This window comes from Setaria italica, chromosome VI, assembly GCF_000263155.2.
Source record: "Setaria italica strain Yugu1 chromosome VI, Setaria_italica_v2.0, whole genome shotgun sequence".
Taxonomy (NCBI): Eukaryota; Viridiplantae; Streptophyta; class Magnoliopsida; order Poales; family Poaceae; genus Setaria; species Setaria italica.
This window is the reverse complement of record NC_028455.1, coordinates 27,497,582-27,622,735: the sequence shown is the minus strand read 5'-3', so window position 1 is coordinate 27,622,735 and position 125,154 is coordinate 27,497,582. Positions and strand designations below refer to the sequence as shown.

Sequence of the window (125,154 nt, the reverse complement as noted above, 5' to 3'; positions counted from 1 at the left end):
TCGGCTTGCGACGCTTCCTCCCTGCACGTGTGGATACCTTGGAGGTGTTGCGCCTGCAGCACTTGGACGAGCCATCGACGAGCCGCCGACGAGCCACGACGAGCCGACGACGAGCCGCGGCACCGGAGGCGATCTTGCTGTGCACGTGGACGAGCTGCTGAGGAGCTGCTGGACGTGATCGACTACGTACGACTACGTTGATCGACTACGTACGACTACGTGATCGTCTTCACTGCACCGACGCATATCTACATCTTCCGCACCAGTAGTGCGTCGAGTGGTAATCCCGTGATCCCTATACGGCAGTTCTTCCTGGTTATACGCGGTAGAAATTTTGATTTGCGCTAGCGTAGCCTACCTCGTATCCCTACAGTGGTATCAGAGCCTTAGCTGCTTAGTTTTGGATTCGGGATGTGTGCATATGGAGATATGCGAGTTCTCTGTTTGATCTATGTCCTGATTTCGTGCCCTTGCTGCAATGGTAGTGTAACGACATACTCCTACCGGTCGGTTTCCGCCATCGGAGTTAAGTGATACACGTAAACCCAGTTGCAGTGAGGGAAGATCAATATGATTGGTCGAATCGAGATCCAGGGTCATACGCCAGGCGCATTAGATGTGCTATAGTAGATGTGATCTACTGCCGGGGTCGGAATTTTGCCGTATGCGCATGCTTCGGTAAATCAGCCGTAACTTTTCGGTACGATCTCGGATCGGGGCGATTTCTATACGAAAATTGATCTACAGAAAAAGTTACACGTGAATTTCAACCGCTTCGCCGTTTTCGGCGAAATTAGATTTGCCAAATTCGGCTTGGAAGATGGAGTTTCGGGCCTCCCAAGTTTGGAACGTTAGGACGCCTAACTCTCTTTTGCAGGATGTATGTATATATCTTGTGATCAGTATGGCCCCCTTGTGTATGTGATGCATGTGTGTAACTAATTCGTGACCTGCGTGTCGCGCGTACGGCAACACGGCAGGAGCCATATGTGTTGTCACTTTATTGTAATTAATGGTCTGCGTACCAATCTGTGATGATCCAAGCAACTATGTAATCTTTATTACTAGATTCTTTACTAGCTATTAGGCGTAATAGCATGCTCTAGTTCTTGGAGGACTCATCACCAGGAGGATGGCGCACATGGAACATGGAGATGGAGATCACCATGGTGAACAGGTTCTATGGAGATGGAGATCACCATAAGAAAAACGGGCCATACTGTGTCACAACTGTGTGAATGCTATTCTGTTTTATGTTTTACTTTCTGCATGCTGTGATGTTAGAAGTAGAACGATCCCTCACAAAGTTTAAGTTAGTATGCCCTCCCAACTAAAACTTGCGCCGTCCCATGTCTTGTACAATTAGTGGTGGGTCTATGAAATTAGAGTGCCACTAGTTTTCCTTGACTAGACGGGTTTGTGTCGGACACTTACACGCATAAGGGTTGGTTAACTTAACGAGGTCATCTTAACGGTTAAGGACCTTGGGGCATAAAGGTTGGGCGCCGAGACATAGAGATGTCACCCAACAACAGGAGTCATATGTGATATGATTAGCAAAAGTTGCTTACCGACCTACCTCGTTTGCTAGCGGTGATGCTAAAGCTCACTAGTAGACTTGTTAGTTGTGGATCCTGAATCACTAAGTTTCAATAGAGGGATATTGATTTTAGTGGGAGTAGATTCTGTTAAAATAGTTTAATGTAATTTGCTCTATCATGGATACGTTTGTCTTAGTGTATTTTGCATTACGTTTGTTGTAGATTAAATGGCACCTAGCAACACCACCACATCTTTTGCTTTGCGTTCGGTCCTTGAGAAGGACAAGTTGAATGGAACAAACTACTCGGATTGGATCCGCAACCTGAGAATTGTTCTCAGGGCTGAGAAAAAGGAAGATGTTCTAGACAACCCACTACCAGAAGAACCTGCTGAGGATGCACCCGCCGCTGCTAAGAATGCTTACAAGAAAGCATGTGATGCCAACCTCGAAGTAAGCTGCCTTATGCTTGCTTGCATGGAACCCGAGCTGCAGATGCAGTTCGAAACAAACCATGAGGCGCACGATATGATCGTGGCGCTTAGAGACATGTTCCAAACACAGGCCAGGACTGAAAGGTTCAATGTGTCTAAGGCCTTTGTTGAGAGCAAGCTAGCAGAAGGCGCAGCAGTAGGACCACACGTAATCAAGATGGTTGGTTACACTCAACGGTTGGAGAAGCTAGGCTTCCCACTGGGCCAAGAGTTGGCCACTGATTTCATTCTTTCCTCTCTTCCGGCTAGCTATGGGAACTTCATCTCGAACTACCATATGCATGGGACGGAGAAGGGTCTGAATGAGCTGTGTGGTATGCTCAAGACAGCAGAGGCTGACATTAAGAAAAGCGCTAGTACCAGCCATGTGATGGCGATACAGAACAAGCCCAGCTTTAAGAAGAAGGGCAATTCTTGGAAGAAAAAGGGCAAGGCTGGAACGTCCAAGCCAAACCCACCGCCCAAGGCTAAAGCTGGACCTGGACCTGCTCCAGATAAAGAGTGCTTTTACTGTCATGAACTTGGTCACTGGAAGAGAAACTGCAAGCAGTACCTAGCTTCCTTGAAGAACGGCGGAAGTAAGAGTACTTCTACCTCAGGTACGCTTGTTGTTAATGTTATAGACAACATATTTCTCGCTGATACAGTTATTAATTCTTGGGTATTTGATACCGGATCGGTTGCTCATATTTGCAATTCGATGCAGGGAATGATAAGAAGTAGAAGCGTGGAAAGAGGAGAAGTTGATTTCCGCGTGGGCAATAATGCAAGAGTTGCTGCTTTGACCGTCGGGACGATGCAACTCCACCTCCCGTCAGGATTTATTATGGAGTTGAATAATTGTTATTTTGTTCCTAGTTTAAGTCGAAACATTTTATCTCCTTCATGTTTGATGAAGGATGGTTATTCATTTGCGAGTGAAAACAATGGTTGTGTGATCTCTAAGAATAATATGTTTATGGCTTTTGCACCCATTGTGAATGGATTGTTTGTTTTAAATCTTGATGGTTCACCTGTCTGTAATGTAAGTGCTAAAAGGCCTCGGCCTAATGATTTGAGTCCTACCTACTTGTGGCATTGTCGTTTGGGTCATATAAGTGATAAGCGCATGAAGAAGCTCCATTCTGATGGACTTCTAACTTCGTTTGATTTTGAATCATACGAGACATGCGAGGCTTGCTTGCTAGGCAAGATGACCAAGACGCCTTTCACAGGATTTCCTGAGAGAGCAGTAGACTTGTTGGAACTCGTACATAGTGATGTATGCGGACCAATGAGCACGACGGCTAGAGGAGGATTCCAATACTTCATAACTTTCACTGATGATTTTAGTAGATATGGCTATGTCTACTTGATGAGGCACAAGTCTGAAACCTTTGAAAAGTTCAAGGAATTTCAGAATGAAGTTGAAAATCAGCGTGGCAAGAAAATTAAGGCCTTACGATCTGATCGTGGAGGCGAGTATTTGAGCCACGAGTTTAGCAATCATCTAAAGAGTTGCGGAATTGTTTCACAACTTACGCCGCCTGGAACACCTCAGAGAAACGGTGTGTCCGAGCGACGTAATCGAACTTTGTTAGACATGGTTCGATCAATGATGAGCCAGTCGGACCTACCGTTGTCATTTTGGGGATACGCTCTAGAAACAGCAGCTTTCACACTTAATAGGGTACCATCTAAATCCGTAGTTAAGACACCATATGAGATGTGGACTGGAAAGGTTCCTAGTTTGTCTTTTCTAAAGATTTGGGGATGTGAAGTGTTTGTCAAGCGACTTCAGTCGGACAATATCACACCCAAGTCGGATAAGTGCATTTTCGTGGGATATCCAAAGGAAACTTTGGGATATTATTTCTACAACCGATCAGAAGGCAAAGTGTTTGTCGCTCGGAACGGGGTTTTCCTAGAGAAAGAGTTTCTCAAAGGAGAAAAGAGTGGAAAGACAGTGCATCTTGAAGAAGTTCAAGATGAGCCAATCGGGCAAGAATCAATGAGTGATGCTAACGTAGCAGAACAAGTTGAGATGCCCATGGCAAGAGAAGCACCGCAACAACCACGAAGGTCGGCAAGGCTCCGCGAAATGCGGGAAATATTATTGTTGGACAATGATGAGCCTGCGACATATGCAGAAGCAATGATGGACCCAGACTCCGAAAAATGGCAGAGTGCCATGCAATCCGAAATAGAGTCCATGGGAGACAATCAAGTTTGGAACTTGGTTGACCCGCCTGATGGTGTTAAAGCCATAGAGTGCAAGTGGATCTATAAGAAGAAAAAGGACATGGATGGAAATGTTCACATCTATAAAGCACGACTTGTCGCAAAAGGTTTTCGACAAGTTCAAGGAGTTGACTACGACGAGACCTTCTCGCCCGTAGTGATGCTTAAGTCCATTCGGATTATTCTAGCTATAGCTGCATATTTCGATTATGAGATATGGCAGATGTAATGCGGCGATTTCATCTCATTCGAGACTTCGTTAACCGGGGTGAGATCAAGATATGCAAAATACACACGGATCTGAACATTTCTGGAAAGGTATGCAAGCTTCAGAGATCCATTTATGGATTGAAGCAAGCATCTAGGAGTTGGAACATTCGTTTTGATGAAGTGGTCAAAGGGTTTGACTTCACCAAGAACGAAGAAGAGTCTTGTGTTTACAAGAAGGTTAGTGGGAGCTCTGTAGTATTTCTAATTTGTATATTGTGTTCATTGAATATCCATTAAAGGCTATTTGAATTGATTTGCAATTATGTGAATTGTATGTGAAACTCTTTACTTGTATGGTTATTCTAAAGTTGTCCCTAGTCGGAGTTCATGTGAGGACACACATGAATATTAGACTAGCACATGTATTAGTTGATGACTATGTTTCACAAGTCATGGACATGGAGATGTTGAACTAATAATGTGGACACATGTGGAGACATGTGTTAGGACTGACCCAACACGAGAAGTAGTTCTCTCTTTAAACAACATATACGCTTTGTCCTTAGACCTGAGATTGTCGTATGTATTCTAGATGTGGATTGACCTACTTAGGGGCTATCAAACGCTACGCCGTAACAGGGTAGTTATAAAGGTAGCTTTCGGGTTTGTCAAGAAGCATGCTATGAGACATGGTCAATCAAGAAGGGATTTGCCCCTCTCTGATTGAGAGTGATATCTCTGGGCCCCTCGAGTGATCGGATCTGAAAATGCATGGCCATGCTACGTACGGTTAAGAGTTAACCTACAAAGGGATTCCGAATCACAGGATCGAGAAAGAGCGGTCGGCTTGAAGCTAGACCAAATATCGTGAGGCAAAGGGAATAGCATGTATATTATGTTGTGATGGTTCGTCTGATATGATCTTCGTGTGCGTATAGGAGTTGGCACGTCTTGCTAGAGGCCGCTACCGACTATTGGGCCGAGTAGGAGTACTCGGGCCATGTCTATACGTATCCGAACCCAAAGGGTCGCACACTTAAGGGGCTGGAAGCCCAATTCGGATTTGATCCGAGTTGGATTAGGTTTAGGAGTACTAATGGGCCTCGGATCCAGAGGCCCATCAGGAACCCCTATAAATAGAGGGGTGGGGGCGCCCTAGGGTTTCACACCTTTTGGCTGAACACACTTGCCGCGCCTCCCACGCCCTCGCCTGTTGCAACTCGCGGATCTAGCAATCCGGCTTGCGACGCTTCCTCCCTGCACGTGTGGATACCTTGGAGGTGTTGCGCCTGCAGCACTTGGACGAGCCATCGACGAGCCGCCGACGAGCCACGACGAGCCGACGACGAGCCGCGGCACCGGAGGCGATCTTGCTGTGCACGTGGACGAGCTGCTGAGGAGCTGCTGGACGTGATCGACTACGTACGACTACGTTGATCGACTACGTACGACTACGTGATCGTCTTCACTGCACCGACGCATATCTACATCTTCCGCACCAGTAGTGCGTCGAGTGGTAATCCCGTGATCCCTATACGGCAGTTCTTCCTGGTTATACGCGGTAGAAATTTTGATTTGCGCTAGCGTAGCCTACCTCGTATCCCTACAGAAACATCGCAAAATCATGTTGCAACGTCACAAAATGGTGGCCTCGCTCTTCTGCTTCACCATCCTCCTCCTTCCCCCTCCTACTCCTCTCCGTCTTCGCCGCCTCGGCGCTCTCGCGGCGCTCAGGCGGGCACTCGACCCAGCCAGCTGGGTCCTCGGCTCCTAGAACCCCTCCGGCGACCCCTGCAGCGGCTCCTTCATCGGCGTCACCTGCGACCCCGCTGGCCACGTCACGGCCGTCTCGTTGTAGGGTCGCGGGCTCTCCGGCAGCCTCCCACCTGCGGTCGTCGGGCTCCGGCGGCTCCTTCGTTGGCGTCACCTGCGACCCCACCGGTCGCGTCACGGCCGTCTCACTGTAGGGTCACGGGCTCTCCAGCAGCCTCCCACCTGCGGTCGTCAGGCTCCGACGGCTCCAGGGGCTGTACCTGCACTACAATGGCATCAAGGGTCCATACCGCGGGAGATTGAGAAGGAAGGCTGCAACGGCGGTGAGGAGCGCAGAGGATAACGAGCAGAAGGAGCAGAGGATAAGGATGTGCCCGTCGGTGGAAACGAAATGCGTGGACGAGAATGTTTCATCAAACAGGTGGGCCTACGCGGAGCGTCCGGACGCCTGTAGCCTAGCATTTCCGAAACAATAATTTTATAGATGAGAAGGTATTTTGTGAGTTCCAAGATTGTCTTACTTATAAACTTATTCTTGTATAAATAAACGAGCAACTACACATTACGAATTTAGTTGGACGTTTAACTCATGTACTCATGGATGATTGGGCATCAAAAGAGATTTGACATACTCTCTCCATTCTTGAATTATTGAATTATTGACTATGGTTAGCCTAATTTATATGAGTAACAATGGAGCTAATATATGTGCACCACTATATCATTTATGATAATATCCTCTTCAGCTGGTATCTAAAATAGTAGCACTTAAATTACGTATTTAATATGCCTATTCAATCATATGGGCGGATGTATATTAAAACAATTGCATTAGCTGATGAACCGTTTCGCTCAATCTTTTACATTATGATTGGACTACACACAAGTCTTTCCACTATGATGAACATCGTGAACTCTAAAAACAAATGTACCTCACTTGGTTCTGTACTCTATTTTTCTTTGAGATGCAATACTCTAGGTTTTACCTCCCTTACTTTTTAGTTTTTAGTTCAGTCATTTGTATATTCTTGTGTATGCTGATACTTACATCTATGTGGTATGATTCACAACTACCATACACTCTTCTAATAACTACCACTAACTAGTTTTGTGTTGCTATGAAACACAAAAGATGATATGATAGTGTGATTTGATCATGATCTCGTTCAGTACGCATCTAGGCTTTCACTAGCACTCACCTTTCGCTTGTCCATCTCTGTTATGATGTTATTTGGAATAGTGTAGATAGTGTGATTTGATCATGATCTCGTTCATTACTTATATAGGCTTTTAGTAGCACTCACCTTTCGCTTGTCCATCTCTATTATGATGTTCTTTGGAATAGTGTAACACCCTAATTTTCAAACTTTTACAAATTAATAAAATTTTTTAGGATTTGCTAGAATTTAATTGCTTTTGCTTAAGGATTTAAGGATTTTCTAAAGTTTTATTTAATTTTCTAGGCATTCAAATGTTTTTCTGAAATTTAATTAATGAATCATACGACTTCATTGTTGCATTCATGCTGGTGCATTGATTTTGATTGTTTAAATTCAAATTTGTATTTGAATTTATTTATTTGAATTCCTTTGAAACAATAGATTTTCTTTCTCTTTTCTTCTTGTTCTTTTGGCCCATCCTTCTTTTCGGTTCAGCCCGCAGCAGCACCTAGCAAGACAGGCCGCCCCAGCTCGGCCTAGCTTCCACGCCTCCTCCGCACCGGCCCGCACCCAGCACCTCACCCGATGATAGGTAGGGCCCACCTGCCATCCGCCACCTCCAGCCACCTGTGCCTGACGCGAACTCGGTGCGAACTCGAGTATGAGCTCAAGTCCCGGTCACGCCCCGTGTTCGCCACCTCCGCCCTTAGGCCCGCATGCCTAGGCCACCTCCCTAGGCCTATAAAACCCGCCGCCACCTCTGTAAGCCCCACCAAACCCTAGCTTCGCGCCCTCAAGCTCTGCAGCGCTGCAACCCTAGCTGCCGCCCAAGCTCGAACCCATAGCCGCCTTCCCATCGATGAGAGCACCGCCCAAAGCACCGTGAGGAGGTGAGGAAGCCGCCCGTGAAGATCTCGTGCGCTCCCGTGCCCTTTACCACGTCCTTGGGCTCATCGGAGTCACTGCTCCGCCGTCGAGCCGCCTCTCCGAGTTTCACGTCGCCGTCGCCGCTCTGAGGACCTAGATCGATTCACCATGCACCCATCGTCATCCCGAGCTGGGTCCTGAGCCAGTTCGAGGGATTTGAAGAGCAAGACTTTGAAGACTTAAAGTAGCAAGAGTAAGTTTAGGAAGGCAAGTCGTGCCCTTGATCACAATTTGATCCTATGCAACCTTTATTTTAATGTTCAATACACATATGCTATGCACTTTAAACATATAAACATGATGGGTCCTATTTAAGGTGTGCCTAGTTTTATCCCTACACCTTGATCAACCTAGGTTTACTTTAATGTTGGGTAGTTCTTGCTTAGTTGCTCTAACTGGGTATGGTGGTATTAATGAAAAAAACCAATGCTTAAACTTATTTTATTTATGCTATACCTTCCATTAATACAAGATCACCATGCTTAATTGGAACATAGAGAACTACCCAGAAAAATAGTACAACCATAAGAACTACATGGCTCTGGTCTTGGCTAAGTAATTAGAGACTCTAGTTTGGGATAATCTTACCAAAAGGGCAAAAGGGGGACTGAGTCGTTGTATAGCCCGATCCTTTTGGGAAGTGAGCTTTGCTAAGACAGTATGCCCATTAGAGAGGTTTATGCACACCAGACACTAAAACCTTAGCGGGTTACCACTTATTAGGAAATCTTTGTAAAGGTCTCGTAGCATCCCTATGCAATCACACCTCGGAAGTGTGGTATTGTGCCTGGCCCGCACAACATAGTTGGGTCTAAAGTTCTTTGAACTTTTACGCGACTTGTGGGTAAAAATGTACAACCTATGCAAAGTGTAAAACTGTTATAATTGCCATGCTAATGGTTAAGAGCGGCCTGGACCCTCACAAGATTAATTTATCAGAAGTTGAATTAAATTGATGTTATTTATTGCTGTTATCTTTATTTATTTTCATACTTAACGTAGGTGGTATACTTAATAATTGCTAATAAAACTTGACCAACCAATTAAAATGCTGAAATGCCATTAAACCATAGCCTATCCTTGAATAGCCTTACACTACACATTCCTCACGCTTACTGAGTACCAACCATAAGTGTACTCACCCTTGTTAAAATCGCTGCTCAGACCAAGTCAACTTTGAGAAGATTCTTCAACTTTGAGGCAGAGCCAGAAGAGGTAGAGGAAGTTCATGAAGAGACAGCATCAGCAACTGCTCCAGCACCTGATCTAGAAGACGCCCAAGGAGGAGAGAAGAATGCACCAGATGCTGCACCAGAGAAATGGACTCTAGAGTCGAGGGATGATCTTGGGGAAGGTGTTCCCATGGTCGACAACTTGACCCTGCACCCTGTGGGAATGACTCGAAGCTAGTGTACAATTGTGATCGTTACACCCACCCCCGGTATGGTTCACATTGGGCGGTGACGGTGTTCCTCTACGAGGATGATCACAGCGCATGGAAGGAAATGTCCATCCACTGTGATGTTGCTGAGAGGGATACTAAGGAAGCTGGGATCGCTGAAGCTGCTATGAGGGCACTCTATGTCCTCTTTCACAAGCATCGTCACCATTTGAAGCACACCAGTTGCAGGTACACTCCATACGGGGCAAGCGGGGAAGCCAAGATATACATAGCCCCGGTCACTGGAAACAACGCCTCTCTGAACAATCTCCATGAGCTGTTAGCTGCAAACAACACTGCCTTGGATGAACTTATTTTAGCAAAATATAAAAGTTTTCAGATTGAACTAATTTTAATGTTATTTTTTACTCCCTCCGTTCTAAATTGTGGATCGTTTTGATTTTTCTAGATTCATAGGTGTTTGTATGCATTTAGACATATCCTATATTTAGAGGTATAGTAATAGAAAAGCTAAAACGATCTTGGAACGGAGGGAGTAGCTGTTTATTTTCATAAATATAGAAAAATCCTCACCGTCCCGCTTTCGTTTTCTAATGCCTACTCTGCCCAGTACCAATCTGGATTTTTGGGTGACTCAGCAAGCCGTGGAATCCACCTCACGCTGCCCCCCAACCCAAAACCCTATTGCGCCGAGCACAAAAACCCCCAACCGCTGGTCCCGCCGCCGCACGGGCCCCCCGGGCACGGACACGCGCCCAGAAAGATAGCCCAGGGGACGCACCCGCCGCGGCAGAAGAGCCCAAATCCCGGCCGCAGAAGCACGCGCTTGCCCTGCCCCTGTCCCCATTCCCTTCGCTCCCGCCGACACCGAGCAATTCCGACGCGGTGCTCTGCCGACATGGCGCCGCCGCCCCGCGCCACCACGGTCCTCGCCTGGTGCGCCCGCTCTCCCGACGCGCGCAAGCGCGCGCTCTCTCTCTCGCCTCTCGGGGGACTCCGTTTCTCGCGATGCGGCCACCGTTGATTTCTCTCTTTCCTCGGTTTGTGCTTGCAGGGGTTCCGGGGAGGACGGGCAGATGGGCATGGGTGGGAACGAGGAGAAGGACTGGGCCCACTGTGTGGAGGCGCTGGAGCCCTACAACGTCACCGCCGTCGTCGCCGGCAGCCGCAACTCCCTCGCCATCTGCGACGACGGCCGCGTGCGTCCCCTTCCCCGACCGCTGCCTACCGTTCGCGTGTTGTTCGTTTGTCGGCGAGCCTCCCGTTCTGAGTTCTGACCCGTTTGCTTGGGGTTCCTTGCCGTGCGCAGCTCTTCACGTGGGGATGGAACCAGCGCGGCACGCTCGGGCACCCGCCGGAGACCAAGACGGAGAGCTCCCCGGGGCCAGTCGACGCCCTCGCCGGCGTCAGGATCGTCCAGGTGCGCCTCGGCTCCTCTTTACCCGCGAGATTCATACCTCCGTGTTGCTGATGAAACAAGCTCTCTCCCTATGGGTTTCGTTGGTTCCAGGCGGCGATTGGCGGGTGGCATTGCCTCGCGGTGGACGACAAGGGCCGCGCGTACGCCTGGGGTAAGTGAACCCACTTCCTGGCGCTGCCCGTGACCGATTTCTGGTTGGTTTGATGCAATGTGCGTCGATGGTGCAGGGGGGAACGAGTACGGGCAGTGTGGCGAGGAGCCTGAGAGGAAGGAGGACGGGACGAGGGCGCTCAGGAGGGACATCCCGACCCCACAGCGGTGCGCGCCCAAGCTCAAAGTCCGGCAAGTGAGTGGACTTTGATTCCTGCGCTGTGCTAACATCAGTGAGAATATTTTGAAACTTTAGCAATTTTGGTTCGTGCTCTGGTTGTAGGGAATCCTACAAATTGTGGATGGTATTGTCAGTTGTCACTTTGGCATATGCTTTGTTGCCAAAGAAGTAGTCTGGTTGCGAACCACATATGGGATAATTTATATGATGATGGAACTGGAACTTTTATAATGTTTCTTGTCCATATGAATTATTCCTGTCTCCGAATGATGCTGCAACTTTGTCTCCTGCACTCATGATTTCCATTAGTTATCTTTTGGGTTGCTTATTCATTTGCTAATTCTAGGTAGCTGCTGGAGGCACACACTCTGTGGTTTTGACTCAAGAAGGTCATGTCTGGACTTGGGGGCAGCCATGGCCTCCTGGTGATATGTACGGTGCCATACACCAAATCTTCAATTTGTTTTGTTATTTTCTCCTTGAATTTGTTGCTGACCATATGTCTTTTTCAGCAAGCAAATATCTACACCAGTACGTGTGCAAGGCCTTCAGAAAGTGAGGGTGATTGCTGTAGGCGCATTCCATAATTTGGCACTAACAGAGGATGGAATTTTGTGGGCATGGGGTAATAATGAGTATGGTCAGCTGGGAATTGGAGATACCCAACCAAGATCACAACCTATCCGTGTTGAGGGGCTATCTGATCTCTTACTGGTTAGTCATGCTGATTTCTTTTTTCTTTGAATTTCTGTTTCATTCTAAATTAGTCTGATATCAGTGTAGATGTAGAGTTTCTCAAGCCATTACCAAACAAGCAAGTTAAGGCTGCCTTGGTGTCTAACTGAAATGATTTTTTTTCCAATCTTAGTTCTTTTACCCCAGCTAAAATTGACCTGCAAGGAGTAAAGCTTCATTCAGCTAACAAGTTTGCTCTTTCCAGGACTTCAAGTTATAATCGTCGCACATTAGCAATAATATGTTTGGTGTTGCTGATAAATTGATAGTTTAACTGCACATTGGTTTCCTGAATTTTCACTTGTTACATGTACCCCTATGTCTATTTGCAGGTTGACATTGCTGCTGGAGGTTGGCATTCAACTGCACTGACTAACGAGGGAGAGGTATTACTTGCCATCTTTTATATATACTGCTTTATTCTACCAAGCCACCAGATGAGAAAGATTTAATTGGCAACGGACTATTCTTGCATCCTATGAAATTGCATTCGTGAAGGCTGTTGTAATGTTACATTGGACTGCAAATTCAGGCTTGCTGTTTATTCAGGGCATGCTTGAAAGATGTCCAAATTAGATCTATGAAAATAATTATTTATTATACATATTATATGGTGAAAGTAATCTAGAGTAGGGTGTCAACTGTCAACCAATAACCATGCTGAGCTCATCCGAACCAAATGCAGACCATTGTTCAAAAAATGCTACTGACTCAAGTTTAGCTTGAGTTACACTGGTCCAGCTCACGTGTACCTTGTTCTGGAGTTTCTGCAAAGCCAATATTGATGCCATAGAAATATGTTTAACCCGGTTGGACACTGGCATTGATCACAAGAAAATGATGATAAAAAAATATAAGGTGCTGCAGGCTAAGTTTGTACTACATATTAAGGAAGATAGGACAGAGAATAATTGGGGGAGCATGGCAAGGGTGCATGTTGAGAAATGAATTTAACTAGGCCACTTTTGATGGTTTTGTTTTAAATGGACAACAGCGAGGGCTTGTGGCTTCATTTAGAAACAAACATTGTACATTTGACACATGTGTGCTGTGTTGGGAAAAGCAGATATGCACTTAGGTCTCTCTGCTATGTTTGTAAATTTAAAGGAATGAGCAAATTGATCTGATCGTAACCTTGATTTATTACACTCATCATTTTTCATCTTGACAACAAGTATTTCCTATAACTGCATCATCTATTTATCTCCCATTTTCATATATGACGAGCAAAATCATGTTTTAGTCCACTGTTAAGCATAATCACTCATTTGTTTTTGCGTACGTGTTAACGTGTAGGTGTATGCTTGGGGGAGAGGAGAACATGGGAGGCTTGGATTTGGAGATGATAAGAGTAGTCACATGGTGCCCCTAAAGGTTGAGCTTCTAGCTGGAGAGGATATTGTTCAGGTAATACACCTTGACTGTTCCTGGGATGTTAACTTAGTCTGCTGCCCTCTTCAATTTTCTTCTCCAAGTTGAGAATCAGGGCTCATTCCATGTTTGCAGGTATCATGTGGAGGAACCCATTCAGTTGCACTAACTCGAGATGGCCGAATGTTTTCTGTAAGTACCTTTTTGTCACTAGCTGGTTATCGTGTGCTTTGCAAGTATCTTTTGGACGTCAGAGCTAGCATATATAAATGGATATCTTTCGATCATTTGAGCATTTTACTGCCTTTTTTTTGGTAGAATACCACCAAAGGTTAATTACAAGTTCTGCAACAAATTTACATAAACTTCTCTGCAACAGTTTTTGTTCTGAAAAACATACCCATGGACACTGAAGATGAACAGACTTGAATCTTGCTTTATTAAATACAAAATATTTGAAGACTTTAAAGATCACTAAGGTTGTTGATGTGCTTTTTAAACAATAAGACACATGCTATATAGAAGTTTTAACATAACCACTGTTCAGTTAGCATTATTGATTTTCCAAGCTTTCTTGCTCATGTTATCTGTGACACCCTTCTGCGCTGACAGTATGGGAGGGGTGATCATGGCCGTCTGGGCTACGGCAGGAAAGTAACGACAGGCCACCCCCTGGAGGTTCCCATCGACCTGCCGCCTCCGAAGACCAGCACCAGCTCGGACGGGCAGTGGCAGGCGAAGTACGTGGCCTGCGGCGGGCGGCACACCCTGGCCATCGCTGAGTGGAACGTGGCAAACGACTGATCTGCGGGCCACTCCTGAACTTGACAAGTATATTATTACTACAGTGATCGAAGAATAAGCATAAAGCTATGCAACATTAGGGATCGTAAGATTTACTGTACGCTGTCAAGAAAAAAAGAGGATTTACTGTATGAGCTGAGTCTGGTAACGAAGAACAACATTCGGGAAGGGAACTTTGTGCAGAGATAAATGAGAGGTTTTCATTTCGGCAATATATTCGATGAACTAATCTGTGTTCCTGTGTTTTCTATTTTCTGCTCCCAAATTTGCCATTCGGTGGTCATTTTATGATCACCAATGAGGTCATTTTTTTTTGTCTGAAAGTCACTGTACTGAGTGGCTCTCCTTTTGATGTTCTTCAGAAGCGTTCATATGCATCGAAATGAGATGGGCAACTTTTGTTCCGACGCTGTCTTGCTCGAATTTCAAAATATTAGGTTGTAGCTGTGCAAAGTTCCATTTCACCCGAGGGCCCCGTATGGACAGCTCTCCTATTTGATGCTAATTAGAAGTATTTAAATATTTGGATGCTATTTGGATGCTAATTAGAAGTATTTAAACATTTAGATGCTAATTAGAAGTATTTAAACATAGGTTAATTACAAAACTAATTGTACAGATGGAATCTAATTCGCGAGGTGAAACTATTAAGCCTAATTAGTCTATGATTTGATAATGTGGTGCTACAGTAATCATTTGCTAATGATGGATTAATTAAGGTTAATAGATTCGTCTCGCGAATTAACATAGAGGTTCTGCAATTAGTTTTATAATTAGCTCATGTTTAGTCCTCCTAATTAACATACGAACATCCGATGTGACATTGCTAAAGATTAGCACCTAATATCCAAACGCCCCCGAAATACCTCAACCTCCAAAATCTATCATATATCCATCGAAAAAATTACCACCAGTTTCCTGCTTCCTACCTCTGCTGCACGGATACATAAGTATCTTGGGAGTATTCGGAACAAAAATGAATATAGGAATTTTCGGATGCTTGGGCCGATACGACAGGCCAATATATCCTTCTGCTGGATACGGCCCAGCCCAGGTAACGGATTGGTACTTGAGGCGTAGCTACTGGCGCGCGTCGTTCCCTGCCCAGCTGCCCTAGCCGCCGCCGCCGCGTCCCCTCTCCTTGACATCGACGGCTTGACCACCGTCCAGTACACACCGCGACGCATCCCCGCCCCGTCGCCGGCCGACCACGCCGCCGCCATCTCTCGTCCCGCAGGTCTGGTTCCTCGAACTCATTGCCGTCTTGCAGCACGCGGATGTGGCTGGCTTCTTTGGTAATGGCTGGGCTTGCCTAGTTGTTCGTGTTCCTTTCAATGACCCTCGTTCCATTGCTCCCTGCAGATTTCCCCTAAACCTCACCTGACCCAGAACCCCCGTCGGCGGCCGCGATGATAAAGAGGCGCTTCTTCAGGCAGGACCACGGCGACAGTGGCGGCTCCTCCTCGTCTTCCTCCTCATCGGGTTCGGACTCGGACCGAGACGTGGCGGAAGAGGCAGCAAGCGATGACGAAGTAGAGGAGCAGCAAAAGGAAGAAGAGGAAGCGGTCGAGGAGGAATCGGGAGAAGAAGAGGAAGAAGAGCTGAAGCAACAAATTCAAGAAGAAAGTGAGTGCTACTCCACATTATCACAGCGTGGGATGAGATCTTTCGCGTATATTCTTTGTGTTTACTCCGGGTAATTTTGTCTTGCGTCAGTGCAAGTGGATTAGTTCATCGATTTTAATTTGTCTACTTAAATCTGCAATATATCATCTGAAGGAGAGGATGCATCACATTTTTCATGTAGACGAATGTGGCAATTAATTTCTCCATTGTCTCTTTGTTATCAGATGTAGTGGCTACTTTTGGCCTTGTATGCACTAAATCTGGACACGTGACATTTACAACCTAACAATGGCGAAATGTCAGTATATTGACAAAGAATATTGCCTTATCACTATACAGCTTGCATATGATGCTAGCTCTAACTACAATTTTTCAGTAAGAGAAAATGTAGAGTCGATGGAGAAACTGAATAAGGGAGCAGCATGTCATCATTTGTTAAGCAAAACTGCCGCGTTCATCGGTTATGTTAGCATCTGTTTCATTCTATGTTTTCTATGTTCATTTGTTATCTTTTCAGTATATGTATAAACAATTGAAACCTATCCTCAAATGCAGGAATAACTGAAGTAGACTTGTGACATGTGAAAAGTGTTGATCAAATTTCTTCTTCTTCTACTCATGTTTATCAGGTTCAGGGTACCAAAGTGAGGAAAGCTCTGGGAATGATGTTGATGGTCCATCTGTAGGTATTCTTTCTTGTTGTGATACATCGCTTTATTAATTTTGGACTTTTAACTTATTTACCCCTCAATTTAGAGGAGCTTTGATGGTGGGCAATTATGGTTTAGACTAAGTTTGTTTTATTAGTAGCAAAGCTGCTGTTTGATGCCTTTTCGTAGTTAGTAGAACACTCAGAATTATTATTTCTGACTTCTGAGATTTATCAAGATACTTCTGAAGTCTTGTCAAACTGAGAATTACGGTTTGTAGGTTAATTTACTCTATTTGAGAGCTAAATGAATGTAAACGTATAACCAACGTCTGTACCCTTTTGTGTGATTGTGTCATATGGTCATGCATCATGACTAGATATGAAAAATAGTTTAGATAATTTCGCAAAACATCTATTTGTGACATTTCAAGGAAGCACAACTTCTAGTGGCTATTTCACAAAACTACAACTTTCATTAACATGTACAACTTTCAGAGAAAACAGTTGTAGGGCCCAACCGGCATCCAAATAGACATGGACTATTACCTATTTTGATGACAGGTGTGTCCCTTAACTTGTTTTTGTGAAAGTTGCAGTTCCTTGTTTAAGTGGGGCAAAGTTGTTGTAGTTTTGTGATGGTCACCAGAATTGTAGTTTCATGTTACATTGCCCAAATACTTGTAGTTTCCTGAAATTAACTCAAAAAAATGAAATCCAAGCAGTACTTATCTTTGTTTCTGATTTATGTAATGGTTCGTCGAGTAGTACGGAAGGGAGCTGATTCTGCCCATTGCTATTGAAGTTACTCTATGTTGAACATTTTTAACGAATAGGTTTGGTTTCAGATGATGATCACAGCAGCCCAAGAGGTGAAGAATGCGATGAAATAAGTTTGCCTGTCAAGAAATCTTCTGGTGCTAATGCTGGCTCTGCCAAAAGTGCCGCTAACACAGATGATGCTGTTGAGGAAGATTTTGCTAACTGCATTCTGAAGTGCAAATCTGTGTATAAGTGCAAGCTCTGTCCAAGGATCATGTGCCTGAATGAGGAGATGGTGAGGGTACATCTCAAATCAAAGGTAATTAATTTTGAGGAATTCTAATGTTTCCTTTGCGCAAAACAAGGAGCAGGGTCCTAAAAAATTGATAACAATTTTCTATTCTGAAGATTGAAAGCAACCTTGTATGACAGTAGGAGTCTCTTTTCCTGCTCCTGTCCGTTTTCTCCCTCATGCTTTCCATTTGGTTTGCCTTTGTAGAGGCATGCTCGGTCCAAGAAACTACTAGGAGAAGGGAGGCTTAAGCTGATGCTCAACAGTGATGGTGAGCTGGAGGAAGAGGAAGAGACACATGCTGAACGACATGCTCGGACTATCGCTCTCGCTAAGGTAATTGCACTATGTAATAAAATTCTTTTTCCTCCTGACTCCTGACTGATGTATTTAATTTTAATTGTTACAGTATAGAATTTTGGCATTAATTTGTTCATGCTTGTTAACTATTTCAGCAAGTACAGAAACCAAAGAAGGATTCAGGTAGGCAGCGGCAAAATCGGAGAAAGAAGGTAACTGAATCACTTCCTTTTTTCATTTGCATATTTTGCGAAGCACATATCGAAGGCTTTTAGGAGTCATTTTGAAAATCCTATTGAGCTCAAATTTTGTGCTATATCATGCTTTCATCATCTTCGATGATCTCAAGCAGCAGACCACTGTGGAGGTCATATCTCGATGTTGAATACAGTTAACTGAAACTGCATTACTGTGGTACTGCACATGTTGTTTTTTGAAGCACATGTGGAAGGCTTTTAGGCATCGATTGGAATGTCCTATTGAGCTCAAAGGTTGTGCAACATCGTGTTTTCTTCATCTTGAATGATCTCAAGCAGCCCACTACCTGACTACCATGGAGGGCACGTTTGGATGTTGAATACACGCTTAAAACTACTGAAAGTAGTACTGCATTTTGATTATTGGTGAAGCACATGTCAAAGGCTTTTTAGGTGTCATTTGGCGAAGCCTATTGAGCTCAAAGCTTGTGCAATATCATCTTATTATCATTTCCTTGTTGAGTGATCTCGAGCTGTATGCCACATATTAGGATGTTGAATACATGTAATGAGTTTTCCTTGAATGTGAACTTGTAATGTATTGCATCTCATCTGCGAAGCAACTGGACGCCCCGCCACTGTTGTCTGATATATTTTGCTGTTATTTCTTACAGAGGTCTCGGAATCATCAGGAGAAGAAACAAGAGGCACAAGGCTCAAATAAAAAGCAGCGCAAAGCTAAAGGATGAAGTGGTTTCCGCAGAAAATGTGCTCAGATCTTTTTGCTGGTTGCAGCTTCAGCTGCTATATGCTCTGAAACTGCTAGTAGTGAGATCATTATGATATGCAAAGTAACTTCTGCTTGGTTGTACCTTCTGTTTCAACGAAAGTTGGTTATAGTTTGCTGAAACTGAAAGATTGAATTGAAATGACGGAAGAGATAACTCTGCTGTTAGCGCTATAACACTTTTGAATCCTTACTGTGATTTATCTTAAGTAGTACAGTACATTGCAATGGCTATTTCAAAGAAGTTTGAATAGAAACCGATGCTTTAAATAGCTAGCTATTGCTGTTTTTGAACCTCTTAACGCTAAGCATTAGTCAATGGCCTTGCTACGTTAGATATTGATCATATGAGCGCTATAGCTTGCCGTGGCTTATAGCTATAACATACTTGGTCATGACCTGGACCATGGTTTTAGAGAGCTTCAGAATTTGTTTCTGATAATGTCCGAGGCATATCTCTGTTTACTCGTGATCGTGAACAACCAGACGGTATTGACGAGATAAAATTTTGAGCACAAATTGAACACGGAGTTACCATGCTTCCACTACTGAGACAGTGAGTCCAGAAGAGGCCTGACAGTGGATTACTTGCATCCATCCATCACCACCCGAAAAATGGAGTTGAGTTTTGCTGTTCATATAAACAGCCAAAGCACCGGGCATGACCTCTGGCGTTGTTTCTATGCAGCCAAAGCTTCATTTGTCGCTCCATTGTGGTGTTTTATGTAGTGATGACAGTTTTGATCAATGAAAATTATACTTACTGAGATGGAATTTTTGACTAATGAAATGTGGCTGTCACTTAAAGTGCTTCGCAGCGGGCTTGGAATTCAAGGCCCTGATCAAGAGTTAGGCCATATTTAGTTGCCCAATTTTGAAGTGCCAAAATTACTGTGCCAGCACTGTAGCACACTGTAGCGTTTCGTTTGTATTTGTGAATTATTGTCCAAACATTGACTAATTAGGCTCAAAAGATTCGTCTCGCAAAGTACAACAAAATTGTGCAATTAGTTTTTAATTTCGTCTACATTTAGTACTCCATGCATGTACTGCAAGTTTGATGTGATGGGAAATCTTCTTTTTGCATAGTGCCAAAGTTGGAATTTGGGGGAAACTAAACAAGGCCTTATTTTTAACCTCGGCGCCATAAAAGTAACATGACAATTATGATTTTGTCAGGGTACATTTTAATTTTTTCAGAACAAATTCTGACGGCCAGTCTGGGTCTGATGCAACAGAACCCGAATCCAACCTCGGTTCTCCTGCGTATTTGCGGGAGCCGACGCTTCCTCCAATCTCTCCTCGCGCGCTATCCTGCGCGCCGCCGCGTCGATCTGGCCGGCGCGGAGGCCGTCGTGACCCCTGCCACTGCCGTTACGAGGAGCCTCGTCGTGACCGCTGTCGTTGCTGTAGGGCCCCGTCTCAGCCGCGCTTGTCACCGTCGGTCCCCCTTCGTGCCCTCGGGCGAAGCCTCACGCATGGCCGCCGCCGCGGGAGCCCTTACCGCCCGCCGGTGCTTCCAATTCCTGCTGCTCCACCGAGCCCTCGGTGCGCCGCCTACCAGCGCTTCCCCTCATGCCGCACTGCTGTGCTCCAGGCTGCCGCGAGCCCACGACGCTCGGACGGACCACGTGGGGCGCACCAGGCATCCTACATGAAATGGAAGATGAAGTTAGTACGGTGACGCACGCCAAAATTTACATGTAGAGATAATAAACGGACACTTACAGAATCCAAGCGCTGATCAGAGAGACGTCCAGGGCATCATGATGGTACACTTCGTATATATCCTTGAAGTCTAGCCACAGCACTTTCTCCCCTTCACCGTGAAAATCTATCGGTTTTACCTTCATGCCGATCATCTCCCTCGAGTTGGCGGATACCGTCATGTACCATTGATGGAATTCGTACATCTTTGTTGATAGCTTCCGTAGCATTGAAGGCTTTACTAGAGGTTTGCCTAGCTCATAAGGCCATCTCGGCTCAGGGGGCGGTGCAGTTGGCGTCTCGACTTGCCCTATGCATTCATCAAGTCCCAGACCTGTTTCTTCCATGAACTTCAATATATTTGCTTGTTGATCCAAGGGCATTGCTTTTACCCGTTGAGCACCTTTTTTTGATAAATGCCTGAGGTCGGGGACTGGACCGCTGGAGGATGATTTTCCTTTTCTTTTATCCTTTTCATCAGCCTTTACTAGAGCCCGTTCATAGTTTGACAAGAGTGGTATCCTTTTCTTGGCTCCTTCCTCCATCCTGATAAAAAAGTTTAAATCTCGCCGACTTACTGGCGGTGGCTCCATCTCCCTTGCCTTTTTTAATTCGGCTTGTTTCTTGAACCACTCACTGGCCTCTCGTTGGATTTCTGCCCACTGTTCCGCATGAGACATTGCCTCAAAGCGTTCCTTGCGAGCCACTTCAGGGTCGACCTTTGTTTTCTTCTTTCTCTGCTGTCTTTGCTTGGGAGGCGGTGCTCGTGACTTCTTGAGTGGTGCTGCAGGTTCCTTCGAGGGGGCCGCTCGGCGACGGTGATCGGGGAGGGGTGTTGTTATTGTCGTCGTCGCTCCCAGCACCAGGATGTGGTGGAGATGGAGACCTTGATATAGATGGAAGAGACGGTCCTGGAGCAGGAGATGCCGGTCTCGAGGTATGAGGAGAAGGTCGCTGCTCGGGATCTACGGGGAGCGGTCTTGAGGTCTGAGGAGATGGCTCCGTGCGGGGAATAATGATGTAGCGTTTCTTTCATAGAATGATCCCATGAAGCGCATCTGCCAATGTCTTTTCCCCGTCGCCTCCCGGGAAGTCGAGCTCTAGACCTTCATACTGGGCATCTACTATTTGCTCGACGCAGACGCTGGCGTAGCCTGTTGGAATGTCCATGCCATGACTGCTCTGCCCTGCCAGGGTTGGTAACGCACTTCCGTACGCTACCTGTACATATAGCAGAAGTAAACAAGTTGAACTCCGATCTCGAGGCCTGGATCAATTGACAAGATTGCATAAATATTATGTATAAGTATACCTTAATAGTGAGGTTGTCGACCGGTGCATGCAGCTCACATGAGGTCTGTTGCATGATGGCATCCACGGGGAACCGTTGCTCCTCCACGGGTAACCTGGGCGTCTGCGCATCGGGGACCCCTGTAGAAGCACAACTGCTCCCGAGGCGTTGAGAAGGGCTGGCGGTGTGAGGATTCGGCATTGCTCCAGATTGCGCCAACTCCGCAACTGCGTCGGCCACCCGCCGATTGATTCAATCCATCATTCTTTGTTCTAGCATCTGCCGCCAGCTCTCCTCCATCTGTTCCTTTCTTCGCTTCCGGCTTCTGTAAGAGGCAATGTCGCCTCGGAAAGCGAACTTCCACGGAACCACCCCGAACCCCCGGCAACGTCCTGGGTGCTCTGGATTACCGAGGGCCAATGTGAGCTCATCATTTTCTCGGTCCACCCTCAACCTCCCAGCCTTGGAATCTTCAATGTTCTTCATGAGATGTTCGGCCTTCTCACGTATTGTGTCATTGAAAATCAGCGTCCCATCCTCTTGGCTTAGAGAGCCTCCATGAGCGTAGTACCAGTTCTTTGATCGTTCGGGCCATTCAATAGTTGCAGGTATGATTCCCCGTTCGATCAGATCTTGTTCCATCTTTCTCCACTTGGGAATTGCTGAGCCATACCCACCTCGCCCCAAATGATGGTGGTAGCCCTTCTGACTAGCATTTGCAACGTTGGTCGTGATCTTTTTCACACCTTCTTCACTCCTCTTGTATTCAACAAATGCATCCCAGTGGTCCCTCAACTTTGGCCACGCGTTGAAGTCTGGAGTTTTGCCCTTCTTGATGTAGTGGGTGTCCAGCATCTTCTTGAATGTCTGGAATTGAGTAGCCATCTTCTTAAGCGTCCACGCTTTGACATCCTTCTCGCTATATCCTTCGGGGAATGTGAAATGTCTCTTCACGTCTTCCCATAGCATATTCTTTTCTGTCTCTGGAAGGGCGTACGGATTATCGCTTCTGCCCTTCCATTCTCTGATGCTGATAGGCACGTTGTCCCGGACGATTGCCCCGATTTGACTAACGTACTTCTTTGCTACTTTCTCGGGAGCAACCGGCCTGCCCTCTTCTGTAACTTCGGTGATGACAAGCCTCCCTTCCATCACCTTTGTACGACCTCGGGTCTTCTGCCCTTGTGTCGATCCGGAGGGCTAACAGTTCAAGATTCGTTAATTAGTACGTAGTAGTAGCGGTGACGTGAAACAATACAAGAATGGTTGTATATACCTCGCCGGAACCTTCCGCCACGGCAAGTTGTTGCTGCGGCTGTTGCTCTTCATTCCCATCGGCAGACATGTTGAGGAACATGTCCGCCTGGGTGCCCTCTTCATCCGTGTATGATAGTGGAACGTTGTCGCCACTACCATCACCAGCGATTATCTGCTCCATGATATACCTTGCGGTCTCATCGTCTGCCATTTCAACTATTGCTGGAAACATACATGGAATCATACATGACAGTCATAGAAATCGTCTTAATACAAATTTGTACAAAGTCCTACAAAGTCCGGAATCATACATGTATATAATGAAATCATAAAATAACATGAATCGTACAAAGTCCGGAATATTTATACAAATTTCTATGAATTTTGACGAATTTCTACAAATTTCTACGAATTTTGACAAATTTCTACAAAATTCTATGAATTTCTACAAATTTCTATGAATTTCTATGAATTTCTACAAATTTCTATGAATTTCTATGAATTTATACAAATTTCTATGAATTTTGACAAATTTCTACAAATTTTTATGAACTTCTACAAATTTCTATGAATTTTGACGAATTTTACAAATTTGTATGAATTTCTACAAATTTCTACGAATTTCTATGAATTTCTACAAATTTCTACGATTTTCTATGAATTTCTACAAATTTTTACGAATTTCTATGAATTTCTACAAATTTCTACGAATTTCTACAAATTTTGACGAATTTCTACGAATTTTGACGAATTTCTACGGCGGCGATAAGGCCGGCGGAGGCGGGACGGCGGCGGTCAGGGCGGCGGTACGGCGGAGGCGGTTCACCGGAACCACGGGCGGTGCCTACTACGTTGTGATGGGCGGCAGGACGGCGGCGATCACGGCGGCTACTCGGCGGCGATCACGACGGCTACAAGGCGGCGATCACGGTAGCTACTCGGCGGGACGGCGGCGATCACGACGGCTACTCGGCGATCTCTGTATCAACTCTAACTTAACAAGCTAACTAGAAATCTAACTTAACAAACTAACTAGAAATCTAACTTAACAAAATTAGAAATCTAAAAATCTAACTTAACAAAATTACAATTCTATCTAAAAAAACAAAATTAAAAGAAAACCCTCTCCCGGCGCACCGGCCGGCGCGGCAGACCTCTCGCGCGCGGGGCGGTGGCCGGGGCGGCGGGACGGCGGCGGCCGGGGCGGCGGGACGGCGGCGGCCGGGGCGGCGTGACGGCGGGACGGCGGCGGCCGGGCGGCGTGCGGGACAGCGGCGGCCGGGGCGGCGACGAGGACGAAGACGACGACGGCGGCTACAAGGGACGGCGACGAGGGGCGACGAGGGGCGACGAGGATGGAGCCGGCGACGAGGGGCGACGAGGATGCAGCCGGCGACGAGGTGGCCGGGGGCTGGGCCCGTCGACGGACGAGGAGGGGATCGAGGAGGGCCGGCCGGGGGACGACGACGGCGCAATGCGGGACGTCGACGGCGCAATGGGGGACGACGACGGCGGCGGCCGGCGAGGGAGGCGGACGGGCGGCGACGGCGGAGAGCGCGGGACTTGCGAAATTTTCGCTAAGTGTGGAACTGGCGGGGGGTAGAAGGGAGTACAGTGCCTTTTAACCCCCCCCTTTTATCCCGGTTCGTAATGGGACCCGGGATAAAAGAGGGTGGGTTGGAGCGCACCCTTTTATCCCGGGTCCCGTCACCAACCGGGATAAAAGGCCCCCCCCTTTTATCCCGGTTGGTGACGGGACCCGGGACAAAAGGGTACGTTCGGGCGGGAGACGAAACGTACCCTTTTATCCCGGTTGCCTTTTGTCCCGGTTGCTGTTAGCACCCGGGACAAAAGGTCTTTTTTCCTATTTTTCTTCTCCCGCCTATTTTTTGGAAATAGATTTTAATTTACCTTTTCACTGCATTCCAGGATGAAAAACAAAACCTTCTCAGATTTTGTACATGCAAAAATATATTTAATTAACGAGTAAATTGACAATAAGTATGAAGTAATCATTATTTCTATACCAACTCATGTAGCCTGTAAAATATTTATTTTACTGCATTGCTGTGATCAATAAATTATTCAATTAAATTATTTGAATGCGCAGAAAAATCCATGTTAGTATGTGGTTAACAACGTTCATGTACATCTAAAAAATCTTCACCTAACAAATTTAATAACACATGAAATCATACATGGGGTAAATTACAAATTGTATCAATTAATACACAAAGGTCATGTACATTTAACGCATTATAATACAACGTTGTAAAATTTCTTCTTCACGAAAGTTCCTTGATCATGATCGCGGCGTAAGTACGGAACCTCTTCTTTGGATAGCAGGATGCTTGGATCAACTTCAACGGCGAATGGAGGCATGCCATCAAACTGATCATAATCATCTGATTGGTCTGTTTTATCCTCGACTCCCACAATTTTTCTTTTACCTGGAAGAACTATGTGGCACTTTGGCTCCCATGTCTCTTCTGGATTCCTCTTGGGTTTGCTGCACATGTCCTTCACATAGAACACCTGATGCACATCATTGGCAAGTACGAATGGGTCATCACTGTATCCAATCTTGCTCAGATCTACTATTGTCATTCCGTACTGATCTTTGGTGACGGCAGTTAGCTTCACCCAATTGCAAAGAAATAGAGGGATGTACAGCGGTCCGTATTCGAGTTCCCATATCTCCTGTATGAAACCATAATACGACTCCTTGCTATTATTTCTGTCCATGGCATCTATGCGGACACCACTATTCTGGTTCGTGCTTTTCTGGTCCTGGGCTCTCGTGTAAAATGTGTAACCATTTATCTCATAGCCTTGGAATTTGACGATTGTGGTAGCAGGTCCCCTGGCTAACCAGGCAAGCTGTGGGTGAATCTCAGAGTTACCCATAAGTTGTTGGCGCAACCAGGAGGGAAAAGTTTCCATGTGATGACGGGTAAGCCAAGCATCGGATTTGGTCGGGTTTTTGGAAGGATGACTGTTGTAGAACAGTGTAGTGTGCCTTGTCGAACAAATTAGTATCATTGCTCAAACTTGATTTCCTTCCAAGGGTGCCCATTCCTCGGAGCCTCCCCTCGTGGCGTGAAGTTGGAACCTCAATCGAGTCAATTGAATCAATAAAATCAACACAAAACTCGATCACCTCCTCTGTTCCATATCCCCTGGCGATGCTTCCTTCTGGACGGGCACGATTACGAACATAGTTTTTTAGGACTGCCATGAACCTCTCGAAAGGCCACATATTGTGCAGGTATACAGGTCCGAGAATATCAATCTCTTTTACTAGGTGAACCAGTAAGTGCGTCATAATATTGAAGAAGGATGGTGGAAATAACAACTCAAAACTGACAAGACATTGCACCACATCGTTCTGTAGCTTTGATAGCTTGGATGGATCGATTGCCTTCTGCGAAATCGCATTGAGAAACGCGCATAGCTTTACGAGCGGCAACTGGACATTTTCTGGTAGAACACCCCTCAGTGCAACCGGAAGCAACTGGATCATCAACATGTGTCAGTCATGAGCCTTTAGATTTGTAAACTTCTTTTGTTTCATATTTATTATTCCCTTTATATTCGAGGAGTACCCAGACGGGACCTTCATACTATTCAAGCATTCAAACATGCTATCCTTCTCCTCCTTGCTGAGAGTGTAACTGGCAGGACGTAAGTAGTGTTGTCCATTATCTCTCTTTTCCGGATGTAGGTCATCTTGTTGCCCCATGACTTTCAGGTCCTGTCGTGCTTCCAATGTATCTTTTGAGGTTCCATAAACACCCATGAAGCCTAGCACGTTCACGCAAAGATTCTTCGTCAGGTGCATCACGTCTATTGCGTTGCGAACCTCTAGGATTTCCCAATAAGGTAGCTTCCAAAATATTGACTTTTTCTTCCACATGGGTGCATGTCCGTTATCGTCGTTCGGAACAGGTTGGCTACCAACTCCCTTTCCGAAGACTAAATATACATCCTTCATCATCTCGAACACACGCTTTCCATTACGGTGTGCAGGTTTTTTTATGATGGTCTGGCGTCCCTTTGAAATGCATCCCGCTCTTTCTCAGCTGGTGGTGAGCAGGGAGAAATCGACGATGACCCATATAGACGACCTTCTTACAGTGCTTCAAGTACATGCTGTCTGTGTCGTCTAAACAGTGGGTGCATGCCCGATATCCCTTATTTGTCTGTCCTGAAAGGTTACTCAATGCAGGCCAATCGTTGATGGTTACGAACAACAGTGCTCGTAGATTAAAGATCTCTTGTCTATCCTCATCTCACACACGTACACCTTCTTCCTTCCAGAGTTGTAAAAGGTCATCAACCAACGGCCTTAGGTACACGTCAATGTCGTTGCCGGGTTGTTTTGGGCCTTGGATAAGCGCCGGCATCATAATGAACTTCCGCTTCATGCACAGCCAAGGAGGAAAGTTGAAAATACAAAGGGTCACAGGCCAAGTACTATGACCACTACTCAACTCACCGAATGGATTGAATCCATCAGTGCTTAAACCAAACCTTATGTTCCTTGCTTCACTTTCAAAGTCTGGGAATGCTCTATCAATTGATCTCCACTGTGCCCCATCTGCGGGGTGTCTCAGCATCTCATCTTCCTTACGGTCTTCTTTGTGCCATCGCATCAACTTAGCATTCGCCTTGTTCCTGAACAAGCGCTTCAAGCGTGGTATTATAAGGAAATACCACATCACCTTCGCAGGAACTCTCTTCTTGGGAGACTGTCCCTCGACATCACCAGGATCATCTCGCCTGATCTTATACCGCAGGGCTTCGCAGACGGGACAAGCATCCAATTTCTCGTATTCATCACCACGATAGAGGATACAGTCATTAGGGCATGCGTGTATCTTCTGAACATCCAATCCGAGAGGGCAAATAATCTGTTTAGCTTCATATGTTGTGGACGGTAATTCATTATTCTCGGGGAGAATCTTCTTGACAATGTTCAACATCCCCTGAAATGCCTTATCGGACACACCATTTTTTGCCTTCCATTGCACAAATTCTAGTGTCGTACCTAGTTTTTTATGGCCCTGCTGGCAACCTGGGTACAACAATTTTTGGTGATCATCTATCATGCGCTGCAACTTTGCTGCTTCCTTCTCAGTTTCGCAATCTCTGTATGCATCTCGTATCACCTGACCAAGGTCATCAGTAGAGTCATTTTCTGCAAACTCATCTTCATCAGCCTCGTCCATTGTAGTACCTGCAAAAGCTTGGCCTGCAACCCAGTCCGGAATGGTGTCATCTTCCTCCTCCTCCTCGCCATCTTCCATTACAACCCCTAGTTCACCGTGCTTGGTCCAAACCAAATAGTTAGGCATGAAACCGTATTTAAACAAGTGGCTGTGAATAGTCCCCCAGGAATCCTTTGAATACTCCTTCCTGTTATTGCATTGGAAGCATGGACAACATACGAACCCATTCTCTGGCTTGTTCGCTTTTGCCACTTCGAGAAAATAATGCAAGCCATCAATAAACACCTTGCTCCGCCTGTCTGCATTATACATCCATTGCCGGTCCATCTGCATCGTATTACGCATGAAAATGGATTACACTTGATAATGGATTACGCGTGAAAATCGATTAAAGATCCAAACAACATGGTACAATACAACAACATGAAGATCCAAATACACATATTTAAATTATTATCTTAACACTGCATAAGTTGTTCAACTTGAAGACCGTGATCATCTCGCGAGGATGTCCTCAACTGGGCAGCACCGCACTTCGTCATTAAAGAGGTTAGATGCTACGGAAAAGGGGACACGGTCACGATGTCCGTATCCACTCTTTCTCGTAGAATCGAACCTCCTTCTTGACATACGTTGCTGCTCGGCGGAGAACATCCTCGGCGAGATGAACACGGTATGCAAGTTCAACAAGTAGCAGAAGTCATCTATGTACAAAAATTCTTTCCTTACCACTACAGAAGTTGTTGAACTTGAATACCGTGTTCATTTCGCGAGGATGTCCTCAGCTAGGCGGCACCGCACTTCATCATGAAAGAGGTTAGATGCTACGGAAAAGGGGACACGGTCACGATGTCCGTATCCACTCTTTCTCGTAGAATCGAACCTCCTTCTTGACATACGTTGCTACTCGGCGGAGAACATCGTCGCAGAAATGAACACGGTATGCAAGTTCAACAAGTATATGGATTTAAAAAACCATATTGAATTTGATAAGATAAACCGTCTAGACAAGGTAGCATCATTTTTAAACCACTGAAATAATGCATACTATATATGACACATCAATCTCCCTCACATTCTAGCTCAAAATATCTCTCCATTTTTCTACTTCATCATCACATTGTAGCAAATAATCTTTCCATCTCCAAAGCATAAATCAAAGCATAACACAAGGATGAAGTAGCAAACCTTCGCAGCACTTGTTGGCTGAGTCAAATTTCCACGAAAATGAGGGAAAAAACTTCGGGCAGCACCTCCCTTGCTTGGGCACCACCGGAGAGTAGGTGAAGCTCAGCTCTCTACCAATGTGCTGGACTGGCTCGGGCTGGAGGAAGAAGAAAGTCTCTGTCTCGGGATATGGTGAGGGATGAGTTTTTATCCCGGTTAAAAACTCCAACCGAGACAAAAGGAAACACCTTTTGTCCCGGTTGGAAGTTTATCCCTCCAACCGGGATAAAAGGGTGGGTCCGGCCACCGACGCCCCCCAGCTAGCCGTTGCAACCGGGACTAAAGGGGGGCCTTTAGTCCCGGTTGCAATTACCAACCGGGACTAATGCTCCCCTCCAAATTTCCGCACCCCCGCACCCCATTTTGTCCCGGGCCAACTTTAAACCGGGATAAAAGGGGTGGATCGAAAACTCTACTAGTGATTGGAGGTAGCTTGCAGCAATCTGCCGAGCTGATATTTTGAGACCTCGTTTTTTTGAAGAATTTTTTGAAACTCGAGTTAGCTCTATGCCTTCGGCGCGGCCCCTCGCCGGCGACGCCGCCGCCGCGGCCTCACACTGTCAGAACCACACGGCTTCTCGCACCACGTGCTACACCTACCCGTTCTCCAGTCTCCACTCGAGCCCACCCACCTGAAGCTCCAAGCCCAAAGCAAGCAAGCTCCGCAACCACCCTCTGCTCCTCTACGGGTCTCCGCTCCCTTCTCCTCTCCTAGGGTTAGCAAGCTTGGTCTCGTAGGCCTTCGCGCGCGACTGCGCCCGCCCGCTGCCCGCACCGGCACCGAGATGGCAGCCGCCGCTGCGGCGGCGCGGCCGGTGCCCCTCCGCCGCCCAGGCGCTCTCCTCCGCTCTCCGGGGCCCTGCAGCCTGCTCGCCTCCCGCGTCGCGGCGCCGTTCCCCCGCCGCACAGGTACTGAGTGGTTCTCATCTTTTGATGTTCTTCTGAAGCTCTCGTATGCTTCGAAATGGGATGGGCAACAGCTGTTCCCACTCTATTTTGGTCGTTCCGTCGTTGTACTCTAGTGGCTCCAAACTGTACATGACATTGTTCTGCTTATATGAGCAAGTTGTGAGCTATTCCAATTTCAAAACGCTTGGTCGGAGCTATGCTAAAATTCCATATCGCCTGACGAAAGGCTCAACCTCCAAAATCTGTCGTATACCCATCGAAATAGTTATTAATTGCAATGCTGATTCATTTTACAGCACACCATTTTGGTGCGTGTGGAATCACAGGCAGTGCTAACTTCTGTTCTCATGACGTTTAAAGTGATTCTGTGGTAGGACTTTGAACGCCACCAGGTTCCTGTTTTCTATGCTATCAGGTTGCTATGATTTCCAATTGGTGAGTATAAATGAGGCCTGGGAATGGGAGTGTGCGCTCATTTGGTCAGGATCCATGTTAATATTCTCAGATTTTTTTTCCAGTGTGCACACACTGTTTTTTCAGGAGTAGTTTGTAGGTGCTGCCGATACAGAGCATATTCGTTGATAGAAATAGCTACATAACTGCACAATTCTGTAGTGCAGGTTAAATAAAAAAAAATTGTCCACTAAAGTAATCCTGATCCCCCAGCCATTTATCAAATGAATGTGCACTCATTCACAGCATTATTTGTGAAACAATTCTGATTACACAAGAATATAAATCAGACTTGTTAATTACAGTTCATTTATGTTCCTCATTCTCGAATATCAATTGACCTTCCTCATTACTCAAGGGAGCTGCTATACATGAAGTAGCAGCTGGAACTATTTGGCAAGTTCTAGGCATGGAGCTGGCAGGACCAACTAGCGGAGCATAAGTTCCTCGTCCATCAATTCGTGACACAGCGGGCACACAACACACAGTTCAAATCATCTACTGAAGTGCACAACTCACGTTTTTCAAATGCCAGAATCAAAAGTTTTCCGATATTTCTCATCTTAAGACCTAAAAATCAGCATTCTTTATAAAATTCATTCAATAAACACATTCACAGCTTCGTACATCATGCTGGTACATTATTTTCACAAGCCTGTCCACCACGCTGGTGCATTTACTTTTGCAAGTCCAGTACCTAGCTGCTGCAGTGAAGAAATGACATAGCGGTGTTGCTGCTGGCAAGGCAGATGTGTTGCATGAATCCTCCTAGTGTGCCACAAAGTAACTTATCGATAAGGAACTCTATCTTTTCATTACAAACCCTAGCTGCTGCATCATGGAAGACGTGGGCAAAGTCCATGTGATTAGGGAGAATGGTAGTATAAGAGGTAGATATTGAAGGTGTCACCTGGATCAGATTTGAGAAAAGGGGAGTTCAGCTTTGGAACCGGGGCTGCAAGCATTTTCTTTTCTCCAGGTCCTACTTTCGTACTAAATATTGCTTCTCTGTCATGAGGTGGTTGACAAGATTCCTTAAACATTATTCTTTTTTTTGTGCTCTACAACTTCCCAAAAAATGCCATCCAAACCCGAAGTTTTAGGCTGATATTTTGGTTTGTGTTATCAATTTCTTTGTTTAGGATGTTAAATTATTATTACCTGTTAATGGGACATAGGAGCCAGGAGAACGCAATTGCCTCTGCCTGACAAGATCTGTCTATGCCCCTTTTAACTGAAACAGTTGTGATTTGGTAAAGTATGTCTGTTCTGAACCTTTAAAAAAATTATGCCTGTTCTTGTTACCAAACATTGGAAAAGTTTCTGTAAGAAGCCAGGGGCATCGTTTCCTTTTTCTGAAGAAAGGGTTTCAATCAGTTAGCCCCTCCAAGAAATAGATGGCTTGAATGTCTGCTATATAATTGGCAAAGTTATCTAACAAATCTTGGCAGAATTTGGTTGATGGTAAAACTAATGTAACAGAATTTCCTTATTTTTCAACAGATTCCCTGAAGATAAATCAACTCCGGCTAGCAGCTGCACGATTTTCAAAAGAGAGCAACTCTGATGAGGACGATGATCTCCTTTCTGAACTCAGGGATAAGGTTAGTTTAAAAGCAATATACTATCTCTATGCTAACAAACTTAGTAAAAATAGTTACCGTAATGTCTACTACAGTGGGATGCCATAGAGAACAAGTCCTCTCTTCTCTTGTATGGTGGTGGAGCAGTCCTTGCTGTCTGGATATCCTTGGTTGTGGTCAGAGCTCTCGACTCTGTCCCATTGGTAATATATCTACCTTATCTTGGTATTTCCATTTACTTGTGGCTGTTCATTCTCTAAGTCCATGATGTTATTCATATTGCCATCTGCTTATTTGATTACTGTTTTCTTGCCGTGATCTGTAGCTCCCGGGCTTATTGGAGCTAGTTGGGCTCAGCTACTCGGGATGGTTTGTATACCGGTACCTGCTCTTTCAGGTAATCTTTAAACCATGTAGGTTGGCCGTGAGACTTCTTTTCCACTATTCAACACGAGTTTCTCAAGTTCAGGTTGTCCTTAACTGTGAACACCTAAAAGTTGCCCGTGGAAGATGCACACACAGCTTTGATATTAATGAGCTAGCACAGATCAAGTTGTCCACTCTCCTTGCCTGACATGCCCACCAGATAAACAGCTGGCTAGTGTGCTTTGTCAAAGCTAGATGCAGTGTCCTTTCTCCTTTGCATTTGGTTGAGCCTGATGACAATTCAACATAGCATTAAAAATGCACATGATTTGTGTTGAATATGTGTCGGTGCAACCTGCAAGGATGCAACACCAAGACCAAATACCTGGTTTCTGTACTTTTAGTTTGTCCAAGTATTGGTTCTGATCATCCGTATGTTTTAGTTCCATTAAATGAATGCCTGCTAAAAATCCGTATTGTTCTGGCAGGAAAACCGGAAAGAATTGGCCGATAACCTCGATGATCTAAAGAAAAGGATCACTGGTGATGAATAGCTGTATTCTTGCTTTGGGACCTTGTAGGCTTCTATTCTTAATGCCAGTCAATTTAGATATGATCCAGAAATATTCAGAGCTATTGAGGTATGGCATCCCACGCCTCCCGTGCAATCTACAGTTCAGCATGGTGTTTTGCTGAATCTTCTGATTCCTGAAGACGCATCTCTACATTTTCAAGCCGCGCTGAAATTCTTGTGATTCCCTCATGCAAGCTGTGGTTCCTCTCACGAATTCCCCGTGCTGCCCGGAGTAGGAAATTAGCCGCCGGAACGTACAATTGTATTGTAAGGTGTAAAGTCATCTGAATTAAACCAGAAGCACTCTGTTCTCCCACTTGGTCAGAGATGACGCACCTTATATTGCTAATCGAGTGATTAATTTACACGCCCTGTATCTGTATCTGAAACATCTTTGCTTTCCATGTTTGCTCTGAATTTGTCGGTTGGCTACCTGGCCGCTGCCACGAACTATTTGTGCCGCCCTGCAGTTCCATGCATGGATTATCACTCGCATCAATGGTTTTTCCAGATTTAGACCTAGTTGTGTCATATCGGATATTCGGATGCTAATTAGGAGGACTAAATATAAATTAATTATAAAACTAATAGCAGAATTCCTAGGTTAAATCGCGAGATGAACCTATTAAGACTAATTAATCTATCATTAGCGAATGGTTATTGTAGCACCACATTATCAAATCATGAATTAATTAGGCTTAATAGATTCGTCTCGCGATTTAGTCTAGTGGTTGCAATTAGTTTTGTAATTAGCCTATGTTTAATACTCCTGATTAGTGTCAAACATCCGATATGACAGGGGCTAAGGTTCAGCCCCTATCCCCCAAACACCCCCTTATGCAAATTGTAGGTCATTTTAACTTTTTAAGTTCATAGATATTATTATGCACTTAGATATTATATTTAGATGTCTACCTAAAAAATATAATGATCTACGATTCAAAACGGAGGGAGTATATCTAAGTGCATAGAAAACTATGCACTAGAAAAGTTAAAAATAGCATAGAAACTATACATCTAGAAAAATTAAAATAATTTTTAATTTACAATAATTTAGAACGGAGCTAGTACCAAATAGGTGCGCATGCACCGTCTGATACGATCGATATCTTTGGCTCTTTGCCGTACGAACGCTGTCAAAGACGTGCCACATCAGGATTTGCAGCCTGTGCCACGTCACACTCCGGATTGCTTCGGCGAGATGCCATCCCTTTCCGCGCCGGGATGAGACCAACTTGACGTGGAAAAGCGAGCGTGTGTTGGGCTGTTGGCTCCGCAATAATTCTGCCCGCGCGCGCTGTCGCCGTTCCTGGCGCGCGACTTGAGCTGCCAGCCACGGTCCACCACGCACGTGCCCGACTGCCTGATCCTGTACGCGGCTTTTTTTTCTTTTCCATTTTTTTCATCCAATTTTTTCACACCATTTTGTATTCGAGTGAATATATTTTATGCATATAACATACTTGCATAAATTATTTAACAACACTCCAATAAAAATTATGGTAAATGTTATACTTATAAATTGTGTATATAATAAAAATTGTGCTCTAAAAGTTATCATATAAGTTTTTGTTAGGAAAAAGTTATGCATATAAATCGTGTGTATAAGTTAAATTTTTCTAAAATAAAAAATTAAAATCGTCCTTTTAGAAATTGTATATAGAAGTTATACGTACGAGTTCTGCGTGCCATTAAAATTGTACTAAATTATACGTTAAAGTTATGTGTATAATCTATGATATTCAAAAATGGAAGAGAATTAAAACTTTCAAAAAATAGAAAGGTCAGGGGATTGTCCGGAATCGATGGTTGGGAGGCTTCATGCCAGTTAGGCCCTGTTTAGTTTCCCCAAACTTCTAACTTTGACATTATGCAAAAAGAAGGTTCTCCATCACATCAAACCTGCGGTACATGCATGGGGTACTAAATGTAAACGAAATCAAAAACTAATTGCATAGTTTTGTTGTACTTTGCGAGACGAATCTTTTGAGCCTAATTAGTCAATATTTAGACAATAATTCACAATATAAATAAAACGCTACAGTGTGCTACAGTGCTACAACAGTAATTTTACATCTTCAAACTTTGGGCAACTAAACAAGGTCTTAGCATAGCATGGTCCTGTTGGCTACTTGCTCCGGCGAGCCTGGACAGCGAGGTGTCACCCGTGATCGCGACCTCTGCGATGGCTGGTTGCTAGTGCTGGGCCGGGCTGCAACTTTGCCCGGAAATTTGTTGTTCCTTTGACAAAAGCTTGTACGGCGCCATATTCTTTATTTTTTAAATAACGATTTTATTTTCTTTTTAAAGGAGGTTCTAAAATTGAGAGGTTATGTAGCCTTGGGGAAAAAAGGACCTGGTCCAAATTTGCCCGGTCTAGTTTTTAGATATTTGTTGGCAGCTAGTAGACGCCTAGAGTCCTAGATCATGGTTATAATTCATCGGAATGGCGTGCATGTGGGGCATCCACAATGCTGGAAGGCTCGTGGTCACTGTGCATTTGGTTTTCTTGGTGATTGGTTTGCTGGCAAACTAATTTCGGCCGCTTTTTACGCCTTTTTATAGTATCTTAATGAAAGTAGCTTTTTTGGGCAATCGATTTTGATGACCAAATTTGAGGTGAAAACATATCCACATGTTTTAAAGGGCGGAAAAGTGATTTGCTACATGCATGATCTCCTATCTTTTCCTTTGAAAGAGAAAGGGCCATAGATCATTATAGTAGTTGGAGCAACCTTTTTCTGTGTGAATACCATGTGCAGGCGCTGCCGACCAGCTGTGCATGATGCTGAAATGCTGATGCCCGTTAATCCGAACCGTCAAATCAGGCACTAATCACATGATTATGCGATGAATTGCAAGGCCTTTTCTTATCGTCGTGCCGGCTTTTTAGCAGAATAATGTTGAGTTTCCACTTTGGCGCTTTGCAGACAGGATCATTTCATTAGGAAAGCAAAGCCTGTTTCGGAAAAAAAAGAAAGAGAAAAATGACCAAACATCTCCCGGCGTACTACATGGCCGCACGCACAACCCGACCGGACCCACATGTCATGGGCAAGGGCCGGCTTTTCCAGTTCGCGGAGCCCGAGGGAGAGGTTCTCAATCGCGCAGGGGGATATTCCCCACCGACCACGTACTCCGAGCCCACCACACTGGATCACCCCTCCAAATGACAACCTGGTCCCACAGTTCTCTGGGCCCGCATGTCAGCCGCGGTCGCCTTGCGCGAGGGATGCCGGTGCGGGCCCCACCCGCAGGCGTGACGCCGCGCCATTGGCCCGCTGACCACAGCCTACCTCTCGCGTCTCGCTATAAAGACACGCCCATTCCCACGCCGTTGCGCCCTGTCCACCCCCCCCCCCCCCCCCACCCCAGCATCCGGAGTTCCCGACCGCGCCGTTCCGCTGCGGTCGAGAGCCGACCCCCGCTCCAGGAGGTTAGGGTTACCGATTTGCCTGTCCCTTCTCTCGAGAAATTAATCCTGCGTGCTGTCCTGCTGCTTGATCTCGTTGTGCTTCGTGTTCGTGGTACGCTAGATGCGTGGGAGTGCCGCGAATTTTATTCGATTTTTTTGGGGGCGATGTTCTGGCATGCGGCTAGATCCGCTCGTCTCGGGCGTTACTGGGTGGGTTTGCTTGGTCTCGATCTGCGAGATCTGAGGCGGGGCGCGTAGATCCGTCCGATTTGGCAGTAGTTTGGTGTGAGGACCGAGGACCTTTTGGGTTCCCCTTCTGTGGTGAGCGGCTTGTGTATGTTGGAGGGAGTAAACGGAGGGGATGGAATGTGGAATTTCTTTAGTCGAATGCGTTCGTTTATCTGAATGGTTAGCGTATACCTGGATATTTGATCTGGATGCAGGCGTACTCTGCAACTAGGGTATCTAAGGGTAGTGCGGTTTGTTGCAGGGAGGTGTTGGGGTTGAATTTTCTGTTGATGAACTATTATGTGTGGGATTCGCTAGGGATACAAAACCTGTTGGTCTGTGCTGAAAATGTGGTAGGATTAAATCATTAGATATCTCTGTGGTTAGATCTGGCTGGCCCATTTCAGTGATCTGTTAGTCTGTGATGTAAATAGTTCGTGTATGACTTGGATATGACATGGATTCTTTTAGGTGGTGTTTGGTTGGCTCAAATGTAACGCAATTCGATTACCGAATGTAATGAATCACATTACAGATGTTTGGTTGTGGTGGTTTGTAATCAATTGACGCTAATCGAATCCCTTGCCTATACAATACCTATACAAGCTTGTTACCCCTCCTCCCCCACTGTAATTAACACCCACGCCGTAATCTGATTACGTTACTAGAGTGCAACCAAACAAAGAGGGTAATCACCCATTCCGCCACCGAATACTCTAATCTGATTCCCTTTGCGTTTATGTTACCTTAGCACGAACCAAACACTATCTTAGTCTCTTGCATCATATCATAATGTGTTGATGGTTTGTTTGATTCAAATGGATTTGGTATTGTGGAATTATATTGATTATTAGTTTGCTTGGAGTCATATATTACTATTTTGAACCGTGGATTTTTTGTGCTAGCACCTTGTGTTAGATTAGCTGATGCCTCCTTGTGTGACTGTTTGTCACTGGTTGAATCAGATTTGTGTGACCCTATCTTGTTGCTCAGAAATGTTTAGTCACCATTCTTATTTTAGCAAACATGAGTGAAATGAATGACTTGTTGATTTTTATGGCCAGCATGCACATTTTCTGTATACCTGAGTAATTTTGTTTAGTTTCTACTGGCTTTTGGCAGCGACTTTATCAGTTTATTTTGTTGTTACAGTAAGCCTTATCCTTGATCAACATGTCGAGGGAAGAGAATGTTTACATGGCCAAGCTGGCAGAGCAGGCCGAAAGGTACGAGGAGATGGTTGAATACATGGAGAAGGTGGCCAAGACCGTAGATGTTGAAGAGCTCACTGTTGAGGAGCGTAACCTCCTGTCTGTTGCATACAAGAATGTGATTGGGGCTCGCCGTGCTTCATGGCGCATTGTCTCATCCATTGAACAGAAAGAGGAGTCCCGCAAGAATGAGGAGCATGTTTCTCTGATAAAGGAATACCGTGGCAAGATTGAGGCTGAGCTGAGCAATATCTGTGATGGCATCCTGAAGCTGCTTGACTCACACCTTGTGCCTTCTTCTAGTGCTGCTGAGTCAAAGGTCTTCTACCTCAAGATGAAGGGTGACTACCACAGGTTAGGAAGGGTGCAACGCAATATTACAATATGTATTTGAATATGTATAAGCTGAAGTGTAAGCAATCAGATTTGATAACCTTCTTTTCTTTGACACTATCGCAGGTATCTTGCTGAGTTTAAGACTGGCGCTGAGAGGAAGGAATCTGCCGAGAGCACAATGGTGGCCTACAAGGCTGCTCAGGTATGTTCATTTTGCTGCTGGGATGATAGAGTGGTCACTATATTTTCATGTCATAAAAGATGCCCAGTTCATTTGAGTGCCTAGCGACACTCTTTTCTTAGCAAACTCTAATCTGCTATGTAATGTGTAGGATATTGCTCTGGCTGAGCTGGCACCTACCCATCCGATAAGGCTTGGACTAGCTCTTAACTTCTCGGTGTTCTATTACGAGATTCTGAACTCCCCAGACAAAGCTTGCAACCTCGCAAAGCAGGTTGGTATCACATCTACCATTCTGTTACATCCATTTTGCTCTGTTTATGGTGCAGACTGTTTGTGGTGCACTGGAACCTGAACTCAAGAATGGAACCAAAAGTACCCTTTTAACTGAAAATTGTAGGTTCCTTATTGTCCTTGGCTGTTTAGTATAACTGGAGGTCTTGATTGCTCGTCATATGCTAGAACCTTTTCTCTTTTTCACAGTTAGGTTCGTCAACTAAACCATCTTGAACCCAATGTATCAGATCAGATAATTTCTGATTAGTAATGTTAATTTTTAGTTTTCATATGATAGCTTGCCCTCTTAGCTAGCTACATACTACAATTGAATTTGCATGCTTTTAGTGATTGTGTCATTCTGTATTCTGCTGTCATTGCTGGACTGATTATCATTGGCTCTGTTCTGTGGGATGATGAGACTTGTTGTATCTGGTGCTCACATTATCAAATGATAATGATTGTAACTACAATTCGTTTACTTTGTCCAAGTAATTGGCTGTCTTGTGTGGGTTACCTTACCAGTTACCAGCTTAAGTCTGTCATTGCAAGATAATTGATGCTGATCTACTAATCCTCTTCAGGCATTTGATGAGGCTATCTCTGAGTTGGACACCCTTGGGGAGGAGTCATACAAAGACAGCACTCTGATCATGCAGCTCCTGAGGGACAACTTGACCCTTTGGACCTCCGACCTCACGGTATTTCCTTCCCTTCCAAGCTTCATCATTTGTCGCTTATCGTCTGCTCACCTTGAGGTGCTAAAAATCTTAAATTGCTCTCTGCAGGAGGATGGTGCTGAGGAGGGCAAAGAAGCCCCGAAAGGCGATGCTGGCGAGGGACAGTAACCCTTAGATGTCCTGTGCTGTCAAAGTTGTGCGCTGCGCCATTATTGTAGCTGCTATCGTCTACCCCGCTCGCTTCTTTTCCTATAGTAGGCTGGTAGAGGTCGAATTAGTTCTCATTGCTTTGCATTGCCGCTAGTTGGCACTAGGCCCATGTGGACTGGTATTGTTCTCCTGGATTTGACAAGCATGTGTGTGGTCGGTCTAGCGTTTTATTGAGCAATATTGAAGTTGTCGTTTTTCATCTAGTTGTTGCAATCAGTTGTTGGTACTTGCCCGTCTGATGGCTGTTGTATGTGTTCTTCTGACCCTCCGCTCTCCGGAATGGCATCAACACGTGCTTCTGGGCCTCCGGAATGGCAACATGCCATCATCGTGCCTGGGCTGGCATTTTACTAAGGCACTCTTCTATAGCCCATGTGGCCTTTGAATGCTCCTTTGTGTGTTTGGATGCCAGGATTTGGTGAAGCCTGAGTTGCCTGACCACATAGGCTTTTTAAAACTAAAAATTGAAAATAGCAAAACCCCACCCCAAGCAGGGTATTTTCAAATACCGACATACCCATGTATGATGTTTATCACTTCCTTGCATTCTGGTGCTTGTAAGCTTTATGTTATGGTTGATAGGCTGATGCCATTTTGCCTCCAACATTGTTCGACCCGATCCATATGTTATGGTTGTACTTGAGGCGGTTTGTGTGCCAAAGCTTGCCCAAGTGGGAGCGGGTGAGTCATGTGGAATAGGGTTAATCACAAACTTAAGGAAAATATGGTTAATATTGATGGCTAAAGCATCAGAGACCAAGGAAATTAATTACAACTAGACAAGGAGAGTATTTGAAAACATACAAAACTTCTTGGTGTTAAACTGCAGCTCTGTAAGTAGGATGTGGTTAGGTACTACGTATTTGCAGACCTCCAATCTTGCGTGTGGGTTTTTGCAATTTCCCCAACTAAAAGTCCCGTACGACCTGACTCCACAAACTAACATGAGCGGCCCCGACCTCTAGCACGGTAATCATAACCTCCATACGAATCCATCTTTATCGAATTCGTTGTAGGGCGAGGGGCCACCTTGCGGGGAACACGCAACAGAGGATAGAATGACAGGGGAGCTTCGACAATTCGACGATGAGACGGCGGAACTACAATTACTACACCATCCTAGAGTTTCTAGTTCAAGTCTTGTTCGATGCCGAACAAGTCACCCTTCTCCATCTTTAGCAGGCTGCTCCCGATTACAGGTAAATCAAAGTTTAACTGAAGCAAATAATAGTGGTAAACGCACTTAGGAGCTAAGCAAAGTGAATCAACGTTGGCCAGTGGATGATTGATGGATGGACTGACGTAGAACCTGACGAACCAGCACTTCCCAAATCTCTGACGAGACTAAACGTGCTGTTCACTGACGAAACTGAATGGCTTCAGTTCCTGACATACCTCGCGCGAAAGTTGGGGGTTTTGCGGGACATCAATGGCCTCGGCGTGCCAGCACCTGGTTGATGGGCTCCGGCTGGATGGCAACGGCTCGCCCTGTTTCTTTCCTTGCCTAGTTGTTTCCAAGTATTGATTCCTACCTTTTTTCAATTATGGAATGTAGTGATCTCGTTGCATCTTTTGGGAAATCTGCTTACTACCTCCGTTCCAGAATATAGCTACTTCTAGCATTCAAAATTTGTCCTATAATATATTCCCAAGTAGCTTATCTGGCATAAGAGGTCTAAAATACCCTCCATGCATGCAAATCAATTATGGCATGCAGATCTGCATGCAAGCTTGCCACCAATTTAATAGGAAATGTATAATTATTCTAATAAGGGGCAATATAGACTTTTAATCTACATCCTTAATCTGTCTGAAAAACTCTAGAAGTAGCTATATTTTGGAACGGAGGGAGTATTACTGTTAACACAGAAAAGATTAGCCTCGAGTTAACGCTGAAAAGATTATCCTCAAATTGCAGCTAACACTAGAAAGATTAACCTCAAATCTGGCAAGGCACAGCATATTAACCAAGGAAACCTACATAATTGAACGAATCTATCATGCACAATAAAAAACTAGTATTGCTAATTTTCTATAAAGCTTGTATGAGCATTGCCTTGCCAAATTTAACAGATTTAAGTGAAACATGATTAACTGCAGTTTCAATTGGTGCATGATAGATTTGTTAAGAGTACTCATTTGTTAAAGTCCAAACTTTCTATTGTTTTGGGCAACTTGTGAAGGTGTTGTTTTTTGGGTTTGGAAAGATTAAAAACATGCCATATAGTGGCCAGTTTATAGAAATCCTAGTTCTTGCTTGCGTTATGAATTAGGATGGATAGCTATTCCTTTTCATGTCTATGTAAGACACCTAGGATAGAAAAAAAAACAAATTGGCAGCGTGGATGTTGGTATTGATATTTTGGGGTTCCAAATCCTCTTTACACTTTGTATTGATATTGGGAGTGTGATACTTCTTGATCATGGCCGACCTTAAGAAAGGCTGAACTATCATCTCCGTAATCTTCTAAGCTCCCACGCTACCAACATTGCCACCTTCTTTCTTCTTTTGATGCCATGGAAAATTCAGCAGCTCAAGCCATCTGACGTGCAGTTTGCAACCATCCCCTAGGTCCAGCTCATTCCGCTCAAGTGCTGCAACAAAGTCAATGCGGCTCTGGAAACGCACAAAGGCTTTCCTGCAAGATCGGTCACCAACACGTGCAATAGAACAATCAGTATTATGAACGGTATGTTGAACTCAATTGATCAATGGACAGACCAGTCAACTTGGTTTCCCTGTGCTTGTGCCATCTGGATTCTGTGGGGTGATAATGCGTCGGCCATGTAGTCGACTACGGTCGAAATGAGATTTGAGCATGCTTCTGATCTGCAGTGGTGAGGGATCAGTAAGACAAGTGGAATGACATGGCGAAGGAGACTGATAAGGGGTAGCACAGGAGATGTATGTTAATCACCTCTGGGATACTGAGAGATGAATCGAAGCCCTCAATGTAGATGGTGCGAGGTACTCTACCAGGCAGTAACTCCATTGCAGGAAGAGTATCTCTGAGAAACGAAATCTAAGCTGACGAGTTAAACAACAGAGTGCATTCAGGGTGGCGTTTACCTGTTAGGATCATAGCTGTTCTTATCAAACCATGCAAATTTGAGTGGACGCCCCATCAGGCAACTCCCAGTAAGCAGACAAAGTGCCTACAAACATAACGACACAAATTGCAACATCACTACAGAAAAGAAGAGAAGATACAATTATTGATGTAAAGACAAAGGTGAGCAAATTGGTGGATGCCCTATCAAACCAAACTGGCATGATGTTGTGCGATAATCTCAGAAATATTTGCCCAACAAACACAACCGAGGGAAATAAATTGGAAACATGTATTTACCGCCTGAGCAGCAATTGCTGTAGCAAAGTGTACAACTGCTCGGTGTCTTGTACTACTGAAAGAAATGTCAATAACCCCATTGATGTCCTTCAAAAGATTACTCCTGTAAATGAAACAGAAAATAAAAGGTAAAATTTTGGTCTAAACTTCAGGATGCGAATTAAGCTGTACGATCTTTGGACTGCATATAAGCTTACACTTGATAATAGCCGACATCTGGGGCCAAGTCCCAAAACATGATTGTGGTCATTTTTGACACTTTGTCTGGACGAACTCTGTCCGGTTGAGGACCTTTGGGCTGCACATTCGGTGTAGAACTTTTATGCTGCACTTCCGGTGTAGGACCTTTAGGCTGCATGTCCGGTGTAGGACCTTTAGGCTGCATGTCCGGTGGAGGGCCTTTGGGCTGCACTCCCAGTGGAGGACCTTTGGGCTGCAGACAATATCAACAGACTACAATAGTTACCAGATCTTAAATTCCAAGAAACACAGTAGATCGGTTTCTACATTCTGTTGTCTGATATGATCTCTATCCTGTGCTATTGGCTACAACAGAATCCTTCTCAGTGAGCCAAAACATCAACAAATTGATACACATCTAACGGTTGATGTGTAAAAGTATAACCATCTAATCTTTATTAGCTAATCTGCTAGAATCCAACATAGGAGCAACTGCCGCTTCAGTATATGGAAGTTATACAAGTGAAAATCAATGCTAGAATAAATCATAATATATCGATGTGATATTTCTTAGTCACCAAAGTTTCAGATTTCTTGTGTTACTAGCAATGAGCCTTGGAAGTTTGAACTACATATTTGTTATGTATTTTTTCCATAGAATTCTACACCCATGTGCCTCTTATGTCGCATATGAAACTATATGTTATATGGCCTAGAGAGAAACAAACCAAACCAGAATTGTAGTGCAAACAAAATACGGGCAAAGACAAAATTTAATAGATAGAGATTTGTTTGGATTGTGCTATACAAATTTGTGGTAAATTAACAGGATTTCATCGTTCCAGATTGCGCAAAGTGATGTTAGATTTCATTGCGTTACCAAATTTTTCACTAGTGTTATCCAGCTTTAGTATCACTGAACAACAGTCAGTTATCGATAGTGTTATCAAATGCTTAGTTTGGTTCAGGTGGATATCAAACTAAGCAATGCTATGCATAATGTATATTCTAACAGCCACAGATTCGATTTTTGTGTTGTACCAATACCCAAAAAATACTCGCCAAACGATACCCAAGGCAATGGCCATTTGGCACACCTAGTAGCAGTTTATTCAGCAAAATCATGTAGACACATTTTACCCATCAGAAACTGAAGATAAACATTGTGTACCAAAGGAAAGGAAACTAATGCAGAAGTTTCAGCATGTTAGATTGGACAAGAGCAATGGATCAGAAATAGTGTGCAGGGTTTCTTTCTAGGCAAAAGAAGCAAACAGCAGCCAACAAGCAGTACTGAGACTCACCGCTGGGTTGAACGAGTTGAGCAAGCTACGGCGGATCGCTCAGACCTTTCCAAGATGAGACTCACCACTTGGACTGACCACCCAAGTAGAATCCCCAAGAGGAAGCAATTGTTCATCGCCGAGCATGAGAGACAGATCGTGTATGACGACCCTGACATGCAGAGGACATTCGGTAATCTTCCGCCTTATTTGCGCCAAAAGAAGAGCCTCGCATATGAAGTTCTCATCCACCTCCGAAGCATCGCCGACTTCCGATCGCGCTCGCCATCCCCGTCGCCGGGACCCTCGCCCCCCTCCAGCGACTGCGATTCGGGACATGACGGGGATCCGGATCGCGGCTATGGCGAGACACGTGGGGTAGGGCCGCGCCTGCACGGTTTTTTCATTCAAGATGGAGTCGAGGATGGTGGTTCTGCTCCGGCGAACGACGCTGGGCCGTCTGGGGTCCGGTCGCGAGCTGGCGCGCCGCAGCCGCCGCCGCATTCTCAGGCGCCGCGGGCTTTGGCGCAAGGGGCTGTTCTGATGCCCCCGAAGGTTGCCGTGTCAAGCGTCGAGCGCGGGTCGCCGGCCGCCGCCGGCACGGTGGCCGCCGTCGTTGTGGAACGGCCATGCTCAGATTCCGAGGTAAACGAGGTGGGGCCCACACAGCGGACTGAAGACGCGCCCGTCAACGGCTCGCCCGTGAGCGCGCCGCAGGCTGACAGCGACGCCCACGTCGCGCCACTGTGCACGCCCGCGAACGGGCCATACCCTGCTGCTCCTGCTCAACTGGGCACGCCCGTCAGCTTTTCACGGGTGCGCCGCGCGCCATCGGGTCACCAGGGATTCGGTATGCTGCTACCGAGGGGCTGCCACGACGAAAAGGGAGCGGACCCCATGCTGGTTGAGGCCGCGCTCCCCGCCAGCTCAAGTTCAAACGCCCCGGCCGTTTCCTCCCGCCAAGCCACGCCGTTGCGTACGTACGCGCGCCGGGCGCGTACTCGGCCTGAGCACGAGCTCGTCACCGGCAGTATGGACCGCCCTACTCCGAGGAGGACGCCGGACATCGACGACGGCTCCCCCCCCCCCCCCCCCCCTGGTGGCCACATCCGACGCTCCTCCCGCGCCTGCGGAAGACGCGGCTCTTCCCACGGCACGGCGGCGAAACGCCTCGGCACCGCCGCCGCCGAACAGGCATGAGCAGCCGGTACACCAAGCTGATGAAGCTGCAACTGCCAAAGCCAGAACAGAAGCCTTCATATCCTCTGTCAGAATGGCGCTGCAAGCTCCCCTCGCAGCTGCACCACCTAAGCCCGTCGCACCGCCGGCGCAGACGCCAAGACGGAGTAGCAGGCTGGCCTCTAACGCTCTGAACTCGGCGACCCGGCCGTCCAAGAAAGGGGAGCTTTTGACAATGAAAAAACTCGGCATCATACCCCCGGATCAGGGAGATACTAGCACGGCTGATAAAGATTTTGACAAATTCTTAAACACAACTATGAAACCGTGCCACTTTGCAGCACTCAGGGATATATTTCCTGCGGCCAACAACCTCTCCGACATGGAGCTCCTGCGAATCACCTCCCAGGCGGGTGGTACTGGCACTCTCGTCTGAACGCGCTTCGCCCTCACCCCTACTGTTGTAACTTGCTATGCTATGGATTCGGAAAACTGTAACATCCTCGTTTGGAATGTCCGCGGGCTCAATGCGCGCGCGCGTAGAGATGCACTAAGGACGATCGTGGGCGACGTCAATGTTTTGGTTGTATGTTTCCAAGAAACAAAGCTCCGCGAGATTTCCCAGTACCTCGTTTGTGAATTGCTTGGCAGCAGGTTTACAAGCTTCGCATTTCTGCCATCCAATGGTGCCAGCGGTGGCATTCTCATCACCTGTAGAGGGCCGGAGCTGGTCTATTCCTTGTTGCACATTGGCCGTTTCTCTATCACCGTAAACATCTCCACGGGAGCATCGCAAGATCTTTGGTGCTTCACAGCAGTTTACGATCCCCAACCAGAGGCTGAGAAGTTAGAGTTTCTCAATGAACTTCGCTCCATACAGAGTATGGCCGCTCCATTTTGGATGATAGCTGGCGACTTCAATCTTCTTCTGGATGCCTCTGATAAGAACACCAATTCTATCAACCGGGCCGTTTTAGGAAGTTCGTCGATGACATGCAGCTCATTGACGTACATCTTCATGGTCGTCCCTATACATGGAGCAACGAGAGATCAAACCCCACCTTGGCCAAATTGGATAGAGTACTAGTTTCTGTCGACTGGGACCTGAAGTTCCCTTTTGCTTTCCTCCAGGCCCTCTCCTCGGACATATCCGACCATTGCCCCTTGCTGTTAACCACCAATGCAAGTTCACCAATGCAAGTTTCTCAGTTAAGAGGCGTTTTCATTTTGAAGTATGGTGGCTCAAACTGCCTGGTTGCTAAGAAACCGTCTCACAAGGTTGGGTGTGCCCGTCACGCATCTCTGACCCCTTCACCAAGCTCGACATAAAACTCAAGAACACTGCTCGCAAGCTTCAGAGCTGGAGCCAAAAGAGTGTTGGGCAAATCAAATCACAGTTGATAATTGCAAGGACATTAATCCTCTGGTTGGACAGGGCTCAGGAAAGGAGGCAGCTTACTGAGGAGGAAGGCTAACTCAGGAAACAACTCAAATGTAAGGTCCTGAGGCTTTCATCGCTGGAAAGGACCATGGTCAGACAACGATCTAGGTTGATCCACCTTCGTGACGGGGACGCAAACACAAAACTTTTTCACATGCAGTGTGGATACAGAGCTAAAAAGAAGTTTATTGCAAGGCTAGAGCACGAAGGTGGGGTGGCAATCACACAGGAGGAGAAAGAAGGGGTCCTGTTCAACCACTTCTCTGCCATTATGGGCATTGCCATGCAACGGAATGAGACGGTGAACTTGTCTGTTCTTGGTTTCCAACAGAGAAATCTGAGCCATTTGGAGTTTCCTTTCACTGAGGACGAAATTTGGAATACTATCAAAGATCTACCAAATGAAAAAGCGCTTGGCCCAGATGGTTTCATTGCGGAGTTCTACAAATCTGCTTGGTCAATCATCAAACCAGATGTGATAGCTGCATTTGACGCGTTCTACAGGAACACAGTTGCACAGCTGCATAAGCTCAACGGCACATTAATCACTTTGTTGCCCAAAAAGCAGGATGCCAAAATACGAGGGGATTATAGGCCTATAAGCCTCATACACAGTTTTGGAAAGTTACTGGCAAAGCTACTCTTAAACAGACTTGCACCTGAGCTCAGTTCACTGATTGAGTTAATCAGAGTGCCTTCGTTAAACAGAGATCTATTCATGATAACTTTTTTTTTCTTTTTTTTTCGTGAATACGCAGGAGAGCTGCGTATCTTTGTATCAAGAAGAAAAAAGTTTTGTACATCGCGGGCCTATCCAGGCGCATGCACACGGGTTTAGGCATGTTTTAGCTTACATTACACCACCGCAACGACAACACAAATGGCACAGAAAGGCCAAAATCAGAAATGCTGATCTAAAACACCTGATGGTATCGGCCAGCCTATGGCAGCTAGGTGTTTTGCACCAGAGTTCATGACAACTTTAAATTTATCGAGCAAGCTGCAAGAATATTGCATAGGAAAAAGAAGCCCACTTTGCTGATCAAATTGGATATCTCAAAAGCCTTTGATAGTGTATGTTGGCCTTTCCTCTTGCAGCTGTTACAAGTCATGGGTTTTGGATTAAGATGGAGGAATTGGATAGCAGCATTGACATCATCAGGCACCACAAGAGTTCTGCTCAACGGTACACCAGGCCCTGTGATTCATAACGCCAGAGGCTTACGGCAGGGGGATCCTTTATCCCAAATGCTCTTCATCCTCACAATGGAAGTTCTACACCGGCTGTTGAGGAAAGCAGCAGGAAGGTGTCCTCAAACCACCTGCAGATTCTGCAATACACCACCAATGCTCCATTTATGCCGATGATGTAATATTGTTTGCTGCACCTGATGTTCAGGACATCACAGCAATCAGAGAAATTCTTAGCTTCTTCGGGAACACATCAGGCCTACACACCAATTTGCAGAAGAGCTTGATAGCTCCTATAGCTCGCAATGCAGATCAGGTTGAGAACATCCAGGGTATCTTGCCAGCTCAGATTTCTGATTTCCCTATCCAGTACCTCAGATTGCCTCTATCAGTCACCAGGCTCAAGAAATCTCATTTTCAGTCTCTGATTGACAAAGTCTCAGCAAGCATACCGGCTCGGAAGGCCCCCTTGATGAATAAGGCAGGCAGGCTTACTACTGTAAAGGTTGTCATGAGTTCCATTTGTGTGCACACATTCATATCTTTAAAGGTGCCAGATTGGGTTATTCACAAAATCGATAAAAGGCGTCGAGCTTTTCTTTGGGCCAGCAGCAACAAAGTGCATGGAGGGAAATGTCTGGTTTCCTGGCCTTCAGCATGCAGACCACCTGAATTTGGTGGGCTGGGCATCCCAGATCTACACATTGCCTCTTCTCCTGGAGGTTGAGATGGCTTTGGTTGCAGAAGACGAACTTGGACAGGCCATGGAGTCATATGCAGCTTGATTTTGTCCAGGACCAGATGCTACAGAATCTCTTCCAAGCTTGCATCGAGGTACAATTGGGGGATGGGAACCGGACGTTGTTTTGGACTGACAAATGGCTTGATCAATCATCGCCTTGCATCATTGCTCCTGAGCTATGCAAACTAATTCAGTTGAGAATCAAGAAGAGGAGGACAGTGGCTCAAGTGCTGAACCAGAAACGGTGGATACATGATATTGTCGGACGACTCATAGTACCAGCTCTAACTGAGTATGTCACTATCTGGCATGTTTTACAAGGGGTGCGGCTTCAGAATGGAAGGGAGGACACCGTCAATGGAAATGGAACATTTCAGGCGAATATTCAGCGAAGTCTGCGTACCAATTTTTCTTCAAAACAGCTGTCACATTTGCTGCAGCAAAGCCAATTTGGAAATCATGGGCTCCTCTCAAAGTCAAGTTTTTATGTGGTTGGCCACCAAGAACAGGTTGTGGACGGCGGCAAGGAGACAAAGAAGAGGACTGCAGGATCAAGCCGATTGTGCCCTCTGCAATCGCACTGGAAACGGCAAAGCCCCTGCTCTCCAGATGCTCCTACACGTTGCAGGTGTGGCATGAAGTCAGCGCTTCAATCAACATTCAAAACACTGCACCGTTACAGCATCAATCACTACTGGATTGGTGGCTGCAGAAAAGAGCTGGTTTCACTGCAAACAAGTGCAAAGGCCTCAATTCACCTTTCATGCTAATCTCCTAGAACCTTTGGAAGGAGAGGAATGATAGAGTTTTCAATTGTTCCCAGGCCAAGAATGTCGCTACACTAGTCCAACAGATCACAACAGAAGGTGAGAGGTGGTGCGCGGCAGGCGCCAAGCATCTAGCAGCTCTGGGATGGCCAAGGAACCCAGGGACGGCAAACATGGCGCTGTTGTTCTCAGCAGACGTTTAGAACTCTATAGCTGGGTTTCCACCCATTAGTTGTAAAGGTTTTATGTATTAGTAAGTTTCGCAGTGCGTGCGCCCGGAAGGTCCGCGTTGTATGATTATTTCCTTCTTAATACAAAGATGCGTAGCTCTCCTGCGTATTCACAGGAAAAAAAAAGCAGTACTCAATGAGCAAACTAGCTCACTCACCCCCCCCCCCCCCCCCAAAAAAAAAAAGCAGATGGTATTCTGATGTGTTTCGGTTATTCTACTCTGTGTGCATATAGTGCTTGCGGGAGACGGCTAGCTGCCGGGAGCTTCGAGCGGTAGCCATGAATTACCTTGTACTCGCACAGCACCGCCAGTCAGTGCTCAACAACCAAACCATGCTGCTATGGCCGATCTGAACTGGGAGGCGAGAGATTGGAGGGAAAGAGAGGAGGATGGGGCTCACGAATCCACCGCTCCGGATGACCAACAGACTGGTTCACCAATCTTGAAGGGAGGAGAAAGATCCTCTCCTGCCGCGGCCTGCCACCGGTTGTGGAGGAAGGAAGGGTGGATCCGGTACGATTCTGCAGCGTGAGCAGTTGCAGAAGCAGTCGCACAAACGGAAGCGAGGGGCGATGGTGCCGGCCTAGGAGGAATTGGCGCCGGCGGACTTGGCGGATACCATTGCCGTGATACCGGGGAAGGGGAAAATAGTACCGGGGAAGGGGAAAATAGTACTGGTTTGGAGTAGACTCAATAATTGATAGCACTAAAACATCAAATGCACTCACAAAAATAGCTCCACCTCTATTTCTTCCTCGTATTTTTCCAGCATTTTTTCAATATAGCAGGTGACCATGCAAGGCAAACTAGCTAGCCTCTCTGCATTTTAAACATGATTGCTTCTCCAACTTTTAATTTGGCCCCTAATAATAACATATATTAACGAGCTAGCCTCTCTGCATTTTAAATATGATTGCTTCTCCAACTTTTGGCCCCTAATAGTAACATGTATCTGCACAAGTGTAAAAGCCTAATACTTGAATTAGCACAAATATATAATGACAAACCATTGCACATAAACGGTGTTTGGGCCGGGCCAACCAATATTTTTTCCAAAGGAGTGCTGTTTCATGACGGATAGGGGCCTCCATGCTCATAATAAGCTGACTCGGCTGTCGGCTCCTCCATAATTTTTGCTCGACGCCTTTGAAATGAACCAAGCTGAGCCTCCTTTTTAGCTGGTAAAACTGCCGTTGGAGTTCGGTTTATTTGGCAGTTCACTGAAGACAAGATGATCAAGAGATCCGAACGATAGGTGGCCTGTACGTAATGGCGCTAATGCAGGAGATCGATCGTTTCATTCCAAGTCTCTGAAACCCGCCGGCATGCGGTGACAGCTTGCAACAGCTTTACGGCACGGTTGTAGAACAAAATGTGCATGCATGGCCCACAACACATCGTCCGGCGTGAGCAGATGCAGTATTCGTTGGATGCGGCCAATACGAACTCTAACGGCAGCTAACGAACTGGCTTCTTTCCCTGCGGCCCTGCCTTGTGCACACTGCACACAGCACACGCATATAAACTTGGAGCCGGCCGCCTGGAGCTTCGTGTGCAAGGCAACGCATATGCATGAAAGGACGCTGCTACCATGCAGTCCATTACAATTCAGTACAATGCACGCAGCTACCAATGGTTTACTTTGCACAAGCACCCATCAGATCCGAGAGGCGAGAGATTGGAGCGAAACAAAGAAAGATGGGGCTCATGGACCCTCGGGACTTGGCTCACCAATCTGGAAGAGGTGCAAGATCCTCCGCTTCCGTCGCCTGCCACGGGTTGTGGAGGAAGGAAAGGTGGATCAGGCACCACCCTGCAGTGTGAGCAGTTGTGGTGGCTGTCGCACCGTGGAAGCGGGGGGCGACGGCGGCGACCAGTTGGCGCCGGCAGACCTGGCGGAGACGGAGAGTGCCTCCGCATTCCACGGCCGTGGTACCTGGGAGGAGCTCCGCATCCGACACTAGTAGAAAGACCTTCATTTCGGCTTAATAAGTCATTCATGCCGGTACGAATACGGTAGCCGGCTCACGAATAAGGGTTATTCCTGCCGGCTCTAAATAGGACTTAAATAATCTCTTATTTGCAACACGCATAGTCCTCGGGATTATTCACGCCGGCTCATGTATAAACTCGAAAATTCAAAAATCTATAACTTTTATACATGAACTTAGTTGGAGACAAGTTTTATATTAAAATTGTACATTTCGATGAGATCTAAAACTCCGTACATGTATAGACTCGAAAATTCGTAACTTTTACATATGAAATTGGATGGAGACAAACTTTATATCAAAATTGTACGTTTCAATGGGATCTAAAACTTTGTAGATGAAATTTTTTCAATGTAAAGTCGTATAGATACCCGAAAATATAAATTTAGCATGCTTTTGCGTACCCCATTATAATTTGAATTTCATGTTTTATTTGGAAATTCATAACTTTGTTATATGGACTCGCATGAAGACAAGCTTTATATGAAAGTTCTAGATTTCGACTTTATCTAGAACTTTTTAGTTGAAAGTTTTTCTATCTAAAGTCGTGTTCATATGCCAAATGATGTATATAATTTCAGCTCTGTTTCCCCGCGTTTGTAATTTGATGTTACATTGTATTCGGAAATTCGTAACATTTGCATAAGAGCTCGGATGGAGACAAACTTTATATGAAACTTGTATGTTTTGCTGAGATCTACAACTTTGTGGTTGATAAGTTTTTGATTTAAAGTTATTTAGATATCCAAATAATGAATTCAAATATCAGACAACAAAGGTCAAAGGTAATAGAACTTCCCTTTACATGCAAGTATATGCTGTAGATGGGATGGTAATGAGGTATAATGCGAGGGGGCAGGTTGTGAGTTCGAAGGCTAGACACTGCATACGCACGTGTTTGGCATGAAATACGCGTGACTTATGACTTGCAACCGTGAGCATAGCTGGGGGATGGCCTTCTAGACCTAGTAATTTCTTTTGCTATTTGCATTTATAAATTCCTGTTTTAGTGTGATATCCCATCGGCGTATTATTTGTTATTTGCACCAGTTTCAACGTCGGCACAAATAACCATCCACATTGTATCTTCTTTGGGTGCCGGTCCTTCCACCGGTGCGACTGAGATTTTCGCGCCGGTACAAATGAAGTGCTCTGCAGTAGGCCGACTCCGGCGGCAGTGCGGTGACCATCGCGGCAGCAGCAACCATGAACCATCAGGGAGAGGAGAAAAGATGATAGGTGGTACTGCCTTCCCCTGACACCACGCCCTCGCCGCAACCTTTCTTATGGTTTGTGCGCGTGATGGAGTAGCCCACGACGACGGTGTAATCATGTCTCTCCAGCGAATGGATGGGAACTTCCCACGGCTCGAGCAGACACTCAGGCGTGTTAACTTCCCTGAGGCGTATGGTGGAAGAGGTACGGTGCCGATGAAGAACAATGCCAGGGTGGAGAGGAGAAGAACGGAGCTAAACCTCATGGCTGAAGAAGTTGGGATTCTATGACTAATTTCTTTCTGAGTTCTAGGCAACTAAAACAGAGTTCAGGTCCTGAGGCCCATCAGTGGCATTTCAGCGACTGAGGTGACCTTGTTGATGGGTTTTTTCAATTCTTCGGTGGAGCAGCTTTCACCTAGTTTAAATTTTGGTGAGGGGCTTTGCCTATAATGCTGTGTAAGATTGCTTTTGCTCTGTTGAGGTCCTCTATGATGGCTGATTACTTCTAGACATAGATCTTGGTCTGTTCCATCGATTTGGGTGGGTTGCTTTGAAGGGTAGGAATTTGCATTGATGCATCTTTTGATCCCCGCGGATCAGCTAAATTTCTCTTTTTAATTTAGTGGAGCCATGTAGATTTAAATGTTGAACTACATCTAAATTATGTCGGTCCTCACATGGTCACGGTTGACGCCATTGTTGGGGAATAATTTTCAGTTCAATATAAGGAGTACTACATGGAAAAAATGAGATAGATATGGGTAAGTCATCCACAAAGCTGGGATATAATGCCACTATGCCCACATATTTATAGGGGAGGCCAAAAAGCTGGGATATTATAATTTATCTTCTACACAACTATATTTTCTGGATATTCGAGGGCACAATAGTCTTTTACATGCCCATATAGGCGGATTACAATACGCCTCCTTTAAAAAAAGCGACCCTAACACACAAGCTCTGGCTCGCTTCTGCTTCTGCTCAGGCCCCCTTCTTCGATTACATCACTTGCCTAGCTAAGTCTCAATATACCCTTCCCTAGCCTTGCCACATTTTGACATCACTATCTCAGCATTCACGTTGAATGGTCTCGGATAACCTTCGCTTCTTGAATTTTGGTGAGGGGCTTTGGGGGTCTCGAGGGGCTTCGCCTGTAATGCTATGTAAGATTGCTTGTTCTCTGTTGAGGTCCTCTATAGCTGCTGATTGCTTCGGCTTCGGCATAGTTCTTCTTTGATGACCGATTGCTTCTAGACGTAGATCTTGGTTTGTTCCATATCGATTTTGGTCGGTTGCTTTGAGAGGTTGGGATTTTGCGATGATGCATCTTTTGATCCCTGCATATCGGCTAGATTTCTCCCTTTTTTGGAGCCATGTTGAATTAAGTGTTGACTACATCTAAATTATGTTGGTCCCCACGAACACCATCACTTTTGGGATTATAGGTTTTTGTTCAATCGGCAATTGGTGACGTCTAGTTTATCCCTAGCAGTGTTGACAGATCAGAGCCCTTCGCTCCAAAAGACTGAAAAACAGTAAACATGAAAACCCCTACGCAAGGGTAGATGGCTTAGGCGGGGATCGTTTGCCCGGCAAGAGTAGTAGGCACTGCATACATGTGAAAGGATCCTGCTACCAATAAGCGGGCGCAGTAGACGTTGGAACCAACGTGATAACAAGTAGGAATCACTAGTACAGAGAATATTTTTTCAGCAGGAATCACTACTGCAGAAAATTGTTTTTCAATGGGTTTATCACCTTCCGGGTCAAAAACAATTGGTGGTGATAACTTTTCATCGCTGATTCTATAATAAGCAGGTGCAGTAGATGTTGGAACCAACAGTAATAACAAGTGTTGTTTGCACTGCCCAGTTCTTAGATGGAATGGACAGTGATATACCTTTTCACTACCAGGGGCTAGCCATGAACCGACAGTAATAGTACCGTCTATTTTTGCTGCCGGGTCTTGGCTACTGGAAACCCACTCATTCGCATGAAAATCTTACAACTTTTTCATTCGATGTCAGATGAAGACAAACTATACATAAAAATTATAGAGCTTGGTGCAATCTACAATTTTATAGCTGCAACATTTTCAATTTAGATTGTTTAGATACCCAAATATTCAATATAAGTTTTCAAACATGTTGAACGATCTAAGATGGAAACAAGGTTAACATCAAAGGTGTACTCGGCGAGATCTACAACTTTGAAGTTGATAACCTTTTCATTTGAAATCATTTTGATGTACAAATATTATATATAAGATTTAGAAAAGTTAATAAAAACAGCTTCCATAAATAGGTTGTGAGTTCGCATATTTGAGAATGCACATTTGTTTTTTTGTCTGAAAAATCACAGGCGTTGAGCCTTGTGAAGGGTGATCGTGTGGTAGCCATTTGGGTAAAAAATATTTTTGTTTGTTCCTACTCTCTATTTTTGTGCTATTTTTTTTAAATGTTTTCATCGGCGGTTCATGCCTCCAACCGGCAGTAACAGCCATTTGCACCGTCGGTTCCAAAACCAGAAGTGGTGTACTACATTATCATTGTCAACATGCATCTAACTGTTGCCAAAATGACAGTGATAAGGGTTTATAATCGGTGGTGAAAATGTGTTTGTAGTAGTGAATGACTAACTTTGTACATGCATATGCACACTCAAGTACACAACAACCAAACCACTGTTACCCGTATGTATCTGATCTGATCTGATCTGAGAGTGAGTGGTTAGAGATCAGAGCGAAACAAAGCAAGCCAGATCCCCCTCACAAATCCGGGGGAAGTGCGCCCCATCTTGGATGACCATGATCAAAAGGCACCAGCCACCAGCCACCAGCCACACGAACATTTTTACAGACGGCTCATAAACATCTCCATATAGGCTGGTGGACATTTGATCTACCAGTGCAAAGACACGTGAGATGTCTTAAAAATTATTTAGTGGTAGTGAACACGAGTGCATGCATGGCTCACACATCCGGCGCGAGTAGATGCATCATCCACTGGATGTGGTCCGTGCATGGGCACGATGTGATAGACCTAATTCCCACGGTATGTAGCGAAGGAGCTCGCCTCACCTGCCTCTACACAGGTCTTGTTTAGTTCACCCCCAAATTCCAATTTTGGCACTATGCAAAAAGAAGATTCCTTATCACATCAAACTTGTGGTACATGCATGGAGTACTAATGTAGATGAAATTAAAAACTAATTACACAGTTTTGTTGTACTTTGCGAGACGAATCTTTTGAGCCTAATTAGTCGATATTTGGATAATAATTCACAAATACAAACGAAACGCTACAGTATTACTACAGTAATTTTGGCACCCAAAGTTGGCCAACTAAACAAAGCCGTAAACTTGGAGCCAGCTGCAAAGGCATGGAGTACTACAGATGCACATTCAACAACCAAACTACTGCTACCATAAATGCCCATAATTCTGATCCAAGAGGTGAGAGATTGGAGCGAAACAAGCAGGATGGGGCTTGCTGATATTGGGGAATCGCGTCGCACCTTTGATGAGCAGGCACGGGCAGCTCCTGCTCTGCCTGGGATACGTTCCCGGTAGGCTTGCTCTTAAATGTGCAATTTCAGGATACAATTATTTTATCCGATCCCTCATTGGGTATCTGCATAACTTTCTAATTAATCCCCAATTGGGTATCTGCACAGTGGATTCAGTCAGATCCTCCCTCACTGTAGCGTGCTGAAGTGTCGGTGCGTACCATGGCATGGCATGTATTTCATTACGAGAAAAGGACCTTGTCCATCACTTGAGTTTTTTATGGTCAGTGTCAGTTGCTTCCAGGAAATATCGGACGGAGTAAATCGGCAAACCAAAGACGCTGTTAGTCTCCACTGTCCACATGTATGCAAGTGATGTATTGTCCACTTTTATATTGTATTTTATTCTGTGCAATTCATCGTGAGTTGGATCGGAGATTTCCAAAACTTTATTGATGCTAACAGTCTTGATTTCTTCACGTGTTGTACTAGTCGTAATATTGAATACGATAGGTAGGTAGCTTGTCGATCTTGATCCACACATCCAAATCTCTTTTGGAGCATCCATCACATGCCCTCCTCGTTTGCATAAATACAAACATTGGATCTCCCCTTCTCATCATGTGGAGAGAGACACTATTGTATTCATTATTTTGTGGGAGCCTTTAATATGCTTCGAACAATCCAAATCTCTTTTTGGAGTATCCAATACATACCCTCCTCCTATGCATAAATACAAATACTGAATCATCCCATTCTCATCCCGTGGACTCATGCGAGGAGAGTTCTTTTATGCTAAAAAGAGTAATAGTGATGCATCCGGCAGCCCTGTGTTCCGTTCAAAATGAGGTTCCCTCTGCCGGTCCTCTGAAGAAAGAGATTGTGTATATTGATTTTGAATCGAAAGTGGGTTTTATTACTAACAAATGAATCCTAACTGGCTGTAAATCATGGTTAGACTATAATTAAAACAGAGCACTATATCTGCCAACCAAATTCCCACTGAACTTGCCATTAATGCTTTGTCCCAGTTTATACATCTGTAGGCATTAGACTGATCCAAAGTTGGGCCAATGAACTTCTATATTTCTCATGTGAGCACGTGACTTTTGCGGAGGTCAATGTTCTTGGGCTGTTCGAGAAGCTTGACATCACTGTTCTTGGGCTGGGTGAAGGAAGCATCCAATCCTCCATCAATATTCTGCGGTTGTCAGTTCTGACTAAAACTTTTAAAGCAAAGTAGCAAACCGCGAGGTGAGGGACGCCCAGCACCTACGGGAGGAGGAACCTATCCTGCACGGCCCCGTGGCGCACATGGACGCGAACGCCTCGCACGACGCGCCCCACCGCCGCACGCGGACGCAGCGCCAATCTCCCGCACGTAGGGTCCGGGATCCCGCTCCCGCTCCTGCGTTGGCCACACGTGCGCGTGGCGCGGCGACACATGCCCCTGGCTCTGCGGTGCGCCGTCGAGCAAGTAGCAGTGCTGCGAGTGGGTGGTTGGGCGGCGGGAAGGTGGAAAGAAGAGAAAAAAAATGACGGATTAGGGGAGGAACGTCAACGTTAAAATATACACAGTGGTAGGCTATTTTTTAGTGTCACGAAAAAATTGGAGAAGGTTTGGATGGACTGTTGGAGTTCGTTTTTCTCTTTTTTTCCAAAAAAGGATATTGGGGGTAAGATTAGCAGTCTCTTTGGAGTTGCTCTTAGAGTCTTTTCATGCCACCACTAATCTATTCTAGAAAAATTAGAATTACACTTTTCATGAGACGGAGAGAGTAAGTTATAACATGGAGCCAAGACAAACACATCATTGGATCTGAAAAGTGTAATTCTAATTTTTCTATGAGAGTAAGCGTTTCAGTCACTGGATGCAAGGCCTATGAGAGAACAAGAATTGAAAGCGCTTCCCAACCAACTAAATCCATGTCGGAACTTAAGGCAATGATAACTCGTTTGGTGCGTCGTCAGCACATCATAGAGCAATTGCTTCGTCTCCCATTCTCATCCATATATGGATGGTGCATCATGCTAGGGGCCTGTTTGGTTTGAGTTGCTTATGCATAAGCAACTTAAAAATAAGCAAATAAGTTGCTTATGAACCAATCACTCTTGCTTATAGACTTGCTTATAAGTTGCTTATGCATAAGTAAATAAGCAACTCTTGGATTGCTTATGGTTGCTTATGGGGCACTTTACACCTCCTACCCTCATTCTCTCTCCTCTCTCCCCTTTCTCTCTCCTCTCTCCCGTCACCACTCAGGCCCGCCGCCGCTTCCGCCCGCCGCCGCGCGCCCGCCGTCGCCGCCGGCCGCCCGCCGCTCGCGCCCCGCCGCGGCCCGCCGCTCCCGGCCTGCTCGCGCCCCGCCGCGGCCCGCCGCTCGTGCCTCGCCGCCGCCGGCCGCCCGCCGCTCGCGTCCCGCTCGGTCCCCACAGGAGCTGGGTAATTATTAGGGGTAGAGGGAAATGGGATGGCAGGGGTAAATATGTCAATAGCAATCAGATAAGCAATCCAAACCAAACACCTAGAGCTAAAAATAAGCAACTACAATAAGCAACTTTAAGTTGCTTATAATAAGCAATTGAACCCAAACAGGCCCTAGATCACATGCATATTAATTATTGGTTTAATAAATTTTATCTCCATCCCAAACTACTTCCTACGAAAGAACAAGAAATTGAAAGCACTTCCCAACCAACCAAATCCATGTCGAAACTTAAGGCAACGATAACTCATTTGGTGCGTCGTCAGCACATCGTATAGCAATTGCTTCGTGTCCTATTCTCATCCATATATGGATGGTGCATCATGCTAGACCACGTGCATATTAATTATTGGTCTAATAAATTTTCTATTCTCTTCGTCCCAAACTACTATTCTTTTTGACTATTCGTTTTGACTTTTCAAAGTATTTATGTATCTAGACTATAGCCTATATCTAGATATACAGTACATGCTATTTCCGTTTTTGTTTGTAAGGCGCACATGTATATCACGATTCAAACTTTGCAATCTTTAAACAAAAATTTAGCCAACATTTTTTAATTTTTATAATATAAATTTGAAATGGTTAGATTGTACTCTCCGATGATCATAAATTTATAACCATAAACAATATAATATAAGATAAATGAACAATTAAAGTGTAATGTGAAAGAGCTTGTCAAATTATATCACACATAAACGGTAGTAATAATTTGGGACGGAGGAGTGCTAAACAAGAACAAGTTTTTATTACATATGCAAATGCTAGTATGCAAATACACTCAATCCTATCAACGCGCGCGCGCGTACTAATACGCACATTTTAAAAAGTGCCAAACATGTAAAGTCAGAATGCTTTGGCAGGTTGCTGGCACGTCGAAGTGTGCTCAAGAAATAGATGATTAGATAGGCCATTTGATAGGATTATGTATGGTATCCAACATTTTCTTGCTTTTTTATTTGTTACTTGCTGCATTTATGTACGGTGGCCAGTCTACTGGGCTAGGATCACTAAGTAGAGAACTCACCTTCCATCCACCCCTTTTATCCCGATTTAAAGTTGGCCCGGGATAAAAGATTAACCAACCGGGACTAAACCACCCCCCTGGTGAGGGACTCACCAACCGGGACTAAAGAACCCCTTTAATCCCGATTGTAAAGACTAGTCATTAATCCTGGTTGGAAACACCAACCGGAATAAAAGGGGCCCTTTAGTCCCATTGATCCCGGTTGGTGTTTCCAACCGGGATAAAATGGAAGCCCTTTAGTCCCGGTTGGTGTTTCCAACCGGAATAAAAAGTTCCTACCCTCATTTTCCGTGCACCCCTCCAATTCCTTTCTCTCTTACGCGCGTTACCCTCCAATTCCCCTCCAAGCTTCCTTATATCTTCCTTCCTTATCTCTTTCTTCCTCTCTCACACGCGTTTACTGGCAGGCCTCAGGCCTCACTGGCGCCGCCACCCCTCCCTAGCCTTCCTACCGGCCGGTGCCGCCACTCCCTCCCGACGCCGCCACCCCCCTCACCCTCACTCCTAGCGCCGCCGCTCCCCCTCACCCTTACTCCCGGCGCTACCGCCGCCCCTCCCCTCCCTCCCGGCCGCCGCCGTCACCCCCTCACCCTCCCTACCGGCCGGCGCCGCCACCCCCTCCCCTCCCTCCCGGTGCTACCGCCCCCTCTGCTGCCCTCCCCTTCCCCCTCTGCTCGCCTCTCACTGCCAATGAGGAGCAGCAGCGGGGCGAGGTGCAGGGCAGCGCAGTAAGAGGTGGCCGGTCGGTGGCGAGCTCGGTGGCCAAGTCAATGTAGTTGTTGTGGTGAGTTCTTGCAGTTTTTGGTTGCAGGCGGCAGCGGCGCGCAAGGAGCAGCAGTAAGAGGTGCGGTGGCGGCAAGCTCGATGCAGTGTAAGTGTTGTTGTGTGAGTTTTTGCAGGTGGCGGCGGTGGGCGAGGAGCGGCGGGTGGATGTGGCGGAGGAGGAGGAGGCCAGAGCAGGCGCACCGGCACGGGCGAGCGAGGCCAGAGCAGGCGTGCCGGCGCGGGGTGCGGGCGGCGGCGGGACGGGGGCTCGGCGGCGGCGCACGGAGAGAGGGCACGGGCGAGTGAGGCCGGAGCAGGCGCGCCGGTGCGGGGTGCGGGCGGCAGGGGAACGGTGCTCAGCGGCGGCGGGACAGTGCTCAACGGCGGCGCACGGAGGCCGGCGGTGCGGGAGCCGAGGCGGGCCTCCGCCCGCTAGTGCTTTTTTTTATTTCTTTGGAAAACTCTTTTATCCCGGTTGGTAACTAACCGGGATAAACGGATCTTTAGTCCCGGTTGAGTGACCTGGGATAAAAGATCCCCCTTTTGTCTCGATTGTTTTATTCCGGATGATTTTTTGGGAGATTTGCTCCCTACCAACTGGGATTGAAGGCGAGTTCTCTACTAGTGGATGTAGAGGGACAATAGAATCATGTGAAATATGTGATTTTTTCATAATGACATCCGTCTTGAAATCTTGATATAGAATATGTATCAAAACATTCATAACCCATTTTAAAAAAAATTACATTTAAAACTAACAAAACCCTGACCAAATTGTCATCAATCGGTCGTGTGAATTACAAACTTACCGTTGGAACTAAAATCAAGTTGTCTCCTCAAAATTTGGCTAAAGATTAATTTCTAAACTCAGAATAAAATGGCTTAAATAATTTTCTGCTAGTATTAGTTTATGCATTAGAGTAAAATCTAAACTAAAATACACAATAATATTGATAACATAGAAATTCACAAATAAATAAAAGTAAACTGCAAGTTATGAGCATGCAAATAAGTTCCAGCCGAAATTACCCAGAATTGAGTTATTTTTGTACATTGGAAATTAGCTGAGACCAAATCACATACTTATTACTCAGGATTCAGTAATTTGAAGTAAAATGAAGAACAAATAAATGCATGCTTAGCTTGGTCAAAAAAAATATAAAATAAGCTGGGACCAAATATATCACATTCTTATTTTTTCCCCAATCCAAAAATGAGAACAAATTATGTTTTTTTATAATTGCAAAGACGTCCAGGTGCCTGCATGATAATTGATATATAACCTGTATAAATAGAGCCACCGGTGGTGTGTATTGCTATGCAGTGTGCACAACTAATAACCTGCCAAATGGAGAACACAACAGCAACCAGCATGACGCCACCATCGCCGCTCCCATATACTAACACGCTCATGCACACCAAGTTCCTCCTCGTGCTCCTTCCCGTCATCTCATCCGTGTTGTTGCTACTCGGTGCACGTCGCGGCAAGAAATGGCCGGCGGTGGTCGGCAATGGCAACCGCCTGCCGCCCTCTCCGTGGAGACTCCCCCGTCATCGGCAACCTCCACCAGCTCGGCCGCCTCCCTCACCGCTCGCTGCGCGCGCTCGCCGCGTCGCACGGCCCCGTCATGCTCCTCCGCCTCGGGCAGGTGCCCGCCGTCGTCGTCTCATCGGCGGACGCCGCGCGGGAGGTGATGCAGGCGCAGGACCACGTGTTCGCCAGCCGGCCCTCGCTCACCATCCCGAGGAGGCTCCTGTACGGCTGCACCGACATCGCCTTCGCGCCACACGGGCCCTACTGGCGCGGCGCGCGCAAGATGAGCGTGCGCCACCTCTTGAGCCCGGCGAGGGTGCGCGCCTGCCGCGCCGTCCGGGAGCAGGAGGTGGCGGCGCTGGTCCGGAGAGTCGCCGAGCACGGCGCCGGCGTCGTGCGGCTTAGCGAGCTCCTGAACGGCTTCGCCAAGGACGTCGCCGGCAGGATCGTGCTCGGGGTGCGCGCCGCCGGCGACAGCGGGTGGCGCGCCAGGGTGGACGCGCTGCTGGAGGAGAGCAACGCGCTGCTCGCCGCGTTCCATGTCGGCGACTACGTTCCGTGGCTCTCGTGGGTCAGCGCCGTCGACGGCACCGACGCCAGGGTGCGGAGGGCATTCCAGAGGATCGACCGGATCCTCGACGAGATCGTGGACGCCGCCGCGGCAACGGGCGGCGAGATCTCACCGTCTTCAGCGGTAGAAGAAGCGGATGGCGAGGCATTCATCCACGTGTTGCTGTCGCTCCAGCAGAAGGACGACGAAGCTCCTGGGACAGCGGAGTGGCGCCTCACCAGGGACAACGTCAAGGCTCTCTTAGAGGTACGTGCGACACGTCACACACGTAGACGACCGATCAAGCATGGTTAGTTGGACACGCTCTGCCTAATTAGCAGATCATCATGAGTCTTTGAATAATGGCGCAGGACTTGTTCGGCGCCGGGACAGAGGCAACGATCATCGTCTTGGAGTGGGCCATGGCGGAGCTGCTCCGGAACAAGGAAGCCATGCACAAGCTGCAACTCGAGGTGAGACGACAAGCTCGGACCACCAGCAACCATAGCAACCTGATCAGGGAGCAAGACCTGCCGGGAATGGAGTACCTGAGGGCCGTGATCAAGGAGACGATGCGCCTGCACACGCCGGGTCCCCTGCTGCTCCCGCACAAGTCGATGGAGGCCACCCGGCTCGGCGGCGGCCGGTACGACGTCCCCAGCGGCACCACGGTGATCGTGAACGCGTGGGCCATCGGCAGGGACCCGTCGGCGTGGGAGTCGCCGGAGGAGTTCCGGCCGGAGAGGTTCGTCGGCAGTGCGGTGGACTTCCGGGGCCGGCACTTCCAGCTGATCCCGTTCGGCGCCGGGCGGCGGATGTGCCCCGGGGTGAACCTCGCCATGGCCGTCGTGGAGCTCGCGCTCGCCAACCTCGTGGCGCGGTTCGACTGGGCGCTGCCGGACGGCGAGCCGGTGATGGACATGGAGGAGACGCCCGGGTGCACGTCGTGGAAGAGGGCCCCGCTCCGCGCCGTTGCCACGCAGCACTATTGTTAATTGCTGTGGTTTTTTTCCTGATCGATCAACACGTGTTCAAGTCAGCTTCGAGTACCATCTACTATCACCAAGTCGTTAGAGAGGAAAGTTTTCAGATCGTGGAAGTCGTGCTGGTCACTAAAAAGTACTACCTCCGTTCTTAAATAAATGATACCATTAACTTTTTTCATTTGTTTGACCATTCATCTTTTCTACAAATATTTTTTCTAATAGATAAACTTACAAATTAAATCTAAAGTATATTTGATAATAGACATAATGATACACATTTTACTTTAGTTAACTAACTCGTTCAATAGATATTGATGGTCAAAGTTGGAATAAAAGTTAACGGCGTCATCTATTTAAGAACGGAGAGAGTACAAGAACAACTTTCTGAACCAGTTCAAACCAAACTTTCAGTTAGTTTTCAGTAACATACATATCTCCTAAATGTAAATTTCAACTCATTCCCATTCCATACATTTAGAATCATCTCCTCCTTTGCAAAGTAACGATATTAAGAAGTTCCCACGTACCGCTGTATATTCAACTTTGTGCTTTTACCTTAGTGCAGAGGAGCTCTTATGTTTTGGGTGCAAAATTTCTCATTCGGCCTCACGTGACTATGCCATTGTCATTTTATATAGAGTAAAACGCATCGGAGGTCCATCAACCGGTAAGGAGGTGTCGCTTAGATCCACATGCATTTCTAGATCCATGAACTTTTTAAGTTGTGCCAAATAGATCCATACTCCTCCACGTATGCTTAACATGACATGCTGACCGGGCATCTTCTCTCTCATCCCTCCACCCTCCTTTCTCCCATGATTTCTGGTTGGGACATTTCATCGAGCAGGTTGTGGGCAATGTGAACTCCGACGGATGAACGGGGCTGCCTGCATTATTCGCTCTGCCACTCGGTCCCATGGCCACATGGCCTGCTCGAGCACGAGTGGAGAGGAGCTTCCCCGTGGCGAATTGCTCGCCTACAACAACTGCAGACTCCAGGCGGCTGGTGGAGCTGGAGACGCCGTGGAGTGGTGAAGCTCCAGCCAGGAACTGTCGAAGCTATGTTCGGCAACAGCGCTGGTGGGATCGTAGGAGGACAAGATTATTAGCAATAGTGGAGGCAGCAGCTTGGGGCTCAAGATTGATGACGACATCAGGGCCTATTCAGCCAACGTGATCTCGAGGACGTGCTTTGGGAGCAAGTACGTGAGATGCAGTCTGAATTTTCTCCCGATGAGGCTCCACCAGCACTCCGGCAGGTGCGCAAGCTGGTACTGGACATCGTGAGGGAGAGCAGGGACGACGACAAGAACCTACGCAGAACGGCGAGCTCTTGCGGCGACTGCAGTGTGGCTGCGGACATCGTTGACAACTGCAAGAACATCGGCGGCGAGCGCTTGCCGGCGGGCGTGTGCAAGGAGAGCTTGGCGAGCGCACGTCCGCAGTTGCAGCCGCACGGGTACCTGCCCTGCAGCGCCAACGCGCGCACTCGCCTCGGCCAGGCCTTCGCGAAGCCCATGCCGGGGACAGCTCCCCTCCCGTTCTACTTTTATGCATTTTCTCAGCACTATTATCTTACTTTAGTTTGCAATTTTATAGCTTTGTTAAACTTGGAGCCGCTCACCTCGCACTCACCTCGCAGATCGTGGTGATCCTAAGATCCTTGAACTCGAGAGATCCATCTTGGTGTAGGGTTCTTGCTTGGGCTCTTGTGCGCTCCATATCACATATGATATCCTGTGACCTATCATCTCGGTGATTCTTTGGATCAAGGTCGTTGACATGTCTTGCTAATGTTTTCTGAAAAATTAGTTCAGTGCGATCTGCTAAGTGCTAGTAACTCACAACAGCACATCATGGTGTATATGAATGATTTGACTGGCTCTTATTTAGTCTGCTTGCTGCATACGACAGGATGATATATCTTTCCTGTTACTCTGCTTTTAGCTTTTAGCGGTTCGGTGATTCTCAAAAGGGTTTACGAAGTCAGGTAGAGCTTCCTAATTTTAAGGTCCATGGTATCTTATGCTTATTGCCACCACTTTGCTTAGTTTTGGGGGTTATGCTGTTTCCTTCCCTTCAAAATTTCTCCATGTTTTGGAGTGTTTAATTAAATTTCTATTTCTATAAATTTTTGGAAGTTATTTTTGTATAGTTCTAGGTATTGGTTTTTTTTTCTTATTTTTTAATGGTAAAGACTGTGTTTCAGCCGGCTGTATTCTTGTTTATCGGGACAGCCGGCACTATCCACCATTCATCCATGACGGGCGGGTGGAGAGCGTCTACGTCTCACCGATGCCCGTGGCGACTGGCGACGGCGGCGGCATGTGGTGCGGCAGGCATCAGCCGCGCGGCGCGGAGGGGGCGGAGGATCCACTGCAACGGCAACTCCTCCCAAGCGGTCAGTGGCGAGCCGTGCGTCGTCCCCTAACCCTACCTCTCACTACGGCGCGGATCTCCCTCGGCGGTGCCACCGCAGCCGAGACGGTCTTCGCGCTACCAATCTCAGCTAGGTTTGGGGATATCCTCCAGCCATGATGTCGAAGAGAGCCGCGGCAGAGGCAGCAACCGGATGCTCAGCCCCCGTGGGAGCCATGGAGCTCATCCCCTTCCAGCCGGCGGCCGGTGCTCTCGGCGAGGCTATTGCCTACCCTACTGCTGGCCGTCGGGCACCACTATCCTTTATCCTAGGTATACATCTCTCTCCGACTGGTTTGATTTGGTCCCCATCTATATCATACTAATTTCCCCTAATTTGATTTGGTCCCTATTCTAGGGTTTGGGTTGGGATCTATTCCGTTGATGACTGCGGATTTACCATAAACCCACAGCACCATCCGCTGCCTCCTAGCTCGCAGGTGATTCCTCTTCTAGGTCAAATAGCCCATAGCTTTTCTACTACTCTAATCCTGTTTAGCCTCTCCCCTATTAGCACTGAATAGGTATTGCAAAGCTCTGCCAATTCGATTACAAGCTTAAGTTATTTAAATGTGTGAGGCGTGGTGAGGTTAGAAATTTGATGCATGTGGCAGAACAAGGTCGACATATACTTGCAGATCACTTTTTTATTCCTTTATACTCTAATAGGTAGACTTTTGCTCTAATTTGTGCTTGCTCTATACTAATAAGAGGGTTGATAAACTAACAGAGTAGGGTGCACTAGTTTAGTAAGTATGGAACCTAAGCAAACTGATTAGCTTCTAGCGCGTCCGGCAAAGAATTCTTTGCCATGCCTCAGTTTAGGATTTGATACTTGAGGTGTGCTCAAGTGCTTTATTCCCTATTTCTTGCGATTTCAGTTGATGGTGGTTTACTTAAAGTAGTGGTTGTATATAAAATCAAATTGTACTGCTTCTCTAGTTCATGTGGTTTTTAATTCATTTGCACCTCATGAACTGTTTGTAAAGTAGCTCGAGGCCTGATGGGTACTGGCCTATCAGCCTATGTTGTATAGATTGCAAGTTGTAATATAGGTGGCTATGTGCTGATCAAGAATTAGAGCAGTGCTTCAGTTGCGACTAGTTACTAGTTGCCTACTGTCCTTACAGGATACCTGTGGCTATACGTGGCTGTTGTGCCAAAATTCCATCTTGGTGATAACTGAAGGGTACATATTGCCTACTGTCCTTGTTTACAGTCGAGTTAAGTTCAGGGTCTTGCATTTTTTTCTGGCCTAATTTCTATATCGGTTGTCCTTTGTAAGCAATTTATTATACTAAATGAACAAGTAATTTATTCATTTTGTGTAGCATTTTCTGATTTTTCAGCTTTTTCCCATACTGTTGGTATTTGATTCAGCCATAAGATTCTTTAATTCTGTCAAGATTGGCATCACGATATATTACTTACGGTGTTCGTCTAAAGTTCAGAACATAGTAGTGTTTTTTCACAAACTAGCAGTAACCATGGAGGACGTCAGTGTGCTTCTTTATTAACAAAAGCTAGCAGGTAACTTGCTGGAAGTGCTTTGTTCACAAATAGATGTTATAACTATGGATTTATTAGCAGTAACCATGGATTTATTAGCATTTCTGTGTGCATGATTTAAACAGTTTTGTGTTCCAATTTAGCATTTTAACAAATTTAATAGGCATTTAAATGCTATCCAGATAGCATTTTAAATCTTCACATCAAGCATTTTTGTGTTGTTCCATTTGAAAGGGGAAAGTGTTGAGTGAATACACAAGATGTATTTTGAATATTGTTGGATATACATTCTTTATGATTTTCATGTTTCACTTTGCTCACCATCTTTCTGTGTGGTTAATTTTCCTATAGCCTTTGAACACACTGCATGTCTATTGAGTCCTCACCCCTGCTCGTGCAACTCATGTGTAGGTTATGCTAAATAAATAAAAAAATAGTTTAGCATTTTTTTTAGTTCTGGTATAGTAAGAGAATGAAATTTTCACATCCTGATTTTTTATTTCAGTTTTATAATTGATACCATTAACTTGCTTTATCTCTAGCCTAACAATCTAGCACTCTTCAGTAATTTTATAGCATCACAATGAGATCGTTCTTTTCTGTATGCTCTGTTAGTTTTCTCCTAGTTTTTCTCTTCAAGTTGCTACTGAATTAGGCAACACAATACACATAATATGGTTGTAAATTAGCAATAATACACATACGTTATGCATCCATTAAATGTGGTTACATCCAGGACCGTGACTATCCAGTAGGCAATTTTTACTTTTTCATCAGGCAATAATATGGGTACATCCAGGCAATGCAATATAATTCATTAGGCAATAATAGAATGTGTGCAGGTCACCAAAACAATGTAAAAATTTATTTTTCTTATTTTTACATCACAGGTTGCCAAATCAGAGCAGGAGAGGGAGAACCTAAAAATGATGTTCAGGTTATATGGTAGTCACTCCAGCCATTAGGAGGAAGGAAATACTATGTACCCTGAGTAATATTTTGTATTTTTCCCTCAATTTCGTGCGTATTATCAGTGAAAACATTGGTTGTAGCCGCTGTCGTCCAACTGGGCATTTCGTGTAAACCAGAGGGCAAAATGAATTCTAGGCCATCAACGTCTTCGTTCAGATTTGCATGGGCAAGGAGCACTTTTGCTTAGGATGGGAGTTGAATGATTTTTTTCTTATATTTATGAACGATAGTGCAACATGGATCCTAATTTTCTGCATCAGGTTGAATTTGTACAAGAGGGTATGTGTGATCCATAATTGTGCCATTATTTTACAATTTCTTTACTTCATTTTGTTCATCAGCTAACATGGGACGTCAGTACCTTGGTCCAATATAAACTGCTTCTGGCGGAGAACCTTGCGTGGGCCTGCTGGGAAGCAAGCTCCTCCCATGGCAACGCCCTCGACGTGAAGAAAGGCAGCAACAACAGTAATTTTTACCAAAAATGGAAATGAGACCACAACGGACCGTTGAGATTTCCAGAAAAGGGGTGGCTGTATGGCAGGCTTAAAATACAACCGGCTGTACGTTAGCCAGGTCATTTTTTTAATTCCTTCTGGCTTCTTACGTATCAGTACCATTCTGCCATAATCCATGTCTCCAGCCAAACCAACATAATCCACCGTGCCTTCCCAAACGTCTTAATTAAGAAAGAGATTCAAACCCAACTGTGGAAGGGGATTGGGTGGTGCGCGTGGTGTTGGTATTTCTTAACTCTACGAATAAATCCACGACCGCGTAGATATACCGCTCTAGTATTTCATCTGGACGTTCTAGTATTTCATCTGGAATTGTCCAAGGCATCGTTATTTATATTTTTCCAAAGAATAGTATTGGTATAATTTATATTTTCCCAAAGGATAGTATTGATATAAAAGAGTGTATCAGATACATATAAATGACAATATGAGTTATAGATCAAAGTTCATACAGGTGTGTAAGGAATCGGTGCTCGTAGTCTAAGAAGCTTAACCTATAGCTTCCACTATTTTGTATCAAAATATAAACTAGATCATGCTATCTAAACGTGCAATTAATAGTTGATAGAGTGTGAAACCCTCATCCCAAGACAAGTTTTGCAACCTATAGCCAATCCTATCAAGATACTACTATAGGAAAGTAAAGGCACATATGAAATACGGAAACGTAAGGAGGGGATGAGAGGAAGCAAACGCTTGACACAAGGATTTTTTTCGTGGTATCGGTAGGCACTAAGTCACCACTAGTTCATATTGTTGAAGCACTCACACAAGAGTATTGCTTCCTGGTCACCAAGTCTCTCCCAAGACACCCCTTGACTTGCCACAAAGGCTCGGTCACTAAGGCACACGTTAAGTTCCTCGGTCACCTTGATGCTGTTTCCAGTAAGGTGCTTCTTCAAGAAGGAAGGAGGTCTCCACGTCCCCCCACAAGGTCGTCGACGCCGCTTCACACCAAGTCGGAGGTCCGAAGACTTGCCGGCGAGCCACCAAGACTCTAAGGCGCTGGCACACCTCTTGTACAGCGGTGGTTCACTCTAGAATCTGATCACAAGGTTGGCACACCTTGCACTCACTCCTCTCTATGCCTATCTTAGCACTAATCACTCTCCTAAGCTTGCGCTAAGCCTTTGATGAATCACTTAAGCACTTTCGGTGGCTTGGATGTGTTCTTGATGAGTCTTGGTCTTCAATGCATCCCTAGACACTCCAACAACTTCAAATGGGCGAGTAGTGGGGGTATAAATAGCCCTAAGGGCTCAAAGAGCCGTTACTCCAACGGGCTAGTTAAAAAGTATACCACCGAATGTTCCGATGGTCTATTTTTGGCCTGCATCAGAACATCCGGTGCTACTAGCCGTTGGACTCCCCGTGCCCAAATTCCTCAGAAATTCATCCGACACTTTATCCGATATGCCCATCGGATCATCTGGTGAATACACTATTCAAATCACATAACCGTTGGATCCCCTAACATCATTGCTCCGAAGCTTGCTTCAATGGTATCGTCGGAACATCCGGTGCTGAAGATTCTTTTGATCAAAACCTTCTGTTAGGAACTAAAGAAAATATGTTTTGTCCGACGCTCCTTCTTGGCCTATCATTGGATCATCTGGTGCTTTGGGATTTCTTCACCTTTCAAGCCTGCTCCTTAGAATCCATCCGATGCTACTAGAAATGTGACCATCGGAACATCCCATGGTTGACTTACCTGAACTTCTTCGCAGTGTACCATTTACTCCGACGCTTGCTCCGATGCCTTCTATGGGGCCATCGGAACATCTAACAGTACTGATTTTCTTATGTCGAATACCGTGGCTTTCACACCGAAGATACCGTCTCTAGATTTTCTCTATCATTTGGATGCTGTAATACCATAGAATAACCCTAGATATCCTAAGTTGATCACTTAAATATCATAGCTTGGATACTCGGATACCATGATTTCAATTTTTTTTCTTAATTAAGAGGTGTTCTTAGCTAGTAGTCTCGGTTTTTTTTTCTAGAAACTATACTAAAGCAAGATAGATAAAGCTAGTTTGAGGGAAAATACATACGTATATAACCTAAAATGGAAAAGAGTATTCCCATCCAAATAGTCTTGGAACAGGTAATTTTATTGGAGACTCATGTCGGTGCGCCAGGACGGCCTGCACTTGCACAAGCCACTCCAATCCGCCACGTCCACCGAGCTGCTCATTAATTTCTCCCAAGCTGCCTCTTGTGATCTCCGTTTGATCCCTACTCTACCGATATAGCTACATGAATCCAAGAACTATAGCACAAAACGATGAGGAAGCTGGGTCCATCTAGACAAAAACCTACTTTCAACAATGTTCGGTATGCAGCAACAAATAACTTGCAAAAAACCAGGTTTGTCATCACTTGCAACTAACAACAGCTTTGCTTTTAAGGTCCGTGTACTTTGAGATATGCCCCACTAAAAGTCATGGAAGAGCTCATGCCCCTTTTTATCTAATTGAAGGAAAAAGTCTATTTTACTCTCCTCACCTATCAGCTTTGTCTATTTAACCCTATGTAAGGAAAATGGACCTAGTAAGGCTATTAGTGATTTTGGTGATTGTGTGTCAACACTAACCTATGAACTAACAACGTTTGCGAGTATACAAGATTTAGTCATATGGATGCAAGTGATGGACTTGGGAAATCAAACAACATGGAACAAAGGTCAAAAGGACATGTACAACACCCTAAAAGACTTTAAGGCAACCCAAGATATCATAGAAGAGAAGTTGGGACAAAGACACGCGAAGACTGGAAGAGAATCCTACTGGAATTACCACTAACGCAATCCATCCATTCATAAGGTGGTGACCAAGTATGGTCACCGAATCAGTCGGTGACAAGTAGGACAGTAGCAGAGCCAAGGCAATGGTCACCAAATCATACGGCGCGTAGAAGATCAAAGCTACCGAATCAGTCGGTGACAAAGATAACCAAGGCAGCATGCACTGTGACCACTGACTCATTCGGTGGGCACAAAGGATCACCACCGAATCAGTCGGTGTGATCGGCTCGACTCAGGATCGGCTCAAAATTAATTTTGTCTACTTTGGAGTGATTTTAGAGCCACACCGATTCATACGGTGGCTCAAGGAGTCTTCATGAAGGTGCCTTTTCCGGCGGGCCCCCCTCATCTTATTTTCGATCAACAGCCATAACAGTAGCGAGGAGATGTTTCTAGTTTGCACGATCAGGCTGTGTACGAGCATTTTCATTTTGTTACAAATAAGCTGCAACGCGCTGTTGCGATTTGCAATGTTATTTTAAGAAGACAAGGTATTTCAGGTTGCGCCACGAGAAGGGAGAGAGTCCTTCGTTAAAAAAAAAAATAGAGAGAGAGTCCTTCACAGCGTAACTCTAACGGGTACTATTTGCAAGAGCTTCATTAACATAACTGCAACAAGATTTTATTGCATCTTTTATTATTTTCACCCCCGCTCAAAACAAAATGCATTCATAACTCAACAAAGGCAAACATTTCAATAAGCATAAATCAGGAAAAATTCCAACATGTATTCAGAACAGATTTTCTAGTGTGTTATTCAGCACCAAAGCTTCTTCCCCCTAGAACGGCGGGGCCTCCGCATTCCTAATGCAGGTCTGCAACACAGTTAGAACCATCCGTTTCTCTTTACTCAGCAATCAGCATACAGCATACTACATCCAGAAACCAAGCACAGCACCAACTACCAAGCGTACCACACGATGATAAACTGCCTTTAGAACACCACAAACAAATAAGCATGTCGCCAAACTACAGCAACCTTTTAACTTTTAAGCCGTCTACTTCACTTGCAAACATTGCCAATGTGAGGTCATGATTGCCAAACCATACATCATAAGGAGTACCTTAACATTACAAAAGATCAACACACTATAGCAGTTCGTGTTGAAACACCTAACAGGCAGCATGCAATCTACTGAAACACAAGTTTGTCACCACACAAGCAACATGCCAACATGGTCAGTGGCTACAATGCAAAAGAAAACTAGAGGAGACCGTCTTCACTTCATTTGTTGATGCTGTCACTTGTTCTTGAGGATAAGTCCAAACAGGATTGCCACCATCAACCCAAGCAAACACAAGATAAACCCATACAACATCTTCTTGTCATAACCATCACTCCTGATCCTATTCTCCAAAGTAGAGCAGCTTGTCTGAGCAAGAAGAGTCCTCATGGTCAGTTCCCTCTCGAGCCTCTCCTTCTCCATGATGAGGTTCTCCTTCTGCCTGGCCCAGTCTTCCTTCTCACTCATCAAAGCTTCTTTCTCTTCATACATCTCATTCCTTAGCTGAATTTCCGCCAACAGATCAACCTGGAGATCATCAGCCTTCTTCTTGAAATTGTCAACAACTTCCCAAATGTTTGCAGCAACCTCCTGGAACATTGCCAGACACTTGTCGTCCTTCCACTCAATGAAATCACACATGTTTGACTTACCCTGCAAAACATAACAAATGAACCAATATCAAATTAGGAAATGTGCATCTACTATATGGTAAGGTACAAAATGAGGAAGAATTACCTAAGCGGGCAACCAAGATAGTGTTCTTGCCATCCCAACATAAGAGGCGCCTTGGACGCTTTCCATGGCAGCACCTCTCATCGGTTTCACGATCAATACCACCCCATTCCTTAGTCTCCATTCCTTCAGGGATGTAACTAGAGGAAACACTCTACATTGTACAGACATGAGTCAAATTGCAAGACCAACATACTCACAGCAACAAAATTAAACCCAAATCCCAACCACTCCAATCCTGTCCCAATCCCTAATGTGTACAAATCAATGGAATTTCACCTGCATCTAACTGATAGTAGCAGGAGTATATCAAAATGTGATATATGTATTTGAGGATATCTTTTATAGCAAGTCAACACAAAGTTTTAAGCTATCTGCTACAAGTTCATTGAACATAAAGCATACCTTGCACAGCGCTATAATGATGAAGTCATTCTCCAGAACTTTGTTCTCTTCAAGTGTCGTCTCATCTTTTAGAACTTTCCCTTGATGAATAAACACCTGTCCGTCAGCTGGGTGGACATTCTGCCCTTGTGTGGTCTCAATGAGCTTTTTAATATCAGCAACCTAGAAAGTACATTCTAGTCACTTGTCAGTCACAATTTTGCATCTATATTAAGTCAATAAGAATCAGGGTTCAAAATTGCAGAAAACATCATTTTGTCCTAGTGAGAAAATATACAGGACTTAAACTATATAGATGAAGCTAGTGTTACAGTCCCTAATCCAAAGCTCGATTTAAGTAAAACTTCCTAACCCCCTCAACAGGTGCAGTACAACAGCATCTGCAATGATACCTCTACACGCGAGACTTTTTCACTTTGACAGTCATTTATTACAGCCTACTCATACATGAGTCGGTAAACCAGATACACAAACAAGACTGCTAACAGCAAAGAGTGATTGTCACCCACAACAACCAAGCCAGCCCATGCGGCCATGCCACCATACACAATCAAACAGTTGGCGCGCATTCAGTGGGACCAGCATCCCACCCCCAGAGTTTCGAAAGGAAAACGAGACATCAGGACCCAATCCACCCGCAAACCCTAGAAGGAATGGCGGCTTCTACAGCTAAACCGATCCGGTCACACATCTTCTGCCGGCTCTAATACCTAAAATGCTATAGCAGATTGGCACCAATTGTGCCCAAATCCCGCGACCCCATCCCGGGCCATGCAGGCGAAAAAACCCAAAACCGCCGACGAACCCTAAGCCCCTGCCACTCAAAACGTTCAATTAGCAGCGCCGGCAACGAGCAGATTCCGCACGGAGCCGCGAGATCAGCAGGAGGCGGGAAAAGCGCGGCGTACCGTGCTGGAGGACTCCACTTCGATCTCGAAGCTGGTGAGCGATTGATGGATACCTTCATGGCGGCGCGCTCGGCTCCGCCCGCTCCGTCCACCGCCGGGCTCGGGGATTCGAAGGATTTGGGAACGGGAAAGAGAGTTTCAGGAGGAAGAAACGGCTAATATAGGGATGGGGCGATTTGCCGATTGGAGAAGCTTCTCCGCCTTCTTGAAGGTGCCTTTTGGGGCTGGGCCTTCCTTGGTGGGGTTATTTTTGGAGAGGCCCTGATGGAGGATTTCTTGTGAAAGCTTGAACTTTTATCTCACTGCATGGACGGAGTGGCTAGGCGGCACTGTTTGGTGTGCTCTCGCAAAAGCTTTAAACCTGGACCTCCTAATTTTCTTTTACCATTGTAGTGTTTCACTGTTTTTACAGAATAAAAACTTGTGCAAGACAACATCAGTGGCTTTTGTGAGTTGTGAAGTTGGTGAATTTTCGTTAGACAACAAGCATTTTGTTTCTTGTTTGCAAGTAGTGAGGAGATGGCAATTGCATGCACGATCAGGCTGTGTACGAGCATTTTTCGTTACAAGGCATTGCTACAAATAAGCTGCAACGGATTATGCTGTGATTTGTAACGTTAATTTTCAGAAGGTAAGGTATTTCAGATTATGCTGCAAAAATTCCCAACATATACCTACACTTGTGTTTTGAAAAGTTCACAGCGCAACGAGAAGGGGAAGAGTCCATCACAACACAGCTCTTAACGGGTACTATTTGCAAGAGATTTGATAACGTAATTGCAACATTTTTTTATCGCAGCTTTTATTATTCCTGTCCCCGCTCAAAACAGAATGCATTCATAACTCAAAGGCAAACATTTCAATCACCATAAATCGGGACAAAATTTCAACATGTATTCAGAGCAGATTTTCTAGAGTGGCATTCAGCACCAGAGCTTCTTCCGCCGAGAACAGCTGGGCCTCTTTCTGTAACACAGTTAGAAACATCTGTTTCTCTTTACACAGCAATCAGCATACTGCATCCAGAAAACAAACTACGGCAGTACAGCACCAACTACCAAGCGTACCACACGACGATAAACTGCCTTTAGAACTCCCCAAAACGAATAAACCATTGCATGCTGCCAAGTTACATCAACGGAAGAGCCCAACGACAAGCAATACTAAAAAAATATAAGTTCAAAATAGCTGTTCAGATACGGGAATTATGAACATTACGAAGCAGAACACCTCATTTGCCCTCCTTAGTAATGTATTGCAATTGACAGACCTCCCTGGTAAGAGAGTGTTGAGTTCAGGAAACGGCTCATTACACCACTCATTTGCAGATTTTGCACATGAACAAATCCTATTGACTTTAGCAATGCAGAAGAAGCAACTCCAGAGACACCAACTGATGCCACTGTGTCAGTACCTTCTATGTGATTTGCAACAAACAAGGTGCAGATTACCTGTTTTCCCTTTATTGCAGTGAACTACTGCTTACGGGCATATGTTTTCTTATGAGCCTGGATTATATTTTCTGACCTAATGGAAGGTACCAAGATAACCTGAGCTTGTATAGTGCTGTGTACTGGCCAGAAAAGATTGCACAAGTCTTACCATATCACGAAGCTTAGTCAAAGTACTCAGAACCTAACTGCACTAATGAAGAAAGGGAACTGTCCAGGAGAGACTACAGTCAGAAGCCCAATTACGGGTGTGGATAACCATGGAGGTCATGCGATCCCCAAGGCCCAGTGCCATAGCGACTCCCAATCGAAGAATAGCCACCATCATACATGCCTTGCAAACCCATCCCAGGAGTTGACACAGGTGCGCCATAAGTTCCATGACTGCTGAAACCTAAGAGTAGACCACTTTATAGGATAAACTTTGCAATTATTTCACTAATGTGCATGCAAGTGGGTAAAAGAAACTTACTAGGTGCCCTTCTTTTTGCAATATCAGCCCTCAGCTTCTCAGCCTCCTGAGCCATAGCTACAAGATCCTTCTCCATTGCTTGCACCTGTGCTGTCAGTTCTGGCTTTGCATTCTTCTCATACTCAAGTGCTGCCCTGTGATGATATATTATTATTAGTTAGCAGCTCTTCTACGCAGCAAGATTATAAAAGACAAAGCAAAGCAGAGACTCTGAACTAAAGAGCCCCTTGGAGGCAGCAACCAAAGTGATCCATCAAGAATATCAACAGGATGCATCCATTCTGGAAGAATGACAAAACGATAAAATGCTCAATACCTAGCCTGAATCAGTTCTTGCCGCAGAGCATCACGCTCGGCTATCATAGCAGGTATCTTCTGGCTTTCAGATTTATGATGCTCAAGCTCTTTTAATAGACCCTGAACCTTTGCAGCCAGCTCTTGCCTCAAAGACTGTAGTTTACCTGCTTCAGATCGCAGATGCAAAGCATCTTGCCTAAGGGGTTCTAAGGCACGTAGCTCAGCTTCCAGCTTCAGATTCCTCTGAGTTAGCTCCCTTGATTCAAGTTCTTTGTCTGCCCGGAGCTTAGGTACAGCCTGACTTGAGGCATGGAGATCTTCTTTCATATGAGGTATGGTTTGCCTGAGACCAACGATTTCATCTGCCAGACGCTGATTTTCTTCACGGATTCTGCGCATCTCAGCACGACGACTAGACAATTCCTCCTCCAAGCGACGTGGAGAGACAACCCTTGTTCGTGCAAGGGGAGGAGGTGGAGCATCACGATATCCTCGAGGCTCCTCATAGTGGCGGGGTACACGGTGTCTTCCTGCCATTTATAGCCTAATGAAGAAGAATAAGAATAAAATAATTAATCAAATATAACTCAAGAAAACATATTGTGCATGCTGTGTGACAATGTGAAAGATATAAATCCATGTGACCTTAGATGACAAAACAATACTAAAATTGAGTCATTTGGTAAATTTTACAGGAAATGACACTGGATTCCACATGACTTTTCACTTTTCAGGACATGTTCTTCTACATACTGTTAAGCGAAATCAATTTCTTCAGTAGTTCAGTTAGTTGATGAGATCTATCTTACAAAAAAGACTCTTTTTTTATGTATGTATCTTTGCATTTTAACATCTCGACAACACAAGCATATGAACATTCACAAGTTTGCAACAACCATGTTCATTCATATGATGGTGCTGGAAACGAAAAGTATATCAATGCTAGTAAAATCTCGGAGGGAAGGGGCGTATGGATATTAGTATGAACACAACACACACAAACAGTACCATAATAAAGCATTGCTATGGGTGGCAACAACCCAGGCAGTGGGCCGGCCAGCCAGGGAGGCACAGCAGCCCATGCGGCAGCAGAGGATTGGATTAGAGGGTGTTAGAATAGAGTAGTGTCAGCCAGCTCTATATAAACACACAGTGGAATCAATCAAGAAAGAAGAAATTAGTTCCCCTCTATCTCTCTGTTACCTCTCACGTGCCTCCAGGGAGACAAGGCCTCAGGCCTCACCACCCGTCGAGTGAACCAACTCTGCTCATAACAGCATTCTTTTAGGAAAAAAAACTCGACAGGAGTAGACCACACCCCCGCTTTGAATTAAGATGTAGGGCTCAAACCCGGGTCTCCAGACTGAGAGCAAGCTCCCGTGACCAGTCGCCCGCGAGAGCACCTGCAACAGCATTCATTTAGGGAAATACCATAATAAGAATTCAAAATATTAGAGCCACTGAATGGGAAAGTTCATTATGTTTTACACAATACACTTATCAAGGCTCCTAAAGAATGTCATTTGAGCACTTCTCTTTACAAATGTCATTTAAGAAGCAATCAAAACCTACACGATTTCACCTTATCAGTTTCTCTGGGTATAAAACTGATAAAATTAACCAAAAAGTTTTACCAAAAATTTGAACAACATTGACTATTTGACTTGAGTTTTGGTTTATAAACAACTCCGTAAATTAACTGCTAGTATTTCTCATCAGACAAGAGACATACAGCTGATATGGCAAACTAATGAACTACTTGATCCTTCTTAAGCTGGAGGAATGAAGAAAAAGTAAACGATGTGTTCTTAAGCCGGAGCGGTGGACTGGTTAGGGCGTTAAACTCCGGGAGTCGTTGAAACTCCCGACCCAACCCGTGTTCGAAGCACGGCACCTTCTTAGAACAAAGCCAGGGGAGTCTCCTCCGGTGGTCGAGTTTTTAGCACAGTTGACACATATATACCCATCACTTTGTCTATTGCTAAAATTCTGGGGGCGAGCCAAGTTAGGGATTTCATCCTTCCTTTATTTCGAAATTTTTTAAAAAAACTATGCTCATAGCCAACAAAGAAACAGCGTTATGCATCGGTTCCCTGCCCTAGAACCTTCAAATGCAAAATTCTGGACCCGCAACCCTGTCCCACGGTTCTTAAATAAATCCTTCAGATAAGCAATCAAAGCTTTCTATGTAAAAAATCGAATTTAGTAGGTAAAGTCATGGTCAGATCCGAATACAAATACCCTAATTTAGGGGTTTGGGTGTTCGATTTCGCGCAGCAGGACGGGAAGGGAGGGGAATGGGCGGGCATACCTGCTCGTCGCCGGCGAAGCGCCCGTCGCCCGACGAAGAACTGCCGGGCAGCGCAACTCGCCCTGTCGTCGCCCCTAGGAAAGGAAGGCCGAGACAGACAGAGAATGAGAAAGAGATAGAGAGAGAGAGAGAGAGGGAGACAGAGAGAGGAGAGGAGAGCTGGAGAAGAGGCGTGGAGAAGAAAGCGTCGATAATCCACCGAACTTCTTCCTTTCTTTCGTGGGCCGGCCCACATCGCTGGGATTTTGTTTGTGAATGGCAGGACTTGATGTGGCGTTATTTACTTCTCCTCCTTCTTCTTCTTCTTTTCAATTTTTCAATTTATTTTTTATTTTATTCATCTTTTACTTTCTCTATTTATAACTGTCTCGACATTTCTCATCTCATGAGACTAGCTGAAAGTTTTTTTAAACAAAAATTGATTCAACATTTCTAGGAAATGGCCCAATGAAGAAAATATATTGGTTCAACTTTTTCAAGAGATGAAAAAATGTCGAGCATTCATTGTACACCATTCTTTTAATTCCAACAATTAATAATTTTATATATGTGTGTGTTTTTAAAATTTTGAATGCTTGGTTAAACATTTTGTGAAAAGTAGACAATTTTTAACATATGTTCAACATTTCGTGTTCAAAATATTGAAATGTTAAATTCCAAATGTTGAGATGATACATTTGAAATTTTGATTAATTTTACACCTATAAACATTTGACAAAATATAGGTCAATAATATAAAGTAGTTGGTTCAAAAATTTATGGGAACTAGTTGTTTCAGACCATTGATTTAAAAAATAAGAAATGCACATTAGATCTTATTTTGTTGAATTAATTACAAGCACCATCATGCTTCCATTGGTTCCTAAAATGGAGGCATGAATTAAGAGAAAAATACAGTTAAATTTTTGAGCTTCAATCAAAATACCCCACTAGGATCACTTATGGCATCCAATCTCAACGTGCCATGTGCCCATGCTCAATCAATGAGCTCTTGCACTGTCGAGAGTTTTCGATTTTTTGCTCGCATGCATATCGTGTTGTGGTCACGACACTTGCTAAAAAATAAAAAATCGTATCCAAAATAAGTCATAAAGTCACTTTTGTACAAAAGGAAAAGGGAAATTTTGCATCCAAACAATGTGTAATCATATGAATTTAAGAAAATATCGTGGAGCAAAGGAAAATGACCTAGTAATAATTCTATATAAAGGGGAGCCACTTTTGTTAGTTTCTCAACAAGTAGAGCAATCCATCGAGAACGCCCCTCCCATCCTACTCCTACCCCTTCCATATCCACTCCCTTCGAAAAAAATTCCATCATCTTCCACCGCTTGTTCTCCGCTCGTGATGGGAAATCTATCCCCACCTTGCCCTACAACCAGCTTCTGCCTCATTGGCGTTGCCTCCGACTCCGACGAGGACTGCCTCCTCTCTCCCTACCCTCCCCCCTTCCTCTCCACACCCTCTATGTTCGGATCCAAATATCCAAGCTCCCCCCAACACCCGCCTCCCCCAGCGGAGCGACGCCATCTCCGTCGGAATCGCCACCCACAATCTACCGCCACCGCTAACCACTACCTTGATGTTGGTGTTTCAGCCTGGCAATCTACCGAGGGGGTGCCCGAGGTAGAGTTTTGGTTAGTAGGGCTTGTCGAGATTAGGAACTCGAAGATAAATGTAGACACACAATTTAGATAGGTTCGGGTCGCTAGATTGCATAATACCCTACGTCATGTGTGTTGGTTGGACTAAATTGCTTTGGAGGAGATCCCTGCCTCACATTAGATTGTCGGGGGAAGGGTTACAGGTTGGTTGGTTACAAGAATACTAGTCGGATACGACCAGATGAGTTCTACACTCATTACAACGAGTACTTTCCTAATTCTCAACTAGTTCCTGTCTTTCCATGTAGATTATGCCATCCTGTGCTATAGTCTCCATGTCAGATGCGTCTCGGCGTACAGCCCCATATGTAGGACTGTCCAAACCTTCTGGTGGTCCCATAGATATATGCACGACAAACTCATGAGTACTTTTTAGTCAAATGTTGCAGTTCCGAGTAATTTTATAGACTTCATTGACTAGTTTTGGTGCTATTCAAGTACTTCATCTGGTTGAATCTTCAAAGGTACCTGAAAACTGCCACGCAGCTAGAATGTGCTCAAGTCTCATTGAACTCAGTCTCGTATCCTTCAATCATGGAAGTGTGATGAAAGTTGCACTCCATATGGAGTAGCCCTCGAGCCTTAGGTTGAATCAAAGAATCAGGCTGAGGGTCTGTAATTTGCACCACTTTCCCCTTAAAACCTGGAGAAAAAACTTTTTTATCGATGAACACGTGGCACACAACCCCCGAGCCTTTAGCTGACTAGTTTGGTGGGTATAACGGTCAACCTTTGGTCAACGTGACCATCTCTGGAAAGAGATCTAATCTCCTCCTCAAATAAAGGTAACTGCCAATTAGGTGTCTGAAATTTTAGGGATCCTTTAAATCGAAATCCCTTCATTTGCGTCGTTGTTACTGTGCCACTGTGATAAAAAAATGGAGGAAGTTATCCCTTCATTTGTGAAGCTTTTATGGGGCCTGGACATTCTAAGGTGAATCTTCAAAAGTGCCCGAAAACTGCCATACGGCTAGAATGTGATCAAGGCTAGCCAAGATCCTCTTGTGGATGTGTAGGCCCTGCTGAAAGCGTCGTCTCCATCTGTCAAGCCACTGCAATTGTTTGGTGAGCCCACACTGAAGTTGAGGAGATTGTCAAAGTAATCTTCTCGCCTTTTGAGTACTTATTGTAACTTTTTGTTGCTAAAGTTTTGTCTTGCGCAGGAAATCTTCTCATCTGGAACTTGGAGGGCCTGGCTCTAGGCCTATGACCAATGGCGGTAGCCTCTCAGTCCAGGACATTGCCCCGGCCCAAGCAAGTCCACACTTGGAAAATCAACCAGCAACGACAAGTAGTCCAGGTGCTGTGTCTTTTGTAGCAGCGTTGATGCAGAAAGTAATATCGTCATTGACCGATGTCGTGGTGCCAGCCCCCGAGCAACAAGTACTCGAGGAGACGGTGGCTACCGTGGACATAGCGGCTGTTTCTGTAGCCCCCGCGCAGCCGTTTAGGGGTGAAATAGCGACTACCTCTAGCATTGTGGCTGCAGATGTAACCCCCGAGCTAGAGATAAAAGTCGGGGCGGCGACAACCCATAGGATCATGGCCGTCAATTCATCTTCTGAACCTGGGACGTCTGCTGGTCTTGCCATGGTTCCTCATGCAAGCGCGGATGCTGATACTGGCAAGGCTAGAAGGATCACTCTGGAGGACATCCAGTTGATCAATGATCTGCTGCTGAACCCAGAGATAATAGCTAGTATCATGGAGATGCACCGTCATCTTGGTAACTATGCAGAGGTGAGTTGAGATTGCCTTGCTCTGTTGTCACAATATTTGCTAACTTGTACCGCGGTGATAATGCGAGTACTAATTTTTAGGTTCCAGGATATTATCAATTGCTCCCACCGCAAGTTAGAAATGCTCGGGGGGTATGGTGATACCATGCTCCGTGCTGAAGCACTGGATAAAGAGCTTGCCAAATAAAAACTGTACATCTCCCACTTGATGATGAAGCACGACAGCTCGACGGTGGCCTTCTGGAACCAGATTCAAGACCTGGAGGATGAAAAGGAGCGTCTTGTTGCTCGCAATAAGTTTCTCAATCACAAAATTGAAGGTAGTCTCTTCTCCTTTGATGTTTGTCGACTACTGATTGTATATCGATTCTTATTAACCCCATGCTGATGTTGCGCAAAATATAAGAAATTAGAACCAGAGTTTCAAGCATCAATTACCGATTGAAAAAATATCTTTTTATCGGGTGACAGATCAACACGACAAACTGGTGCTTCATGTTGAGAAGTCGGAGCATGATCTAGAGAAGGAGACGCATATGTGTAAGGATAGCGAGGTTGATCTGGTCAATTCCATGAAGACCATCCGAGAGCGCAAAGCTGAGCTGAAAGCTGCCAAACTCGCTCTGAAGGAGATACCTGAAGTGGCCCAGCTAATAGCGAACATGGTGGAGCCTCCAGTTGAAGGTGTAGAGCCCCATCCGCTATCTAAAGTACTCAAGGACGTGCCAGGCAAATTCACCAGGTACATTCAGAAGATGGCGAAGTCTATCTCCAAGCAACTACTGAGCTTCGTCAAGTCTTTCTATCCTCAAGCTGATCTGACTCCTGTTGCGGAAGGTATAGCAGAGGACTACTCTGACGAACTCTTCAAGCAGTACATGCAGGAGATGGACCCCATTATAGAAGAATTAGCCAATTATCCAGTCCTTGAGTAGTTCTGTATTAAAGAAAACATTAGTTCAGTCAGACAAAGTACTCAAAGAGCACCAAAACTACTCGGTGAGAATTTAAAAAGTACTCGAAGATTACTACATTTGACTATGAAGTGCTCGAGGGCTTGTTGGGATAGGTTCCCAGTACCCGCAAGGAAGGAATAAGACGGACTCCAACTAAGATTCCCCTGTAATCCTACTAGGACTTGTACCCTGTAATCCTAATAGAATCCTACCTTGTAACTGATTAGTAATCCCGTCCCCTGGAGTATATAAAGTAGGGCAGGAGTCTCTAGATAGGTAGGTCAAGACCTCATAGAACCACAACAGAGGATCAAATTCTCAATACCAAACAACACACAAGCGCAGGGTGCAATATACAACACCTCAAACAGGACATAGGGTATTACGCTACTTTGGCGGCTCGAACCTGTATAAATCCATGTCTTGTATCCTCGCTTTTACCATCAAGTTCCAGGTCCGGCGATCCCTCACCAACCAATCTACTATCTTAGGATACCCCTCGGTAGGTTACCGGGTATAAAACACAAACAACAGCTTCTAGACCGGTGGATATCTGGTCTCGCAATCTAACAACACGTCGCTTACGAAGTAGACATGCCTCTATACTTTGAATACATGGCATGGTTCCGGTCTTTCAACGACAATCGTCGTGCTGACAACGTGAGTAGTTGCGGTGATGTAAAGCAATAAATCTTCGTTGGGGTTTGACGCCGTGAGAACTGGTGGCTTTGATAGGAAGTCCTTCAATTGTTGTAGGGCTTGATCTGCCTCTTCGATCCACTGAAACTTGTTTTGCTGCTCTAGTAGTTTGAAGAAGGATAGGCCCCGTTCTTCAAGCCTTGAGATGAATCAGTTGAGCGCCGCCATGCATCTAGTCAGCTTCTGGACGTCTTTGATACCTGATGGGGCATGCATATCGGTGATGGTGGAGATCTTCTCTGGATTCGCCTCAATCCCCCAGTGATTGATTATGAAACCAAATAGTTTCTTGGACGGCACGCCAAAGACGCACTTTGTCAGGTTAAGCTTCCACCAGAATTCTCGTAGGCTGGTGAAGGTTTTCTTGTAGCTGCAATCAGGTCGTCGGGATTTCTAGTCTTTACGACCACGTCGTCCACATACACCTCCACGTTGCGGTGTAGCTGCTTCTTGAAGCATTACTGGATGGCCCGTTGATACGTCGCGCCTGTGTTCTTCAACCCGAAAGATATTGTTGTGTAGCAGAAAGCTCCGTATGGGGTGATGAACGCGGTCTTGATTTGGTCTTCCTCCTTGAGAGCTATCTGATGATACCCCTAGTAGCAATCGAAGAAACAAAGGAGGGCGCTTCCAGCTGTGGAGTCAATGACTTGATTAACCTAGGGAGCCCAAAAGGATCCGTTGGACAATTCTTGTTGAGGTCTGTGTAGTCGACACACATCCTCCACTCATTATTGTTTTTCTTTCGCACCAGGATGGGATTGGCAAGCCACTATGGATGATAGACTTCTTTTGTAAAGCCTGCCACAAGTAGTTTGGCCAGCTCTTCCTTGATAGCTTCCCTTTTGTCTTGGACGAATTATCGTAGGCGTTGCCTTTTTAGTGTAGCTTTTGGATTCACGTTGAGTGAGTACTCGATCAACTGCCTGGGCACCCCCAGCATATCTGCTGGTTTCCACATGAAGATATCTCGGTTGGCCCGGATCTAACGAGCGTGCTTTCCTATTTAGGATCCAGCTCTGTGCCAATTAGGGCTGTCTTGGAGATATCACCAGTCTCAAGGTCAATGGCTTTGATGCCTACTTTACTTGCCAGCTTGACCTTGGTTGCCCTTGACTTCTTTCCTGGAATCTCGAGCTTTGATGGAGACAACTTTTTGGATGTGGCGAAGACTTGCATCATCAAGTTTGGTACTTCAGTAGTTGCTGCTAGCTTTACAACTTCTGTGTCATAGTCGTACAACCTCTTCAGGTCTCCGCGTAGGGAGAGTACTCCGTTGGGTCCCAGCATCTTGAGTACTAAGTACACGTAGTGCGGGATGGTCATGAATTTGGCCAATGCTGGTGTTCCGAGGATGGCGTGGTATGATGTTTTGAAGTCCGCCACCTTGAACCAGATGTATTTTTTCCGGTTGTGTTCTTTGGTCCCAAAGGTAACTAGCAAAACCATCTATCTGAGGAGTACAGCCGCGTTGCCATGGACGATCCCATAGAATGGAGAATTCGTTAGGGTGAGCATATCGGTGATGTCGAGACCCATCCTCTTTAGTGTCTTGGCGAACAGGATGTTGAGACCGCTACTGCGTCGATGAGTACTTTTGTAAATCTGGAGCCAGTGACAACCGGGTCCAGGATGAGGGGATACCGTCCTGGGTCTGAGAAACTAGTCCATTGGTCCTTCCTGGAGAAGGTAATTGGCACCTCGGACCATTTGAGAAACGTTAGCGTCGTAGGTTCAATGGACATTATCTCACGAGGAGTGAGCTTCTGAGACCGCTTGGTTTGGTTCAATGAACATTATCTGCCCGACTACCTTCAGCTCCAGCTTGGTTTGGTTTGGCGCCTCCGAGTTGACTTGGTCTGGATGGATGGATTCGATGGCTACTGCCATGTTGACTTCATTGGGATGAGGAGCGTTGGACTGACTATATCGTATTCTGTTGATCAAGTTGTTCGTACGCGAGTTCCGCCAGTTCAACCAATTGTCTTATGTACTTGTTTTGAGGCATCGCGCGGATGATGAGATCAATAGACGTGACGGTAGCCAAAGGAGTACGATGGTGACATGTTTGAACTGCTTCAAAGGCATTATCAAGGTTCTGGATTGGTAGGTCCGCTGCAGGGCAGCGGCAGTGCTATGCTCTTACGGTGTTTCTTACTCGTCGTCAAGTATTTTGAGCTTCGGTCTCTTCTCCAACAACATTGGCGGTGAGTTCATCCTGCGAGACATCATCCGGGTGACGCTCATGTCGTAGGTTTCTGTCCCGTTGCTCTTTTTCTTTGTCCTCTTGTCCAGTAATAATGGTGAAGAGTTCTCGCTTTAGAGAGTGGCTTACCGAGATTGAAGTGATGACCTCCGTGGTACTGCCTTCCTCGTAGATGGACGACTGAGGAGCTCCCTCCTGGTACGGGAGAGTGTCGAGATAGGCGATGAAGCGCAAATCATCGTCTCTGGCAGGAGCGAGTGTGTGGCGGATCCACTTCGGATCTACTGGGTTAGACATGTTTTAGCCGCCTGATATGCGGCGCTCATGCCTAAGCCGAGTAAACACGAAGTGCCGTCGGATTTTCCTCCGATTTAACCACTTGAACAGGACCGATTTAGCAGACTCACTCGAAGGTGAGCGGTTCCAGAGAGTACAACAAGTCCACCCGTGTTAACAAATTAACCACTGGATTTAGTTGCGAAAGAACATCAGAGTTTTACAAGCTTTCGGAATACAACAGAAGGTAAAACACTAGCGGAAGCAATCGTCGGGGTCGGATGTCCTGGTGAGGCTAGCCTGGACATCACTGATCCCTCTCCTCGCCGTCCGAGGAGGGATCCCACTCGACCGTCCAGCCCGGCGGGAGCTGGGGCGGCCAAGCGCCAGCAAGAGAGGGGTCGGGAGCAGCAACTTCACCTGAAAAACAGGAGCCACAACAAGGCTGAGCTACTAAGCTCAACAAGACTTAACCGATAGGAGTAAAACTACTCCACACTTCTAGACATGCAGGGCTTTCTGGCTGAGGGGTTTGTTTGCCAAAAGCACTAAGTAAAACCCTATTTTCAAGTTTTAGCTCCAGTTCTACGTTCATTAACCAGTCTAGGTTTGTAACCTACTCTAAGCAATCATAGAGCCAAACAAGATATGAATATATATCACAAAAACCATGTCATCATCAGATTCCTCAATTACTCAGGGTGACATAGCGATCAAGCAATCTCAAACTGTGAGAGGCAGACGAATCGCTTCGAGTTTCTTTAACCATGCATGGTGAACCTAGCCTCACGACATCCGCGTACCCGGAGGTCGCTTCCTGTGTCGGCCTTCCCCATCAATCCCCTAACCCGTGTCGGGCCCATTTCCTTTGGTGCAAGGTTCCACAGACCCGGCCTCTGCCGTTCTGTGACCACGCATGCCACCATGTGCGACATCCAGCAGGGGAAACTCCGTTCCAAGAACAATGGGACGACCGCTCACGTCTAGGTTCAATCCGGTACTAGGCTTCCTCAGCCCATACTAAGTATGAGGTTAGTACTTTCAAACACTTGATCACGAACACCACCACTGTCGGGCCTTAGCAGATTTTCATAGACAGACGGGGCAACCATCCGTCCACCAAGGAGTTACCAAAGCCCTGCCCTGTCCATCGTCCTTATAGTTATAACAGAAAGGTAGACATGCAACTCCTACAACTCGCGAGTGACAGGGAATCACTCGGCTTTTACCGTCTCCTAGTTAAGCAATGCAACTACTCGGTCCAACAGCTAGTGTTCAGATCATGGGGATAACTAAGTCATGCATCTAGGGTTTTCAAACAACTCCTATACGTAAATGCACAAACATGTTACAGAAGGCATGCGCAAGTTTGGAAAACAACGCAGGGTTTTCATGCAACCGGGGCTTGCCTTTGAGCAAGGAGGAAGAGAACTGCTCGACTTCGGGGGCGACTTCGGCTTCAGCGGGCAGGAGCTCAGCTACAGCTTCGTCTTCTAGCGCCGGGTGTAGCTCGTAGAAGCCGTCGGCGAGGCGCAGCTCTACACGAATGCAATGCAAGAGTTAGTCATAGACGGTTATTTCAACAGCAACACTTGTTCGCCTGAGCCCAGAAACTCGCGACAAAGAGCAGGAGGGTGGGGAGGTTCAAGAGAGCTGGTGAAGATTAAGAGGCAAGGGTCGGAAAGGAACTTATGATCTGATCCTTTAACTAGAGGATGTGGTATACTAGGGATCCTCAGACGCAAGCGCTGAAGGGTTCCTAAGTTTTACACATACACCCTCGGGTTGAAGAAAAAGATCACAGCCGAGCCCTCGGGCGAGGCGGATAAGGGTCGGCGGAACATATAGGGTCGAGCGAGACGGAACCGGGGTCGGGCGAAGCGGACTGGGGTCGGCAGCTTACCTTCTTCCTAAAAGGAAAGCTTGGGGTCGGGAAGAAGCAGACTTGTGCGGAGGGACTAAGGCTTTGAACAACAGCTAGGACCGGCAGTGCTCCGGCGGCGGTGCTTCTTGTGGATCATAAGTGAGCTTTTACAGAGCACGGAGGAGCAAGCGGCTGGGTGGCTTGGGGAAAACTGAGGGAAGCCGAGGGGAGAGTTCCTCAAGAGCTTAGCGGGCGGCGCTAGGAGCTTGAGCAGGGAGCAAGAGAATGGCTGAGGGCAACAATGGCGGAGGGAACTCCGGCGGCTGGTGCATTCCTTTTATAGCTGCTGGAACGGGGAAGGGAAGCGGCGCGGGAGAGAGAGAAGGGGAGCGGCGCGAAGGCCGGGGAGAGGCAATGGAGTGCTCTGCCGGGGCAGCGATTCAGCGAAGAGGGCGGTGGTGCAGGACTCGGGGATGACGCCAGCGGTCATTGGGTTCTATCGTCAGGGCGGCGCAAGAGCGGGTATGCCGGTGGTTGAGATTTGGCGGAGGCGGGCGTCGCCGTGCGGAAGATTTGATAGAAGCGACTGGTTAAACGGCGCTAGAATCGAGGACGCACATGTTGAAAAGACATGCAGCTGCGGGCGCGTGGGCGAGCGCGGAGCAACAGATTGTCGGGCGGATTCTGACAGGGCGGGGAAAAGGAGCTGTCGCTGCCGCGGCCAGGGTTGGCGATGGAGGAATCGTCGTGTAGCGGAGACCAGGCGCGCGACTGAGCTCGAAGTGACGGAAAAGACGGGCGACATCGGGCTCTGCGGCCGGGATCTGGCGGTGTGATGATGGGCGCGGGAGGCGAGGCGCTGCAGAAAGGTTGCAGAGGGGCTTCCGTTGCCATTGGGGAAGGGGGCGCGAGAAACCACTCGGTCGCGAGCCAGAGACAAAACTGAGCGGCGGGCGTCGGAGAAGATGAGCCACGCGGCGGGGAGATTCTGAAGCGGGCATGCAACTCGAGTGCGCCTGTCGCGGAAGATCTGGGGGAAAAAGACTCGCAGGTCCACCGGGCAGATAGAACGGACGTTTGAGGAAGACTTAGAAGGATCCGACGGTAAGCTGAGTTCGCCGGGGTCGGGATCGGAGCGAAGCAGGGAGGGGTCGGGTCTCAGGGGTCGGAACCGGGCGGAAGGCTGAGCACTCAGGCGCGGCAAAACAAGGCAGAAGAAAAGATCCAGGGCTAGGATAAGGTTAACCCGGAAGATTAGGGTCCGGTCGTCACAGAGTGGCTTCATGTTGGGCTAGGAGATGAATCTGGCTTGGGGAGTTGATGTGATTATCAGGCCCTGCTGCGGATGTGATAAAGGAGTCTCATCATCCGGATCTGATTAGTAGTCAAGTTCCTCGATCGTATCTGTATCAGATTATGATCTGGACAGAGCAACCTGATAAATAGTAGCCACGTTGCGGAGTCCGAATAGGAATCGACTCGGGTGGTAGTCCAACTCGCATGATGGCTCATGTGCCGGCTCGTGAAAGTCAATCCAACTGGCGAAAGAAGTTGAGTTGAACTCGGACTCGTCCCCCAGCCTCTGACTAGGTCAGAAATTAAAAATTCACTGAAATTCTCGATGAGATCCTCCAGACTTTGGTGCTGGAGCTTCATGATTTGCTGCTTCTTTTTCGGGATCGATACAATGTGGTGGTAGAAATTTCCAGCGCCATCTACGATGCAAACCCAGAAGCCGAAGACGAATGTCGCGCCTGCTTCAAACGCGATGATTGGCTTGATGATAACTTGTGCCATCGAGTTCGCCAATGGATTTTCGGCAAGTCCCCCTACCTGACGCGCCAGCTGTCAGTGTTTAAGCCCAGCAACCTATCGAGGGGGGTGCTCGAGGTAGTATTTTGGCTACTGGGGCTCGTCGAGATTAGGAACTCGAAGGTAAACACAGACACACGATTTAGACAGGTTCAGGCTGCTAGATTGCGTAATACCCCACGTCCTGTGTGTTGGTTGGATTGAATTGCTTTGGAGGAGCTCTCTGACTCGTCTTATAGTGCCGGGAACAGGGTTACATGTCGGATGGTTACAAGAATACTAGTCGGATACGACCAGAGGAGTTCTACACTCATTACAACAAGTACTTTTCTAATTCTCGACTAGTTCCTGTCTTTCCATATGGACTATGCCATCCTGCGCTATGGTTTCCATGTCAGATGCGTCTCGGCATCCAGCCCCATATTTAACACTATCCAAACCTTCTAGTGAGCCTATAGATGTATGTACGACACTTGATGCCCCTGCCACCGATCGTGCCTAATTGGTCTCCTCCATCACCACGGCGGATGGTGTCACTGTTGCTTTTGCGGTACCGCCCACACACCACCATCGCCGCAGGTTCGACAACCTCCCCAACCATCTCTCTAGACCCGCAAGCATGGAACCTCTCCCCCAACCTGAAGTTCGGAGGAGAGGTGCTCGTTAGAGAAGAAGATAAGATCGGCGGAGGTTAAGGTGTTTCATTTTTGTTACTTCCTCGTCCATTTGTCACTTTTTTTCTTTTTTGTTTCCGTCGATCCCAACCCCTATCTCGTATGCACACATCGAGAAACTCGCGTTGTTGTCTTGAGTTTGCGTTGACGGTGTATTTTTGTGTTGGGCTCTTAGTAGTTGGGCATTTGGGCTGTTCGATCGGTTTTTATGGGCCTTGAGTAATGGGACACTGGGCTATTTCACTCATTTACCGATTTACGAGTAGATCCAGCCGGTTCCAGGTTTTTTCAGCCCTAAACTGTGCAGATAAAAAGAAAAAAAAATCAGATTTCAGGCGTTTGCGTTGTAGCAGCATCCCCCTGTAAAAAACACCCATCAAACATCAACGAATCCTGTGCGTTGGCTTGGGATCCGACAGCTAAGCTGTAAGCTCGATTCATCTGTTCTGAACCCTCGAGGGGCAATCCCGTCCACCCCAAAACCGGAATCGCGTCCACGCCCACCAAGCGAGCGAGAGAGAGAGAGAAAAAAAACAACTATTAATACGGCGCCCTCGCAAAATCACAGAAAAATATGGTCTTGGTCTTCTCCTCCCACCCGCAGACGGCGAAGTAGCGCAAGGAAAGGGTCCAATAAAGAAAAAAATCGCCACCGGCGGCGACGGCGAAGAGGCGGCTGCGGCGGCATAGGCGGGGGCAGCAGCGGGAGCCGCGGCAGGGAGGAGGCGTCGCCGATCGATCCGCCCGGCCCGGCGCGGCCAGGGGTCAAAAGCGGAAAAGAGGAGCCGCGGGAATTTCTTCGCACCGGGGCGCACGCAAGGAATCCAGCGAGGACGGGAAGCCATGCGGCGGAGGGCTTCGGATTCTTCCAGCTGAGCCCCGGGGACTCACGCGCAGGGAGCGGGGGCAGGAGAGGGACAGGGGCGGAGAGAGGCTGACGCGGACGCGGCGGCGCTGGGTTTGATGAGGAAAGCTGGAGCCAAAGGTATTTGCCACCTTAGATCTTAGAAATCTGAGTAGCCTCCGCGGCTACTGCTTTGCCGGCCGCCGCCGCCGCGACGCCCGGATTTGGCGAGGGTTCAGGGTCGGCCGCCGCCGCCACGGAGATCACCCCAGGGTTCCTCTGGTTTCGTCGTGTTGTGCGGATGGAGGACAGGTTCTCGCCCGTCGGACTTCAGATCTGCGTTGTCTGAGGGATTCTGGTTCCGCTGGCCGCGGATTTCTCCTTCTCAGGTCAACTGACGGGCTTGCAGCTGTTGTTCATCGTCTATCGTCTATACGTCTGCTGGAAGGAGTTATTCATCGGAAATTCGACTGGATTCCAGATCTACTCTCTTTACAGGGGATTAATTGATTTCAGAGAAGAGGAATTGGTGTTCTCTCTGGTGTGGAGGCTGGTGGCTGATTGCAGAGGGCTGTTGACTTGACTTGTGGAGGAGCTGATGTGTTCGTTTGTTGCTACTGGGTTCAATCCAGGCTGGAGGACCTTACTTTTGGTTTAGCTTCTGGTGTTCATTGTGTGCTGCAAGATAAAATTGCTAGTTGGTACACGCTGGGCTGGAAGGTGAAACCTTTTTTCTAAAATTGCCCTGGGAGGATTCAAGTAGTGGCTGCTGATGTATGACCGGTGGCGGTGGCTGGCTGTGGAGGCATTGTTTAGTTTTTAACCCTCTTGCTTATGTGCATGCTATGTGGACTGTGATGCTATTATTCTTCAATCAGTACCGTAAGCTTTGTGGTGTGGTGCTCAATAGCAACCTTATGTTGTTTTTGTTTTCCAGAGGGATCAATTGGATCCAAGGGTGCGATTGATGTGAATAGGTCACCTGTTTCTTCAGCAATAGCAGGAAGACCATCTGATTTTATGGTATGCACATAATTTGCCAACACATTGGTTTCTGTCTTTCATAGACTGTGCCTAGCCAAAAGCTTTTTCAGATCAGTTTGCTAAAATATCAATATTTGCCTCATTATATTTTTAATTTTCTGCTGTTCAGGATCTTATGGTTTGCTTGGCTTGTTTGCAGATCAAAATTTGCACTTGCAGTGGAGGGTCATCATCTTCACCACCTCGTAATCTTAAGAACATAGATATTTCGATGACCTGTAAAGGCTGTACTTGTGAATCAACAACAGATAGAGGCGGACCTTCGTGTAGCAGCAAGCCTAACAGTATGGGCTTGGAGCTCCCAAGACCTATAAATCCTGAGGTGAGATGGAAGACTGTAAACAGGAGGCAAAGGGCTGCAAGGAGAGCAAGGACTTTCTTTGGGCAAGATGGAAGGAAGGACGGAATTGGATCTTTCTATTTATTTGGCAGTGCTTTGAATCAAGAAATGGCACAAGAAGATGCTCCAGTCTCTGAATCTGAGAAGGTTCTTACTTTTCTCCATTGAAATACGATGAAATAATATAGTCGATACATTCATTTATGTCAAATTTCTGAATGATCGAATTGTGTCTTCGCAGCTAGGGGTATCCATTCTTGGTAGGCGCTTTAGTGATCCCGTGGAAAATGTTCCTATAAAGAAGAGAAGATTTCATATGGACTGTTCTCCATCGCCTCCACCCACTCCATTGCTAGTGGACCCATATGAAAAAATATTGGGCAGATCTTCTAGAGGCATCAGATCATATGAGAAGCATCGCAAGGTTAAGATGCTGGGAAGTGAGTGCAAGGATGAAAGTAGAGGTCCTTTTGATGATGATGATTTTTCTGGTATATCAATACTAGCTGCTGCTGCTTGTGAGAGTGAGATGGATGGTGACATACTAAATGGGGCATGCTCAAAGTTAGCTCATCCTTTACAAGAAAGAAAGCTGGAAAATACTAGGAGTGACACCGAATCGAGTCTACTACATGACATGGAGGATAAGTTAAATATTCCTGGCGCTTCACATTGCATATATGATAGGCCTCTTGGCTCATCTTATTCTGCTCCAGATATGAAGCCCTTATTTGCTACCACACCAACTAGCTCAGAGAATCTTGTTGAATCTGCATCACCTCCCAAGGTTAATTGTTCATACTATTCTGTACTGAACAGTGCAAACAAAATAGTGATGGCTTCGGATGCTAAGTCTTCAAGTATTGCAATGGCAAATAGCTCAGGCAATCCAGAAAAAATCATAGGTTGCTCACAGGATGCAGATGTGCAAACCAACCATGCCAATGCCACTCATGATTCTAGGCTGCATTGGGATCTTAATGTTCCCATGGAGGCATGGGACACTGATTGTGGTGGTGATGATCCTACAATTTCTACTATAAGTGATCATAATGATGCTGGAAATGACATGAACAAACAACAGTCATCTCATGATCATTTTGACTTGACAGATGCTGGCGATGTAGCTAATAGCTCTGTTGACAAAATTCAAATGGCTGATGTACCAAAAGATGTATGTATTAATACAAAGGATGAAGGGGATTCTCCTGCTGATAGTTCGGCACACCCTTCGCTCCATCAGTCTTCCCAAAACTTGCAGCTATTGGAATCTGGATCTGTAGGGATCGATGCTCTTGCGGAAACAATGGATTTGCCTGACCAGCAGAAGAACGGATTTGCTTCCGTTATGGAATCACGCATAGGATCAAATCCAGAACCAGCTCTTATCATGGAGCGCTTTCCTTCTACATATGTGGAGAAAGTCGATGCTTCACATCCCCCACCTGTTGATTGTGAAGGTTTGTCTCATATGTCCTTTGTGAATGGCCATGTTGGATGTAATTCACTCCAAACAAGTGAACTGGGTTCCACAGTGAAACCTTTGGCAAGCAGATTAGTTTCTGAGGAAAGCACAAACTTTCCAACAGTAACCCCTTTACATAAAAAGGTTACTGATTTTGGCTGGAGCAAGAATAAACTTGAAGAAGCTTCTGAACAAAGCATATCTGAATCTAAGAACCAGGAGCTTTTGGATGTTGATTCAGGAACTAGTAAAATGGACCAGTCAGTTAGTAAGAACAGTGGACATGACATTGATGTATTTTATGTCAACAAGAGTACTGATGCAGAAAACCTCACTCATCCAGGGGACAACCCAGGGTCTTCTGATTGTGATATGGCTCATGTACATGAGGAAGATGGCACTGATGCAGTGATTAATTCTAAAGACTGTTTAATTACTTGTGCCAACAGTAGCAGTGCAGAAACATTTTACATTTCAGGTGTGGCTCCTCAGGTTCCTGTTGCGAGTTCAGAATGCCACAAACCAGGAGTTACTGATGCTGATAGTATTGTAGATTCACGAGAAAATGATCATGGGAAGGTCGCATCAAATATTTATTCTGAGCACTGCTATGAAACTGACACATCTCGTATTAGTGAAAATCTAGCTGGGGTTGGAAAAATTGATGTTGAGGAGGATGATTCTCAATATGAGGATGGGGAACTTAGAGAATCTGGTGATCGTTATTGGGTGGGTGATGGATATGAAGAAGTTAAGCCTGCCAACTGGCATTACCAGGTATCAGATTACAAGAATGGAGAAGCCATTCCTGGCCTCGCTCCTCTCCCTGTTGACTCTGTTGCAAAGAATGTGGGTATTCATGTTTCTAGTTACAATGAAACACAGTCAAGAAAGGAAGATGTACCTGTTTCACCTATCTCGTCTAAGCGTTCATGGTTAACAAACTGCTTAGATGGTGGACCTGTCACTGATGGAAAAGCTCAAAGTATTCATTCGAGAGGTGATACCCAGATGTATGGGATAAACCCAGGCCGTGTAGCAGTTGGATCTGCTGCAATAGTCAGCCAGTCTGAAAGGTGCAATGATGGTCTAGGTGATGATCTGTCAAGTATCAGAATGAAGAACACAGGTTGGGACATGTTGCCTGAAGATCAAAAGCACTCTCGACATGATCCAAGGGATGGGGCTGATTCATCTAACCGGTGTGTTTTGAGTTCATTAGATGCTGCTGGAGATGACGAGTCGTTGAGAAAAATGGGTCTATCAAATAAAGATGTCCAACGAGTGGAACAACAAAAGTCATTTGACAGACCCCAGAGAAATGGACTGAGCAGGTAAATTTCAAGTGACTTTTTTTTAGTAATCTTAAAGGTAATTTATTTCCCTATAATTTCAGTGCTACGACACCATTGACTAATACCATGATACCCATTATTCTATGCAGATCTGATGACGGTTATGGCTCAGGCTCCAAAGCTGAAAGGCCGATTGACTCTCATAGGTCACATGGCATCTATGACGCATCACGGCATATTCAAACAGGCAACCGGGGGCAGTGGATGGAAAATTCAAAACATCCTCGTTCTGCTCGGCGTAAATCACCTGAATATTATAATTATGGCCCATCTGGTCCGAGGAATGCTGCAGAAGCTGCTGTCGCAAAGATGGAGAGCAATGGTTTTGTTGTTGCACCTGATGGCACTTTAGTAAGGGCTGTTGATGCTGCAAATGCTGGTCAGATGACAAGAAGGATGAGAAATACTTCAAGTGGCTCATACCGCTCTTTATCTGGACGAGGTTCCCCAATTGACAGGGATGGAGCTTGTGGGATGTCCAGGGGTCCTGTACATGCTAGGGAATCATCTCCGGAGCGGCACTTTGGTGCGAATGGTAACCGCTCTGGTCGATATGGTCCTGAAATGGAGAAAGATCATAGTACAGATGGAAATTTGAGTTCAGTTCGTTGCTCGCTGCCCAATAGACAACGAGGCATCCCGACGGGTAGAGCATCACTTAACCTTTCGCGTGCTCACAGCAGATCTCCTTCTGGGTCAAGGTCCCGATCCCCACATGACTGGGCATCACCTAGGAACAGGAGGAAGATCATCGCAAACGGAGGTTCAGCTTTGCGGAGGAATAGTAGATCTCCACCTAATCACATGGCTAAAGTTAGAATGGGTAGAATGGCTTCACCTAAGAGACAACCTGGATATGATGATCGATCTATGCGCTACAGTCCATCAAGAAACCACACTTACTCCCAACATGCTTCAACATGGGTTGATGGAAGGAACGGCTCAACGGTAGATCTTTCTGATCATAATAAAAGATATTCAAGGAGAAGCCCTCCCTCAAGAATTACCTCACGGAATGACAGATTTGATGTAATGGACTCCCAAGGACGATCAAGGTCTGGAGAGTTCTACCGTTCAACACAGGGAAGACTTCCTTATGGCTATGATAGGGCAAATAAGCATGATGGGAACGGTGATGATCAAAGGGAATATGCTGATAGATATGGAAATCATTCTGTCAAACCATATGACCGTGATGGTGCTGTAAAACAATTCAGAAATAATACTGGAGATAAATTTCGGACTCGTATTTCTGCTCCCAGATCACCAGAACCCCAAAGAAGGGTGAGTCCTCGGAGATTTGACAGGAGCTTTGAGAGGTAGCTGACTATCCGGCTGTGAATTGGCCTGGTAGAACTAGAAAGGACAATAAAGATCCGTCTGGATATGTTTGAAGTGGAAAATGCTGCAAATCCTTGACGGAATTCAATGTTAGCGATTTGATAGAGGACTCTCTTTTAAGGCACTGCCTTTTCTGCTTCTGCTGCATGTGTTCAAGGTGCAGAAATGCTGGAATCATGCACTTCTTGAGAGGGAATGCAGATTAACTTACAATTTTCCTGTTTCCGTTTGTAAATATTTATATTGGTAGTAGAATCACAATCACTGCTTTCAGCTTTATAGCTGTTCTTTTTTTATTTCTGATATTTCTCACCTTTATCTCTTGTGCTCTTTTTAGTGAGCATTATCCTTGTATGAGTTCCATTTAAACATGATCAATCAATTAATTTTGAGCCCCAACACTTATGTATCTTTCACTTCTGCTTTTCATGTCATTTTGTATTATCCAACTGCCAGTGGGCACTGTCTTTTGAGTTGTTCAATGTAAATTCAATTCCACAGCGCCTGTGTCATTTTAAACTCTGCTCAAAAGTTGGAACATCTGTAAGGTGAATGATTTTCTTTGCTCATGTTGTTCTTTTTTGTCCAATTGTAATTGACTTTAATGTTTTTTTTCCGAGGAGAAAGTGGGCTCATGGCTCTTGTACATCCAAGAAGATGGCAAGGTATTCTGGTCATTAGTCTGTTCCATTTTTCAAATATGGTTGATTTCTGGAGTACTGGAGGTCTGGATCAAGTCCCTAACTTTCGACCTAGTTTGTGCCACTTATAAGTCCTAGGCTCCTAGCATGCCATTTTTTAAAAATATTGGGGACATCCATATGAATTAAGGGAATTGTATATTACTGATGTTGGTTAACTGTCATGTATAATTTACAGATTTAATTGTTATGAATGCAGAACTATCAATATGTTGAGCCTAATTTGTTTTGGTTGGGATCAGGTCCTTTATGGAGCCCCGATGGCAATCACATCCTGTTTTTTTGTCTTGTTGAATGGGGTCAAGAAGTTCTGACTTCTGAGCATTGGTGAGAACTATTCGATAGTTTAAGATGTAACAGTAAAGTTGAAACAGTAAGTGCTCTATTAGTAGACAATTGGTGAACAGTTCAACCCAACATTGGCACAAATACACATCCATATTTTCACCTACCAAGTTTGCAATCTTGTCTAGTATAAATTAGTAAAATATGATATGATTTGTTTGACAACCATATGTGGTGTGTGGGTATGATTAGTGCATATTCTAGTATCAATTTATCATGCTGTATAACATGGCTTATACAATGTTATTATTAATAAGTTTGTGAGGACGGTTGGTTTGCTGATGAGTCAGAGACAATCCATTACATAAAAGCAAAACTGTTTGATTTTTCACCCTTGTGTGCTTGAGATAGTGGTGGAAAACTCGTGACTCATCTTTTGGCTTCATTGCATGGAGGCCCTAGTTTGGCTGCGCAGGATAGCTTGAAACTTTTAAATAAGATTCAGTGCTGTCACTACAGACTTTGCAGACTGGTTATTCATATTTGAAATGGATGGCATTTTCTGCATCTCATTTCAACCCTGTGCTATAATGGTAGCATGACTGTGTGATACCAAATTTCAGTCACTAGGAAAGGCAACAAAATGGGTTAGAAATGATAAAAAAGAGCAGTCCCTTTTCTGTTTTAAGATGTGACAATAACCCTATAATACTTGTAATACTTGATAATCTGATTCTTTTAATACAACCTTTGCAGTGCTTAAAAAGCTTTAGAAGCATATATGTTAAAAACTTCGATTATCTGTATTATGACATCTGAGCCTGTTTTCCGACTTCAGGGTTGTGTCATTTAGATATTCTGGCAGCCATGCCTCCTGGATGGTAGTACAAAGACATTTTGTACTGTACAATGCTGGAATTTACCAACTGAAATGAAGCCAACTCTCTCTTTTTAGGATCTATCTTTTTGTTCTTGTGTGCATTTACCAGATTCTAGGCTTACACTAGCTTTATGTGCCTGGGATCTATCAGTGATAACCACTAATTTGGATTTTTGGACTGGTGTTCCATCCAATTTGCACCAGGTGTTATCATAAAGCATATTGAAGCATAGGAAACATTTTAAGGGACAATTAAGAGGTTTCCACTGCAATCAACCAGTATCCAAGATATCTGTATGGCAGCTTTGGTGTTGCTCGATTACTTGCAATGCAAACCTTCTGTTATCACATGGCAGTGATGTCAAGTTTGTTGTCCAAATTTTTCTTGTTTGGCTACATCCTCCCTCCTGCATAAATTTGTAGGGATTTGATGGCAGCACTCATTCACCAGATGGCAATGCTGTATTCATGGTTTAGAACAGGTATTTGCCTATTTTGATCGAACTTATATTTGTAAGGCATCTGAGTACTTCTTCACCAGATGACAATGATGTATCCATAAACTCTGGTTTTTGATAAATGATTCAGTTCAGGGCCAAAAGTATTCCCTTTGATTTAGGGGTTCTTGGTGGAAGTGGAAGTGGAACCATTGTGTTTCTTACTAGGACAGCCAAAGAATCCAGTTGTTAGAAACACTTAGCACTGGGCGCAAGCATATTTATTATATTATACAGACGGCGATTTTGTATCTAATTGAGGTTGAAGTGAAAACTGAAACTGTGTCCTGTTACTTCTATAATTTGGTTGACTGGTGAATTGCTGCAATGTGGGCTCCACTTACTGAATTAGTTTTTATAAACAAAAAACGAGTCTGAACTGACATACTACCATCGTTCCAAGCTTGATCCGATACACTTTATGATCGTTTTGATTTGTAGCCGGCTATTTCTGCAGGTGTTGGGGGACAAGAAGACACCTGGCTCACAGTTCCGTGGGACATGTCCCGCAACTCTGTTCCAGAAGCCTGGAATAAAGCTTGCGCAGAGGCGTCCACATGCCATCTTGAAGCAGACCAGGCTGAGAATCTCCTGAACTTGTTGCAAATATTTGCTCCTCTCAAGCCTGTTGAGGAAAATGCCGGAGGTGTGAGGCCGCTCGTGGACCATCCAGACGGTTTCATGGTGGCTAGTTGTCACTGAAAAGATGTCGGAAACGCGCTATCGAATTGCGCGAATCAGGTCTCCTCTGCGCCCAGAGCAAAGATTCCCAAATCCATTTGTTGTACTATCAGATCATGGCCTGATTGCGTCCTTGTTTGCAGAATATGTTTGCCGGCTTTGGCCTAGCTTCTCAAGCTGGGAGCGGTCTGGCGAGTGTTTTTAGTGAGATTTGCCAGCCTTGTTTGGCTGTCAATTTAGCAACAATGTGTCGAAAAAAAATGCATGATAAACTGTTCGTTCATTGTCAAAGCTCGTAAAGATCTTTAAAGTGATAAGGTGAAATGTGCTCAATTAGGAAATGTTTTGTGCTCGAGACGTCTGTCCAGTTGAATCAGTTATGCACATCCATCGAAATAATTAAAGGAGCAACTGTCAGCTGGTTGCTCTCCAAAGAAACCCCAAGCTCTCGTCTCGATCAAGTCTTGTAGTCTACGCCCCTTCAGTGTTTCCTTTTCCTGATTCAACAAAGCACCGACATTGTTGCTAATCTGCCAGTTGACACTCTGTTTTGGTATACTTTGTTATAACAAACTTATCATCGGGACACTATGTTCTACAAGTACTCCGTTTAGTTTTTTAAGATGCCAGTTTGACTGTCAAGTTCATACTTCGGCTAACAATTAGTCTAATACATGATTTTATATCATTAAAATACGAGTATGTGCGTCATGTATCACAATGATACCAGAGGATTCAATTTTAAATCGCTTCCTGGGTAAAGTTATAGGAAAACTTATAGTAAAAATGATTTTGCAATGTCAAACTATACCATGTATACAGTGAGACATGATGTCTAGTTGGCACAGTAGAATAAACTCACAAAACAAATATTCGCAATGTATACAGCGGAAAGTGATTGAAATACTTCATTACCTATCCAATGTCGTTGCTTTCCTGTTCTCAGGAGACGAAGAAGCTCCAACAGTCACAGGACTAGGAGGCCTGCAGAACAAAACTCCAACAGTCACCGCATTAATAGGCGTGCAGAACAAGCCTTTCACTAATCCCTACTCCTGTTCAGTAGGGGGGACGCACTGTCGAGCGAAGAAAAACTGCTTGACATGTGAAGAGGTGCAGTGCATGCTTCACAGAAATGAGGTTTGGAAACCAAATACATCCGCCTCGCTTCAAATTTAAGCGACAACCGAAACCGAGGGAGAAGTTCTTATTCCAATGAATTTTATAATCCCATCCTCCGACTTTGAGTTTCAGGTGCATTCCATTCAACTCACTAAAAATGACCTCTATGGTGTCTAGAGGTTTGTGATACATCCTATTCAGACCCTACTCTTTTCTGAAGTTACACCCTTCTGAAGTGACTTAACCACAATAATTTTCTGCTACTTGCATCAAGTGGAGAGTAGCAATGTTCCTTATAAGAGCCTATGTTTCAGAGAATCATCTATGTTGAATGTCTGAAAGTGAGGAGAATAGAATAAAGTAGCTCGGAAATATTTCTTTAACGGATTGACTTTACCAAAATGCTTACACAACAAGCATTTCAACTTCTGTATTCTGATAAAATTTTCTTGGAACGGACTCCAACCTCTGTTTAAAACTAATAACAGTCATGATCCAAACGTGAAGTTGCTCATGTTATAGGATACTCATAGTTGCCTCTTCTTCACCTTCTTCCTAAAGGTTCTTTTTTTTAAAAAAAAAGCAAAATAACAACAATGAAAACTCTGCAGCTGTGAATTGTGATAACTGAATGAACTGACCGGATCTTTGTACCCCACCCACTGCAAGCTTATCATGACCCTAGTGAAAACCATAAGCCCAACTCAAGGTGTCAACTGAAATGCCTTTGCCATAAACAATCTGCTTCTATATTGAAGATATGCTGCCTCTTTTTCACTTAGTGGCAGGATTGATTGCCAACCAGTTGTACTTAAGTAATGTAGTTATCTTAACCATGCCGGTTAGCCACTTTATGCCCAAGCACTGCCCCCCTCCCCCACTAACGCTCCACAAACTAGTCCCAAATTCACCAATTTGGCCCCGGCTTTTCAGTCAAAAGGCGGTCAAGAATGCCTTTCTCCCGCTTAGTTGATCGCTACAGCCAGCGGGAAATTCTACAGAGGGCAAGCATTCTGTTTGATTCATACTAAATTTTGAACTGTTTCCTTGTGAAATTCTAGATAGGCCGAAAAAAAGGTGAAACCACGAATGCGAGATGGGACCGAGTGACCAACCAAACTTGTGAAAGAAAGGATTTAACATTGCTCAGGCGTTGTTAGTTGCAATTCGGGGTCTGCCACGCCTCGTTATATATATGCATATATATAAGCAGGAAGCCTAGTGCAAGCTGCCACCGGCACCGGCACTGGCACTGGCACAAGGCTCCTACGAGATGGCATTGGGCGTAGCCGGCCTCGTCCTCGCATTGCCACTCTTGTTCTTGCTGACAAGGGCCGCGTGGGTCACCGTCACCTGCTACTACCTGACGCCGATGAGGATCCGGAGGATCCTGACCGGCCAGGGCGTCCACGGCCCGCCGCCGCGCCTCCTCGTCGGGAACCTCCGCGACGTGTCCGCCCTTGTCGCCGACGCCACCGCCGGCGACATGGGCTCGCTCAGCCACGACATCGTCGGCCGCCTCCTTCCCCATTACGTCCGCTGGTCCAAGATGTACGGTGAGTATGCACGTACGTAGCTGACGTTGCATTGCCGGGCCGGCCGGCGCGGCGGCGGAGAGAGCTGACCGGAGCGGTGTGTCATGCGCCCGTGCGTGCAGGGAGGATGTTCGTGTACTGGTACGGGAGCGAGCCCCGGGTGTGCGTGACGGACGCGGGCATGGTGCGGGAGCTCCTGTCGTCGAGGCACGCGCACGTCACCGGCAAGTCGTGGCTGCAGCGGGAGGGCGCCAAGCACTTCATCGGCCGGGGCCTGATCATGGCCAACGGCGCCACATGGTCGCACCAGCGCCACGTCGTGGCGCCGGCGTTCATGGCGGACCGGCTGAGGGGCCGGGTGGGCCACATGGTGGAGTGCGCCGGGAAGACGGTGCGCGCGCTGCGGGAGGCGGTGGCGCGGGGAGGGAACGAGGTGGAGGTCGGCGCGCACATGGCGAGGCTCGCCGGCGACATCGTCGCGCGCACCGAGTTCGACACCAGCTACGACACCGGCAAGCGCGTCTTCCACCTCATCGAGGAGCTGCAGCGCCTCACTGCGCGCTCCAGCCGCTACCTCTGGGTCCCCGGCAGCCAGTGAGCACCATGACGAGACCCTCCTCTGCTTCCGCGTCCAAACACAAACAGAACGAACATAGTGGCGCCGTAGCGGCAACAGTGTTCACTGACAAGTGGGATCCTACCGCGCACGGAGTGTCGCTGGGACCCACTTCTCAGTGGACACATGCCTTTTATCATTTTAATATATTTTCTTTAACAATTGGTTTTTTATAAAAAATCCAGGTATTTTCCGAGCAAATACAGGCGGGAAATAAAGCGGCTGAACGGGGAGCTGGAGCAGCTGCTCAAGGAGTCCATCCAGCGCAGCCGCGAGATCGCCGACGAGGGCCGGACGCCGTCGTCGGCGTGCGGCATGGGGCTCCTCGGGATGCTGCTGGCCGAGATGGAGAAGAAGGAGAAGAAGACAACCAGGCCCCGCGAAGGCGGCGAGCTGGGGTACGACACCCAGACGATCGTCGACGAGTGCAAGACGTTCTTCTTCGCCGGCCACGAGACGTCGGCGCTGCTCCTCACCTGGGCCATCATGCTCCTCGCCACGAACCCGTCGTGGCAGGACAAGGCTCGCGCCGAGGTCGCCGCCGTCTGCGGCGGCGCGCCGCCCACGGCCGACCACCTCCCCAAGCTCACCGTGGTAAGCCTAATTAATTAGCCACTGATTCTTGGCGGCAATCCATCCCACCGCCGTCCACACCGGCGACCACCGGGTAGTAACGCTCGGGCGCCTGCAGCTGCAGATGGTGATCAAGGAGACGCTGCGGCTGTACCCGCCGGCGACGCTGCTGCCGCGGATGGCGTTCGAGGACATCACGCTGGGCGGCGGCGAGCTACGCGTGCCGAGGGGCGCGTCGGTGTGGATCCCGGTGCTGGCCATCCACCACGACGAGGCCGTGTGGGGCGCCGACGCGCACGAGTTCAGGCCGGACAGGTTCGCGCCGGGCCGGGCGCGGCCGTGGGCGGGGAGGTTCCTGCCGTTCGCGTCGGGGCCCCGGAACTGCGTCGGCCAGGCGTACGCCATGGTCGAGGCCAAGGTTGTGCTCGCCATGATGCTCGCGAGCTTCCGATTCGGCATCTCCGACGAGTACCGCCACGCGCCCGTCACCGTGCTCACGCTCCGGCCGCGCCACGGCGTGCCCGTGCGCCTGCTGCCGCTGAAGTAGGCCTCTCGCGGTTTGGGCTGCGTAAATTCGTTCGCGTGACGTTTTGCTCCTCGACTCCTGGTGTCGTTCTTGGTTCTTTGCAATTTTGGGACATTTTTATTTTTTATTTGATTTTTTTTGTACTTGACTAGAGCTGAGGGAGAAAATTTTGTGCTTGGTTCACGAGGGACGGTCTGACATGTAGAAATAATAATGTTTGGAGTCAACGTTTTGTTGACAGTATCAATTAGTATCCATTAGTGTTATTAGTGGAGTCACCGACGATGTTGTTAGTATGATTTCTAGAATTTCCTGCAGTTTTGGTAAATTACCAACAACATAATTCCCACAAAGTTAATACCTACATTTTTAGCTAGTTTACAAAATACGCAAGAAACTATTGACCACCTTTCAAAAAAATCCGAAGAAAAGTAACCACTCTTGTAGTAAAATTCAATCAAAATTTGATAAGTTTGACTTATGATGAGACTAAAACAACCTATAGAAGGGGATAATTGACGGGTTCCTGTACCAGCGGTACCCTCGGGGAAGGGATTTAAGACAACCAGACGCAAAAAGGCTAAAGGTTCAACGGCAAGAGGTGTACTGGAGGCGGCCTAGACGATGCTGCAGCCCATCACCGACCTCCCTTGGTCGGGAGCTGAGGGCCATAACTCGTCGGTTCAACCAGATCGGGGGCGGGGCCCGCAAAGAGGCCCACAATGCCCCACCCACTCTTTGACTAAAAGGCGGCCGACGCTGTACAAGGAGCATTCAATGCGGGGCGTGGCCGCTAGAGGATCCGAGGGTGAGGCCACACCCTCGGACCGTCCCGGACAACCTGTAGCGCGAGGCCACGCGGGGACGTACGTGCCCACGTGCCCTGATGTCATCATCACCCTCACCGCTGGGGTGACCCGTCAAGGTCAAGTCCCTGCCCACACGCCAGACACTGTACATGCTCGCAGGCAAGGCGGGACCTAGCACCAGGCGCAAGGCGCGGGGTAGCCGAGAGCGCACTAAGGAGGTCAGGGAAAGCCGAGAGAAGCGGCATGCCCCTCTCAGGCCGTTGACCAATGCTCACCCACTCATCTCCGGTACGGTCGTCAACGACAATTTCCGTCCCGTTCACTGCAATGGGTTGGCGGACGGGATGGGGGCACGCAGCGGAGCAGGGCAGGCCGTGCGTAAGCGGCCCACGCCGCACAGGAGCCGCCGTACCGGGCATGCGAAGCCCACGACCGGCCAAGAAGTGAGAAGCCCACGACCGGCCAAGAAGACAGGACAAGGAAGCCCCTTGGTATAAGGCTGCCCAACCATGCTACAGCCCCCGACCTCTGAGGTTGGGGACCCCCTCCATTTCTCAACATTGTCACCCGGTCCCTAGCTTGCAAGCACCCCGTTGTAAGCCTAGTGCACTTAATCCAAGGAACACGAATCCTGCCGAAACTGGACGTAGGGATCTTATCAAACCGGTATAACTCCTTGCCTCTTGTGTGCTAGCCATCGGAAGTGAGGAGAGCACGGCGTACAATTACTAGTCGGCGGTACGAAACACCAACAATAATAGCTTAATATTATACTACTATATAATAAAGAATTGAATCTCATCTTCATATCAAACGCTAAGTAAGGCATTGTCTGGTTAATCCGCTCCCTAAAGGGATTAATTGAGAGGGATTGGAGAGGGTCGAGAGGAATTTTGACTTGTATGCTCAATCCTCTTCAAACCAAACAAGTCATATGCACGATGCGCAGGACAAGAGTATATGATGCTGATTGATAATTGCCCACTTGAGCACTTAGGCAAAAAGGGTAGTGCTAGCATGATATAATGCCGTACAGCAGCTGCAAATATTCATCCGTAAGTGGGAGCTTAATCTAGGCATAGGACTATATTTTATTACAAACAAATAGGTCCAAGGATTCCACCCCTTAAATTAAGACCCTACAGGCCGCATAGCTAATTAATAGGGTAAAAATAAACTAGTTTCATAAGGTAGCTAGTAGGATGATAGAGGCCCTAGGTAGCGGTGTGGGCAACTCTCGATGCATGATACAAAAATCATTTTTATAGGCAGCTAAAAAGATATGTATATTATACTCGCAAAAAAGACATGTATATGAAGATGGTTCATTTTTTTTGAAAGAAAGATGGTTCATTTTCACAAGCGGACAAGTAACTACCTGTGAAAATACATTTCCAGAGGTGGCTGGATTAAGTAATTCGTCTGTGAAAATCGGGTTCTATAGGTAGTTGTCTTAAGTCATCCACCACTAGAAATGCTTAGGCATGGCAGAATTAATAAGATAGAAAAATATTAAGTCGTCCACCACTAGAAATGTTTAGGCACAAAAATTAAACAGATAGAAAAATATTAAAACACCCATAAAAAACTGTTGCAAGTCAAAGTCACATGATTGCCACTTCACATGATCCTTCCTTACCATCTCACCATATAATAGACTCATTGCAAGTGGTAATAAAATAACCATTCCTTTTAAATCTTATAAAAACTGATTTTTAAAGACGTTCCACTTAATGAATTGTATATGGAAATCAATTTTGTCTTAAACATCCCCATCTGAGGATTTCTAGATGCGGTTTGTGATAGCGGACTTATGGACTAATTGCATGTTCCCTTATGGACCGCCGGTGCAGTAAAAAGGGATGTCTTCAAAAATAGTTTTTGCAGTAGTGGGTTCACTCAAAACTGTATTTGTAGTGTTAGAAAATTTTATGCTTCACTCCATGATGCTTTGACATGTAGAAGGGAGCAAACCAAACTTTTGAGTAAAAATTGTTCACTTATTTTTGTCGCTGGAAAATTGTCTTGCACATTAGTTATATGGCAATGTGAAATGTTATATATGCAGGGAGCATATGTATTGCAAGCAACAATCCTTACCATCTACTTCATGCTCAAGCCCTTTTTACATGGGAGAATTGTGGCTCCGTTCCTGATTTACTTAAGAAAACATAAGACCTTGTACCTATGATATTAAGGTGCATATATATACGGCAGCCAATTCAACTTAAAAACCTAAGCTAATAGGAAAGGGTAGACAATGTACATGCTCGCTCAGGCTTCAAAGATGGAATATGATGAACGAAAAACAACTACTCCCTTAGTTTGAAATTGTAGGTTGTTTTGACTTTTCTAGATACATAATTTCTACTATGCATATAGATATAGGTTATGTCTAAATACATAGCAAAATCTATATATCTGGAAAAGCTAAAACAAACTACATTTGAAAATGGAGGGAGTATTTATTAAAGTATGTTTGCCATGATTTGAACTCAAGGCGTTCAATCCAAAAGCTTTAGCTAATGGAGAATCATAGGTAATTCACTTATACATCTATCTAGACAGATCAAAGTAATTAAACTTATTATTCACAAGATATCATCATTTCCAGTCTAGATCACATCAAATGCGCTTGTCATGCCCTCTCTGTCGCTTGCCAGAACCAATCACTCTCTCAGATACCCCATGTGTTTAATTTCCAGGTGGTTCTTACACTAGGATAGCAGGATGGAACCAAGGTGGTGACACTGTAGTGTGCAGTCGTCCACTCCCCTTCTTAGTTGGGAGCGTATCATCAGGCTAGTCGCATCTCTCTCATATGCAAATCCAATTCAGTTGGTGGCTGAAAGAAAATGTAGAGAGAGAAAGTTCAAGAAAGCATAGCTCTACGGCCTATATAAGATAAAGAGTTTTTCACGTTTCTTCAAGAGTTACAAAAGAAAACACTCACCACCCCTGTGGCCACCCGCAGGCACGCAGACTCCAAAATAATAAATATATACTCCGTCTCTCCCTAAAACAAAATCACTTTAGAAAAAAACTCAGATAGATTAGCAATTGCTGCCCCTACTTGCTTCAAAACCGGCGGTGAAACTCTCTCACCACCGGTTCACGCAAAACCGGCAGTGATGTACTGATGGTGATAGCCTCGTCTGTAGTAGTACAAACACTTGAAATACCATTTTTCCTCTATTTATTAGCCGTATTTATCTTTTCCATGGGGTGCGATGTTTGGTAATTGCTGCTAATGGAGTGCCGCATGCACATGCATATACTTATGCAGACGATTAAGGAGATAACTCGTAGTTAGTTGGCGCCCATACCTCTTTAGAACCAACAATAGCAAGAATTACGGGATAAATTTTAAATCGCAGAATGATTTTTATTAAGAAGGAAGGGCAGAGCCAGCAAGCCGCAGGCGGTTTAGCTATCTTTAATAGGATGCCCCAGCCAATAATACCACCGGTCACTAAGATTGGTTACAGGGTTACACTTGACATCCCGTGATTTGTCGCCAAGTCCTTTTCACTCGCTTTAATTTTAGCCTGTCAATTGGAGGCCTCTATTTTTGGAGGCCTTCTGTCTGACCTGACCCTATGTGCGCACGGCACATCGAATAATCGGTCAGTTGAATAGTTGATTGATTGCATGTGTGTGCGTGTGTGAACCCGATCTTGAACGCTTTGGCAATGTCGACTGAAGGATATCGAGAACATGGTGAGCACGAGAACTCCTGGTAATGGCGTGATGTCACAAGGGTTTCCCTGCAGTGCAAGTCACATCAAAGTGGCCTCCTACTAGGTCCACGCAAACAATATATACTCCCAAATATAAGTTGATATAACCATTCACCCTCATTCTTCCATTTCTGTCCCTATTTAAATTCACCGTTTCTACCTTAATTATTATGCCTTATTTCTTCCATTTCTACCTTAATTATTATGGCAAAGTCTAGGATAAAAAGATATTTGCTATATCATTGTCCGAAGTAAATTATCTTAGAGCCAGTTCCCTTTGTGCCACATAAATTTTGATGAGTTCCTTGCGTGCCACAATTTTTTTTTGAATTCTCCTCAGTGCCATTCCATCCATGTTTCCATCCAAGTGTTGTTATGCCAGTCTTAATGGAAGATTTCATAGATTCATGAGCATTAAATTCTATACCACATTAGCAATTTTGCTGATTTGACGAGGTCATTATGAGGAGATAGAAAGGGGAAGTTTCATCAGACAAGAGAGGAGTTTCATCCTCATGACACTCATCAAGCTCAGCTACCAAGTTTCCTGTCTGGGTAACTGTGCAATGAAACTGTACACTAAGACTGGCCTTAAGAGTGGTTGGAAAAGATAATTTTACCCCTAATGAGTCAGGCCCCACCTATCAGTCCTCCTTTCAATCTCCTCCCTCCCTCTGCCGGCCATGGGGACTGAGTCTATCGCGCGGTTGTCCGAACAGCACCGACACCCCCGCCGGAGTCGGCTGCCTATGACCCTCACCTTGAGTCGCGTCGCACACGTTCTTCAGCATGTGCCTCCGCACGGGCCCATTGCTTGCCGCCAGCAGCTGCAGCACCCATGCATGGGCCTGATGCTCGCCAGCGGCCACCGTCGCACCCCACCACTGAACTGCCTAGGCCGCCGCTCTGCCCCTAAGCAACCACACCCCTGCCCGCGAGTTTCGTCCTGCATCCCCACCGTATTGAGTAGCACAGCAGGCGCGCACGGGGGAAGCGGGCCCGCAGCTAGTGCGCGTGGGGGACGGCGGTGAGCTGGTGGCTAACACACAAGCGCCGGCCCAGACGGTGATGTGGGGGATGGCGGCTGTACAATAGCCCCAACACCGTCGGCGAGCTCCGGCTATTGCTCGCAGCTAGTCGTCGCCGCGCGCTGGCCTTGAGCAACCACACCCATGCGCCGGCCCCACCATTTAGCAGCCACCGCCATGAAGGCGAGGGGGTGGCAGGGAGGATCTCGGAGATAAGGTGGAGGATGGGTGCCGTGGAGGAGAGGGTGGCAGGGAGGAGCTCCGGGGTTGTGTGGAAGATGGGATGGCAGGGAGGGGCTTAGGGATGGACGGGGAGCTTCAGGACCGGGTAAAAGAGAAAGAGACAATGAGAGACAGAGGAGATTGAGGAGATGGTACGTGGGGCTCGGATCTAGGAGGGGCAAAATCATCTTTTCCAGCCAAATTAACGATAATGGATGGAAAGATGGACGGAATGACACTGCAGGGATAAATCATAGATTCAATGGCACTAAGGGGATTTCGATAAATTCTATGGCATACAAGGAACTCATCAAAATTTCTATGGTACTGAGGGAAGTGGTGCATTATCTTATTGTGATGGATATGTGACTATGCGTGGTTTGTTTAGGAAAAAAATCTGAGATAATAGTGGAAGAAAAAGGGGGAAACAATCATGGTATAAAAGGTGAATAAATTAAAGAAAACAAACTATTATTAATAAATTAAAGAAAACAAACTATTATTATTCCTCCATCTGTTCTTGAAAAATATCTCCGCAATTTCCAAACTCAAGCACGCTATACGATCTTCTTTGCCTCTTCTGTTTGAATACATTTCATTATGACTCATGAATGGGATGGTCAGATATGAGAGGCCAACTTTCATACAAGGACAACTTGATCTAAATTAAAATGAGTTGTTAAGGCCATCCTCTAGCCTTTACATGCAAAGTTGGTTAGTTTCAAATCAAATTAGGTAATATATAGACCTAGAAAGAATTAAATACACCTAAATAAACTGTAATAATGGTCCTTTTTATTAGTTGGCCAAAGAAAAGTCTTCTTCGTGCTCTACAATTGAGACCAAATCATTGCTAGATTGAACTATTTTTTTTTGCCACATTCATAAAGTTTTTGTTGTCTTTCGTCTCAGAAATATTGGAGTGTACCCACCAAGATTCCTTTGAGCACATGAAGAGCAAATTAAATTATATTAGATAGATTCCCATGTCACTTACATATCATGTGGGATCGAGAACTACTAGTTTGAGGCTCTCAAGAAAAGAGATACGAGTGGACCACACGGGAGATTATATACAAAAGGGAAATATTATTTTTTCCTAAAGAGATATAGACAAGGAGAAGTGGTTAAGAATAATGGGAAAGCCACCTGTTCTAAGCTACTGTTAGATTGCATACGGGGTTTTAGGTTTCCAATCATGCAAAGTATGAAAAAGGAAAGTTGCATGGTCATGTTAGAGAATGTAGCATGAACCATTATATTTTTGGCAGGGGTGAGCTCGTGAGCCTAGTGGTTAAAGCACTTGAGTAGCATCAGCTTTACTTTGACTCCCCGTGGGAGAGAATTAAATGGATCTGGAATAAAAACTTATAAAAAAATAGGTTGGGGTTCCCCTACTGACTTCGGTAAAAAAAAAGGGTGAGCCAATGGATCCATATTCAAAGTGAAATTTCCATGGTATTGCTTCAGCTAACCATATGTACACTAAACGTTTGCCTCACTTGCTAATATTAAAGGAGAGCCACACCATTGAATTTTTATTGCATGCATGCCAAATTAAAACCAAACACGGTAAGGCTTGTGATTTTTGTAGGTGATAATAATTTTTATTTATTTTTCCTACATATATATCTAGCCAAACATATTTCTAGTGTAAGATGGATATATTTTTGATCAATAATGGAATAGTGACAAGAGGTTACCAACAAGACCATAGGCACATTTAAAATGTTATTACGACATAGGATGAGTCTCGCACACATTTTTAAAAGTTGCAATAAAGGAATTGCCAGATGGCGCACACTAATAATTATGGGGAAATATTTTACACCTTGCAGGAAAAAATTGGTGTCGCCATTCTTAAGACAAGCTCTAAAATTTTGCTAAATTATGCTATAACATGTTTTTATCTTGTGCAAATCTGTTGGGGTTTAGGGAAATTCCATACAAGTTTACGTTTTGAACTATACTACTCACTTTGTTCATAAATATAAGCACTTCTAGAATTGTTCTAAGTCAAAAAATTTAAAACTTGACTCGTAATAGCAAAAAAACATAAAGGTTGACAATGTAAAAATGATGTTAACCACTAGATTCTGAAACCAACTATCATAATATAGCTCTTTCTATTTGAAAAAAATTATTTTTATAAATATCGTTGGTCAAAGTAGTATATTAGAGACTGTAGAGGGAGTATTCGCCGCACCCATACCATCTTATCTCGTTCTGCATAGTAATAAAATTTGAAGCATTGAATGCATTTGCGTTATTTAGATTATCGAGGTGCATAGCTCATTATGATTTGTTTGCGAGTGATTTAATTTTCAGCTTTATACCCATATTTCTATATACTCCCTCTGTTCCAAATTATATGTCGTTTTGACACTTTTAGATTTATAGACTTTGTTATGCACTTAGATATACCCTATATTTAGATGCATACTATGCATCCAGAAAATTCGAAACGACTCAAAATTTAGGACGGAGGGAGTATTCTATAAATTTTAACCTACCTCCATGACTGAGAAAAGCTAATCCACATAAGTTTCTCTCTCTCTCTCTCTGTGACAGAATGCTATAAATTTGTACCCTAATTACACAACTTCTTTTTAAAACTTATCCCGGGATATATATGTAGTGGCTACAGTAAAGTTGGCATGTTAATTCTTTTTATTTTCCTGAACACCGTACAGCTTTTGGAGTGCACGAGTGGCTGATATAGTGGGCAGGCCACAAATAACGAACCCATCAACAAGATGCTTCCCGCACTTTGCTTTTATTTTTTTGTCGTACGCGTAGCCCTCCACTAACAATCTTACGCTACATCAGAAAGCACAAATGAAAGTATTTGTGCTGGCAGCTAGAACAGGTTTGTGCCGGTGGGTATCGTACCCGCCAGCAACCTTCAGCCAGCACAAATATCGTCTGTACTGGCGGGTGCCCGCCGGTACGGATGCTTTCTATGCTAGCGGGTGGTTACACAGATGTACTTTTCCATTTAATATATTATTTCCCGTAAGTTATTTATAATTTTTATTTCCCACCAGCTTTTAGCCATCAAATTGAAATATGTATATCCAACCACGTAACAACAAACTTGAATAATAAATAATTCACATTATTCAAAACTGCATCTACATACTATATAATTCACATTATTAAAAATCCAACATTTGGAATAGAGCTATTCTTTACCACGCTGATATTAAAAACTACTACGCCCATCTATGAAGATTTGTGCACTCGTCCGCCATCAACACACCATCTTTATCAAAGAATGCTCCATCCTCATAACAAATGTCGCGTAGGATGAACCTCGCCATGTCCGTACAAATGTTGTTGATTTGTTTGTCTTCGATCTTGCTATAGTTACTGCCGATGGAAATATTGTCGATTTGTTTGTCTTCGATCTTACTATAGTTACTGTTGATGGTAGGCATCTGCAGGCATACAGTAAATGAAGGTTAGGATGTATTACCATTAGAAAGTTAGCACACGGTAGTGTATAAGAGACTTACGTCTTCAGGGTTCGTCCGGTACCTCCCATTGTTTCTGATGAACTCGCACACGTAATATCCGCATAGCACAGAGCCGAGAGGTTGCTTGGGGCACTACAATCATATAGAAAAATGATGAGTTGTTATTAATGACAAGTTTACATTATAGGAAAAAAAACTAAGTTTTTATGTTCTTACGAATCTATGATATATTATTTTCATAGCTTTCATCCTTTTTGGATTGTGGATCCCGCCTTTTAGTATGTAAAGCTTGTACGTACTTTGAGGATATAAAGACAAGAGTTAGTAATACAACTTAGGTGCATAGAATGTCAACATGCATTTAAATACTGCCAAGGAATGTCTTACTTTTGTATAATGCCTATGAAATCCTTGTACCTATCTCTATGATAGCTGGCTGAGTCGAGGACCACTATTTCTCCTAGTTTGGGTAAAATAATGATGCAAATCCAGTGATCTCTTCATTATATTAAAATAATTTATATTATAGACGGCATTAAATAGCACCTAGTATATATTATAGTAATTAAAACTAGCTTACTCAAAATTGTAAGGAGCCATGATATAATCCTTGTTAGCCTTTTTCTTCATTACTTTTGCAATGTACACGGACACTTTGTGCATTTCATCTCTGTGGACTTTTATTTTTATAGCATTTTTCTCGTCTTGTGTCTCTGCTGCTTCTATTTGTGCTTTGATCATTTCCGTCATTTTGAGCTTGTGCTCTGGCTCGCTTATTCGTGCTGGCTTCATGGATTTATCAATGCTTGCTTCAACATGCTTGATTCTTTGTTCATGGTTTTTGAATAGGTCCAATTCCTCATACTGATTGTAATCCTCAATATCTAGAACACCTTCAACTCCAAGGATCCTTTGTTTTCCAGAGATGGCAGTGTGCTTCTTTGCATTCATAGGGTCAGTTATGTAGAATACCTGTGCGACATGCTCAGCGAGTACCCATGGGTCATCTTTGTAACCTACATTGGCTAGATCTACAAGTGTCAACCCATAATTATCATCTGTAACGCCATTCGGGTGTTTGACCCATTGGCATCGAAAGACGGGGATTCGGATATTCTCTCCATAGTCAAGTTCCCTATTTCCTCTATGAAACCGTAGTAAGTTATGTTCTGTCCGGATGTATCAATCGCCTCTATGCGACACCACTGTTTTGGTACGCTACACTTTTGTGGTCCTCTGCGGTGGTATAAAATATGTATCCATTAATTTCATATGGTTGCCATGAGGTGACATTGCTTGATGGGCCAGACGTCAACATCTGTGGAATTTCCTTCAAATAGCCGCATATGGTCCTTCAACCATGATGAGAAACGGTGCTTTTGCTCTTTGATGATCTAATCCTCCGAGCAACAACTACTGTGTCCACGGGCCTAATTTAGGTGTTACTCGATGAAGGGCTCCACTATTGCGAGCCATTGTAGAACGCTTGAATGCGCTTTCTCCAATTGCTAGTTGTCCTTGTCTATGAATCTTTTCATTCCAATGGTACCTCTCCCGGACAGTCTGCCCTCCTGTTGAGATTCCAGTAAACCAATAGTTCTCTTATCTTTTATGTAATCTATGTAGCAATCAACACTCTCTTTTATATGGTTGCTCTCGATCATGCTGCCCTCTGGAAAGGCCTTGTTTCTCATGTATCCATTGAGAGTCGACATGAACCGTTTGTATGTCCACATCTGGTGGTAGTACATAGGCCCTATTTCAGTTATTTGCTGAACCACGTGGACCATGAGATGTTCCATGATATCGAAAAAGGACGGAGGGAAGCACATCTCAAGCTGGGTCTGAGTTTCCGACACAAACAGTTGAAGTCTAGCCTACTCGACACAATCGATCACTTTCTGCGAAATCACATTGAAGAAGTAACACATCCATGTGATAACCATCTTTGCGAATACTAGTTTGATAGCTCGGATTAGAATAGTGAGAAAAACTGTGATCATCACATGGCAATCATGAGAGTTATAGCTAGCAAGCGTCATGTCCTTCAATGAGACTAGTGACCGGATGTTAGATGAGAATCCGGTCGTCACTTTCAACCCGCACAAGCACTTGCACATAGCTAATCTCTCATTCAGTGTTAAGTTGTAGCTAACCGGGGGAAGGTATTGCTTACCATTAGGAAGTTCTTGCAGGTGGAGCTATGACCTGATTTGAAGGTCAACCAGATCCTTACGTGATTTTAGTCCGTCCTTTGCCTTGCCTGATAAGCCCAAGAATCCGATGGTGCTATCAAACACATTCTTCTGAAGATGCATCCCATCAATGGCATGGTGCACCGTCAGCTCTCGCTAGTATAGCAAATACTTAAAGAAGATAGACATATTCTTAAACGGCACGTCTGCGATGTAGTTTCAGCCTACTTCCTTCCCCTTTTTGAATTATCAGCACCACCTAATGACTTCTTATCGGGTTTGAACTTGACCTTCTTGCACATTTCAAATACTATTTTACCCGTAGCTGGTTTTGGAGCAAAATCATTGTTATTGGTGCCATCAAAAAAGTCCTTCATCCTGCGGTATTTGTGCGTCTTCAATAAGAAGCGCTTGTGCCACATGAACACTGTTTTCATAGATCCCTTAAGGTACACATATGAAGTACCATCCAAACAAACTACGCATGCTGCCTTACCTTTTACATGACCTGTCAGGAAAAATAGGGCAGGATAATCATTGATAGTAACAAAGATAATGGTCCTTAGTGTGAAGTGCTCCTGTCTATACTCATCCCACATCCGAACCCCATCTTCCCAAAGCTTCTGCATATCTTTCATCAATGGCTCAAGGAAAACATCTATGTCGATGCCAGGTTGCTTCGGGCCTTGTATGAGAATAGTTAGCAAAAGGAACTTTCTCTTGTGACATAGCCATGGGAGGGTTGTATGTGGTCATCAGCACTTGCCATGTGCTGTGCATGCTGCTTCTTTCACCAAACAGATTCATGCTGTCTGTACTCAACGTGAACCGTACATTCCTTTTTTCATATGAAAACTCTGGATGATTGGCATCGAAGATCCTCCACTGGCGAGCATCGGAAGGATGTCGAAGCTTTCCATCAGCCTTTACTGGGCGATCAGCATGCCAAGTCATCATTTCAGCGGTCTTTGAGTTTGAGAACAAACGCTTCAGACGGTCCACCACCGGCAAGTACCACATCACCAAGGCAGAGACTCTGCGTTGAGTCATCGTGTCAGTACCTATACAGGACTCGTCCTCCACTTGAGCACCAGCACTTTTCTTTTCACCCTTTTTTCTCTTATTCCCGATGGAGGAACCGACATGGTCCTCACAGAAATCGGCATTACTTTTGTAACGGCTAGCATCACAATTTGGATACTTTTTCAATGCTGCGTACTCACCGCGGTACAATATGCAGTGGTTCCTGCACGCATGTATTCTTTGTACATGCATCTTCAATGGATTGATAATCTTCTTTGCTTCAGAGTAAATTGCCCAGCAGAGTAAGGAGATCATTGAAACTATTATCTTACCAGCCAAATTTAGCCTTTAGGATTAGAAGATGAAGGACGAAACGCAGCACTGTCCACTCCTTCCCACATCCCGCATACATACGGTCCTTTGTGCTTTCTTGAGTGTCTTGAAATTCTCTAACCCTTTAGCAATTCTTAGTAACACTTCTGGTTCAATGTGGCGCAATATATCCTCCATATCAACATCACATTCCTCGTCCACCTGTGGTTCCACACGTGCATCTGTTTGATCACCATTTTGATCTCCACGATCATAATCATCATCCACCGTAACATGATCATTTTCGTTTGCATCATCACCACCCACTTCATTAGAGCCATTATCGATGTCTGTGTTGTTGAAAGTACCTCCTGCCTCACCATGGTGGGACCAAATTGTGTACCCATCCAAAAAATCTCACTTTACAAATGCCTCTTGATGACATCAGTATCCTCCCATTCAATATTGTTGCTACAGTCAAAACACATACAACGAATTTGCTTTGTCTTGCAAATAAGAGTGTGCTTCTCCGCAGCCTCCACAAATTTTGATACCTCTGACATGAATGTATGCGAATGTCTCCGTATGCCATACATCCATTCTCTATGATCCATCTTTAACAACCTATGACAACAATTCTATGTTGTATTAACTAATTTAATGAGCTATGGGTCGAACTAATAAGTAGGAAGAAATATAATAAAAACCAATTCTATATTACCCTAAATAAAACTCAATTAAACCATAGATGTAATAATTAATAATAAGAAGGAAAAAAATCAAACTCAATCATATATTAAATTCAATCAACTTCATTAATTAAAACTATGGATGTAATAATTAATAAGTACAAAAAATATAATCAAACTCAATTCTATATTACATTAAAATGAAAAATATAGCATTGTAATGGTTATAATATGACCATAGAATTTTATTTAAAAAATAATCCATCTCTAGTTATTTTCTCTCTCTTCTAGGTCTAGATCTAGATCTAGATGAAAACCTAATGAAGTTAGAAATGATGGATAGAAGTTGAAAAAGAAGGTTGGAATGACACAAACTCACCTTATATAGCCACCTCCTCTAAAGAAATCAAGAGCAAAATCTTCCCCCTTAGATTTGGTGTTTTTGGAGTTTTTCATGAGCTCCTCACAGGCAAGCTCTAAATGGAAGGTTGGCTGGGGAAGAAACTGCCCGCGGCCTTATCTGGGCGAGATCTTTGCTGGCGGACGACATAAGCCACCTGCCAGCAAAAAAGGGTGCATCTGTGCTGGCGGGTGCTTAGGTCGCAAGCTAGCATAGTGGCATTTGTGCTGGCGGGTGCTCCCCCACCGGTCCAAGGAAGCTTTGTGCTGGCGGGTGCCAATCACGCCTGCCAGCACGCTAAATTCCCTGTGCCAGCACAAATCAATTCTGGCATAGTGTTAGCTTGTTGCATTGGCTGACTAGTGCCTTTGAAAATAGCAGAATTAATTCAGTTGCATAATTCATCAACTCATGCACGCAAGATAGGTTAGGGAATGAACCATTAATTCCTTTCTCAAGAGTGAATAACCCATTCTGAATATCTAAATGTATATATTTCGTTCAAAAAGTCTAAATATATGTACTGTGTTTGGACCAAATATTGATAAACCAATAATCTCCAAAAGTTGGTGAATATACATACCGTACCTCCATGTGAAAATTGGATGATGGATCGCCCTGCGGCCGACAAAACATTTTGCAAATGGGCGAGAGTGGAAGGAGCATGGGCATCAACATATCCCAGGCGTTGTCTGATGAACAAGAGACTAATGACGTCCAGCACGGAAAGGGATCAGAACCCGGAGCATGAGTGTGCTTGCTGATAGTACATGCTACCGGCCAGAGCAAATTGTAGGTGTGTACCATCATTGTACGGTGCCGTTCCTACGCAGATCGGCCAATGGCAACCCGGCCTGGTCGACGTACGATGTGATACTGGTACCTCATGTCTTGATCCAAATCGTGCGCAATGGCATCGCACTTTTCTGATTTCATGTCGATCCAATGCATATGCCCAAATCCAATGTGCATGGATGAATTATTGGATATGCTGCGCAATCACATCTAGGTTTTTTTCCTCCTTATCTTACGAACCCTGCTGCAATTTAGCGCGTCGGAATCCACTTTGCATGGTGGGCAAATCTTCCCCTAAGGAGTGATTGTGGCGACAGAATTTGGATACCGTTTGATAATAAATATAAGATCGAGTTTTTCCTAATCTCTCAAAGCAACTTAAATTCTAAAATTTCCTTATTCTCATGTCTATTTTATCCCATATTTGATATATTAGCCCATCAACTCGTGCTCCTACAGGATCTAACAGTTTTCAGAGATACACTATTAGAAAATCATAAAAAAATTGAAGATCTATAGCTCATAATCAAAATTGCTTATCATGCTCCCTATCATGCTCCCTCTCATCTGTTAAATAACTAATACAATACTCATATAGATATGTAATTATCTTTTATCCATTTGTGATAGACTTTAGTTAACAATTACTCAACAAACGTACATCTATACCTATAGTTTTTTCACTTTGCATTGCAACTTCATACATGTTTAATCCAACCCTTAGTTTGGTTATGTATTTAACATGAAAACCGTTATTCTCATCTCTTTCTCCAAATATTTATACATGCTATATATGGTGGTTGGTGGTATGGTCTCATCATCCTCCCCTGGTTGAAAAGAATTTATCCTTGAGTTCCGACTAATGGAATCAAAGAGAAATGTGAGCATGTGACATCATCCTTCTTGATGGTTTGAGTATTATTCTTTTATTAATCTCCTTGACCACAAACTTATTGGTGTAGCCCAATTAGCAGCCTTGCGTAACGATCCAATCTTGTGATCCTTGTAAGATCATGCTACATGATTATCCCTTCTTCATTTTAAATAGCTTATTATGACCAAAATCACGGCAATCTTGGCTGCATATTGAACTCAGCTCCAAAATGACAACACATGGACCAACAAGGACAAAATTTCTAGGGAATTTTTTATCTTCACTCAAAGTCATACTTGATGGAGTTCCATCAAAATCAATCGTAAGATGAAGAGAAGTCTTAGAATAAAAAAAGAAAGAATATTGATAAATTCACCTTCCTTGAAATCCTCTAATGGTGTCGCTGTCCCATCAACTGGAACAAGATCATAATTAAAGAATACTTCCTCTTTCTCCTTGTCATAGATTAGTGGCATGCAGTTAGCACCGCTATTTTGACGCACCATATAAATCATAAGATGCCAAACCACAAATATTGCAACACTTATGGTCCAATAATCTTTTCATCTACTGCAAAACAATACCATCATGTTCTTCTAAATCAGCACACCTTCATAACTAGTAGCACCATGACCAGCAGATTGACACACCCATTAGGCTCGATCAATGGCATTGCAAATAAATACCTTTTGATGAGTTGTCTCACAACCGACGGCTTCAAGACACTGGAGGCATTCTTGTGATTGGTGAATTTGTTATCCCAAGCCTTCAAAGATTGCATAATACTGATCACGCTCTTGGTTGGCGTTGTCATTGCCAGAGTTCACTTAACAACATTGATGACCAGCTAGCCATCTCCTTAAACTTTGATATGAAATGATGAGTTCTGATAACCAAATGAATGGGAGCGCAACTCACAGAAGGTGGGTGGATTGGATAACACTAGAATCACTCAAAGATCATTCAACAAGATAAACTAGCACCAGAGATTACTTGTTTGATTTCTCAACTAGGATAACTCAGAGATTACTCGAGAATTCAACTACCACAGAAGGTTAGTCTAAGGGTTTCTAAAAGAAGATTCATGCTCAATTCTTATATCATATCAATTTATCAACTCCCTAACTCAAATGAAGGAGTGCAAGTATACTAGGAACATCCCTCCTGGTTAGATGTGAACCTGAGTACAAAGGTTGGCAGGTAGAAGGTCATCTTGGCAGAGCATTTGAGGAGCCCTCTTTAGTGTTGGCATAGCTTCCTGGCAGTCTGTACAGCTTACACTAACATGGTCACAACTGTTTGACTTGAGAGTTCGAAAGATGCACTGTTTATTGCATTGGAAACTTAACTCATAGGCCTTTCCAATGATGTAGCATATGAATGATGAAATCATATGTATTTATACCAGAATTCCACAAATTAAAAAGAGATATATGTGCCTGTCCAAACTAAATGCTGGCACGAATACTTTTCATGCTAGCCCACTTGGAACTTTACCGGCATAGATAAGCTAAGTTCCCTCAGTCCTAACTAAGCACCGGCACAGATGGTGAGTATCTATGGTGGCCCTATCCCACATGTCGTCTAGCCAACACAGAAGGGCCCTTGAAGTATACCTACGGTTAATGCTATTTCCATATACAATTTTAAATTATAACTGTGACTGTAGAAAGTATTTGCTACAACACTTAGACCAAAACTGACTGTATTGTTTATTTAGAACCGACTGTAGAAGTGGGCCCTGTAGTAGTGATCACTGGTAGAGAATTGGCTTTCCATACGCCCCCTTTTGTCCCGGTTTAAAGTTGGCCCGGGACAAAAGGTTCACCAACCGGGACTAAAACTCGGTCACTGGTGGGGGGCTCACCAACCGGGACCTTTTATCCCGGTTGCAAAGGCTAGTGGGAAAAAAAGACTCTGAGAGGCATTTTATCCCGGTTTGAAACACCAACCGGGATAAAAGACCCCCCCTTTTATCCCGGTTGGTAACACCAACCGAGATAAAAGGGTCAAGAGCCTTTTATCCCGGTTTGTAATACCAACCGGGATAAAAGGGTCCCCAACGAGGTGACTGAAAGGTGGCTGGAAGGGGATTAAATCCTCGAACCCTTTTATCCCGGTTGGAAACACCAACCGGGATAAAATGGGGTCTTTTATCCCGGTTGGTGTTTCCAACCGGGATAAAAGGGTCCCCCACGAGTTAATACAAAAGGATAGCATCCCCTACATAGTCAGATGTGGTGTGTAGGTGGGATGGCAAGGAAGCTACGCGTGAGGCTGGAGGTTGTGGGTTCGAATCCCACAAACCGCGCACGCGCATATTTCGCGTGAAAAATCGCGTGACTTGTGACTTGCGATTGCGCGTGTGGTATTACCAACCGGGATAAAAGGGGGTCTTTTATCTGATTTATCCCGGATGCATTTTCGGGATATTTGCACCCTACCAACCGAGACTAAAACCCAATTCTCTACTAGTGGATCACACCTGCCTATGCTCGAACCGTGGGTAACTTCATTTCACTTGAATGTCAGAATTGACGAGTCTATTCTTATTTATTTTAAAAAGAAAGTGCTATTTTCACCCTTCAACTATAGCAGGAGTCCGATTTTCAACCCACCACTACAAAACTGGATAGGGAGGGCCATCCAACTATCAAAACTGGGCAAAGTTGGCCCTTTGGGTGGCTTCAAGAGTGGTTTTGCATTTTGTAGAAATTTAAAAAGTTCAAATTTAATTAAACAATTTCATAACTAATTAATTTCAAATCAAAAAAATATCAAATTGGTGCAAAATTTTTTTTGAAAATGTTGTAACATATATGTTGGTGTTCTATTTGGCATTATTTGAATCTTAGTTATTGATGTTCCTTGTATTTTATTACGAATAATAAAATAATAGAAATAGTAACAAATATGATGTAAACAACTCTAAATAGAGTACCAACAAATAGCTTACATTTTTAGTAAAGTTTTGGTACCAACTTCATACTTTTTGGATTTGAAATTGTTAACACCAGTTTTTGACCAGAGTCAACTGATGAAGATAAGATTCTGATAGCCAATGAAATTGCAAGAGAAAGTCTAGCGACGACCCTGCGTTGACCAAGGCTAGCCTCAGGTGACTGGATTCTGGAAGCCGATAGAAGATCGGGAGGAATCCAATCCGAAGCAAAATCCACTCCACCAAATAAGGGAAAGTGTGAAGATTTATCTTTAGTAGTTTCTTAGATTCATTGTAACGGTTCATGTCATAACCGGCTAGGATTTTAGTTTGCTCCAGGGTATAAATATAAACCCATGAGCCTTGTATCGAATAATCATCAATCAATCAATACAACCTTTCGGCACCCCATCACCAAAACCCTAGGAGTAGGAGTAGAGTAGAAATCGGCGAGTTTCTTCTTGCACGCAGAGCTGCATCGGCTTCGATCTCAGGCGAGCTTTTAAGTACCGTCACCCGGACATTACGTTATCTGTATCAGAATTTTCTAGGCATCGTCCAATATTCTGATCTCTTAGCG

The 125,154-nt window shown here is 45.3% G+C and overlaps 10 protein-coding genes, 2 long non-coding RNA genes and 1 pseudogene across 16 annotated transcripts; 9 read left to right on the top strand and 4 right to left on the bottom strand.

Moving 5' to 3' along the window:
* Positions 1 to 10,502: 10,502 nt before the first annotated feature.
* On the top strand, positions 10,503 to 14,637 carry LOC101761799 (ultraviolet-B receptor UVR8). The gene is made up of 11 exons (XM_004973439.4): positions 10,503 to 10,662; positions 10,781 to 10,925; positions 11,036 to 11,146; positions 11,237 to 11,297; positions 11,374 to 11,492; positions 11,824 to 11,909; positions 11,990 to 12,191; positions 12,545 to 12,598; positions 13,509 to 13,619; positions 13,719 to 13,775; positions 14,196 to 14,637. The coding sequence occupies exons 1-11, from the start codon at positions 10,625 to 10,627 to the stop codon at positions 14,385 to 14,387; spliced, it is 1,176 nt and encodes a 391-aa protein (XP_004973496.1). The 5' UTR covers positions 10,503 to 10,624; the 3' UTR covers positions 14,388 to 14,637.
* An 833-nt stretch (positions 14,638 to 15,470) lies between these two features.
* LOC101761405 (ribosome quality control complex subunit 2) lies at positions 15,471 to 19,244 on the top strand. 2 transcript variants are annotated; one of them, XM_022827358.1, is made up of 8 exons: positions 15,471 to 15,624; positions 15,750 to 16,013; positions 16,643 to 16,699; positions 17,161 to 17,226; positions 17,511 to 17,743; positions 17,924 to 18,052; positions 18,172 to 18,228; positions 18,888 to 19,244. In XM_022827358.1, the coding sequence occupies exons 2-8, from the start codon at positions 15,797 to 15,799 to the stop codon at positions 18,960 to 18,962; spliced, it is 834 nt and encodes a 277-aa protein (XP_022683093.1). In that variant the 5' UTR covers positions 15,471 to 15,624; positions 15,750 to 15,796; the 3' UTR covers positions 18,963 to 19,244. The 2 variants fall into 2 exon arrangements, with proteins under 2 accessions (XP_022683093.1, XP_004973495.1); XM_004973438.3 differs by lacking the exon at positions 17,161 to 17,226.
* Positions 19,245 to 25,535: 6,291 nt separating this feature from the next.
* LOC111257607 lies at positions 25,536 to 28,798 on the bottom strand (annotated as a pseudogene).
* Positions 28,799 to 30,197: 1,399 nt separating this feature from the next.
* Positions 30,198 to 33,989, top strand: LOC101759647 (protein CURVATURE THYLAKOID 1A, chloroplastic). Its single transcript, XM_004973435.4, has 5 exons — positions 30,198 to 30,622; positions 32,579 to 32,679; positions 32,754 to 32,861; positions 32,984 to 33,055; positions 33,513 to 33,989. The coding sequence occupies exons 1-5, from the start codon at positions 30,499 to 30,501 to the stop codon at positions 33,576 to 33,578; spliced, it is 471 nt and encodes a 156-aa protein (XP_004973492.1). The 5' UTR covers positions 30,198 to 30,498; the 3' UTR covers positions 33,579 to 33,989.
* A 2,957-nt stretch (positions 33,990 to 36,946) lies between these two features.
* On the top strand, positions 36,947 to 40,348 carry LOC101760336 (14-3-3-like protein GF14-C). The gene is made up of 6 exons (XM_004973437.3): positions 36,947 to 37,034; positions 38,394 to 38,806; positions 38,912 to 38,990; positions 39,121 to 39,243; positions 39,830 to 39,946; positions 40,034 to 40,348. Exons 2-6 carry the CDS (start codon positions 38,415 to 38,417, stop codon positions 40,091 to 40,093), a joined length of 771 nt encoding a protein of 256 aa, XP_004973494.1. The 5' UTR covers positions 36,947 to 37,034; positions 38,394 to 38,414; the 3' UTR covers positions 40,094 to 40,348.
* Positions 40,349 to 42,454: 2,106 nt separating this feature from the next.
* LOC101759377 lies at positions 42,455 to 43,299 on the bottom strand. Its single transcript, XR_215414.2, has 3 exons — positions 43,054 to 43,299; positions 42,858 to 42,965; positions 42,455 to 42,774 (listed from the first exon to the last, which is right to left on the bottom strand). It is a non-coding gene; the product is annotated as an uncharacterized LOC101759377 (long non-coding RNA).
* A 1,724-nt stretch (positions 43,300 to 45,023) lies between these two features.
* On the top strand, positions 45,024 to 46,148 carry LOC105914595 (nascent polypeptide-associated complex subunit alpha, muscle-specific form-like). Its single transcript, XM_012846848.1, has one exon. The coding sequence runs from the start codon at positions 45,024 to 45,026 to the stop codon at positions 46,146 to 46,148; it is 1,125 nt and encodes a 374-aa protein (XP_012702302.1).
* A 16,685-nt stretch (positions 46,149 to 62,833) lies between these two features.
* Positions 62,834 to 64,716, top strand: LOC101772888 (cytochrome P450 71A1-like). Its single transcript, XM_004974665.4, is given in 3 exon segments — positions 62,834 to 63,039; positions 63,041 to 63,844; positions 63,949 to 64,716. Coding segments are annotated over 3 exon segments (1,626 nt in total). The 5' UTR covers positions 62,834 to 62,841; the 3' UTR covers positions 64,573 to 64,716.
* Positions 64,717 to 66,801: 2,085 nt separating this feature from the next.
* On the top strand, positions 66,802 to 69,753 carry LOC105914528. 3 transcript variants are annotated; one of them, XR_001164288.3, is made up of 3 exons: positions 66,802 to 67,254; positions 67,340 to 68,511; positions 69,381 to 69,753. It is a non-coding gene; the product is annotated as an uncharacterized LOC105914528 (long non-coding RNA). The 3 variants fall into 3 exon arrangements; XR_002678098.1 differs by having other exon boundaries at positions 66,803 to 67,254; positions 67,340 to 67,421; positions 68,112 to 69,753; XR_002678097.1 differs by having other exon boundaries at positions 66,804 to 67,254; positions 67,340 to 69,753.
* A 3,862-nt stretch (positions 69,754 to 73,615) lies between these two features.
* Positions 73,616 to 76,522, bottom strand: LOC101758702 (probable ubiquitin receptor RAD23). The gene is made up of 4 exons (XM_004973433.3): positions 75,895 to 76,522; positions 74,934 to 75,095; positions 74,532 to 74,682; positions 73,616 to 74,447 (listed from the first exon to the last, which is right to left on the bottom strand). The coding sequence occupies exons 1-4, from the start codon at positions 75,898 to 75,900 to the stop codon at positions 74,443 to 74,445; spliced, it is 324 nt and encodes a 107-aa protein (XP_004973490.1). The 5' UTR covers positions 75,901 to 76,522; the 3' UTR covers positions 73,616 to 74,442.
* A 493-nt stretch (positions 76,523 to 77,015) lies between these two features.
* On the bottom strand, positions 77,016 to 80,529 carry LOC101758013 (protein FLX-like 3). Of its 2 annotated transcripts, XM_004973431.3 has the most exons (5): positions 80,373 to 80,529; positions 79,265 to 79,464; positions 78,081 to 78,605; positions 77,765 to 77,898; positions 77,016 to 77,686 (listed from the first exon to the last, which is right to left on the bottom strand). In XM_004973431.3, the coding sequence occupies exons 3-5, from the start codon at positions 78,596 to 78,598 to the stop codon at positions 77,535 to 77,537; spliced, it is 804 nt and encodes a 267-aa protein (XP_004973488.1). In that variant the 5' UTR covers positions 78,599 to 78,605; positions 79,265 to 79,464; positions 80,373 to 80,529; the 3' UTR covers positions 77,016 to 77,534. The 2 variants fall into 2 exon arrangements, with proteins under 2 accessions (XP_004973488.1, XP_004973489.1); XM_004973432.3 differs by lacking the exon at positions 79,265 to 79,464 and having other exon boundaries at positions 80,373 to 80,524.
* Positions 80,530 to 92,834: 12,305 nt separating this feature from the next.
* On the top strand, positions 92,835 to 99,150 carry LOC101757611. The gene is made up of 5 exons (XM_004973430.3): positions 92,835 to 93,247; positions 94,044 to 94,129; positions 94,290 to 94,637; positions 94,732 to 97,289; positions 97,400 to 99,150. The coding sequence occupies exons 1-5, from the start codon at positions 93,226 to 93,228 to the stop codon at positions 98,631 to 98,633; spliced, it is 4,248 nt and encodes a 1,415-aa protein (XP_004973487.1). The 5' UTR covers positions 92,835 to 93,225; the 3' UTR covers positions 98,634 to 99,150.
* A 4,911-nt stretch (positions 99,151 to 104,061) lies between these two features.
* On the top strand, positions 104,062 to 106,344 carry LOC101756950 (cytokinin hydroxylase). The gene is made up of 4 exons (XM_004973429.2): positions 104,062 to 104,373; positions 104,475 to 104,946; positions 105,154 to 105,562; positions 105,660 to 106,344. The coding sequence occupies exons 1-4, from the start codon at positions 104,091 to 104,093 to the stop codon at positions 106,086 to 106,088; spliced, it is 1,593 nt and encodes a 530-aa protein (XP_004973486.1). The 5' UTR covers positions 104,062 to 104,090; the 3' UTR covers positions 106,089 to 106,344.
* Positions 106,345 to 125,154: the final 18,810 nt, after the last annotated feature.

What these genes read in the sequence shown, in the direction of transcription:
- LOC101761405 (XM_022827358.1), top strand. Translation starts at nt 15,797, where the DNA reads ATGATAAAGAGGCGCTTCTTCAGGCAGGACCACGGCGACAGTGGCGGC. An exon ending in GCAACAAATTCAAGAAGAAA is followed by an intron (nt 16,014 to 16,642) that starts GTGAGTGCTACT and finishes CATGTTTATCAG; the next exon opens with GTTCAGGGTACCAAAGTGAG. An exon ending in GGCAAAATCGGAGAAAGAAG is followed by an intron (nt 18,229 to 18,887) that starts GTAACTGAATCA and finishes TATTTCTTACAG; the next exon opens with AGGTCTCGGAATCATCAGGA.
- LOC101758013 (XM_004973431.3), bottom strand. Translation starts at nt 78,598, where the DNA reads ATGGCAGGAAGACACCGTGTACCCCGCCACTATGAGGAGCCTCGAGGA. An exon ending in CAAGAACTGATTCAGGCTAG is followed by an intron (nt 77,899 to 78,080) that starts GTATTGAGCATT and finishes ATATCATCACAG; the next exon opens with GGCAGCACTTGAGTATGAGA. An exon ending in TGCAAAAAGAAGGGCACCTA is followed by an intron (nt 77,687 to 77,764) that starts GTAAGTTTCTTT and finishes GTCTACTCTTAG; the next exon opens with GTTTCAGCAGTCATGGAACT.
- LOC101760336 (XM_004973437.3), top strand. Translation starts at nt 38,415, where the DNA reads ATGTCGAGGGAAGAGAATGTTTACATGGCCAAGCTGGCAGAGCAGGCC. An exon ending in CTTGCAACCTCGCAAAGCAG is followed by an intron (nt 39,244 to 39,829) that starts GTTGGTATCACA and finishes AATCCTCTTCAG; the next exon opens with GCATTTGATGAGGCTATCTC. An exon ending in TTTGGACCTCCGACCTCACG is followed by an intron (nt 39,947 to 40,033) that starts GTATTTCCTTCC and finishes TGCTCTCTGCAG; the next exon opens with GAGGATGGTGCTGAGGAGGG.
- LOC101761799 (XM_004973439.4), top strand. Translation starts at nt 10,625, where the DNA reads ATGGCGCCGCCGCCCCGCGCCACCACGGTCCTCGCCTG. An exon ending in CCATCTGCGACGACGGCCGC is followed by an intron (nt 10,926 to 11,035) that starts GTGCGTCCCCTT and finishes TGCCGTGCGCAG; the next exon opens with CTCTTCACGTGGGGATGGAA. An exon ending in GAGATGGCCGAATGTTTTCT is followed by an intron (nt 13,776 to 14,195) that starts GTAAGTACCTTT and finishes CTGCGCTGACAG; the next exon opens with TATGGGAGGGGTGATCATGG.
- LOC101759647 (XM_004973435.4), top strand. Translation starts at nt 30,499, where the DNA reads ATGGCAGCCGCCGCTGCGGCGGCGCGGCCGGTGCCCCTCCGCCGCCCA. An exon ending in CTCTCGACTCTGTCCCATTG is followed by an intron (nt 32,862 to 32,983) that starts GTAATATATCTA and finishes CGTGATCTGTAG; the next exon opens with CTCCCGGGCTTATTGGAGCT. An exon ending in ACCGGTACCTGCTCTTTCAG is followed by an intron (nt 33,056 to 33,512) that starts GTAATCTTTAAA and finishes TTGTTCTGGCAG; the next exon opens with GAAAACCGGAAAGAATTGGC.
- LOC105914595 (XM_012846848.1), top strand. Translation starts at nt 45,024, where the DNA reads ATGAGACTCACCACTTGGACTGACCACCCAAGTAGAATCCCCAAGAGG.
- LOC101757611 (XM_004973430.3), top strand. Translation starts at nt 93,226, where the DNA reads ATGAGGAAAGCTGGAGCCAAAG. An exon ending in CAGTCTCTGAATCTGAGAAG is followed by an intron (nt 94,638 to 94,731) that starts GTTCTTACTTTT and finishes GTGTCTTCGCAG; the next exon opens with CTAGGGGTATCCATTCTTGG. An exon ending in CAGAGAAATGGACTGAGCAG is followed by an intron (nt 97,290 to 97,399) that starts GTAAATTTCAAG and finishes TATTCTATGCAG; the next exon opens with ATCTGATGACGGTTATGGCT.
- LOC101756950 (XM_004973429.2), top strand. Translation starts at nt 104,091, where the DNA reads ATGGCATTGGGCGTAGCCGGCCTCGTCCTCGCATTGCCACTCTTGTTC. An exon ending in CCGCTGGTCCAAGATGTACG is followed by an intron (nt 104,374 to 104,474) that starts GTGAGTATGCAC and finishes CCGTGCGTGCAG; the next exon opens with GGAGGATGTTCGTGTACTGG. An exon ending in ACCTCCCCAAGCTCACCGTG is followed by an intron (nt 105,563 to 105,659) that starts GTAAGCCTAATT and finishes GGGCGCCTGCAG; the next exon opens with CTGCAGATGGTGATCAAGGA.
- LOC101758702 (XM_004973433.3), bottom strand. An exon ending in TCATTATAGCGCTGTGCAAG is followed by an intron (nt 74,683 to 74,933) that starts GTATGCTTTATG and finishes TGTACAATGTAG; the next exon opens with AGTGTTTCCTCTAGTTACAT.